At 36.8% G+C, this 130,000-nt stretch overlaps 1 protein-coding gene and 1 long non-coding RNA gene across 5 annotated transcripts; both read right to left on the minus strand.

Annotated features, from left to right (window-relative positions):
• Positions 1 to 9,017: 9,017 nt before the first annotated feature.
• LOC122135510 lies at positions 9,018 to 15,621 on the minus strand. The gene is made up of 3 exons (XR_006153557.1): positions 14,727 to 15,621; positions 13,968 to 14,454; positions 9,018 to 9,904 (listed from the first exon to the last, which is right to left on the minus strand). It is a non-coding gene; the product is annotated as an uncharacterized LOC122135510 (long non-coding RNA).
• Positions 15,622 to 44,220: 28,599 nt separating this feature from the next.
• Positions 44,221 to 104,349, minus strand: LOC109085817 (speckle-type POZ protein). Of its 4 annotated transcripts, none has more exons than XM_042727600.1 (12): positions 104,220 to 104,349; positions 84,263 to 84,391; positions 83,630 to 83,727; positions 68,566 to 68,899; positions 67,113 to 67,234; positions 66,842 to 66,993; positions 59,918 to 60,045; positions 53,915 to 54,092; positions 52,461 to 52,516; positions 47,559 to 47,681; positions 46,993 to 47,135; positions 44,221 to 45,335 (listed from the first exon to the last, which is right to left on the minus strand). In XM_042727600.1, the coding sequence occupies exons 4-12, from the start codon at positions 68,641 to 68,643 to the stop codon at positions 45,191 to 45,193; spliced, it is 1,125 nt and encodes a 374-aa protein (XP_042583534.1). In that variant the 5' UTR covers positions 68,644 to 68,899; positions 83,630 to 83,727; positions 84,263 to 84,391; positions 104,220 to 104,349; the 3' UTR covers positions 44,221 to 45,190. The 4 variants fall into 4 exon arrangements, with proteins under 4 accessions (XP_042583534.1, XP_042583542.1, XP_042583553.1 ...); XM_042727608.1 differs by lacking the exon at positions 104,220 to 104,349 and adding an exon at positions 103,347 to 104,087; XM_042727619.1 differs by lacking the exon at positions 83,630 to 83,727.
• Positions 104,350 to 130,000: the final 25,651 nt, after the last annotated feature.

Here is a 130,000-nt window from a genome sequence, read left to right on the forward strand (position 1 = left end):
TTCCCTCCATCTGTCCTTCTCTCATTCTGCCTTTTCTTTTTCCATTTCACTCTCTTTTTCGCTATTGGGCGTGATATAAATGAAATAATAATAATAATAATAAAATAGAATTTGCTCCTGTAAGTCTCTGGGGAAGACAATGAGATAAAAGCCGGAAGAAAATAATGCATACAGGTTCATGGAGAACAAAGGGATCAAAAGATAAGATGTCAGTGTGGGTGGTTTGTGTGTGTGAGAGAAAGGGAGGCAAAAGAACACTGTATGTGTGTACAAATGTCACATAAGAATGAGGTCGAGACTGCTTACAAGTACCACGTTGTGAACGTTATTACCAAGCGAAAGAGAGGGAGGATGAGTCAATGAGAGGGGAATAGAAATTAAAATGAAAGAAGCGCTAAGAACTTCTACTGAGTTGATGAATGGCATTTGGTTGTTCATCTGTGAGGCTGAAATGTAAAAATTTCACATGAAATCAAAAATATGACATATATTTTATATTTTAGTGCACTTCTTGCACTATTCATTTGTATTCCTCATTAAAAATAATCTTTAATCAAAATCCTCTGAGAAAAAAAAAAAAAAAACTTTCACCCACTCTGCTCCAATAATCTACATTCATTGTGAAAAGGTAAGGTCACTTTTTTTTCTTTTTTTTACCACCCAATCAATTCCTGATGGATTAAATCAAGTCCCATCCTAAATACTTGATATGAATTTTGTTTTCACTTTCAATCACCAAAATGGATATTTTGTTTCTTGCCACTATCGCTTACTGGGGAATTTAAGCATTATGATGTGACTTTCTAGCACCTCTCTGTTTAAACTACTTACAGGTGAGCAATATGATCAAAACTTTTACAAGGATATGAGTCATTTTCAACCAGTCAGGCTAGACATATTGATGCAGTAATTCTGTCTGAAATTTGTCCTGTCTCTATATCGAGATATTGTTAATTAAAACTGAAGCCGTATTCTTTATTTCTCCATGTCATTGCTTAAATTACTTAAATTAGAAAAAAAAATGTTAAAATCACATCAGACTTTTCGACAGCAGCTATAATATAGGACAACTGATCATATATTCACTAATACCTTTTGAGACCTGTTTACTATCGCATAAAACTAAATATTTACATCTCTTAAATAATAACAGTAATATTAACATAACATCTCTTAAAGTTGACATGACAATTCACTCTATGTTTTATTAAAGATATAGGTACATTTTTCTGAAATGTTACAAGATTTTCCCCACCTGTACAGTCTTGGGTTCATCACCAAAAAGGAAAGTTATTCAGTTTATTTAGAATAACATGCACTGATGTGTCATGCACAATAAGACATGGGACATTTATGTAGCGTCGAACCAGACAAATTAAAGATTCGATCATGAGCATGGTTGAAACATGAGGAGCCGAATTCCACAGAAAGGCAACAGCATGTTGTAAATCAACTCCTAGCACCACAGTCTGAAGCAAGATAACCAACCAACTCTTTCAGAGAACAGCTTTCAACATTAACACCATCAGAACAATTATTGACAATTTCAATTAGGAGAAAAGCTTGTCAAATTTGGGGAGAGGGATCAATATTGCTGGTCAAAGAGATGCACAGCCTGACCATCACATGTAAACTCATGAGAAAGATCCCTAGCAGATCGGGGACCTTGGATTGACTTCTCCCAAAAAGACCTAGGAAGAACCAGACTGTTTCTAATCTCTTACTGTGTATGTCTTTTTAATAACTCTTGAATAGCAAAAGTATTCATATTCATGTTTAGTATGTGTGTGTTCGAAAACTTTTCTGACATCAGTTATTTGTCAAATGTATCAAATTCTTATCATAGGAATCCTAGTAGGGGAAAATTCCCACGCGATTTTAACCTCTGGTTTCCAACAGAACATCCAAGACAACATTTGATGTCAAAAGAAAAGCAGAGAAAGCTTTTAGTCATGCTGTCTTGTACAGATGAACACCAAAAAGACTTCTAAAGGAAGTATCAGTCCATTGCTTAACTTCCTATCATTTTCCAGAAATCCCACAAATTTGACTATCATGTTTCTAATCTCTTAGGAACTGTGTATGTCTTTTTTTGGGGCCTGGAATTTTGTCATGCCCTGACATTTGTGCTTTTTTCAGTTTCTATAAATAGCAAAAGGCTAAAGTTCATATTTCACAAACTAGTTAATAGTATGTGTGTGTTCGAATCTTCTTGCTGAAAAAAAAATAATGTAAAAATGTTTCTGCATAATAAGGCAATAAAACACAACATACAGTTAATTGGTTCAAAATTTTGTATTGTAGCCTAAATTCTTATCTATAGGAATCATGTCCACTTAATATTGATTTACCCTGTTGGTAAAAGTCATATGCGAGTAGGCGTCAACTATCGGAATTCACGCCTGATTGAAAGGCCTATAATGAGCTGCATAATGAGCCATTCATCAGCTTTCATGAATGGGATGAGTTACAAGAAAAATGTGAGGACAAAATAAATGTATATAATTTTATGTTTGTAGTTTATTTTAGAGTATTTAGACAACATATTTAATTTCACTTGTGAGTCAAACAGACCAACATTTGAAAAATCAAAGCTGGCTTTCAAAAGAATTTTTTTGCATTCATTACAGTTTTCAAAATCCTTTTAACAATCTTACACCATCAACATTTATTGTAGCTTTTCATCCTCATCATTATTTTATTATTATTATTTTATATTTTTTGAAAAGAGCTTATTTTTTTTAGTCATTTTAGGGGGGATAAATTGAAAGAACAGCAATTTGTTACATTTGTCATCACTTTATTTTTTTTGTTATATTATTTCGAGCGCTTTCCAGCGTGCTTTATAGGCTGCACGCTGCCGCTACTTTAGTCACGAATTATAGTTTGGAAAAAGTCTTTGGAAAAAGTCAAACTAGTAAAATGTTTACCAGTTATGTGATCAAACTTTACAAGTATATAAATCAATAAAAAGAGAGTTACTCATTTATGATCTCTGCTGAATAAAGTTTCTTTTTTTTGAGGAAATCCAAATCTCAAATCCTCAACCACATCACATCCGTTGGGAGTTATGTTTATTCCCTCTCATCGCGAAGCAAACAGTACAATGAATAAAAAACTTGAAGAACCTCGCTGCGTTGTCTTCTGTCTATTCAAAAGCCGCGCGCTTCAGTGACCATTTGAAACTCTCAAAAGCGCGCATCGGGGGCGTGGTCAGCCAGAAGATAATGAAGGCAGACGGGAAAACGGACATCGCGTTGTTTTTATATGGATTACTTTATCACAAATATTTGTTTTTCAGCAGTCACTTGTTTAGTTTAAAAGTAGACATACTCAGGCTTTCTACAGATATCTCTCTCAGTCTCTTCGTTGAGTATTCACTGAGTTACAGTTCATTTTAAACCCCGCATTTGTATCTGAAGATCAGCGCAGACAAAGGCTGCAGACAGCACCCTTGTTTGTTATCTTTATTTTATAAGTGCACAAAGTTTTGTTGTTATTATGTCTGTATAGTAACGTAGACCCTTTACAGACTCGATTGATGTATGGTGTTATCTGTACGATCAAAATTGAAAGTAACCTAAGTTCTTTTTCGGGGTTATCAGGAGAAAATACCCAAAACGCGTATACGCGTTAATCGACTCCAGAGGTTTAATTAGATGACTGATGGTTGTTCATGTCTATGCAATTTCACGTAGTGCTGTAAACTTGGGATTCCACATTTCCATTCTCTTAAACTCATTCTTCCCTAACTCTCTATCCTCCTGCAACTTGTGTGAATGTGTGAGTGCGTGTGCTTATGTGTTAGATTAGTTTATATGTCTTAGATTTATCTAATAAAGCCTTATTCATATTGGAAAGAGAAGTATCTTGTGTTTTGTGCTTACGAGTTAATGTCTTAAACTTCTAATCTTGTTACTGTGCTAGTTTGGATATTAATATCCATTGCAGATTTGATGTTATATACAAAATCAAAAAAATCTCATTCCGATTCAGTGATCACCCTAAATTGACCTGGTTCCCTTACATTTATTACAAAAGCAAAAAGGGTTCATTTTGATTCAGTGTTGTCTATAATGGTGAAGTGTATCACTGCTGCACCACTATCATTACTGTTTTCAAACAGGTTTCCTGAAATTAATTCTGTCTAAAATGCCGCTGGTCAGGCAAACAGATAGTCCCACCCCACCCAAAGTCATTCCACTAACTGAGCAGTGTCGGGTTGCTCAAACAAACAGAGCACTTTCTAGGGAAATTAAATACAAATGCTTAATTATAGTTGCTTCTGCATACTCAGCTGGGATACGAGAAAGTTTTAATATCCAAAACATTACACACTCCACCTTTAAACTAATTTTCATTTCACGTTGTTTTCACACACCAAAAAGTATCAAGCATGAACACTTCTCACAAAATATTCTATGTTGCCAAACAAATTACATCAGCCTCATAGCAGCAGTGATTAAAATAGAAATACACACACACACAGAGAGTGTTGTGGTCCAGCTCCACTGGGCCATGATGGGACGGTCTATGATCTCTGGACTCAATCCCGGGTTAGAGGACGTCTCCTCCTGATCCATTCCACCATCTGCTGATGGCCAGACAGAGCACACCATCAGGAAAGAGAAAGAGAGAGAGGGACGGAGAGAGCGAAGTCAAAAGGCTGGAGAAAGTGAAAGCAGGACGGAGGACAGAACGGGCCTGGGCAGGGCATGTGTGATCAGTAGGGACATAGGGTCGTCTGTTACCTGTCCACCTCCAACCTCACACCATCTGCTCATGGGAGCGCAAGAGCAAGGAAAGGAGGAAAGAAAAAAAGGTGGTGGAACAGAGAGAGAAAGAGAGCAGAGGAGGAGGATAGGCAGGATGAGCTGATTCGTAGGTGTTCGTACATAAAGTGTACACATACCTTTTTGGACAAACACTGAAACGTACAGTGGACTGACAACATCTAAAATATAAGAAAATTTGCTTGAGAAAGTCATTTTCTTTTTGTACTCTCTCTCTCAGATTTTCAGATTTAGTTCAGCTTTATTGGCACTGGCTATTTATTTTAAATAAGTAAATAATCTTGTCTATCTGTCTCCTTTCTCTCTATATAGCAATTTTTATTTTATTTTATTTTATATAAAGCAAAAATATATTTTAGTTAATTAAATATATGTATATACATATATATATATATATATATATATATATATATATTATATATATATATATATATATATATATATATATATGTGTGTGTGTGTCTGTGTGTGTGTTGCCAATCTGTTTCAGTGTCTGTCCAAAAATGAATTTGTGCTTGAACTACTTTACATACTAATACCTATGAATGCTAATGACATCACGATATATATGGATAGGAAGAGCGGGAGGTGAGAACAGAGACGGAAACAGGGACAAGACGCAGTAGGCAGACAGAGAGAGACATGCATGCACGCAGCTGGGATTCAACGTGAACAGGAAAAGAGTAAATAAAATTGAGATGGAGAGGGTGGTACTGCGTGTGTGTTCGTGTGTGTAATTGGAGAGGGTGCGGTACACTCGAGAAAGTCAAAGCGCATATGCTGACGAGTGAGTTTTGGAGGGGAAAATTGAGTTTGAAACTAGGGGGAAATAAAAAAATGGAGCGATGTAGAGATATATAGAGGAATGGAGAGATGGAGATGTACAGGCCAGTTAACGCAGAACGAAAAACAGAGCGGCCACTTCACCGGAATATTACTTCCCAGAATTTGTCTCTGTAAATCCCTTCGCAAATGAAGAGCAGCAAAGAGCCTTTGCATACATAAGTCATCTTGCCATATCTGTCCTGCAGCCCCTCCCCTCAATCGCTCACATACTGTATTCTATATAGACAGAAAAATAAATAGAACAACAGCAGGCTACTCTTTCATGTTAATATAATCTAAAATGAACTCTAAATACTATTACAGTCTGATATTGTCAATAAAATAAATTATATATATATATATATAGTAAAAATAACATTTTATATAACATAACATATTTTCTTAATATATAAAGTAACTGACATTTTACATACATAATAGACACTATTTTATCTATTCTTCTCTACTAAAAAGTATTAAATAATAACAATAAATAAATAATAATAACATCTTTTATATTATAATGAAAAATTATAATGTCTAAAAAAATCCCTTTAAATGGTCAAAACATTTATTCTATTTTTCTCTAATAAAAAAAGAAAGCCAATTCAGCATTAGCCGATATGTGTCACTGCACACGTTGAAAATTTTGTATCTGATATATATTTACGAGATTTCTTAAGTAATAAACCCTGACCTGATTCTAACCCACTGAATTGAACATGGACCCATGATTGCGAACAGCTCCAGACAACTCCAGACTATTATTACAGAAGAGAAAAGCATATACAGGATACAGGAGATTTAGTGAGACAGGAAGAGATCAGAAAACAGATCAACAAAAGAAGAAGATAAATCAGAAGATAAATGAATGAGCAGTGATGTTGTGCAACAGAGAGAGCTGTGCAGACAACAATCGATATATCTCTGAAACAGTCCTGAGAGAAGCATACCACTAGCAAACAGCTGCTCTCAGCTCAGCCTTCAGCTTCAGCGCTTCTATTCTTTCACATCACTTTCTGCTTTTTAACCAAATATGATTTGAAGAGAGAGAGAGAGAGAGAGAGATGGAGAAATGGAAAGAATGCATGTTCTACAGCAGCAAAATAAAATAAAATGAATGTATATAATATTTAATATTATTATATTCATTCTTAGTATTTTAAATATCTTTATAAAAGCAATAATGTACTCAAGTAAGTTCTTCTGTATTATAAATATAATTAATATTAGAAAACCACAGGCACTTTGAGTATCATTTCAAGGTCCTTTAGCTGTGACAATACTCACAATATAACAAGACCTCTCATAACTGTTTAAATATACTGTATATACCATGCAGCTTACTAAAGATGAGAATAGATAAGAGGTAATCATTTTCCACAACTCCAACACATATATTCCATAAACAGCAAAAATACCATTGCCAAATCTTTTAAACATATTAGTTATTTTTCCATAAATACACTTACAGTTAATGAACACAAACTCCAAAGCATATATAAGCTGTCTGTCACCCCAGCACACTAGAAACCCCTGCTTCCCTCTTGCTGTTATTATTATATTAGCAGTTATTAGCTACTTGGAGGGAAAAGTGTGAGAGGAGAGGAGGGAATGCAATGAGTCATGGAGTGATGTTAACAAATCATGTTTTCATCTCTTTTTTTCCTCTCTCTCATCTGAATCAACCCTCCCCACCCCCACCATCATAAACATAAATCTGCCTAAATTGTTGGCAAGCAAGAAAATAAAACAAACACACAAACGCTAACAGCCAAACAGCCTAAAGTAGACTCAGTGATTCACTGCCAGTGTTGTTGTTTGCATTATATGATCATCAAATATAAAGTGATTAAATGTTGGTGTTAGTGTAATATGATAATTGGTGGTGTTGTACAGAGCAGAGTCCCAAAGTCTACTACTAGTGAAAATGCATCTGGATTTTGCATTATCTAAATGAATATTAATATAAAGTATTTATAAATCAGTAGAATTCTAATGTTATTAGAAATATATATCATACATCTCGAGCACAATATGTAATCAGCATATCAGATTTCCTAAGGAAAATGTGACATTGAAGACTGGAGTAATAATGCAGAAAATTCAGCTTATAATATTTTGCAATATTACTGTTTTTACTGTATTATTGATCAAACAAATGCACCCTTAATTAATAAGCATAATGTTTGTGTGTGTGTGTGTGTGTTTGTGTGTGTGTGTGTGTGTGTGTGTGTGTGTGTGTGTGTGTGTGTGTGTGTGTGTGTGTGTGTGTGTGTGTGTGTGTGTGTGTGTGTGTGTGTGTGTGTGTGTGTGTGTGTGTGTGTATGTGTGTGTGTGAGAGAGAGTGATAGTGAGTGAGTGTTTGTGTGTATGACTCTGGACCACAAAACCAGTCATAAGGGTTAATTTTTCAAAATTGAGATTTATACATCATCTAAAAGCTGAACAAATAAGCTTGTCACTGATGTATGGTCTGTGAGGATTGGACAATATTTGGCCAAGATACAACTCTTTGTAAATCTGGAATTTGAGGGTGTTTTAAAATCAAAATAGTGAGAAAATCGCCTTTAAAGTTGTCCAAATGAAGTTCTTAGCAATGCATATTACTAAAATAAATAAATAAATAAATAAGTTTTGATATATTTACAGTAGGAAATTTACAAAATATCTTCATTGAACATGTTCTTTACTAAAGGAATACTCAACCCCAAAATGAATATTTTGTCATTAATCACCCCCATGTCGTTCCAAACCCGTAAAAGTGTGTACGCTCTTCTGTATCATCCACGTCACAAGGATGCACTGTTTGTACATGTATTTAGTTTTGATTTGAAAGAAAACAGTGCAGAAGAGCATATGCAGCATATGGTGATCTGGAGAGACACAGAGGAGACTGTCAACAAACGAATTATTGAATAAAGTCGTTATTTTTGTTTTCTTCGCTTACAAAAAGTGTTCCCGTCGCTTCATATAAACCAGACTACACGTCTGATAGCAGATGGAGAATTCTGACGATGACTTTCATACCTTTTATGGACCTTGACACTGTTATTTACTTGGCAGTCTATGGGACAGTTACAGGCCTCCTAGTTTTCATCCAAAATAACTTAAATTGTATTCCGAAGATGAACAGAGCTTTTACGGGTTTGGAACAACATGGGGGTAAGTGATTAATGACAAAATTTTCATGTTGGGGTGGAGTATCCCTTTAATATCCTAATGTTTTTTGGCATAAAAGAAAAATCAATCATTTTGACCCATACAATGTATTTTTGGCTGTTGCTACAAATATACCCCAGTAACTTAAGACTGGTTTTGTGGTCCAGGGTAACATTTCAATATCCTAAAATGTCAAAAAAAAAAAAAAAAAAAAAAAAACTTCAAAATTGCATCTTATTAAAACTCCCAAATTATTTGACTTCACTTTGGTGGAAATTATTTCGTTGCGATATTTGTTGTGCTGGACGCTATATTTTTCCCACACTATATAGTTGAGGGTCCTCAACTCCAGACCGCGAGATCCACTTTCCTGCAGAGTTTAGCTCCAACCCTAATCAAACATATCTGAACAAGCTAATCAAGGTCTTCAGGATTACTACAAAGTTGCAGGTAGGTGTGTTTAATCCAGGTTGGAGCTTAATGTTTGGTGTTATATAACACTTAGAGCATTACAGCATTAATATCAACCATGATAGGTTTACTTTACACATACAGTATAACATTACTAAAATTACTACAGTAATGACATTGTGTCATTTCAATTATACTTTTGTACATACACATTACCACAAACCCTGTAATATAACGTGTGACCTCTATATCACTAGAGCTAAAATAATAGGCTATTGCAGCCTCAGCGGGTTGGTGTTAGCATAATTGACCAGATATTTTGTGGTTAGCGTGAGGTGATGTGTTATTGTCTTGGTGTCTTGTAAAGGCATTTCTCCCTGATAAGCCCAACAGCACAAGATTAAGCAGTGGAGAGGGAAGATTGACAGCCCGTTTTACTCCATGTCCTCGGCAGTGTTTTTGGGCAGTGTACAGGCAGTCATACGCATGCCGCTAGTCCTGTTTACAACCACTGACTCTCCCCCCAAGCTGGCTAAATAGCATCCCAATGTGTGCACGCGCATGTGTGTGTGTGCGTTTACCGGTGAAAAGAGGACATTAATTTGCTTTATCATCTCACCCCACCTCAGTCTCCACTCTTAGCCTGCCCTCACTCCTTAATAAATGGCTTGTGTTGAAGAATTGAATTTAAACCAGGGCCATCCAGCATATTTCTGTGTGAAGAGAAGGAGAGAGAGAAAGAAAAAGAGAAAGAGGGGGAGAGAAGCACATCAATAAAGTCGACAGCATTTAAGAGGCAGACAACCTTTACAAAAGAGCATGCCCGCTTAACGGCCTGACATTGGTGCTCGTAAAACAGCGTGGCAAGCAAGCACTGCCACAAGGCAACGGCCCATGAGACACTTTATATATATATATAAGCTTGGTGAAGGTGGTGTCATGGCATGGGCATGCATGGCTGTCTCTAGAACAGCACCTCTTAATTTTAATGATGACAATGTATGATGGCAGTAGCAGAATGAATTTGGAAGGGTACAAAATCATCTTGACTACCAATATTCAAGAAAATGCCACCAAACTCATTAGAAAACACTTCATATTAGATCAGGACAATGACCCAAAACAACCTGCCAGTTCAGTCAAGGACTTTATCAGGGCAAAGAAATGTAAAGTCATAGATTGCTCAAATCAATCTCCAGATTTAAATCTGACTAAACATTAATTTCACCAGCTGAAGAGGAGACTAAAGACAGAAACTCATCAAAACAAGCAACAGTTGGCTGTATTAAAGGCTGGAAAAAAGAATTTCAAAGCATAAGACCAAGAGTCTGGTGATGTCTATGGGTTGCAGACTCACTGCTCTGATTGCATGCAAGGGATCTTCAACTAAATACTAGCTTTTAATCTTTTACATCTGCCTTAAATTCAACTGTTCCAATACTTATGCTCACATCAAATAGTGGAATGAACCTTTAAAAGTGCTGTTCTTTTTATTTGTTAAAACACGTATGTGTCAAAAGACCTAATAATAAATTGTGACATTCTTTAGTTTTGTTGCATATTCATCTTTTAATCATATTTGAAAATGTCTTGACTCCACAGCAGAGAAAGCTATTTTTTCTTTACTGTTCCAATACTTATGGAGGGCACTGTATATATATATATATTTACATTTAGTCATTTAGCAGACGCTTTTATCCAAAGTGACTTACAAGTGAGGACAAGGGATGCAATCAAAAACAACAAAAGAGCAATGATATATAAGTGCTATTACAAGTCTCAGTTAGCTTAAATGCAGTACAGTCATGGCCAAAAGTTTTGAGAATTACATAAATATTAGTTTTCAAAAAGTTTGCTGCTAAACTGCTTTTAGATCTTTGTTTCAGTTGTTTCTGTGATGTACTGAAATATAATTACAAGCACTTCATACATTTCAAAGGCTTTTATCGACATTTACATGACATTTATGCAAAGAGTCAGTATTTGCAGTGTTGGCCCTTCTTTTTTCAGGACCTCTGCAATTCGACTGGGCATGCTCTCAATCAACTTCTGGGCCAAATCCTGACTGATAGCAACCCATTCTTTCATAATAACTTCTTGGAGTTTGTCAGAATTAGTGGGTTTTTGTTTGTCCACCCGCCTCTTGAGGATTGACCACAAGTTCTCAATGGGATTAAGATCTGGGGAGTTTCCAGGCAATGGACCCAAAATTTCAACATTCTGGTCCCCGAGCCACTTAGTTATAATTTTTGCCTTATGGCACGGTGCTCCATCATGCTGGAAAATGCATTGTTCTTCACCAAACTGTTGTTGGGTTGTTGAAAGAAGTTGCTGTTGGAGGGTGTTTTGGTACCATTCTTTATTCATGGCTGTGTTTTTGGGCAGAATTGTGAGTGAGCCCACTCCCTTGGATGGGAAGCAACCCCACACATGAATGGTGTCAGGATGCTTTACTGTTGGCATGACACAGGACTGATAGTAGCGCTCACCTTTTTCTTCTCCGGACAAGCCTTTTTCCAGATGCCCCAAACAATCGGAAAGGGGCTTCATCGGAGAATATGACTTTGCCCCAGTCCTCAGCAGTCCATTCACTATACTTTCTGCAGAAGATCAATCTGTCACTTATTTTTTTTTTTGGAGAGAAGTGGCTTCTTTGCTGCCCTTCTTGACACCAGGCCATCTTCCAAAAGTCTTCGCCTCACTGTGCGTGCAGATGCGCTCACACCTGCCTGCTGCCATTCCTGAGCAAGCTCTGCACTGGTGGCACTCCGATCCAGCAGCTGAATCCTCTTTAGGAGACGATCCTGGAGCTTGCTGGACTTTCTTGGACACCCTGAAGCCTTCTTTACAAGAATTGAACCTCTTTCCTTGAAGTTCTTGATGAACCTATAAATTGTTGATTTAGGTGCAATCTTAGTAGCCACAATATCCTTGCCTGTGAAGCCATTTTTATGCACCGCAATGATGGCTGCACACGTTTCTTTGCAGGTCACCATGGTTAACAATGGAAGAACAATGATTTCAAGCATCAACCTCCTTTTAACATGTCAAGTCTGCCATTCTAACCCAATCAGCCTGACATAAAGATCTCCAGCCTTGTGCTCGTCAACATTCTCACCTGAGTTAACAAGATGATTACTGAAATGATCTCAGCAGGTCCTTTAATGACAGCAATGAAATGCAGTGGAAAGGTTTTTTTTTTTTGGGGATTAAGTTAATTTTCATGGCAAAGAAGGACTATGCAATTCATCTGATCACTCTTCATAACATTCTGGAGTATATGCAAATTGCTATTATAAAACCTTAAGCAGCAACTTTTCCAATTTCCAATATTTATGTAATTCTCAAAACTTTTGGCCACGACTGTACACGTAACCAGGGCTTTTAAATAATATAATAAATAAAAAGAAAACAGATAGAATAGAAAAAAAAAAAATAGAGCAAAATATAAATTATAAAATCAAATAAAGATGAAATATATTTTAATCAAATCCTATAATATAAGAAGGCTAAGGACTCAGCTGCTCGGATTGAGTTGGGCAGGTCATTCCACCAGGAGGGAACATTTAATTTAAAAGTCTGTATATATATATATTGTAACAAAAAAAAATGCATTTACATGTTACATCTGAAGAAAAACTTGAAAAAAAAAACCCCTGCAATATTAAAAAATATTAAACATTATTCAATCATTATAAATCTACTTTTGATCTCTAAGGCCATCCACATTTGTATTTAGCATAAATGTAGGCTGCTGAAATGTATTTTCTTGCCCCTGAAATGCATTTAGAAATACATATTGGTATATGAAGGTTGAAACTAAATATATTTTCTATTTCAAAAATATATTTCATTAAGCTCCACTGTTTGCAACATTTATTTAGCATAAATATTTTGGCCACAGAATCTATCTATCTATCTATCTATCTATCTATCTATCTATCTATCTATCTATCTATCTATCTATCTATCTATCTAGCTAGCTATCTATCTATCTCTCTATATATACACACACACACACACATATACTGTACATACTAATGCTAACCTATAAAACCTTATTGCAAAGTGTTGCCAAATCATTCAAATGTTGAAAACTATTAATAATTAGAGAATAATTTAAAAGAATTGATAACCTTTATGTTTGCCAGAGTATCACCTATTGTGTAGCTTATATTGACATCAATTGTGACCTGAGTGTCTTGCAATCTCTGCTTAAGGAGCACACAATCACTGCCTATGTAGAGCTTTCCAAGTCACTCACTTTTACAGTACCATTCAAGTAAGGTTGCTGCCTTAGGCAATTTCCAGTTTAGGTACAGTAGTCAGCAGCGAGAAAGCTCACTACGTTTTGGAACAGAGCTAATGTGTTACAACTATCTGTTCTTTCCCTTCTGAATGTGCACTCTTGTAAAAAGAGGGAAAGCATGTAGGGGAAATGAGAAAGAGAGGGAATAGAGACGAGACCACAGGCAGCATTCCCACACAGCCATCACAAGCTCAATTTATCTGCAAGCTCCCACAAACAGCAGATGGCATATTAGAGATAGAGGCTGTATTTACCTCTCAGCTTTGCTTTTATTTACACCCATTTGAACGCACAATTACGTGTATCTGCTCAGGAGTGGCTTCACGCAACCCCCTCCAGAGCTCTCCCACTCTCTCTCACTCGCTCTCATTCTTAAACGGGACTAAATGAAGACAGGAATCGGCTAGCGCGTCTCCTCTCATTACACATGCAGATTTATGCAAATCCATGCACAAGCAGACACTGACCTCAGATCGCCAGATGCAAGTGCTGTAAATATCAGATTTTTCCTCTCATTTTTAAAATCAGTCTTCTGCATCATCTTCTGCCTCAGCACCTGCCGAAGTTAAAGAGAGAACACTTGAAGAAAAGGAAAAAAAAAAATAAAACATTTGAGAGATTTTCTTATTAATATGCAAATGCAGGCAATCAGATTCGTGGGTTGGACTGAATTAATCTCTGCCACCTCCTTTGCTTGTGCTGTAATCACAAATTACAGACAGGCGTCTGACAAACACTAAGGCCTCGGATTCCATCAAAAATGCCTTTTACCTCAAGGGGAATAGTCGAATCAACTGAAATGGCCAGCTGGAAAAAAGCATGGTGGCACTTACACAATCGGTTCCGCCGGGACTCTGTTTTATTTTCAACTTCAATCTTATTCACCATAGTCTAATCATGAAGTACCTTCGGTCAGGCGGCAGTGTTTTAATACACTTGCAGCACAACAGAGAGCTGGAATCACAAACGTCACAGTAAATTGGATTAGAAAGTTAGAGGACGGATGGAGAGAGTTCTTCAACAAGGTCTTCGTTTTCTTTTGAAATTTGTCATGCTTTAACAAGGTCTTCTAAACTCACTTTCGCTTACCTGAAGTGCATCGCACACACAAAGTAACAACACTTTGGATAAAGTTTAATGACATTTCCAAGTATTGACTTGCTGAATCCATGTAGTAAACTAAAACAATCCCTACATAACTTATCTACAGTACATTCTTACAGTACCTTGTTTAGAAGAGAATATGACACAGGGACCATAAAAAAAGAGCAATTCGCATGCTGAGTCTGAAGAAAGATACAGGACCTGCAGCGAGCCGAGAGTCTTCAGTCACTGCTGGTGCGAGCAGCAGCCGCACACCTGTCGTGCCAGCATGAGCGACGCAGCGGCCCATGCTTCGTTAGGGTGACAGAGAGAGGTGGCGAGCAGGCGTAATGGCATCATTTTCAACCGAAAACACAAGGAGACAGACAGCACTCTCATCTAACGAGGAATACTTCAGAGCTCTCCACTGGGCCGCTGTAAGGTCACCTCGCGGGATACAAAGCACGCTGGGATGAGACAGCAGCAGATATATAAAACAGGAAATGAGGAAAATGAGCATCTGAGAGAGCAAACATGTAAGCTGTAAGCATTAAAGTGGAAGATTCCATTACAGGCATATCTGTAGAAGCGGACTGTAACTCAGTCTCTCAGGGTTCTCTGGTGAGTAGAGTCATACTGACATCTAGACAAAGACGTGGAGAAAAGGTCATGCTTTAGTTCACACTTTTATACAAAACCTTATTATATTAAATTCATGGTATGTGTGAATGAGTTCCAAAAAAGTGAATATAGTGTGTGCTATGACATTTTATTATGTAATATATCTAACACACAGTTAGCCAAGTTGATATTGCATAACACCTTTGTGACAGACATCTTCCAGAAAGCAAAAGCTCCCTATAGTGAAAGAGAACATTAGTCTTTATGGATTTTCGGTCAACAAAAATCAGATGCAGGAACACACCACTATGGGGATGTGTCACATAATATTAATAATGGTTCTTATTATTGGATATGGACTGGATTATGGACTTTATGACCAACAGACGTCAGCATGTTAGGTCAGGCCACACCTGCTCCACCACCATCACACTGAACACCGGTGAACCACAGGGCTGTGTGCTGAGCCCATTCCTCTACTCCCTCTACACCCACGACTGCAAGCCTGTGCATGGATCCAACTCCATCATTAAGTTTGCAGATGACACCACGGTGATTGGCCTCATCAGAGACAACGATGAGACTGCCTACAGGGAGGAGGTACAGCACCTGCCCGCATGGTGCGCTGACAAACACCCTGCTCCTTAACACCAGCAAGACAAAGGAGCTCATTGTGGACTTCAGGAAGAAGAAAGGAAGCACGCATGACCCCATCCACATTAACGGGATGGTTCTTGAACATGTCTCCAGCTTCAAGTTCCTGGGAACCACCATCTCGGAGGACATGTCCTGGACTACAAATACCTCCAGCTTGGTCAAGAAGGCTCACCAGCACCTCTTCTTCCTCAGGACACTGAAGAAGAACCAGCTGTCTTCAGCCATCCTGGTGAACTTTTACCGGTGTGCGATCAAGAGCATCCTGACCAGTTGTATCACAGTCTGGTATAGGAACAGCTCAATTGCTGACCGCAAGGCACTGCAGAGGGTGGTGAAAACCGAACCAACACATCACAGGGACACCACTTTCTGCTACTGAGGACATCCATAGAAAATGCTGTCTATGTCGAGCTCGCAGCTTTCTTAAGGACTCCTCTCACCCTGACCAAAGACTGTTTAACCTCCTGCCCTCCGGGAGGCGCTTCAGGAGCCTCCAGACTCCTCACCCCTCCTCATCACTAAATCTGGATGGTTTACAAACATACAAAACAGTTCACTTATTATTACTTGCACTACTGTCTGTTCATCCCAGAATACTGAATGATCCATTTGGACACTGGAATATTTTTCTATGCACTTTTTACTGTCCATTGCACTAGTGTAAATAATGTTCATATGCTCACAGTTTCTGCTTATAGTGTACATACACTTATTACATAATCCATCTGTATATTATGTGCATAGTACACCTATCTGTATATCATGCTGATAGTATTTAAAATCTGTAAATTATGTCCATAGTACTGCCTTATTTGTATATTTATTGTACATTTGTAACATATTGTAGACACTATATATCCTGTACTTACTGCTTATTGCACTTCTGGTTAGATGCTTACTGCATTTCGTTGCCTTGTACCTTACATGTGCAATGACAATAAAGTTGAATCTAATCTAATCTAATTATTGTCCATGTTTAAAACTGCATAAGATTTTGGTGAAAACCGTGATACATCAGGATTCTTTGATGGAGAGAAGGTTCATTGAACCTCACTCACCAAACTTATTAGAATTAGACTGATTTCTGAAGGATCATGTGACACTGAATACTGGCTGCTGAAAATTCAGCTTTGCTATTACATTGAGAAAAAAAATATAATTTAAATTAACAACCTTTTAAATTAACATTTTAAAATATATTAAAACAACAACAAAAAATATTTTTAAATGGTAATATTTATGTTTTTCCTATATATTTTTTTATCAGATTAATGCAGCCTTGGTGAACATAAAAAAAAAAAAAAAATGTTTTGTGGGCAAAATACATGTCATTCAAAGTTTTTCTGTTATCCACAAAATTAAAAATGCATTCACCCTTATGTGCATGAAATGGTACAATTTTGGATAAAGTCAAGATGTGCTGACCAATGCGACTTATTTTTGCCTTTCTGTGTTTGAAATGCTATAAAGTGTAAGCACATTTTTTCAAGAAATACTGCATCTAGTCCACACAGTTAGTAAGGTTACACTTGACACCTCCATAAATCAGGTTAAAGGAAAATGTCATTGACATATGGAAATTGAAAAACATTTGCTCATCCTCTTGTTATTCCAAATCCTGACAGTAAAAGTCACCACCGACTGTGGTCGTATTGAAAAGAGCTGCTCAGACATTTAGACTTAAATAAAATGAGAGCCAGAAATTGATGACAACTTTAATTTTTAGGTTGAATTTTTCCTTCATTTCCCCTCACGGAGAGATTGTAGCGTGCTCAAAAACTATCAACATCCACAGCTCTGTGTCTGTGTTTCTTGCATTCGTGGCATAGGCCCACTGTTTGGAATGCTTCAGCCTGTTACGAGATGACTAAGGCTCAAAACCCTCTGATTTGCTGCTGTCATCTGTTCCTTCTGCTTGTCTCTTCCTCTGGACCTACAGTGCAAAATGTTCTCCTGCCTCAAGCATTAGATAAACACGGATAGTTGCCTCAAGTGTGTGTGTGTGTGTGTGTGTGTGTGTGTGTGTGTGTGCCTAGCAATGAGGCTGCAGGCCTGTGTTTTTAAAACACTGTCATTGTTAGACTACTGTCACACTGCCATTTTCAACAATCATCACCTGGCAACATGGTTAAGCCAGACTTAAGGAAGATTTGTTTAAAAGCCACTGAGCATTATCGGCTTAGAGGAACACTGGCACATTTTCCCCTTCCATTCTGGGGTTCCTTTAGAATGATATCCTTCCTTTTTTTCCCCTTTTAAATCTACTGCTCAAACATTTGTTTTCTTTTATTGTCTTTCAGCAAGCCAACTTCTGTTTAAGGCAACATATTTGTCCTCAGCTCATCTCAACTTTCTTTCCACCCCCTTTTTTCCACTTTCTTATTTTTGTCACTTTCTCAATATATCTTTCTTAATTGCTAGCATCTCTGTAGCCCCTAAAAAGTAATCTGCTGCTTGCTCCTGATATTACATCATAATTAGCAGGGGTCCAGGCTGGCACGCTGCTCGCTAACAGATGGCACGCTAATTCTATTAGCATGTGCAGGACTGGCCGAGCAGCTTTTAGCCCTGGACGCTACAGCATCGACCTTCAACCGCAGGGAACCACGGCGACTGGCCAGCACTGTCGCCACGGGCAACACAGTTTGAGAAATCCTGCAGCAGCACACACAGTCTCTCTAGTTCTCTCTCTTTGTACTTTTCATAGTGCCAAGCCTGACTTTAATAGCCCTGCAGGATGTCCAAACCCATTCATACACAAGGTGTTGTTTATCAGAGTTTGGATGCACAGTGAAGTTTTGCACTTACATGAATAGAGTTCTCCAGCCTTAGAGTCAAGCTGAGAAGCTGAGAGATGTAACCCCAGACAGCTGTGGTACATTAGCACACACTCTTCAAGAGGTAGGTAAGAGTCGGCACACCAATAAATGCCCTAATACCTCATTAGACAATTTCTTGGTCCTTTAGCCACTTTTATCAATAGGAAGAGAGTGTAAAAGAAATGGTTGGGTGATCATGGCAGAATGGAATCGGGAAATGAAGTGAACCAGATCAATCTTTCAATTGCCTGATAGTGTCTACAAAGTGGAATTCAACCATGTTCAGTGAAATTCTAAATCAAAGTGTACACTGTATTTTCAGAAAGGGTACAGCAAAACGTCCATTGACATATCACTTCACCAGAAGTAGAGAGCAAATATACCTACTTATTACTCAAAATATACCACGTTTTACTCAACACTAGAGTTAGCTGTAATATGTTTGGCTGTAAAATAAATATTAGGATGGAGGAAGAAAAAAGATGTTACAATAACAATATATTCCATATAAATACATAATACTTATTAAACATAGCAACAATAATTAAATTGAGGGGTATGACAGCTGTTTTAAAGAAATTAGTACTTTTATTTAGTAAGGATGATCATTACAGATATTTAGCCTATAATGAATAAAAAAAATGCTGTTCTTTTGAAATTCTTTTTCATCAAAGAATCCTGAACCCCAACAGGGTTCCGAAAAAGAAAACCATCAATTTAAAGCTATATGGGTAAACAAGACAAAGCTTAAGACAACTATTCTTTGGGTGTAATGGAGGACTTCAGTAACTGCATCAGTGACTGGTTTAGGTCTCAACTCAATATTAAGTTGTCCATGGCTGTGAAAAATGTTTTGTGTCAAGAATTGAAAGAAAAAAAAAAAAGGAAACAGTGGACAAATGCACAACATGCATATTTATTCTAACTGATTGAGTCTATGCCTATTTGAAATTGGCCATTACAGAAATGCTAGGCTACAAAGAAACAATAAGACTTTTCTATGAGGTAGACTTAAAACCTGATGTAGAAAGGAAGACTGTAGTATTAGAGAGTGATAAAAATTAAATACATTTGAACCTTGATAAATGCAGTTGTGCTCTCTCCATGTAATAGCTGACACTAAAGCTTCAAATTGATCTGGAAAGTAGAGTTATTTAAATAAAAGCTAACAACATCTACAGCAATGGCTCATCTTAACCCAGAGCTGAACAAGCTAATTCCAGTGACATGGTAAGTGGTGATATTAAAAATCAGACTGCTAACACTGCTTGGATTACCACTCACTTGTGCTTTCATAGATCTTAGTCAGCGTGGAACCCTATTTAATTTTTGACAGTAATGTAAACAAGGCTGCGAGGGATAGTAGTACAGCGTATTCAATGGATTATAGAGTTGTTTAACATCATGCCAATTGTTCAGCTGACAAAACTTCTTTCCCAAACACTTTAAGTAGCCAAAAATTCAATAAAACTGTTTTGAAAGTTGTGAGTTTGGCAAATTACATGTGATCTAGGACCTTTAAATATTAATTGTATGCCACATAAAGACTGTAAGTCTATCCCTGCACAGCCTTGTTTTGATCATGCATTAAATTGAAGATGGTATCTACCCTGACTGATGTCTTTAGTGCTAAATGCTTGCATTCAACCATAATTTAAATATTGGCACATTATGACAAGGATGGACTGGGAGTCAAAAACAGCCCTGGAATTTCTCACAAATAGGCCCACCACAACTACAAACAGTCGCTACTATCTCACAATATTACAGCAATCCTATCGCATTTATGACAAATAACATCACAAAACCCATGGTGACCCTGCTGACAAAAACAATAGAAACCATCACAGAAATCTGAATGATTTCCACTACAAATGCCATTGTAAATATTACAAACCATCAACTTTTGACCATTAAAACTATTAAATAATGGTTTTCTGTAGTGTGTTTTGGAACATATTACATTAGGATTTGGTGGCTTTAACAAAAGCCATGAATAGAAGGTGACCAATTACCAGTAGAGACCAACCGGCACCATTAGAGTTTCCATTAAAACCAATACAATTTTCATTATAACCAGTAAAACCATTACAAATTATGTGATGGTTTATTTTTTTTATTTTATTTTATTTTTTTACAGAGTATTGAAATAAATGTATTACTGTATGAACTACAATATTTGAAATCTACATAAAAAGAGCAGAATGCAAAATGCATATGAAAATGATAAACATACAACTAGAATCTAGAAACCTGAAACAACAGAATTCTTCAATTTGAGTATTCACATGTCTGTGTGTGTGTGTGTGTGTGTGTGTGTATCTTGTTAATCGGAGCAATCACCTTATAGGCTACTTCATTTACTCTATTTTCTAATTCAATATCTCTCAAGTGTAACCCGTTGAAGAATCGCTGCTGTCTCTTTATGAATGAATGGAATATTCATGCCAGACAGTGCGGATTGATAAATAGCAGTGGACGCTCGGACTAGGGTTGTCCTGGGATGTTACTATAGTGCTATAGGCTACATGCTGTGTAAAGTGAGAGAGGGGGGCAAAGGTAATCTGATGTATCTGTTCTCTTTTATTCTTTTAGCTTCTCCCAACTGCCTTTATCTTCACATCATTTGCTTGCCATCAAGAGCCCACTCTCCTTCGCGTAAGTTTTGGTTTCTTATAAGCAAGAATAGATTGTGTTTTTATTGTAATGAAAAATTGCATTAATAATAATTTACAAAAAGTGGACTTTTGGACATCACTGTACATAATGCACAGGAATTGTGCACTGAAAAATTGCTTAAATGTTAGGAAATGTAATATTGTATCAAAGACGTAGTGACTATTTTGTATATGCAAGTGAATAACCAAAAAATTATATACAAATATTTATCCAGCAAGCTCAAAAATAAATCAATATTTTTAACCTGCCCACATCTGACATCTTGTTTCTGAAGATGTCATTGTTACATATACAGACAATGGCTTCACTGCATATTTCTCCACTATAATGAAACATGTAAAATATTACTGCTGAAGGCTGGCAAGTTGTTACAGGATTCAAATCATGTCCTTGAGTATCTGAAAGGCAGTTTCACTTTCTCAGATTTACAGAACAACAGCTGCTTATGCCAGTGTCTCAGTATAACCCCACCGCCCTGAAGGACTCCATCACTTTCAATTTGCTTTTCACCTTCACCTCCTCCCTTCCTCCCTCCCTCTTTTTTCCTCTTTTCCTCTTTTCTCTACTGTCACATTGTGCCACATGCAGAATGAATGTCTCTAGCTAAAGAATAAACCACATTCCTACCTCAATAACTGATATACGCAACTGAAAAAAGTCTCAGCCCACAGGACACACTGAACATCTGGGTCTGCAGAACAGCATATTTTCCCTGTTCCCTGAATGACTAGATGACTAGACAGTAAAAACCTATTTTTATACTTTATCAGAAGACATTTTACAAAGAAATACGATTTCCATTTCAGAATTTCACGTTTTATTCAGTGTGTTACTTTCTGTTTCTTTGTCATTAATTGTGAAATTTACTAGCTATTTCTGTGTGAAAATTGTTTCTACGCAACATTATTTTCAGTTTAATTGGTCAAGCAAGCCCTGTAAAAACACACATTTACTCAAATTAACGCAAACCGTTTCCTGCCTTTTCCCACCACTCATCTTGATCCTTTCTCTCTCCTCTCCTGTGCTGGTATACACCTATCCATTCTCATAAAGTTCCACATCTGTCCTTGAGGATTCATATCCCTCTTTTTCTTCACTTATTTTCTCCTCCACCGGATCACAATCCAATTCTCTCTATCCTCCGGACTCCAGTCTGACTCCCTTTGCCCAGACCTTCATCTGTCTATCTCCCCCTCTCATTTTCTCACCTAATCATCACTCTCTTTCTCTCAGTATTTACATTGTAGGGTGAACAGGGTGGAGGGGCTTACAAAATGCTTCTCCCTGTAATATCCTTTTTTTCCAGACTTTTTTCTCCTCCCACCCATGTCCTGCAGTCAGTAGCGCAGAGCAAACACAGCCTCTTATTATGGCACGCTAGGTGGGCAAATATCATCAGCCCACTGCCATGCCTATTTTTACACATCAATATTAACACAGGCCAAAGAGAGTAGCAAGGCACTCTGGGAAGTTCAGACCCCCGGCAGATGTCTAGCCATGGGGGGAGTTGCAATTGTGAATACATACTTATAAAAACGGATGCAGACATAAAGCTAATGGCCATGTGAAAACACCTCAGCCTCAGAAACACAGTTAAAGTGCATCACCATGTCAATCATTGTCATATTACTATAGTTAGTGAAACATTAATACAGACAAGCATCTTAAACATGATGCAAAAGAAATGTACATTTTCAACATTTTTTGTTCTTCTTGTGTCTTAATGTCTTCTTACTAAAAATGAGATTCAACCTAGGCATGGCGGAACAGGGGCAAACAAGCCAGCTCATTGTTCATTTTACCATTAACAAGATCCAGCTGGTTTAAATTGGATGTCTATGTAAATTCGTTATCATCTTTTACTTTAAAGAACGCTTCTTACCTACATATTTGCAACCTGTAACACTGTAAATCACAATAAACACACCCAAGCTGAACCAAACCAGAAAAACAATAAATAATGTGTAAAAAAGTTCACGGCACACCTGGAACTCTGCTGAGCAAGCGATCCGAGTCCTCTCAGCAGCATTATATCCTGGACCATTACAAGCTTGTTTCCTTTTTTACATCGAGAACTCTTTCAGCCAAAACCCACTGCTTGGCCTGGGAAAGAGGAATCTTATTACAAAGAAGCCAAATCTCAGCTCTGAAAAGCTCTACTGTATGTCATGGCCTGTAGATCCATTTCAGCCTGAAGCACTCAGTCATGAGGATTAGTGTTGTTTTTCTCATCTTTGGAAGTTGAAGAGCACTGCCTGCTTTAAAAAAAAAAGTGAGCTCATAAGAACGGCTCCAGCATTTTAAGTCATTTTGATCCAGAAACGCACTTTAAGTTCTATGTACTGAATGCAAGAAGATATAGTTTCTATAGTTATGCTCTAAACATTTGTTATGATTGTTAAGTCTCTTATTCACAGGAAGAACAGCATTATTGTGAAACTGCAATTTAAAATAACTGTTTTCTAGTTTTAAAATTTATTTCTGTGATGGCAAAGTTGAATTTTCAGCATAATTACTGCAGTCGTCAGTGTCACATGCAAAAATCATTCCAATATGCTCATTTGGTGCTAAACAAACAATCCAATGTTGAAAACAGTTGTGCTGCTTAATATTTTTGTGGAAACAGTGATCTTTTTTTTTTTCTAGATTTCTTGAAAAGAGCATTCAAAAGAACAGCATTTACTTGAAATAGAATGTTTTATAACATTATAAATATCTTTTCTGTAGCTTTTGGTCACTTGAATGCAGTCTTGCTGAATAAAAGAACTAATTTCTTTCTAACAAATCTTATTTCAAACTTTTGAACTGTACTGTAGGCACAAAGTACATTCAATTATTAAGAAGTCAATGACAGGTTAAGTTAAAATTAAATTAATTATAAATAAATGTATAATATACTACATATATTTGTGATGTGATCTTCTCTAAAGTCCTTTTCTCTAGCGAACTAACCATCTATGGACACTGAAAAGGTAAAGGTAAGGTAAATATAACGTCAGATTATTATATTTTTTTTCTTTTTTGTCTTTCCACAGTTAAAAGCCTATCAGTGAGTTGTACTGTATCTTTAAGGTTTTTTTTTTTTTTTTTGCATTAAAGTCTTAACTAGTAGTAAAGAGGAAGAGATGGTCGATTCACTCGTGGTCCGGAACAGAAAAAAGCAATCTGACATCACATTAATGACATTTTTGGATTTCATAATAAGACGAATAATTTAAAAAGCTGAGATAATATTGTGACTTGTGCGTATTGTGACAAAATGAAAGTGTCTTGAAATCATCCTAACTTTCCCCCCGTTATGGCACCCCTAGAAAGGGGGCAAAGTGAATAACACCGTAGAAAGCACACATACACTAATATTCCCAAAAACACACATACCCATGTCCCAATAACAGTTCAGTACCTTTTGGGAAAAGGAGAAAAGAATAATAAATGAAGGACATTTTACAGAACTCACAACCTTTCCGGGCATGAGTGGGGTTCAGCATCCTAAACCTAAAATGTCCCTTTCCTCACACACAACTACATGATTCACTCATCAATATGCCCCTCAGAATTGAATGGAGGCCTGAGCCACTGTACAGGATACAGTTCATCGATTTACTGTCACAAAACAAAATGTGAGTGAAAAGAGTTGGTTTATAGATAGTGGAAGCACATTAGAATACTAATTACAGCTATAAAAGAAACAATATTTTAGCGCTCTATAAATATGTAGAGCATATTTTCTGGTGCAGGGAAAAAAAGGTATAAAAAATGTCATAAAGGTAAAAAAAAAAAAAAAAAAAAAAGACCCTGAAAATCAAACCCAGAGGGGGAAATATTGGCCCTTAGTAAGTTAATTTCTGACACAGGAGCACACACATCTGCACAAAATGCTTACGCTATACGGTATATAGACCATTATGCCAAACCCACCATATTTCATTTAATCAGTAAATCTGTGCTTTGTTTTTGTGCAGCATCAGGAGATTAAAGATGGCTACGTCTCTGCAGTGTGTTAAACAACGCTGGCTCTGCAGAACACAGCTCAAAATCAAACCCAATCAACTCAGCTGCACTGCAGGGACGGCTAGCCTTTTCCATTTCCTGCAGTTCCGCAAACAGATGCAGAAACTTCAGAACCCCCCGTAGACCCCCTTGATATCAGACTCGTGCTTGATCCAGAATGCACTAAATCAGAGTTAAATTAAAGCCAAATGTCCTCTGATACCTTAGACTGGGCTCTAAAAAGAAAATAAAATATAAAATGATTCACATAGTGTTCATGAGCTCCTGCACTGTGATTAGTATTTACTTATAAAGTGTATAGTTCTAGCAAACATACTGTACATAGATGTAGACTCACACAAAAAATGTAACCCATGTGTAATTTCACATAGAAAACTGTGTCAGTTTTCTCTTTAGGTGCATTGATTTAATTGAAGGAATTAATTTACTGACTGACTATTATATTCATTATAAAGCAATAAATAATTTTTATTCTGTACATATGGAATAGCTATAATACTAATAATATACAGAAAAATACATAATATGGTGGGTGGGCAAATCTGAACATTTTAAAGTTAAACGCATCAGTCTGTCAATAATGCATTAACAACGTCCAAATACATCTGTTCATTATTAGTTTATGTCAGCTCAGATCCATTAAAAAATATTAACAGATGCAACTTTTCATTTTATTAAATTTATTGGTAATATTATAATTAACTTTAACTAAGAATAATAAATGCATTAGAAGTTTTCATTTCATTTGTAGTTCCTAATTTACCTATAATGTACAGTAGTTAAATGTAAACTGATATTGAAGGGTTGGCATAATAACAATAATAATATCTCTTAAGAAAGAAATATATTAAATATTACAATATACAGTACAAATACTTAATTTCTTCACTTGCAAATGTTACTGTGGCAGAAAAACTGCAGGGAGATCCATCCACAAAAATACTGGAAATGATGACAAGATTTAAAGTATCACATAACAAATTAGGATTCATTTTAAACAAATACTTTGGAACAGAAAGACTTGGGCATTTGGAGAGAGAAAATATTTGAGCATTTTATCAATCAGCAGTGACAAATACATAAATATATTAATTTGAAGGAAATACTAAACCGGTGCTTGTAAAGCAGACAAAGCAGAAAACTCATATGATATTTAGTTTGACCTCCTGAGGGTTGACCATCAACATTCTCGAGGTTAAGTGCCTGATTTCACTGACCATCTGTTTTAAAAAAAGAAGGATGGAAAAAAAAGGGTTTTAGAAGCTATTTTGCACCATATTCAAGGAAAGTGCTTTTTAGCTTTCAGTGTATGGTCAGAATTTGTGTGCAAATATCTGTTCATAACTCTAAAGAACTGATTAGATATACTGTGTGGCGTCTCCTGTCACTCATTAGCGTTTGGTGGTCCAGCTTTGTTTAAATGATTTAATCCATTTGCTGTCATCGTTCACAGGGAGGCTGCTTAATTTCTGATGATGAGAAAGTCCTGCCTCAATGGCAAGACGAGTTCTTCTTACCACGTCCAGATTAATAAAATGAACAGAAAAGAAAGAGGAAAGTATGAAATGCTGACAAGAGGATAAAAGAGGAAGCTGGAACTTACTGGATGGGTTAAAAAGGGGATGTAATACAGTGATAGTAGCTCCAGTGACACAGCAACAATTTATTGGCCGTGACCTTTTAGATGTATGTGTGTGTGTGTGTGTGTGTGTGTGTGTGTGTGTGTGTGTGTGTGTGTGTGTGTGTGTGTGTGTGTGTGTGTGTTTGGCTAACTATTTCTCTAAAGAATGCTGGACTTCATGTATCTGCCTTGTGTCTGAAAAACAATGAAGGGGTTTTGCACTTCCTTTCTTCCACGCTTCTGTTTATCTCCCTCATATATATCTCTGTTCTTCCCCTTTTATCTCCTTCTCCTCCTTTTTGCAGTCCTTTGCCACACTCTCTCCTACCCCGACCATCTAAAGATGTCGCCGTGAGCGACTGCAAGTTGCCATGACGCTTTCTGTCAGGAGAGTCCTTTGGCACTGAGCTTGTGTGGGATTCATCTGTCAGTCAGCAACTTAACACAAAAGAGAGCATACACACACACACACAAAAAAAAAAGACAGTGGAGCCGGCATATATTAAACAGACCATCTTCAAAAACTTATCAAGCAAACACAGAAAGGCATTTGGATTTCTGTCTAGTCTGAAGAGAATTTAATGAACAATTGCAGACACACATGTGAGAAACTGATGCTCTAAAAACGACCCATGTGACAACACTGCAGATTTCAAGAACGATCCTGCAGCTCATGTGGGATACTAAACACACACAAATTAATGAGGGAACTTACTAAAAGTATTGATGTAATGTAACTAGGCTACATTCAGTAGCATGACAATATCTCTGGAGTTTATAATAAAATCTAATTTTTAAAGCATAATAAAGTAAAACACTGTTTATATTTTACTTCAATAAATTTTAAAGTAAACCAGAATTTTCAATGAGAGAAAAGACAGGACACACACACAAAATAAAAAGTTTATTAAAGCCAAGTATGAATCTCAAGTTAGTGTTTTTAAGCACTTTACATTTATTCCGAAATAATAAGTCAAAGCAGTAATACTTTAAACAATATATTTTATTAGTGAACTTATGTTCAGCTATTCTTTTTAATAGTTAATTATAACTATTTTTGAATTATTCTGTTCATCAGTCTTCAAAGCTCTGTAAATACTGGTCACAGACAGAGAACTACTTTACTATAGTAACAAAGTGATCTAAGTTTGTGAGTTGTTTACTTTTTTAAATGAGTCTTCCCATTAATGCCATATTGTTCATTCAGACTGATTCGCAAACGCAGAACGTGCAAACACAAGAGGCATGATTTATCGCATGAACCAATCACAGCCGAGCATAACAAGTCATAACCAATCATATCGCAATGGAGGCATTGTCTCCTCTCACGTGATTTTCACTAAAACCTTTTTTTTTTTAGGTCAGAAATACCTACCCCAAACTATATAAATTTTTCACACAAATTCATTCTGCTCATGTTCCATCCATTTAAATTTGCTGTCTACTGCAATCTTACATCATTTGATAGTTATCACAAATGATTTAGAATATATTGCCCAAATAAATAACTTCAATGTATTTAGCTACATTTGTCAGTGGTTAACTACTTTTGTAAAAGTATAGCTTGACTGTAGTTAGAAATGATGAGTAGCTTGGTTTTCACAGAATAGTTTCCCCGACACTGACACACACACACCCAATACAGAGTGAGGTGACTGTGCACCACACAAACACCTTGTAAAGTTTGTTAGGAGCATGTATTAAAATACACTCAGACCTTGTGCAGTTTGTTAGAGCAGAGTGTGAGACAGGCACACACACACACACACAGGCAGGCAGGCAAGTGAAATCCCTGACTGCCTCCAGCCTTCACTTTGCATTTTGAGTGAAACTAAAGATTAAAGCCCTTCTCAATACAAAACCCCAACAGCAGCACAGCCAATTACACCTCCTAGACCTACCAGAGAGGGGGGGGGGGAGCGCAACGAAAAGCAAAGAACAGGACCAAGACATGTACAGACAGAAAAGAAGAGCGAGGAAGAAAGGAAGGCAAGAGAGAAATGGTGAGGTTGAGGCTAAGGCACATTTTCACCAAGGAAACAGTCAAAAAGGAGAGCTGAACCATATGGCGCAATGATAAACTTAGAGACTGTTTGGACAGAAAGAGAGAGAGATTTAGCTTTAGTGGTTTGTGTTGTCATACTGTAGCTACTGCAAAGTAAAAGAAAGAAAGAGAGAAAGAAAGAAAGAAAGAAAGAGAGAAAGAAAGAAAGAAAGAAAGAAAGAAAGAAAGAAAGAAAGAAAGAATAAGAAAAAGAAGCCGCTAGAGGTCACATTTTCAAAACAATAGCAAAGGTAAAGCTTGATGACGCTATGAAGGAGCGTGGAACGATTGGATATGTCATTTTCACGGTTTGTTCACAGATGTAATTTTTTTTTTTTTTTTTATTACCTGTACCTTCCAAAGTTATTCAAACAGCGAATAAATTATACAGAGAAAGCTAGCAAAGAACATTTACATTGTCAAAGAACAGTACATGACTGACTTCAGTCTAGCTAATGTTTAAGCACTTTACAAAACTCCCCTTATAATCAGTAAAGCTGTTTAAACACTGAATGAATCTCCTACTTGCATCATATGTACATTTGCAATTGCACAGTTGTCCCTGATGAGAGAATTCACAAGAGCACGATTCAGTCAGCGAGTGCGTGCACTGAACAACAAAACTACGCCATAGGCGTTTCAGCGATGAATCAGCTGAACACCTCTGATTGGCCACTGCGTTCATAAGCTCAACAGACTCGTGTGTAATTGGTTATAACCAAACGGCAACCTTCTGGTCTTTCTATTCAAACCAACACGGAAGTGACTTAAACTGCAATTCATCATCTGGCCGCTAGAGGCTGGCTCCAAAAGGGAGTCAATCCCATAGACTCCTCATGTTAAAATGCCCAACATTACAGCAGAAAAAAAAAACAATGTTTACTGTACAGCCGGGTTCAAAAAGTGGTTTTGGTCTACATAGCTAATTTTGTCCTTCGTGACAACTGTGATAGGGGTGGATTTTTTTTAGAACTCATCCATTTCAATTATATTAAGCCTTAAAGTTCTGCATAATTAAGGGCGTGGCCACTTGAGTGACAAGTGGATTGCCGCTGCTGACACCGCCGTCAATTCATTTCATTTGCATTAAAACATTTTTTATAAAACACTTTACTGTCACTTTTAATCAGTTTAAAGTGCACTTGTTGATTAAAATAAACTTTTTTTGTCTAAGAAGAAAAATCTTATTGACCCCAAAATTTAAATGTTGTTTAAATGAGCATGTTTGTGCATTTAAATATTAAAAAATCTAACTAATTCATGGTGGCTGTCCTGAAACCAAGTGAGCTGCCTACCCAAACTGCGTTTTTTGGCATTGCATTTGAGCATGAAAAACATGTGGTTGTCTCAAACCCAGTGAGGTGCGAGGCTTTCAAAGTTTAAACTCACAGTCCATTTGCTGTGGGATTGTGGGACACTGGAAGTCTGGAGGGGGGATTTTAATCACTAAGCCCCTGCATCATTAGTACTAACGAGTCTCACACATACGCACAACTCCAATCAAAGTAACGAGACAGCCTGTCCAGACAGATTTTAATACAATCTTACTAAAAAGCCCCTACACATACTACAATAACACATATGATCTATCACTCTCTGTACCTTTCATTTTTACCCCCTTCTCATCACCACGTCTGCTACTCTCTGGCTCCATCTATGTCACTCTTTCCCTTCTCATTTCACCTTATTCACATTATTATATTATTATTATTATTATATTAGTAGAGGCTAATAGGGGACATATGTGAAATAAAATTTCCCTTGGTCTTTTGACATAAGAGGTCTTTGTAACATTAACCCTCTGGAGTCTAAGGGTATTTTTGGGGCCTGGAGAAGTTTTGTCATGCCCTGACATTTGTGCTTTTTTCCAGTTTCTTATAAATATCTAAATGGCTAAAGTCTAATCTCACTGTAATCAGCACAAACTAGGCTATAATAATATGTGAGCAGCATGTATGTACATGATTGTGTTTTTTAAAGAAAAATATTGTCATGCGTGGTTAGTGAAAAACTAAAAATGTTAAATCACTTGAAAAAGGCAATAAAACACATACAGAACATTGGTTCCCAGGAATTTTGAGAACTGGAGCTTGTAGACTAGAATTTTTTTTTTCTAAATGATGTGAAAAATCATCTTGTTTACTCACTTACAGAAAACAATATATTGATTTAAATTTTCTAAGACAGTTTTTGTTGGTAAAAGTCATATGCGAGTAGGCGTCAACTATCATGAATTCACACCTGAGAAGACAAAGGCCTGCATAATGAGCTGCATAATGAGCCATTCAGTCAGCTGTGTCACTGAGAGGGATGAGTTACAAGAAAGAATGTGAGGACAAAATAAATCTAAATAATTTTATGTTTGTAGTTTATTTAGAATACATTTAATTATCCCACAACATAATTTAATATTCACTTGTGAGTGCAGTTTAAACAGTTTATTAGGAAAAATCAAAGCTGACTTTCAAACTGATTTTTTTTGCATCATTTTAATGAACACAAACACCATCATAAATACTATTAACAATATTATTACCTACAAAAAAAATATTTGTTTATTTTCTGTTCTTCTACAACCAATATTATTATAATTACTATTATTATTATTATTATTATTATTAATGTTGAAAAGAGCTGAGAATATTTTTTTTTTAGGTTTTTTAGGGGGGATAAATTGAAAGAACAGCAATGATTGTTACATTTGTTACAGTTACATTTATTGTTACATTTATATTATTTACATTAAGATTTTGAATGGTATAGTGGTGTATATTGTTATTGAAACTTCATAATATTTCACTTGATTATACATTTAGTCAGGAATTATAGTTTGGAAAAAGTCTTTGGAAAAAGTCTAACTAGTAAGATGTTTACACGTTATGTGAAAACTAGTACAAGTATATAAATAAATAAAAAGAGACTTACTCGTGTTTATGAACTCTGCTGAATAAAGTGCTTCATTCTTTTTTCTGAGGAAATCCAAATCTCAAATCCTCAACCACATCACATCTTTTTGGGGTGAATTATGTCTTATTCCTCTCATCGCGAAGCAAACAGTAAAATAATAAAAACTCGAAGAAAAGTCTCGCTGCGTTGTCTTCTGTTGTGTGGGCGTATTCAAAAGCCGCGCGCTTCAGTGAAACATTTGAATCTCAAAAGCGCGCTCGGCGCGGGGTCGTGGTCGCATTAGAAGATAATGAAGTGAGACGTGAAAAACGGACATCGCGTTGTTTTCATATGGATTACTTTATCACAGAATATTTGTTTTCAGCAGCACTTGTTTAGTTTAAAAGTAGACATGTCAGGCTTTCTATAGATATCTCTCTCATGTCTCTTCGTTGAGTATTCACTGAGTTACAGTTCATTTTAATGACGCATTTGTATCTGAAGATCAGCGCAGACAAAGGCTGCAGACAGCACTCCTTGTTTGTTATCTTTATTTTATAAGTGCACAAAGTTTTGTTGTTATTATGTCTGTATACAAAAAAAAAGTAGTAGACCCTTTACAGATTCGATTGATGTATTGCTCTTATCTGTACGATCAAAAACTGAAAGTGTAATTTAAGTTCTTTTCGGGGATATCAGGAGAAAATACCCCAAAACGCGTATACGCGTTAATCGACTCCAGAGGGTTAAAACATCCTTCAAGTTTCATAGCTTAAAACATCCTTCACATTATAAACAAAGAATTTACTTAAGCTCCAAAATGACTCGTTTGAATCCTGTGGGATTTGTGATGTCACATGGGCACATATATTTGCATATGACCGCCTCCAGAGCAAATTGACAAAATACTTATACAACATCACACCACAGGCCCTGCCCACTGGCACTCAGTTGACATCTGATGTGAGCATTGTGTCAAAAGCAACAGAACCTGTTATAATCAGATGCTTTCTATATTGGTTGCAGTGCAAAGATTATGTTTCTGATGTACTCCACGTGCTTGAGTCTGCTGACAACAGGACAAATGGATGAGTAAAAGAACATTCGCGTTGATGCGTCCAGTTCAAACAGCAACAGTTTGCATCTCTGTACAGACTTATGAAGATTCTAGCTTCTGGAACAATGAACAATGTCGTTGGTGGATTACATGTTTGTTCGAGGCATTTGACTGCAAATTGTTTTGTAAATGAGGCACAGTGTAATGTAGATATTGCAAAAGAGACTTTTGTTAAAGGAGGAAGCATCCAAATGTATTGGATTTGACAGCAGCAGCATCGAAAACTGTAAGTAACCAATTTCATAATGCTTTGTCTGCAAATAATGGTTTTATATAAATAAGGTTTTCATAACATTTACTCACACACAACATTGATACCGTTGATATGGTTTCCTATGCAATGAGATTAGCCAACCATAAAAGCAACTGCTTACTGACAAGCCTTAAAGCACCTGGCCCTTAAATAATCATTTACGACAGAGGGGCAGAATGAGGGTTGGAAACAATGTCTTTTCTGTTTCTGCAAAAAACATTAAGGAACATATTGAAATTATATATATATATATATATATATATATATATATATATATATATATATATTAGGGCTGTCAAATGATTAATCATGATTAATCACATCCAAAATAAAAGTTTTGTTTAACATAATATATGTGTGTATACTGTGTATATTTATTATGTATATATAAATACACACACATGCATGTATATATTTAAGAAGAATATGTTATGTTTATATATTAAATATATTTTATATATAATATAAAATATAAGAATATAAATATATAAACTGACATACATAAAAAAAATATAAAAAAATATAAAAAACTAAATATAAAAAAAAAAAAAAAAATAAATATACCCTGTACACATACATATATTATGTAAACAAAACTTTTATTTTTGGATGTGATTAATCGTGATTAATCATTTGACAGCCCTAATATATATATATATATATATATATATATATATATATATATATATATATATATATATATATACATATATATATATATATATACACACACACACAGGTCCTTCTCAAAAAATTAGCATATTGTGATAAAAGTTCATTATTTTCCATAATGTAATGATAAAAATTAAACTTTCATGTGTTTTAAGATTCATTGCACACCAACTGAAATATTTCAGGTCTTTTATTTTTTAATACCGATGATTTTGGCATACAGCTCATGAAAACCCAAAATTCCTATCTCAAAAAAATTAGCATATTTCATCCGACCAATTAAAGAAAAGTGTTTTTAATACAAAAAAAGTCAACCTTCAAATAATTATGTTCAGTTATGCACTCAATACTTGGTCGGGAATCCTTTTGCAGAAATGACTGCTTCAATGCGGCGTGGCATGGAGGCAATCAGCCTGTGGCACTGCTGAGGTGTTATGGAGGCCCAGGATGCTTCGATAGAGGCCTTAAGCTCATCCAGAGTGTTGGGTCTTGCGTCTCTCAACTTTCTCTTCACAATATCCCACAGATTCTCTATGGGGTTCAGGTCAGGAGAGTTGGCAGGCCAATTGAGCACAGTAATACCATGGTCAGTAAACCATTTACCAGTGGTTTTGGCACTGTGAGCAGGTGCCAGGTCGTGCTGAAAAACGAAATCTTCATCTCCATAAAGCTTTTCAGCAGATGGAAGCATGAAGTGCTCCAAAATCTCCTGATAGCTAGCTGCATTGACCCTGCCCTTGATAAAACACAGTGGACCAACACCAGCAGCTGACATGGCACCACAGACCATCACTGACTGTGGGTACTTGACACTGGACTTCAGGCATTTTGGCATTTCCTTCTCCCCAGTCTTCCTACAGACTCTGGCACCTTGATTTCCGAATGACATGCAAAATTTGCTTTCATCTGAAAAAAGTACTTTGGACCACTGAGCAACAGTCCAGTGCTGCTTCTCTGCAGCCCAGGTCAGGCGCTCTGCCACTGTTTCTGGTTCAAAAGCACACGCCTGTGCACGGTGGCTCTGGATGTTTCTACTCCAGACTCAGTCCACTGCTTCCGCAGGTCCCCCAAGGTCTGGAATCGGTCCTTCTCCACAATCTTCCTCAGGGTCCGGTCACATCTTCTCGTTGTGCAGCGTTTTTTTTGCCACACTTTTTCCTTCCCACAGACTTCCCACTGAGGTGCCTTGATACAGCACTCTGGGAACAGCCTATTCGTTCAGAAATTTCTTTCTGTGTCTTACCCTCTCGCTTGAGGGTGTCAATGATGGCCTTCTGGGTTAACCTCTTACCCATGATTGCGGTTTTGAGTAATGAACCAGGCTGGGAGTTTTTAAAAGCCTCAGGAATCTTTTGCAGGTGTTTAGAGTTAATTAGTTGATTCAGATGATTAGGTTAATAGCTCGTTTAGAGAACCTTTCATGATATGCTAATTTTTTGAGATAGGAATTTTGGGTTTTCATGAGCTGTATGCCAAAATCATCAGTATTAAAACAATAAAAAGACCTGAAATATTTCAGTTGGTGTGCAATGAATCTAAAATATATGAAAGTTTAATTTTTATCATTACATTATGGAAAATAATGAACTTTTATCACAATATGCTAATTTTTTGAGAAGGACCTGTATGTGTGTGTGTTTTAGTTATTATATTATTATTAGTTATTATATTATTATATTTTGTTGCATGTTTTTGTCATTTCTTATTCTTCTTCCTTTTTTTTTTTTTTTTTTTATCTATAACAGCCCTTACCTTGACAACATGAACCTTCAATTGTAAAACTCCCAAGCATATTTGCGACAGACATGCCAAAAAAAGGGGAGGCTGGGGGGTGGGGGCCAAAACAATACCTTCCTCCCTCATTCCAAAATCCATCTATCCATCTTTCCTCGGCGGCAGCATTATGCGTTTTGCTTCATTAGACTTGAATCTCATCTCCTTACTGTGTTCAGTGCCAGCCAGTGTAGCAGCCAATGGGGATATGCACATCGGGTTCAATGGCAGAGTTAATACACACTTAATACGCATGTCTGCTTCAGCCCCCCCCCACACACACATTATTCCACACAGCCATTAAACACAAAAACACAAACTAGAGTGAGTGAGGGACAGAAATCAGACTGGAGCATTCATGCAGGGTGAACAGTATATTTGTTTATATGTGTGTGGGATGTAGTAAGGAGGTAAATGTTGAAGAGATCAAATGAAATGTTTGGGTAATAAAAGGTATGAAAATAAACACCAATATGTAAACTGCGTGAGAGGGAGTGTGCACGAAACAGACATGAGGCCCCTGAGAGCGTAAAAGCGTCTGCTTTCATTACTTTTCAGAGGCTTTTAGTTTAATTGTGTTCTTATGGTACGTCTCTGGTGAACGGAGGGGTTTGCTGAAGGATAAAAGTCTGCTTGCTCTCCATCTCCCACTGAGAATTGTGTGGGAAGAAAATCTGAAACTATTTTTTTTTTTCTTTTTTACCGAAACTCAGATTAACTACTTAGATAAATTACCTCTCAAATATCAACATTTTTAATATTCATTAAAAATTAAACAGTGTGCTAAATACTAGTTAAAATGGCGGCCTACTGTTTTACAGTAGCTTTGCTTCCGGAAGTTTTTCCCATTCATTTTCTCCAGAGGCATTAAAAAGACGTTTCAATATAAAAAACATGAACTAACTAACCAGATCCAAAATGGGTCACATCACAACCCTAGATGTGAAGTGAAAACAGTATTTGAGTACTGCCAGTTCTGTTTATCATGCATATCAAAAACACATAAGATGAATTTACATATATATTTAAATATATTCTAAGCTTACACTGTAAAAAAAAAAAAAAAAAAAAAAAAAAAAAAAAAATTTTTTTGCATTTGATTAAAACTCAAATCGCACATATTGCCTCATGATAAATTCAAATATATATTTACTTATCTATCCTGGTCACATTTTTGCCAAGTCTGTGGTTTTCCCGCAGAATTGGGCTACTTTAGCAATGTTTCTGCGTGTTTTTTTTTTTTTTTCATGTCTGCGGGTTTAAGCGACCACAAGAATGTGATATTTAGCCACTAAAATGCTAATTTTATCAAGAGAACCCTGCCATAAAATGTGTATTTACCCCCCAGAAAGCGATTTTTACCGGGGGACCCCCTCAAAAAGCAACTGAGCTAGTTTTGGGGTAGTTTTGAGTAGCAATTAGGCAGGTTTTGTTGTGAAAGCCTGGCAACCCTGCCTGGTCAGCTCTTGGGCACAAACAGCACAATGCTAGTCAAGCAAACTTGTATGTTAGCAAACAACACTAAATTAACTAGCAGCATTTAATGGTGGAGTTCACATATTAACAGAAAAGTAACTTTTTTTTAACCTGGCACAGCATTTTAAAATCACTAAAGGTGAAAAACACAGCTGTGCATATTAGATCCTTACAGTACAGGGTGCTAACACAGAATGCTAACAAATTATTTTGGAGGCCTCGTAAGATTCTCATAACGTCAGCTTTGTGTATAAGATGAAAAGATCTTTGCGGGTCCATTATCCTCATTCTATCAGCTGTCTCAGCGAACACAAAAGATGTGAAGAGGTCAAAATCTTCTCTCAGATCTAGACTTTGACAACAGTCTTTCATTGCTGATGGACAGCACCACTTGCCAGAAGCCACGAGACTAGCGCCGTCAACAGAAAATGATCTACGGTTGTATTTATTCTGCGCCACTGACTGCCCTGCTGTAGTCTATACGTCTATTTAACTAACATGCGCACCCAAAGAGATAAACAACCGCTGCTCTCTCCACATCCCTCTCCATACATCTCTGTCCCTTCCCCTTTCCAGAACTGTCTCATCCGCCACCTTCTCTCTCTCGCTTTACGTCACTTTCTATCAGTTTATCTCTTTCCCTTTCCCTTAAATATCCATCCATCTCTTGTTCCATCACAAGGCCACAGTATCCTCTATTCATCATAGAAACAGCCCTGTCTGAGGGCATCTATCTGATGTGCGCGTTGAGACAAGTGACAAATCAAATGTTCATATATTGAGCCAAAGCTGAGACATAATAAGAGGGAGGAGACGGATGTGAGAAACTGTAAAACTCCAACTATTAAAAGAGGGAATTGCCTTTTTGATAAACTCGTCACAACTTTCAGTACTGAGGATGTAGGACTAGTCCTGGTCTTCACTAGAAAAATAAGTGACGTCATGTTTTGAAAAAATAAACAAATAAAAAATAAAGACATTTAAGCATAAATTGTAATGACAAAATGAAACCATTTTATAAAAGTATAAACATTTTAATTATTATAACAAATTTAGGAAATCTCTCTTTCTCTCTCTATATATATATTTTGTGAGTGTGTGTGTGTGTATTTAAAATTAATATATAATTATTAAAAAAATATCCTGCATTTTTAATCTGTAAATTATGGTTTTAAAGATGAAAGTTTTATTTTAGTCCTGACCTTCAGTACCTAATATCCTGAGCTGTGATGGAAAAGAGAGCATAGCAAGCCAATAGTTTGGAATTATATATATATATATATACAGGTGCTGGTCATATAATTAGAATATCATCAAAAAGTTGATTTCATCAATTTCATTCAAAAAGTGAAACTTGTATATTATATTCATTCATTACACACAGACTGATATATTTCAAATGTTTATTTCTTTTAATTTTGATGATTATAACTGACAACTAAGGAAAATCCCAAATTCAGTATCTCAGAAAATTAGAATATAACTTAAGATTAATACAAAGAAAGGATTTTTAGAAATCTTGGCCAACTAAAAAGTATAGAAATGAAAAGAATGAGCATGTACAGCACTCAAAACTTAGTTGGGGCTCCTTTTGCCTGAATTACTGCAGCAATGCAATGCGGCGTGGCATGGAGTCGATCAGTCTGTGGCACTGCTCAGGTGTTATGAGAGCCCAGGTTGTTCTGATAGTGGCCTTCAGCTCTTCTGCATTCTTGGGTCTGGCATATCGCATCTTCCTCTTCCCAATACCCCACAGATTTTCTATGGGGTTAAGGTCAAGTGAGTTTGCTGGCCAATTAAGAACAGGGATACCATGGTCCTTAAACCAGGTACTGGAAGCTTTGGCACTGTGTGCAGGTGCCAAGTCCTGTTGGCAAATGAAATCTGCATCTCCATAAAGTTGGTCAGCGGCAGGAAGCATGAAGTGCTCTAAATCTTCCTGGTATTCGGCTGTGTTGACCTTGGACCTCAGAAAACACAGTGGACCAACATCAGCGGATGACATGGCACCACAAACCATCACTGACTGTGGAAACTTTAGATTGGACCTCAAGAAATGTGGATTGTGTGCCTCTCCTCTCTTTCTCCAGACTCTGGGACTCTGATATCCAAAGGAAATGCAAAATTTACTTTCATCAGAGCACATAACTTTGGACTACTCAGCAGCAGTCCTGTCCTTTTTGAAGAGAGATGCTTCTGACGCTGTCTGTTGTTCAAGAGTGGCTTGACACAAGGAATCCGACAGCTGAAACCCATGTCCTTGCATACATCTTTGTGTAGTGGTTCTTGAAGTACTGACTCCAGCTGCAGTCCACTCTTTGTGAATCTCCCCCACATTTCTGAATGGGTTTTGTTTCACAACCCTCTCCAGGGTGCAGTTATCCCTATTGCCTGTACACTTTTTTTCTACCACATCTTTTTCCTTCCCTTCGCCTCTCTATTAATGTGCTTGGACACAGAGCTCTGTGAACAGCCAGCCTCTTTTGCAATGACCTTTTGTGTCTTGCCCTCCTTGTGCAAGGTGTCAATGGTCATCTTTTGGATAACTGTTAAGTCAGCAGTCTTCCCCATGATTGTGTAGCCTACAGAACTAGACTGAGAGACCATTTAAAGGCTTTGCAGGTGTTTTGAGTTAATTAACTGATTAGAGTGTGGCACCAGGTGTCTTCAATATTGAACCTTTTCACAATATTCTAATTTTCTGAGATACTGAATTTGGGATTTTCCTTAGTTGTCAGTTATAAACATAAAAATTAAAAGAAAAAAACATTTGAAATATATCAGTATACAAGTAACAAATAAATAAAATAAACAATTAAAAATCAACTAATTGAATAAATTAAAATAATAAAACCATCAATGATATTCTTATTATATGACCAGCACCTGTATATTAATTTTTTTTTTTTTTGAAGAAGTCTCTTACCAAGGTTGCATTTATTTGTGAAATACTACTACAGTTTAAAATACCTATTTTCTATTTGAATATATATAAAATGTAATTTACTTCCATGATGGCAAAGCTGAATGTTTTAGCAGCTATTATTCTAGGCTTCAGTGTCACTATCTTACAAAAATCATTCTAATAATGAACTCTAACAGCCAATATGGCTGATAAGTGGTACAATTTGCCTTAAAATGGACTTTGGTCAAAGATATAGTATTTATCTGACAGAAAATGCAGCAAGATGGTATGTGCACCTGTTTATAACGTGCCCTTTTAGCAGTATCAGACGTAATTGTGTTCCTCTGTTTTCACACCACAATAACCCACTCGTCCTCCCTCTCTCCATCTTTTTAGTCTCGACAGCCAGTGCACAAGTCCATCCATCCATCTCCTCCTCACGCCGGCTTTCTCTGGGAGAGCGACAGAGACCTGTTTGTAGAGTTGACCCGCTGCAACCCTTTATTCAATAAAAGAGACAGAGTGATGGAGAGAGAGACGGAGGACTGGTGAATGGCCATTTGTGCTCTCGTATCTATCGATCAATAGATGTTGTATTGATCTCACAGTATAGCCACATAAATTGCACACTTGATTACAAATTGGATGCATGCAGCCTGAGGTTAAAATAAATAAGTAGTCTTGCAACAAAAAAAGCAAAAAAGGAATTGTGACAAAGTTACTGTGCTGGATGTCTCAGAAAAGTGGTTCATAACTGAATGGGTTCAGAAACCTTGAGGAAGGTTCTCATAATGCCAGAACTGAACCATCAATACACAAACAAACACTTCATTCCACACACCCAAGGACGACGCACACACACAGTTTTACGAGCTTACCTGCACGCATGACAGCACACATCTTTATAAGCACACCCTTCATGCCACACAAACATGAAGCTATACAAAAACAAACAAACACAAAACGCACATATTCCACCCACAGGGGATTATACGGGCCATGCGTATCTAATATTCGGAAGAGCTTTTTCCCTGAGTCTTGTTAAACAGAGCAGAGAAAGTATTAGAATTTTAAGAGGCTTTGAGAAGAAAAAAACTCAATTAGAAGCATCTCAGGATGTACTTGGGAGGGGAAAAGGGGAAAAAAGGAAAAAAAAACGCCACCCAGTACCACCTTCTTTTCATATCTAATACACTGGTTAGCTCTTCAGACCTGTTATATGAAACAGCCTGCAGGTACCATCTAGAAAACACTTCAGCCAAGCTTATTGCGAGGAGTTTGCAACTGGTAGCCGGTGACCCGAGTCCCATTAGCAGGAAGAAAAATGGGACTCTTAAAAATGGTTAAGCATGAGATTTGTTCATGCTTTTGCTTAATATACAGTGGGGTCCAAAAGTCCACATTGAAAATCTGTGACTAAAAAAAATCTTATTTAAAGTTTTAGGATGTTGAATTATTTAAAACAAAGAAATATTATGAGGTACAAAAGAGAAGAAAGACTTGGCATTGTATCTAGGTCACTTATCATATTGTTATGCACATCATTTTTCAGTTGTAATGAAACTAGTGGTCTTTTGGTCCCAACTGTATATGTTGTATATTACAAAATGGGTAGTTAGAGTACTTGCATCTGATTGGTCAATTCAACATCAATTATGTCAAGAACTATAGGCCTGTTCACACCAAGTAAGATGACAATAACTCTACGTTTTTAATATTGGTTCAGTTACAATAAGAAATCTATATCACAGGTAAACTGATAACGACAATGAGAAACAATACTGTTGGAACCACTTTCAGAATGTTTTTCCAGCTGATGAATGATAAAAACACTGACAGCCAAACAGAATCCACTCAACTCTAAAGAGCTGTTAAAGCACTAGACAACATAACTGCAATACATGAATCAGCATGCTATCGTCCATTGACGTGGACAATAATACAGTTATCGTTAGTTACAGTTATCTTTAAAGTTATCATTTTTGGTGTGAACGAGCCTTATATCTTTAAGCAGAAGGATGCCACTTAATGAATTCTGATTTGCTAATAGTAGAAAAGTGTATAGTATAGTACTATAGGTGAATCAGTACAGATTATGTTATGGTAAACACACACACACACACACACACACACACATACTAACAAATAGATTCTGGCAAATGACATCTGTGAACCTATGAATAAATGCTATTTAGCTTTTTTAAATCCAACTTTTGGTGTTAAAAAAGGGTCATTTTTGGAAGTCTGATCAAAATGAGCCAAGAGGAAAATGTTAATCACAAGTGATATTACTTACGGCCCACTAGTCACACGTGGAAATGGAAGGTCAAGTTGAGAGCACTGCATTGCAGGATACAGTTTGCCACTCAGTGTGTCCTGCTGTATGCTACGTGTTTGGCAGCATAATAAATCATTGGAGTATTTCATAAATAAAGTGCATATGAATATAACAAAGTACACATACTGAAAAAGTAGTAAAGAAGTATGACTTTCTGCAAAGAGACTAAGACCCCATTTACACTGCATGGTTCAAGTGACCCAATTCCGATTTTTTCCTCTCATGTGGCACAGATCGGATATGACCGGTGAACGTGTAAGCAGGAAAAAACCGCATGGATTCCGATTTTCTCAGATCGGATTCAGGCCTCATTCATATGTGGTAATAAATCGGATATGAATCGGATACGTGCATTTGTGTGTGCCATGTAAGCAGACAAATCGGATATTCCCCAGTAAATGCGAGTCGTACGTCATTAAAAAAGTGACGTCAACTCAGGTGGACGCCACCAACTGAGATCACATGACTTATTATAGGCGTGATAGAGGACGAAGGATACACACAGTGGAGCAATGCGGATGTTTCATGTCTTTTAAGTCTTTGGGGCGAAGAGACAGTGCAGGCAAAAATGCAGGGTTGTTACAGAAATAAATAAGTTTGAAGACATTTCACGAGATATGGGGAGGCACGGTTTAAGCGCTTTTTTTCTTCCCGCCGTACGAGACCAATGTTTTGCTGATTTTTTTTTTGTTGACTTTTCAATATATTATGGAAAGCAAAACACTGTATAATTTTATTTGCATCTGCATCCATTGTATTTCGTGCTGTTTTACTTCCTTTTTTTCCGAGTCAGAACGTCTACGTTTGGTAGTTTCAGCAGTGTATAGTGTAAATGCAAAAATCGGATACGGGTCACTTTTTAAAAGATGATGTAGGGCGGGTCGTCAAAAAAAATCGGATATAGTCAAGAAAATCGGATTTGGGCATCAAGACCTGCAGTGTAAATGCAGCCTAAGACCTGCGTTGTAGTGCCTGGACAACTCATTAGTAAAATTGTATGTCAGGTTAATAAGCCTTTAATGGAAAAATTCACCCTGAAATGAAAATATGCATAATTTGCTCTCCCTCAAGTTTTCCCAAACCTGTATGAATTTCATTCTTTCTGCTGAAAACAAAAGAAGATATTTTGAAGAATGCTGGTAACCAAACTGTTGATGGTAGCCATCGTCTTCCATAGTATTTTCTGTCATACCATGTAAGTCAAGGGCTACTGTCAACTGTTTGTTTACCAAAATTCTTCAAAATATCTTTAGTTTTCAGCAGAAGAAAGAAACTCATACAGGTTTGGGAAAACTTGAGGGAGAGCAAATCATGCCTACTTTCATTTTTGGGCAAGCTATCCCTTTAAGTTGTACTTAATACAACTTAGTAACAATCTTAGTATTATATATATATATAAATATGATGGTTCTAAGTGCTAAAAAAGAAAGCCTTTTTAGCACTTAGAACCATCCACTATGCCAAATCATTTTCTATTGGTAATAGAAATCTGGTTACTTGTCTACCAATTTTTGTGAGCATAAACAGAACTTAATTGAGATTTGGTGCTTTTTTTTTTTTTTTTTACAAACAAGATTAAACCACATATGAAGTTCTTTTTATGGAAGCAAAAACCTTGTATGCTGTCAGTCGGACAGGCTTTTATTTAATTATATATATATATATATATATATATATATATATAGCCAATTCTCATTCTTTACATTGTAAAATTCCCACAATTACTTGTTACAAAAAGAAAAAGAAAAACACAAATGCAGACATGTTTGTGTTTTTTGGGGCTTTTTTTTCATACAGAAAGCCTGGATTCAAATACACAAGTGCTACAAGGAGGAAAAATCCCAAATGAACATCACAAGGAAAAATAAAAATAAAAATAAAAAAAATTAATAAGCATTTCCCCAGTTTTACTCTCCTCATTGGATTTGTCAATTTATTCGCCCTGTAAAATGAGACCAAACCAAGACCATCTGAACTTCTCCATTTGGAAGCCAGGTTAGCTTATGGGTTGTAAGTAAAAGTTCATGGCAAGTCCTGTTTAAATTTCTCAAGAAACAGTGGACAGTTCTGGAAAAAGCTGTTTGTTGTCACACAGGATTCATAAAGTCACACAGGAATCTACTGAACGCTGATGTCGTCATTACGAAGACACATGCTACCTACTGATGAGTTCAACAATAACAGAGTTTGTCCTCTATTCCTGTTCAGAGAAAAATCCCTCCATCCATGACTGTAAAGGCGAATGTCTATCGGTCTATCGGGAGGGATGAAGCGGAGATGGAGAACCGGTTCACACAGTGAAGGAGAGCACACAGTAGTGCCAGTGGAAAGAGTTATGTAAAAAGTCCAGCCTTAATCCATCTCACATTTAACTGCCCAACCAAAAGCTCAACCTTGATCCATCCGCCCATGCTCAAGAATCCATGGTCCAACAGAATCACAGAAACTCTGGGATAGATGGCCGGACTAGTGCAGAGATTGGCCACGTTTTTGGGCAGGGTTCAACCTGTGGCAGCCTCCACTCTCCCCAACACTGAGAAACCCGACGGTAGGGCAGCAGAGGGGTCTGTCCGGATAACGTGAAGGGAGGGGCAGGTCAACAGCTGGTTTAGGCATCTAAAGGGACAGAGCTTGGTGGGCGGGTGTGAATCTAAAATAGCGCTCGCCCCCCCCCTTTGTAGGCAGTTGTGTGAGTGTATGTAGGTGTGCGGGTTAGGTAACGGTAAGGGACAGCACTAAGACTGTTTGAGGCGTTTGCGAGGAGGGCCCAGGAAAGGGCACTGGGCGGAGGCCAGGGAACGATACGCCTCTGCAACCAGGTGAGGATGGGACGCCACCATTGACTTCCACCCTGAGGTCTCCATCACATCAGACGCATGGCTAGGAGGGAGAGAAAGAAAGAGAGACACATTGAGAGCACAATCCTCTTCGCTGAGCTCAGCACCCCGAGGGCACTCGCACTGCACTATCACGCACACCAAAAAATGGCCTTTAACGACATTTACCCAGAGTGTGTTTGTGTGTGAGACGCTGACCTCCCCCTAACCCCACTATACTGTTGCCCCCAAACACTTGGCATTAATTGCAGCATTTGCTCGCAGTGTCGACAGCAGGCCTTGAGGGCAGATGCCCGGTCTACTTTCCCCAACACCAAAAGGTCACCGAACGGTCAACCATCCACAAAGAACAGGTTACAAACACAAGCTTTCCAAAATAACTTGGACGTAAACAAGGGGGAGGTGGGGGAGAAGCAAAAACAGCTTGTATATGTATGAAAAGGCTTGTGTTTATAAATGATAACATTAAATGATTAAATGATAATGATAATGTCCTGGCTGATAACCTGTCATAACTAACACAATTTTTTAGTCTAAATAAATTAAAAATAAACACTGAAAACTAAAATCAATTATTTTAAATGATGACTCGAATGAATTTGGACATCATAACATTTTTAAGGTCCAATTCTTGCTATTAACAAGTTATTAACTATGACTTGTGCCTCAGTAAACTGATGTAAGATAACAGCAAAGGTAACACATTTGAACATGGAAACAAGCATGCACTATTAAATATTCAATATCAAAAGCAATCAATTAGAAACATCTCCCGAAAATATTTTCTAGAAGTCTTTGTGCATTTTCTTGTTTGGTTTCGCGTTTCTCAGTTTTTGTGAAGATGCACAGCAATTACTTTGTGTGATTTGGTGCAAAGTACTTTTTATTTTTAACCAAACAAGATTAAGCACTGTATGAAATGTCGTTTATAGAACCAAAACCCTGTGTGCTGTATGTTGGACAGGCTTTTATTTAAATTAAAAAGTTCACACACATTTGTATGTGGAACCGAAAAACAACCAGACCATAAGAGTCATTGGTTCTGGACTACAATGGCCATGCTGCATGTTTGCTACTGTATTCAAAAACCAAGGACAACTCAATAGAAAACTTCTCTATTTTCATTGTATTGTTTTGACCTTTTTAATTTGTAAAATTTCTCTCTTTTTTCTGAGCAGTGGGGATACTCCCGCTAGCAGTCATTGTCCTGTGATGGCTGGACAGAGTCTGGCGCTGTGGGAAAACTGCTGCACTCTGACACTAGACTCCTATGTGCAGGAATAAAACCATTTGAGAAGAGAAAGATGAGCACATAAACCAATAACATAAGCAGCAAAAATGAGTGCAGGAAAAGAAGGGCAGAGAGGACGAATCAGTTTGGGAGGGGGTGCTGGTGTGCATGTTTATTATTGTTATTGATCTCCCTCTGTCTCTGCTGTTGTTGTGGCGGTGGGTGTTTTGTATAGAGATGGGGAAAGAGAGAGCTGAAATGAGATGGCCACAGTCCAGTTTAATGCCAGCCAAGTTACTGCCAACCACGAAATGAACTCAAAATTACACCGTCCAATAAAGCTGCTGCAAAGAGACTGAACAAGCTAGTAAAATAAAATCTATCTATCTATTGTATTTTATTATTTTATTTATTTTATTTTTTGGGGGGTGGGGCAAGTAAAATCTGAACTACTAGCTTGACCACTCACTAGTTGATGAAGTCGACAGCCTGTGTCTTCAGCTGGTCAGCGCTGTGCAGGTCGGCCAAGATCAGAATCTCTGCTGCGTTTTCCACAGACAGACTGGTGCACAAAGCATCTTCACACATCACCTTCAGCCGCTCTAGAGCATACTAAAGACAGAGAGATTGCACTTCAGTAAAAATGTGTGTCTGTGAGCTTGTGTTGTCAAAACAAAGCGGATGTTGCATTGCTGTTGGCAGATATTGGCTCTGTTTTAAAATGTGATTAGCATTTTTGCTAGCTGCTGAAGCTTACGACACATGTACATTCTGGTCATTTTTTGTTGGCGTGTCTGCCAAGAAAATAAATGTAATTTGAATGCAATAGTGTGAAGAAGAACAACAAAAAAAAATATGTTGTCACTAAATGTCAAATACATTGACATTTAATACAAAAAGACAAAAAAAATTGTATATATATATAAATATATATATATATATACACACACACATTTTTGTTCTTAGATGAGAAGAAGAAATGCTGTTTGGCATGTATTCAGCTGAATGTGGTGCTTGTGTGCGAGCATTACTCACCTTGTCAGCAGCAGCGAGCAGGTCATCAGCCATCTTGTCCAGGTTGGGTGCTTTGCCCGTGTAGATGAAGAACATCATCTCTTTAAAGACCTCAGCCTCCACGTCGTTTATCTCAACTCGGTTCTAGACAACAAATCACATCAGGACCCTGTCAATCACACAGTCAGTCTCATAGAACGTCAGGTCAGAAAACCCCCAAGACTCCTCAAATTCCACAGACTCTCTTTACACATGTGCTAATCAACAACGTTTTACCTAAAACGCAGAGGCAAACTATGTTTGGAACTTGATGGATGAACCCAAAGTGAAGTATTATTATTAGACAAAGTCAACTGACTGCGCTTCTGGAGGTGTTAAAATGTGATGTAATTGGAACTGATGCAGTTCAGGTTGTTGAAACTGCTGTAAAAGCATAACGTGTAATTGTGTCAGAGTCTGGCCTTTCCTCTCATGAGCTCCTGCGGTGTCCCTTCAGCACCCTACACCAGTGGTGTAATGTAACAAAGTAATAATACTTTGTTACAGTACTTAAGTATTTTTTGAGAGTATCTGTACTTTGCTTGAGTTTTTATATTTCAGCCAACTTTTACTTTTACTTCACTACATTTCCTAATTAAAATTTATACTTTTACTCCGATACATTTCCCCAAAGTATATTCGTTACTTACTACAAAATAGTAAGAAGGCAGAAGAACACGGACTGCAGGAAAGCAGGTTTGATGAATCAGTGGTCTGGCGTCTGCAAGTTAGACTCCTAAAAACACCTTTGCTCATGTGCAAACAAGTGCGTGCAGAACAGCGGATGATTCATTTTCCACTGAAGTTGAATCATCTGTGATAATATGGTAAGTGTTATCACCAAATCACACACAGAGACAATACACGCTTATAATGATTTACATAATTTAACATGGTTAACAATCTATATCATGCAAAGAGCACCGTTTTACTGCAGATATCAGCATAAACATTAAATAATAATTTTATAAATGTTCAGTAAAGCAATAAGTGATTTACATTTTAGACATATTATTGCTTGTTTTTGCTCCATTTTGCCAACGAAAATAGTTTCAAACGAAGATCACAGCACTGTTTTGCGTCTCTGAGCAATGGACGGTGTTTACTTATTGAATTAATCAGTTTTTTGAAGGAACTGGTTGATAAAAATGATTCAGTGATCACTCATTAACACGGTCAAATGCTTTGTTTCTGAATGAATCAGCCGTTTTTGAATGAATCGGTTGAATCCCAATGACTCACTCACTAACAGTCACTTGCTGCCACCTACTGGCGGTTTTAAATTCACATTTCGATGTTTTTTTTTTAATGTTTTAAATAATTTCAAATATCAGTATTCAACATTTTATGCTAAAAACAAAACATTAGGCTTATTTATGCATCTGTAACTGCAGTTTAAATGCATCCATGTCCCATCCGAGATACATTTAACTGTGTAAACACATCTAAATCCCATTTCAGATTAATATCACATAAACTTTCAATAAATTCAAAACACAATTTTGGTACTCAAGCTGCGCATGAGCATTTTCATATATATTTGTTTGCTTCTTTTCCATTTACTTGCACTTTTACTTTCAATACATTTAAGATTAAAAAAATACTTTTCATACTTAAGTACAATAAATATCACATACTTTAAGACTTTTACTCAAGTAATATTCTAAACGATGACTTCAACTTCTACCAAACTAATTTTCTGGCAAGATATCTGTAATTTTACTTGAGTATGGCTTTCAGGTACTTTATACACCACTGCCCTACACCAAACTCACACGGCCACTGACCTCCACCGTATGAGAGCATATGCACACACAAAAAGGACTCAAAAAAGCACATTAATGTCTAGCTCAGAAAGCCTCATTCCCTTTCTGTTCCTGCCCTGATCAATGTTCCAGAATGAGTGCTGTGAGAGTTTCTCTCTTCTGCCCAAGGCTGCTGGAGCACAAGCGCTTTGTTGATTGTCGTGCTGGTAACAAAGGCTTTTCCGTCCCGGCCCGTCCATCACAGCTAAACCAATTAATGCAGCAACTGTTAAGAAATCCACCCCACCCACAGACACAGAGACACAGCAAGGTCAACTGAAAAAGTTCACTCAAAAGCAAACAGAACTATTTATTAAAGGCTATTACAGAAAATAAAAGTCTATGTAGCCTAAAGTTAACTGGGTGAAACTGAAGAGGCTCAGTCACGAAGAAAATTCAAGTTTGTGGTGATGCTTTTGCTTATTCAAATCTATGACCAAAACTACACAAGTACAGGTTGCCAAACATGAAAATTTGACAACTCTTTAGATTGAGGAACACTATTCACTAGTTCACTATTCATTAGTTGCTTATTAGTATGCATTTTACAAGCATATCGGCTGTTTATTAGTACTTATAACACACATATTAATGTCTTATTCTGCATGACCCTACCCCATACCTAAACCTAACTACTACAACAACTACCTAACTTACTATCAATAAGCAGCAAACTAGGAGTTTATTGAGGGAAAACTTGTGTTCAGTCGTTTAAAGTATTACCGAAAACTCACTCATTATCATATAATTCCAAACATTACCATCCAAGTCAGTAAGATTTTAAGAAATTAATAATTTTATTCAGCAAGGACATGTTAAATTGATCAACTGCAACAGTAAATATTTATAATGTTGCAAAATATTTATATTTCAAATAAATGCCACTTTTAAACTTTCTATCCAAAGAATCCCCCCAAAATATCAGTTTCCATGAAAATATTAAGCAGCACAACTGTTTTCATTAATAATTATATGTCATGTGACACTGAAGATTGGAATAATGACTGCTGAAAATTCAGCTTTGCTATAAAAGGAATAAATTCCATTTTACAATATATTTAAATAGAAAACATTATTAAATTATAACAATTTAATACTTTTACAATATTACAGTTTAACTGTATTTTTAATCAAAGAAATGCAACCTTAGTGAGTGTAGGTGTATTAGTGAGTGTATTTGACTTCTGTGGAACACAAGAAGAGTTTATTTTTTTTCTGTCCATATATTGAAAGTCAAAGATGTTCAATATTATTTGCAGTTTCGGTCCTCAGTGATTTTCATTGTATGGACAAAACAGTCCTTTTGACATGATGTCTGCTATGGAGGCATCGCAAGTGATGAAGAATGCAGGCTTTCCACTGAGTTTTCTTGGTACCTAAAACATCTCCACACCACAAAAAAACAAAACAAAACAAAAAAAAACATCAAAAGCACTCCGGTCCACACCAGAAGCTCCAGTGTGAAAAATCACTGTAGTTCATGAGCAGGTTTTCAGAAGTCTGTTTTTATTTTATTTTATTTTTTTAGATGTAACAGGCAACTCAACTCTCTCTCTCTCTCTGATGAGACATTTCCTCTTAATTCTCTTTAGATTTTCTCTGTTGGAACATCAAATCCATCAATATTCTACAGACATCGCAGCCAAATCACTGAGACGCATCCATCATCTAAGCCTGACACACACACTGACACGTACATGTGGCCACACTCGCTTTTACACATGCTTATGCACAAACTGAGCCCCAGATCCCATCATTTATCTATTAAGCACACACACTCTCTCTCAACACTAAATTAAGCCTCACACATTTGCATGGATCTTTACAAAACTAAAAAGCCACAGAAGTAAAAGGAACAACAGGAAATCTCACTGCTCCACAAACCCCAAACGCAAGCACATCCTGTCCCAAAAAACAGTGCATGATGAAACTCTGGGAAAGGGGGTATACAACAGGAGGAGAGAGACAGAGGAATACTGGATCAGCAGATGGTGAAGCATGGGACTATCACTGATGATGATAAGAGGAAGAACAGGAAGTGTGTTAGGGGAAGTGTAAGCGGCAATCAATGCAAATAAGTGTCATTTTAGTATTATTTATATAATATTGGAGTTCTTAATATTTTGAATTAGTTACATTTTTATATTTTCAATGTGCTTTTTCCATTTTTTTATATTTACTTGTGGATCTAATTTATTTTAAGTTCTATTTTTTTTTTTGAGTACATTTTTGTATTTCAAACCTATTTGTAGATAGTTGTCAATGCAACATTTATGATTTACCTTTTTTATCTAAAATTTGTATTTTATTATTTATTACAGCTTTATTTTAATGAACAAAAACGATATTATTAGTTTTAACAATTGTTATTACCTATAACAACACTGCTGCAAATATATAAAATATATTCCACTAATTCCTTTTTTTTTGTAGTTAATGCATTCAGTTCCTTTTAAGGTGCAAGAATTGAGTTCATTACATGGATTACATTACAAAAATGAATGTCAAATTAAATAAATGGTATGAAATATTTCACTAATTGCAAGTGTTATCTTTTACAGTCCTAAAAATAACATACTGTCTTCAGTCCTCATTTAAATAGACGTGCAGCCCTCTCGATTTAACACACGCAATCTTTAACGCTTCTATGAACAAACTCCACTGCTCTGATTATATATCAGGCCTAACACAACTGCCATATTAAAAAGCCATGCAAGAAAAATGGCAAATAGTGATTTATGATCAGCTATTGAAAACAAGCAGGAAGATGGTACAGTTGAGCAATTCTGTAAATGCAGGGGTATTAGACCAAACACACAGCTGGACTGAAAATTAGGCCGCTGACAGGTAGGATGGATTTGAGTCCTACTGGGAGATAGCTAATATACTTAGAAACTAATAAACACTGCAGACAGGAAAACACTTGCATGAAAAACAACAGGCTGTGCATGAACATAAATGGTGTGAGGGCCTCTGTGATTGTGACGGTCTAAACGGATGGGAGTTGTATCACTGCTTCTGAAGTATGAGACAAAATGTGAGATAGAAGGGAAGAAAAATAAAAATAATTAAACCTCACCTTTTTACTCTCCTCCATCTCGTGTTCAAACATAGCACTGAATACTGGGGAGCGTGCTGTGAAAGTGAAAGAGAAAGAGTTTTTAATACACAACAAAAATCTGGTAATTATAATAGAGTGAAACGGCGACAGGACACTTTTTCAGTAGCCTTGTTTCCTAAAGTATTTTTCCCATTCATGTTCTCCAAAGGCAATTTCAAAATGTTCTTTGAAAAAGAGTTCATGCCATGAACCAGCTCAACAAGCTCTGAGATAAATCACAAAATTACAAACTTTGATATGAAGCAAAAAAAAAAAAAAAAAAAACAACTATAAAAACCTGAAAAGGAAAGCTACAATTCTGTCTACTCTTTTATATAAGGAAAGTACTTCTTTCATGAAGCTTGGCAAATGATGTAATCAATTCAATTTATTTGTAAAGTGCTTTTTTGTTAAATCATAAGAGGGATGGTGAACAAAGATTCTGAGGAAATGTTTCAGTGATCAACATCAAAAGCGAAGCATCTAACAGTTCCTCAGGCAACGTGTGCCTTGGTGCAACTGGCGATCCATTTGTCTGATTAACCCAGGGGATGATGGCGGCTCAGACCTCACACTCTCTGTTAAGTCAGAATATGGAGTCAGATCTGTCTAGGGCAACTTTAACTTGTTTAAAGGAGTGTGTGAAGTCTGGCACATTCTCTCCCTCACACACACACACATACAGTCTAATCACAGCTCAGACACCAGCCGATCAGCTCCGTCTCCACGGCGATTAATGAGCACTACTAGGTACAGCCAGATAACGAGGAATCCCGCCTCACCATGAGCGACAGCGGGAGAGAGAGAGAAGCTGCTTCTGAAACCTGAAAAATCCTGCCCTCTCAGGCAGAATACATTGCTAGGAAGGTATGCAAATATTAACTAACATCATGTCTAAGATACCTCTGTCTGGTCGATTTTTGAAGGAAGCACAGATGCTTCTTTCGCTGCCTATGATATCCCACAATCCTGCGCGTGTGGGGCGGTAGTTATATGTCTGACAGAGCTCACTGTTGAGTTCACTTCTCACTGTTGAAAACAGTGAAATAGTTTATACATTTACATTTCCAACTTATGATTCATTTTTAACAAGATAACGGCACTGCATTAAATATTGACTAGGTTATCTTTAAAGCTCACATGTATTTGTTCTTGAAATGTTAAAACCAGGTTCCTTAAAAGGTGGCTCTTTACTAAAAAGCTGTCTGCTAAGTGATTGATTGACTGAGCAATAAGACAGCTGTCTTTGGTTTTGAACACAGACACAGAGAAAGTAGACGGAGGGAGATTTATTTAGTGACACGGTTTCAACAATTTTAAAAATGTACAAATAAACTTGTCAATGGAATTTTTTTTTATGTGAATTTGTTGTGATTTTTTGTAATCTCGGCATATGTGAAAATGCATACAGGTGTGTGTTTTTCTCACTTTACCTGCCAGTATGGCTTTGTGTGCCTGAAACTCCTGCCCGGCGACACACAGCGAGCAGTCCGTGAATCTGGAATGTTCCCACAGTCCTCCCAGTTCATCTGCCAGCCGGCAGTCAGGAACCTTCACCATGTTCATGGTGTTCTGACCCGAGATGTTCACAGAGTCCTGCACCACACTCACCTAAACACACAAAAGCAAAAAGCAAATCCAAATCAGTGCTGTGCATGAAAATTTGTGAAAAGTAAATGTTGAGTAAATAATAATAATAATAATAAAATAAAAGATTTTTTTATTATAAAACACACATTTGCACTGTTATAATTACATACATTATGGATTAAATCAGCTATTACACACCCCGCTTATAGTAATGGCCATTAAACACACACACACACACATAAGCCAACCAAACTTTAAAGACACCAGATTCACGGTACTAGGTTAACTTTTATGTTTATTTTAAAGACACATTTAAGGACATCCATATGTGAGCCAATATGGTAGCTCCTGATCACAGTGGCTCAGGGGGGACACTACAACGACTGTTCAACAAGGGCAGCCGTCTAGTTATCTCTTAATTTACACAAATTGCCTCAATTTGTTACTGGTCTCTGTGTGTGAGCGTGTGTATGTTTGTGTGGCGGGCCACCATGCTGACTTGGCCACCTGTTCCCGCAGACGTAAGTAGGTTCATTTATCTCACTCCAGGAGTCACACAAACATGCTGAAATGCCACAGGTTCTCACACCAAGTTAATTGCCATATAAGGCACATTTCTTTAATGAGCAAAACTCCTCACAGACAAACCTCAAGACTGAAGGTATTTCAAGAACCTGTGAGCCGTCTACCTGTACAGCATCATAAGACAAGAACCGAATGTTCATTTCAAATTTGAAAAGTCTGTTAATGTAAATTTCTCTGCAAAATGATCTCAAAAATGCTCAAAGGTGAAGCGTCTGAGGTAAAATCAGGGATTATGAGCTGACAAGAGTGAAATGACACAAAAGAAAAGTGAAAGGGAGTGAGAATGAGATTGAGTATGACACACAGGAAGAGGGTAAAAGAGCACCACAAACAGGAAATTAAATGTCAAGGACCCTTGTATGTTCTTAATGGAGGAGCAGACTTTCCCCTGAAGGAAAACCGAGAAAGACAGCAGATGAGAAGGAGAGGGACAAACAAGGAAAGAGGGCGAGAAAACGAGCAAGATGAAGACAGGTTGGGGAGCAGAAAAAGTATAACTACTTCCTGTTCACGCTTTCTGCTGTACATAAAGCTAAAACTAACAAGCTGTAATGGGCATCACAACACATAAATTCTTCACTTAACACTGCAATACCAGCAAAACAACAGAAACAAACACCAAAACACCTGCACTAACACCACCACAACATCAACCACTATTAAAACAACTGAATAAAGTCACAACAAGAGAACGAAAAGCCTGCTAAGCAGCATTCATAGAGCTTCAAGCTAGAATAAAATAATAAAGGAAAATGAAATTTTTGTCTTTACCAATTTACAGAACTGCTCGATACAAATGGTTCTTCTGCCTGATGAGATTTACTGGTGGCTGTCTTAAATGTAATTTCTGTCATTTCATTATTTTATATAAAAACATTTTAAAAATACAAACCATGATCAAAAAGGCCTCCTGATAATGTTGTGATATCATGATTCATAAAAAATCATATGGCCCGAGTGTTATTATTGAAGATTAAAGAGTTATTGAAGATTTTTTATGGAGAAAATGAATGGGAAATATATTTCCTAAGGCTGGTGTATAAGTCACTGGAATTCTGTCTATCTGTCTGTCTACAATCACAAGACTTTATCTTCAGCCTCAGAAATAGGATCACTTCTTTAAAGTCAAGCTCATCAGTTTAATGAGCAGTGCGAGATGGGCGCTAGAGCGGCTCTGTGCTGTCTGGACTCAAGTATGACTGAGCTGTTTACTGTGTGGAAATCTAAACACAGATACTAATGAGGGAGGAGGGTGTAAACTAGTGTGTGTGTATGCTTCTCTTCCACAGAAGTTGATTAATGAACCTGCGACACACACTCAAACTCGCTGAGCGAAACCCATGTGTGGACATTCATCACTCACTCATTAGTGGCACGCAAGACAGAGAGGAAGAGACGAGATGAAAAAAGGGAGGAACAGTAATTCCAGGTGACTTCCTGCATCTATAAATACACAGCGGCAGTCCTGACTACTAGCGCTGCATCAGGCTCATGCTAATGAGCTTGTCCAGGTCATAATGAATTCATTGATTAATCAAACCAAGCAGTGCGTAATTTACACACACTTTAATTAGAGAATTACCACACTGTATCATCTCACTTCAACTCTTATTAACAACCACACCTCCACTGCACACCAATGAAAGAGACAATTAAACTTCAATTACCTTAAACATATTTCCCAAAAAAAAAAACACAACAGATATAATACAGATTTGAGTCCGTCTATACATAGACAGACAGACAGACATGTCTCAATCTATCAAAGCTATTATGACAGAAAGTGTCTGTTTGTTTTGACAGTGGCCTAGTATCAAGTAGTGTATATAATTTTTATTTTTTTTAATTACATCAAATAAGCTAATTAGCTCATTAATGCAGCATTGCTGAATTTTCTATGCAATCTCATTTAGAGTTGTAACAAAATCAGCACACGCTGATGCAGGTGTACACAGCTATTATAGTCTAGCAGATGTTAAAATCCATGATTTCTTCCTTTCCCCTTCTCTTGAAAACAAAATACAGCTGGACAATATATACAGCAGCATGTGGAGGTAGAAATATGTCAGCTGGTAGAGATTCATACTGTCGTTTATCCAGAGTGCAGTTTTTTATTTTTTTTTTGATATCAAGCAGAAAACAACAGCCTGCACTCTAACCTCTAAACGTTTCATTGATTGTAATGGAAAACACATGTGCGTTCTGACATGTCACACCAGTCCCTGTTGATTACAGTTGCTGGGGAACAGTGCAACTGTATAATTCAACTCACATGCATTCAAAAATACGTTGCCACCTTGTGTAATATTACTTGTACAGGGATTTCGATCATAACGTCCACACCTATCAGAAACTGTGCATATCTGATGTCAAAACTATGTGTCCAATTTAATTCAATGCATCCTAAAAAAAAAAAAAAAAAAAAGAGACCGACAAACAGAGAGGCAAGCTTTATTTGTAAGCAGCTGTGCTTTTGTGTCTGTGAGTTAGTGTTTATACAGTCATTCTGTTTCCGACTACACATACGCTTTTACACGCATCATTTCCACTCAAGCTGTTCAAGTCTGGCCCTGACCGCAAACCTCCCTTTTTCTCCTTCACCTGATCTTATTCTCTCTTTCCCTCCTTCTGACACCAGCATCTGCGTCTCATCTCACTGAACTGTCTGCGATAATGTATGCGTGTGAGCTGACTCGTCTGTCGAGAGACCTCATACATCCATGAAAAGGGATTCCTGACTTTGAAAACACCCTTTGTAGAGATGGAACAATCACAACACTGAGGTCAAGATGAATGCATTTTGAGTTGTTTTCAGAAGGTCGCAATGCATCAGTTCGTCACATACAGTATGTAGTGTGAATGTTTACAGGGAAACTTTCAAATGTTAAATACTAACACATTCAAATCCTCTTTCACTTTCATGAAACATGATTGAGCACTTCTACCTCTCCCTCTGCTTCCCTCCATCACGTCGCCGCTGAGCCCTCTGTGTTTTGAGGGTGAAGAGGAACAATAGCAGATGCTGAAGGTACAGAATCTTTCTCTTAAAGTGACAGTTCACTCAAAAAAGAAAATGATTACCATTTCTTTACATTCATGTCACACTCAAACCTCTTTGGAACATACAGTACTATTTAAAAGTATGAGGCAATTCAAAATCAACAACATTAACACTGATGTTGCTGCTTCTATATCATCATCTTTATTATTTTTTCTTAACCCATATCAATACTTTATCTTTTCTATCTCCTTTTTTATCTTTTTGTATTATATTTGCTATTCAACTGTATTTTATATTATTGTTTATAATTTTGTCATTATTGTGGTTATTTTTCTTTTTTAGCTTTATGCCTAATAACATCTGACAAAGGGACTACCAATGAAAATTAACATTAAAATATCTTGAAAGGGGAAATTTTGAAGAAATGTACTGTACTGTATTCATTTTGATGCAACTCCAAAGAATGGAGACTAAGGCTTTACACTTCAAAAAAGGTGCTAGAGCAACATAAAAGTATGAGGGTGAGTAAACTATTCCAGATCCATCAACTCGCTACCATTTCTAAACTTTTGTGTGTGTGTATGTGTGTACATATATATCAGCAGCAGATGTTGCAGCCGTAGTGGATCTCAGAGATATCAGTGTGGCATATGGCTGCACTGAGTGAAAGATGGCTGCTGTCAGATGGAGAGAGAGAAGTGTAGAGCTCATTTATTTACTAGGAGCAATCTACCTGCTGGAGGATGGAGGTGGAGTGAGGGAGCGAAGGAGGTGGAGGTGAGAAAGAAAAAGAAGAAAGAGAAAGCAAGTACAGGTGAAGGAGAGAGAATATAGAGAACAAAATTATAGAAAGAGAAATGGAAAGAGAAAAGTAAAAGGTGGGTCGGACGAGAGAAAATAGCTAACAAAGTCAACGAATCATTAGCTAAAACTAACAAGTCATTAGTCTGATTTTTCATCAATCTTTAAAATGCTTAGAAAAGAAACCAGAATTAGGATTAAGATCCTCTTTTTCCTTCTAAATCCCTCCACCTCACTGGCCACAACGACACCAAGTGGTCCACCTCTAATGGGACCCCTCTCCTTAAAACAAGAGAGAACAAAAGAGAGAGAGGGAAAGGTATGGTCAGGCCCTTAACTCAGAAACTGAGTTAAGAATGGTGCAAGAAGGAAGATAGGAGGAGGCAATGCTGGGAAATAATAATGAGACACAGGAAGAGAGCGGAGTGCAGGAGGAGGAGGAGGAGAAGGGAGAAGAAAGTTTGTCCATCTTGATTACGATGTGTAAAACTACACATTTTCAAGACAAGCAGACTAATTAGTCTTAAGGAAACCTTGTATAATTAAGTTGATTTCAGGGTCACCTGACCCCTATCAGACATGTTTCTTTGGGAGTGTTTACTTAAAGCACTTTCTTGTGTTCAAAAACAGCTAGATGGGGTGCAGCGGAATAAAACCAGGACCTTGAGACTTTTTTCTTATTATTGTTTTTAACACATTATACAAACAACAGTTGTAGCAGTACTACAAAAAAAAAAACACGCTACAACTAAAAACATCCGTCTGAATGTCTATGACTATAGTGCAATGCTTTAAAGAGGGTGATTTTAAAGACAGCTTTATAAAAAAAAAAAAAAAAAAAAACATCTCTTTCAAAACAATGCGATTCTGGGGTCTCATATCTATCTACTGTTTTACCTTAAATCACATGTATTAAACAACAAGAACTCCATGTATTAAAATTCAACCATGTATTAAAATAAAAATTAAAATAAAACTTCCCTACTTACAATACCATTCAAAAGTTTGAGGTCAGTAAGATCATCAAAACTATTATTTAGCATGGACGGATTACTGTCACTTTTGATCTACCTTCTTTTTTTTTTACTTTTTGTTTATCAAAAAAATCTTTATTTTCACAAAAATATTTAAGAAGTACAACTGTTTTCAACACTGATAACAATAAGAAATGTTTCCTGTGCTTCAAATCAGCATATTTGAATGAAGACACTAATAACTAGGGTAATGGCTGCTAAAAAATTCATCACAGGAATTAATTATTTTAAAATAGATTAAAATAGAAAACAGTTATTTGAAATTTTAATAATACTTCACAATACAACTGTTTTAATGCTCAAAAAAATACAACCTGGTTGAGTATATGAGACTTTAGAACTTACAGATTCCAAACTTTTGAAAAGTAGTATATCATAAACCTATGAAAGGAAGTGCAGCATATGATTGGTCGTGGATCACTTACCTCACAGAAGAGTGTCAATTTGTCATCAGGCAGCAGACCGTTGGCCTCATCGAGTAGGAAGTCTCGCCTTATGAACTTCTTGAACCCCCAGTCTTTTCCTTGTACGAAGCGATACGCCCGCTGGCTCTCTGCACAAAAATAAAAAAATAAATCATATTGGCACAAAATTGATAAGGTGGACATAGAACACCGGCCTTGCTCCAGGTCTCTGTAATTATATGAGCTGTTAACAAAATCCCATCCAAGGAACTTTCACCACAATACAGAACATGCACTAATTCAGTCAAGTATTAGAGTGAGGCAAAAACAATCTATGCAAGACATCTCATACATATCTCAGACTAATCTGAATCCAAATACTCTTTAAGAGGCTTTTCTGCCTATCTGGCAAGGTCTATAATCTTGCTCTCCATCAATTTCTGCATTATAACCAGTCTGATTATTCTGTGATTTTTCACTCTCCTGCGGTTTCTCTGAAAGCCTCTTAAACCTCCATGAATGTGTTTGTATTTTTTTAGCTACTGCGTCCAAACCTTCACTCCATCTTGACTGCAGATGTTTCAGCTGACCAGCAGGATCAGGTTCTCATAATTAATGCTGGAAGGTATTTTGAAAAAAAAAAATAATAATAATAATAATAATAAAAGAAATAAGAGATAGAATAAGAAGGAGAACAGAGGGAAGGGAAATAAGTGGAAGAGAAAGGAAGAAGGTGAAGATGAAAAGGAACAAGAATAAGAAGGGAAGAATCTACAAGAGAAGGAAAAACAACAAGACAAGAAAGTGAAGAAACAAAAACAAAAAGAAGAAAAAGGAACAAGAAAGAGAAGGATGAAGAACAATAAAGTGATGCTGAATCAAAATGTGCCGACAAAAATCCTACTGGAGGATTTCTCCTTCATACACAGAAGGGGAGAGAAGAGAAATGCATGACACAGGAAGAGGGGAAGAGTGAAAAAAGGAGAAATGAATAGATCCTTTTGTTGCATAGTGGGCATGTGTGACAAGCACACTCTATCATGTGTGACATCCTCTCTTCCTAAACGTTACACTTGTTCTAGTGAAGCATCTTTCCTCTTTTCTCTGTCGCTCGAGCGCAGCTGGGGCTCAAGTCATTGCCGGTTAATCTGCTGCTGTTTGTTTGTGTGTGTGCAGGTGTTTTAACATGGTGTGAAATGGCTGTGTGTTCACAGCATTAACTGTGACAGTCATACAGATCTACTCAATGGGGGAGCACTGGAAGGGCAACCAAAGACATGCCTCAGGAAGGCCCTTCAAATCAGAACTTAAGTCACAGTAACTGCGCTATAGCTGCTGCTGGTATCCAATAGCAGAATGACCAATATAATGCTAACTATTATGATGACTATATTTGACATATAGGGAAAAAAGCCCTTTTTAGGAACATAAATTTTGAAATGTGATAATTGAGTAGATGTCCACTCCAGGTTTTTTTTTTTTTTTTTTACATAGATGTAGCACTAAATATTTTAAATGTATTTTAGATGTATTAACACTTTAAAATTTTACATTAACATATTTTACAATATTGAGAATTGGGGGATAAGGGGAGTTGGGAAATGTGCAAAAATGTCACACAACTAAATAAATACATTAACTTTGTGTCCAAGCATCAATTTATTTGTTAAATTAAATTAAAACAAATTATAAATGGTGTCTTTTAGTTTAGTGGAAAACTGACACATCTTAGAGATTTATATAGCAAGAGAACAAGAGGTTTAATTTTATGAGACAATCATAAATGATACATCTCAAAATGGTCAAGTATCAGCCAATTTATCGGTCTAAGTTATGCCTCTGCTGAAGTATTGCTTCCAGGACTGCGTGTATTGCTCATGAGTTGTGATGTCTCGAATTGGACAGACAGGAGTGTTCACAGATGGCAGGTTTGATTCAGCTGCTTTGGAGAAGATGCTGATGGACCGGTGGGTAAATAACCCTCCCAGAATCAAGAACTCCTCAGTAAATCATGTTACTTACCTATTAAACAGGAGAAGCAGAATTTCAAAACATACATTTTCAAACCCCACACCATACGGGCATGAACACACTACAAGTGAAATAAGCTTTGCTGGTCATTTGATGACAAAAAAGGCCAAAGACAATACCATTTCAGATATTTGAGCATAACCCTTGACCACAGATGCACATAATGGAAGACTGAGAGAGAAAGAGAGAGAGGTGGAAAGAAGAGAGACGCTGATTGGTCTCTCGAGGAGGTCTGGGGTCAGATCAGGGCAGTGGCTAAATTTGTGCTTTCATTGGGGACGTCTAGTAACTAACCAACTGCAGTAGGGCAGGGCAAGTTCCTGTTGGCATCCAACCAGGGTCAGGCCTCTGTGGACACGAATACACAAGCAGAAAGGAGGAGGTGTGTTTTAGGACATCTGACAGAATACAGCTCCAATAAAAAGGACTGACAGATGGATTTTGCACATATAGAGGCAGAAGAGAGAGTTAAAGCATTGAAATAGAAAGAGCAGTCAGTGGTAATACATATTCAGGCCCCAGCACTGGGCTTTGGGGCACAGTGCCTAATGTCCTGGCACTCAGAGAGAAAGAGAGAAGGTTACTCAGATCGCAAATGCACTAAGCATACACATACAGAAAGCCAGGAAGGTCGAAAGGCCAAGTTCTGTTTGCCCATAATTTTAAACACATCTGTAAGTGAGCAAAACTAGATGAATTCCTGTGGGCATGCATCAACTGACCAGAGTTCATCGGCAAACCATTTTAATCTGCAACACCACAATTTCAAACTCCTCGAGAAAGACATTTAGGGTGTCAAGTAGTCTCAGCCTCAGACAAAACACCCATCGAATGCCCACGGATGACCTGATGCGTACTGCGCACACACACACACACAAAGCAAAAGTTGGCTGAAAAAGCAAGTTCTAATCCACTTGGCTTGCACATATGCATTTTCAGGTGTCAGGATACACAGGTTTTTCTTCTGAAGAAGATTTCCTCATTGGATTTGCCAACATTTGCAAGGACCATGGCATCCAGTCTTTGAAAGAATTCCAAGAATTATACTCAAACCACTTAGTAGCAAGCAAATTATATCTTTTAGCAGATGGTCTTTTAGTTAGATGGTCGCTTCACCGTCTATACAGGCAGATCTTGTACAGAAAAAGCTGTAAAGTGGACAGATTTTACGAGAATACTCAAAAGTCTGGCAACATGACACTAAAAAGGAAAATATAGCGAGATCTCAACAACAACAAAAACATCTTCGACTTACACTCTGCCATTAATAGAGAGTTTAGTAGCACAATGTCAGAACAACAATGTGAGTAAACTGACATTCTCACAACAGCATCAACACAACCCTCTAGTGTCCTCTAACTCTGACACTCATATACAAACAGACAGAGAGCAAAACACCTTTGACTGCCTGATATGATAAATCATCAGCTCTGATCAGCTTGTCTCGATTGGGTCTGTAAAAATGTCTGGCCCTCAGCTGGAGAAAGCTGCAATGTGAACCAGACTATTTTACTCAAACGTCCGGCTGCATATTGTTAAACTAAAAACTATGAGAGCAAAAAAAAACAGACACAGTTTAATAGCAGGTTATGAAATTAACACCTGCCACCAGCTGAATGGCAATACTTTTAGCAGAGATGTGGCGGGTGACTTGTACGACATTTTGAATTGACTTTTGACAAGAAATGCTGTTGCTTAAAAGCAACGACACAAACTTGAATATTACATAAAACAGACAAAAGAAAAGCTATCAATGTGCATGTTGGACCTACACGTCTCAATTAGCTTCTGCACATGTTGCTGAAAAACTATAAATGAAATCCTCATCCTTCTGTGAGTTTACAGTGAAGGCGTCAGTGTTATAAAGGTTGATCTATGGGAGAATTAACAGCTATGGGCCACACGGGGCTGAGAGCAACAGCAGTAAAGCTCTGTTGTGTAAATATTCATCAAACGGTCAATAGCCAATAAAGCACATTCAGAATCAATATCTGCCAGCATGCAGTCTCATCTGAATAACTACACACAGCATGCAGTGAAAGGATCATCAACTGAGTAGTTTATACACTACCCAACATCCAACCAATCTACAACTGTGTGAATCTTTCATTTCTTTATTAGCCCAATGCCTCTGACCTTCAGCATCTCAATTTCTAAAAAAGCCTGTTCATGAATAAAAAAAGACAGATCTGAAAACAGAATAATTCATCTATATCAATTAATTCTCAGCAAGTCAAAAATATTTATTTTAGTTTTCTTTTATTATACAAAAGCTTGACCATCTAACACCAGCACTCTCTGTCCTGCTTCTACTTTTTATTCATTATTTAAAATACCTATAAATGACCCTATAAAACAACAATACTTTTACAGCATTTAATAATCTAGGTTTATCTTTATTTCTGCACAAAGTTCACTTTTAATATTTCAAGTAAAATGTAAAATTTGCCAGTTAATATTTGAAGAATGTTGCATTAACAACAATCGATAGTATATGTATAAAAGTTCATTGTTATTTCATAATCTGTAAAGAATTAACTAATATTAAATTAACTTCTGATTAGCAAAAGTACAAAAGCAAGAGATGTTTATTGCTGTGACAAACTGAAGGGATATATAATGTGGCATAATTTGAAATATTCCTGAAAATGGTTTCATATGTCAGTCAAACCTGATCACTGATCCTCAGAGAAGAACAGGTTCCTCTGAACCTCTATTTGTTCTTCAAGCCCATGACTGACTCCATAAACACAAGTCATGCTGCAAAGTCCCAGTGCCTTCTCACAGCCCTCTTAATTAAAGCACTTTACTTTGTTTTTATTTCTCTCTCTCTACCTCTGCTCCCCTCCTCCTTCCCCCCTTGTTCATCTCGCTCTCCCCCAGGAGGAGGGCAGGATTAAATTGGATTCTAAATGATCCAGAACCGATAGAGCAATTTCTGCTGCCATATTTTCATCCTCCGTCCTGCTTTAAAAACTTTCCCCATCAATGTACGGTGGCTGTCGGCACTCCCACGTCCCCGGGGACACCCCAAGCACGTCACCCCCCTCCCCAATTCCGGAGGGGCGCTAAATGGACAGAACGTTGAGTGGAGGAAAGAGAGGAAGGAGAGGGGGGAGTGTGGGGCAAAACACAAGGAGAGCCTTCTCACCCATTAAGGTGCAGAAAATGAGAAATTGGAAAATGAGAGACGGGGTTGTTCAACCTCTCATCTCATCTCGCTGCCACAATCTGGCACCCTTTTCTTTTTCTTTCGCTCCCGTTTCTCTGCCCATATGTGAGATTCTTCAAAAAGATGAGAGTGTGACTGCTGTTCGCACCTTAGTTTCATCTCTACAGGCCACACGGAGCTCGCTACCTTTTGTATAACATCTAATACAGGCTTGTATAAACATGTTGAAAAACATTTGCTTTCGATGCTAATGTGCAATTTATTGTTTGTATAGCACTATAAAACACTGTTTTAGTGAATTACTGTTCACTGTTAACAAAGATAAGAGTAAGCATTTACTGTATGTCCCTTATAAACATGGGCAGATGTTTGGTGAGGAGAGCTCCAGGAGGACCCAGAAATTAAAGTTCTGTCATCATTTACTTTGTTTCCAAATCTTTTTTTTTTTTTTGGTCCAGCACAAAAGGTGAATATCCTTTACATTCTTTCAATATAACAGAAGAGGTGACTAGAGCCGTCAAGCTCTAAAATGAGACAAAAAAGCAATATTTAAGCATCAAAAATGTTGTGTGCTATATTCCATGTCCTCTGAAACCATACAATAGCTTTGTGTAAAGAACACACTAAAATTTCATTAAAACCTTCACATTACAGAGCAAAAATTCTTTAATTGTTTAGAAAAAGTAGAATGTTTAGTTGTATACTAAAGCTCCTATCCAAACACACACACTTCTACTGCAACATTTCTTCTCTATACCAATAAACTCCACGACCCTGCAAACTACAGAGTTCACTGACCTAACGCACACCCACACTCATATCATATGCATATTGATCTTTTCAATATTTCATTTATAAATGCGCATTCACCAGGTTTTAACATCCACGCCAGGATATCAGAAATATTTTTCCTATGAGAATAACAAAACCACCTTACAGAAACACACACCCCCAACTATGAATAATACTTGGTTTAAAAACTGGCAGAAAAGCGAAATCAGGCATGAAGTTGTTCCAACTGAGTGACTGTAATTCAGTGCCACTGAAGGCCAAACTCTCTGAAACCCTCTTGCACCCATCAAACAGGACAGCCTGGAGGCCATGACCCCAGAAAATCTCAATTAAAACACTGCCGCCTGCCTCAAATTTAATATTACAAGGGGAAAGTTCACGTTGAATGTTATTACTTTCACAGAAAATACAAGAGCAATCACACTTTCAAAGGCATGCCACTCTGAGATTAACTTTGTTTCGCAGGTATCCGTGTCTGTAGGATCTACATGTCCCTAAAGGAATCAAGCCATACTGAGCTAGTCTGCAAAAATGCACTCTGATTAAATAAATGTTTCATAAAACACTGATTGTGATGAGTATGCGGGAACAAAATTTACTTCTGCTTATGCACAGTTTTTTTTTTTTAAGGAGATCAAATTATACATTAGATTAGAGGTGGACGGCATGACAAAATCACTATATGAGCAATTTAATATCACTGAAATGATAAAGTTATTTTGGCTGGAAAATCCATTTAAAAAATGGTTTATATATATAAGAAATAATAAACTACCTGAAAATGAAATTAGCTACCTTTAAATTGCTAATTAATTTTAGTTGAAACTGGATGGACACAAAACAAAAGACAACTTATATAAGGAAGCTAACAGCATGGTTTATACGGTATCGTACTGCTTTCTTCACTAAATAAAAAAGCTTAATTCTTAAGAGTTTGACCGACATCTCACCCATAGCTTTGGTTTCCTCGCCCTTGGCATTAAGGATGGAGAACTTGAACTTCGCTCGAACCTCGCTCTTAGGACAGCTGACCAGTAGCAGATAGAGCGACAGATAATCTTTACTCTCTTCATCCAGACCTTTTGGATTCACTCGCAAACACCTGCTCAAAAACAAAGAATGTTACATCAACAACTTTTTGTTAGTTTTATACTAAATAAAGTTTATCTGACAAGAACTTAAAATAACAGTTTAAAATAAGATGAAATAAAATAAGATTACCATTTAAGCTTGTCATTGGCCCCTGAGGAGAAGGTGGAGCTTTTGATGACCTCGCCCATCTCCTCCCGGCAGAAGCTGAAGTTGTTGATGGTCCACATATAGGAGAACTTAACCACTTTGATCTGGACAAACACAAACACACAAGAAGATAACAGACAAGACACTTCATTCTTCCATTTATCATTCTACTTTTTTCCCTTTCCTACATTAGATCCGCAAGTATTGGCCAAGACATCAAAAAGCGACACATCAAAACCGCCTTTTATCTTAATATGTTCTGACAACAAACAGGACGGGTAGAACAAGGAATAAAAAGACCTCAAACAAAAACAGTGGGGGAGAATGATGGCAAGATAAATGAAAGCATTAATGGAACATGTTTCACTAGTCGTGGGGATTCTGAACACGCTGGAGGGTCCTGTGAAGTCACACACACTCAAAACACAGAGAAGATAATAGCCATATATCTTTTTAGACAGACATATACACAGATCATTCAGATGCAAACAGAGATGTTTTCTCAAACAAATATTAGATTTAGTATTATGTAATAGGCCTATATTATTTATATTTATATAAAATATTGTTTTTTTATACTTTTATCCAGCAAGGGTTTTATTGGTCAAAAGTGAAAGTAAAGACTTTTATATTCTTATAAATAAATTCTGTTTCAAATGAATGCTGCTCTTTTGAATGAACTTTCTACTCAAAGAATCCTTAAAAAAATGTTTCATGGTTTCCACAAAAATATTACGCAGCACAAACGTTTTCAACATAATAGGAAATGTTTCTTGAGAACCAAATCAGCATATCATAATGATTTCTGAAGGATCATGTGACACTGGAGACTGGAGTAATGATGCTGAAAATTCAGCTTTGCATCACAGGAATAAATTATATACATTACAAAATATACATTATAAAACATTCAAATAGAAAACAGTTATTCTGTTTTTTACTTTATTTTTGATTTAAATAAATGTATTATTAACATTCTGATACACTACTCCTTTTGTGTTCCACAGAATGAAGTCATAAGGATTTGAAATAACACAAGTTAATTAACAAAGGTAATTTTTCTATTAAAATGTTATTTCAAAACTACTTCTAATTCCATTCAGCAGAGAAAAAAAAAAAAGGATGCACATCCCACATGGGCCTGTTGATCAGACACTTTTAGCATCGGACAAGACTTAATATGTGTATGGGACACCAGGGCTGCTCAGATCTACACCTGGAAGATTTAGCTTCCTGCACAATTTAGTTCCAGTCTTGCTCAAACACACCTGCCAGTAATTTTCAAGTAAGCCCATGAAGATGGATTGGCTGGTTTAGGTGTGTTGGATTAGACATGGAACTAACTCTGAAGGCAGACCACCAGAATTGAGCACCCCTGTCGCAGAGTATACAGATTCACCTATTGACCCAGAACCACACACACACACACACTCACCTGTGTGTAACACCAGCTTTCGGCCACAGGGCCGCTGGTCATTTCTGCAGGAGGCGGAGGACTCGGCACCCTGGACATCGCCAGTTTTGAGCGTTGGGGGTGGGGTAGGGGGAGGGTCACTACGCCAGCCACCGCAGGACGTCCCCGACAAAGCACACACGCGTGATTACTCACTCAAAAGCAAATAATGCTCATGCACGCATGTGTTTTTCACAGCCGCCGCCAGGATCCGGGCACACACTCGTGTTCAGCGTAACCCAGAGAACATAAAGGGAATGCAGGCAGAACCTTGAGCTGTTTTTCAATGAGCCGTCCAGTTCAGTCGTTTTACAATCTGTAGCAGAGAAAACAGACAGCAAAAACATTGAGAGTTTATTTCAAAATGTTTAAACTTAAATATTAAATTAAAGCAATTTATTAGTAGTAGATCTGTGTACTTTTCCACCCATTCATTTTTCGACCATGACATAAAAAAAGAGCACTCCACTTATAATAATTAAAAAAGTCACTAATTTCAGTTTAACACGATCTCACAAAGTTCCGTTATAATCAATAAAGTTGTACACTCCACAATTAATCTCTTATTTACATCAAGTTAAACTTTGTTTGTTATAATGAGAGACTCCCGAGCGTGCAGCACTGAATAAAACTCTTTTCAGCAGTGAGTGGATTCTAACTTAAACGCTTGGCCATTGTTTTCAAGAAATCAACAAAAAAAAGTTGGTCATTGGCTACACTGATCAATGCTACAAAAAAACATTGAAAACAGAAACCTTTGAAGCTCTCCAGAGTTCAAACACAAATACACACTGAAGCATTTGGAAAACATGTCTCGCCAGTATCCTATTTCTACAGCTTTGACTGAGGTGCTCTTGCTTTCTTTTTGTTCCCTCAAGCACTCCCATAAAACCAGTCCTGGATACAATTAAATGCAAAGAAATATGTAATAATTATTGCATACATGTTTTTGGGCATGAAATATTATCCAGCTCATAAAAACAATTGAAGCCAAAGGTTTTCATAAAGCAATAGTTTACCGGTAGCCACGTCAGTAATGCGAGAGTGCATTTACAGCGTCTGTACAGAGACACAAAAAAAGCTAGAAATTAAATTTAGCATTTATATAGGTTACATTAAAAAACAAGCTTTAGGGTTAGGGTTTATATAAAAACTAATAATTCAAAAGTAGTATATTTCTAAAGTATTTAAAATAAATAAATAATGTTTTCATGGTGAGTGAAGAGACCAGATAACTGATTCACCATTAACAAATTGAAATTATATGTTAATGAAATTATTTGTTGAAATTAAATAAAATTAATTAAGGCACATATTACATGTAGTAGTATGTTAAATTGTCTGTAGTTGTTCACAGATATAAATAAATAATATATAACTAATTAAAAACTTTTTTTTTATAAAATAGTATATTTACATTGATGTTTATTAATAAATGAATAATCTGTGGTTTAAAGCCATAGTGAAAAAACAATTCCATACTTTTCTACATACAGACCAAAAAAAAAAAAAAAACTACACTTGCTGTGCCGATTTTGTATAATGGCAAAAAAGGTATGTACGAACCAGGAACCACTAAAATATGCAGAATCAAACAAACCACCACATCTTGTGTACTGTTTGATCTCCGTCTGATTGAAACGTCTACATTTGCCACTGTGACAGCGTAAAAGCCAGATTCAGAAGCACCATCAGCAACTCCAGCGAGTTTAAATCCGTCAAAGCTACGTGTTTATAATGCTGGAGGAAAAAACTATTTCTTCTTTTCCCCCTGTGTGAAAGACCCCTCCCTCTCTTTTCCAGGAGAAAAGCACATTCATTTTTCTATTGGCTCTCGTTCATTTTCCCTTCACACCTCTGAACCTTCAACCTTTTCAATCGTTTTTCTTCAGACCAATATATAAATAAAACACAACCTCAGGACTAATCCTTATTTTTCCTCTTAATGCTGCTAATTAAGGCACTTTAATCGTTAGCTGGATCCACCCAATCCATTAATGAACTGACCAGAAACACCAAACTAGCCACTTATCTAACAGTACAGTTAGTCATTAATAAGGCTAATTAATGGATATAAAAACAGTCCAAGGGAAGCTCGTGACTGATAACCAATTAAAGTAGAAAAGTAAATTTCTGGCTCCATGAATGACATTTATAAATGTTTAAAGAACACATGGTCAAAGGGCCTCACGGTCATGAGCTAGGTAGAAACATCTTTATTAAAATGCGTCACTTATAGATAACTTTTTAATTTACTTCACGGAACGGCAACATTTTCTGTGGTCAGATCAGAAAGTTATGAGGAGTTGAACATTTACCAGATACGCTGACTGGGGGACCTTTGATTTTAGCTAACTTTAAAGAGAAAAAATACAAGTATTAGCCTCTCTTTTCTCAATCTGAAGCGACCTCATCACCCTTTCATCTCTCATTCCTCTCTCCATTTTTTTACCGGCTTGCACTCCTCTCTCCCCTTTCTCACTCAACCTGCGCATCCCTTCGTCTGTGAGCGAGAGAGACGGAGACGTTTCTTTCCCCTAATTAGCATCTGACTGAAAGGATAGACCACGGCCCGGCGGAACCTTCTGTAAACTGTGCGAAAATTTGGAAAAGAGAATGAGAAAGAACATGGTGGAGGGAAAAAAAATTAAAAAAGTGAAAAACAGTGTATTGTGGGGAGGAGAGGAAAAAAAGAATTTATTAGGAGAACAAAAAGGTCAATTCAAATCTTTTCAGAAGTACAGAGCAACTGTACCATTTCCCACCTACACACTAGGGCTGGGGCACAGTTAAATTATAACCCAATATTTTTCAGCTATTTAACAACACAGAAAATAGATCTCAACATTTATATTTTGGCTCTGAAATGGCTTGATGATTTTTCCAATTAGAGGAAGAACAATTTTGACTGAACAGTCAAGTAGATTTAAAATGTTGAAGTAAAATCTATTTAAAAATAAACGTCTTGAAGACAAGGAAGAATATGTAATTATTTATATGCAGTAAAATAATAATACATAGTAATAAAAAATAACATTTCGCTACAAATTTACATTGTTTAAAATAATTCAATACTTGATAAATTCACATATTTGGGTGTGACACAAACGTTATTTAAATTAGTTTTTTAAAAAAAATTAGCAATTCACCTTTGTATTTTTTTAATCAAAAACAAATTAACCAAAAATAAAGTTTCAATAATTAAATTTGGGTAAGTGAACTGTTTATGTTCTCTTTTTTTTCAGTTCTCAAATATTTTCAGTTGCTGAAACTTGATTCCAATAAGCAATTTTATTTACAGAACTCAAACTTACCAATTCACCACATTTGCTACTCAAGTTAAAAGAGACAATAAAGACAACAGACGATGTGAAATTTGTCTTATTGCTTTTATACTTGCAAGCTGTGAATCCTTTAGACAACTTAAATAAAAAAGAACTTTAAAAAACAATTATGATGTTCACAATGTTGCTAAATTTTATACAGAAAATTCACCATGAAAATAAAGAATATTGGATGTATTGCCCAGCCCTACTACACAGTACACACACCAAAATAAATGTTCAGAGGCAATATTCATTACCTTGCAACTCATTATTATCAGTTAAGCCAGTCTCTCTTTTTTCCCTCCTTCCTCTGTGCTATTTGTTTCTGATGAAAAACACTTGTGGCATTTCACTCAGTAAAACAATAAAATATTAATCATTCATGTCAGGGAACAAGTTGGTGTCCATTTGCAATTCAAATTACCACTGACTTCCTGCCAATTAATTTCCACGTGCGTGTCTCCCATCATGTGTCTCCAATTATCTATTTTCTAAACTTCATTTCCAGTTGTCTTTGTATGCTCATCTATTGGCACTGTCAATGCAAACTCACCTTAGGCAACACAATATCACTCACGAATCAGCTAACAACCTTTCAGCACTGAAAACACAAACAACAGGTTACACTCTAAACAACTGCAAGTTCAACAGGTAGGCCCTCACAGGTTCAGCGTATACACAACTCTACCGGAAATCTTAAGTATTTCCAGAAAAATATAATTATTTGCAAAGTTCTAGTTTGTATCCATAAAGTTCTGGCGATTTGTTTTCAGATACCAATAAAAGTGCAGCATGTTCAGGTGTATTTAACACACTTAAATGCATTCCACAAATTCCATAGAAAATCGCGTTAATCTTGTTTCTCTTATATTTGAGAAACATTGAAGATAACACTATAAGGATCCACAGGAGCCTACTTTTTTTATTCACAAACACTCCTAAATGCATTTTACACATTTATTTTTAGTCACATATACAAGCGAAATTCTCAAATGGTCTAGCCCTGACTGATGTGTAACACAATTCATAAACGTAACTATGATAATCAAAATCCATTTGAAGTCAGAGTACAGTTTGTATGGTTGGTGGGAACGCATTTTTTTCCAATGGAATTCACACCCGAGTCTGCATAAAAAGCTCAGATACCCTATCAACAGCATATATAATTTGCATCTTTGCACGCTCCCAGACACCCAAATTACGAAATAATGCATTTTTCATTGCTGCTTTCTCTGAATAAACAGCCTTCGGAGGGTTCATAGCAGATTCATAGCATTCACAGCAGACAACGGGACATTCTGTGTGCACAACTGTGGTGCTAAATCTAACGGGACCACAAGTTCAATTATACAGCGAATGTGGGGTTCAATATCTAATCAAACTCAAGTCCGACCAAGCAAAAGAAACAAGTGTTACAACACACTTATACAACTGACTTGGTTAAATCATGATTAGTTTACAGCAGTGTCAGACAGCATCTGAGATCTGATCGGCTGGCACGAGACGGCCAGGCAAGGGGATTCAGCCCTCGAGGAATTCATTACTGCAAACGTTACCCAGCTAAAAGAATTAATGAATTAATAAGGGGAAGGGAGAGAAACACACACAGCGTTTCTGCGCTGAAATTCTCTTTTAGTTGTGACTTGAAAGAGAAACATGAAGTACAGCCCCACCCAGCAGACTTTCCCTACTGGATTGAGCTTCTTGTGAGGAAATGAGAACCATCACATGACCTTTCACTTATTTAAGCTCCTCCTGCAGAGAACAAGTCAACTACACACTGTCAGAAAGGGGAGTGGCTTAATATATAAAGGGGAGGAGTTTAGAATGTGTTTGGGGAGGAGTCCACAGAGAGGATATAACTTCGGGAAGATGGGTCAAATTTCTCGAAGACTTTTTTCTTTCTGGTTTAATTTTATCCGGTCTCTTTTTTTCTCTCTCCACAGACACAGAATGAAAGAGATATGTTGGAAGAGAGTATCAGACTTTTTTTTTTTTTTTACTTGACCTTATTCAAAACCCTTTGCAATGCTAAAATACATTTAGGGTTAATGTAATCTAAAAAACACATTTAAACTCAACATGAAATGTTGATTGCAACCCAGTTTACTTCCACATGACATTTCTGAATCAAACAGGACATTCGACAAGGACATTCAAAACAAGTTTCTTCTTCTTCTTAGGCCTGTTACTCCTTCCTGGAGCATAGTCCTCCAACGTTGTCTGTTCTGTGCTACCATCACCAGCTGCCCCCATCCCATTGCTGTCAGCTTGACTTCTGCATCCAGGTCATTACATTTTGATGTGATAAAAAAAAAAAAAGATTGTTTTCTCTCCTTTAAAATAAGTTGTATAAATGAATCTCAAATTAACAGGAACATGTATTAGGAAAATAAATTAGGTCAATTTAGACTTCATGCTAACTTTATGATGTATGGATGGACCTCAATCAGATTAGATTCCATGAAAATGACTTGCCAATTCAAAGTTCAGCTGACAAAACATGCAGCACCTTGTCAGTGAACGAAAAAAAAAAAAAACTACTATGGAAAATTAATACAAGACATGACCTTGAACCAGTAAGTGTGTTAGGCACCCTTGGTAAATATGAGCAAAGGCAGATGTGAAAATAAATTTGTGTCGTTTATCCTTTTGATCTTTCATCCAGTAAATTCACAAAATTATAACCTATCATTGAAGTAAAACAACGAAAATCTCATTAAAAAATTAATATTAAACAAATGTTTTTCTCTAGTTCACATTGGCCTCAATGATTGCAACGTCCTTTTCTCAAGATAACAGCTCTGAGTTTTCTCTTATAATGCCTGATGAGTTTGGAGAACACCTGACAAGAGATCAGAGAACATTCCTTCATACAGAATCTCTCCAGATCCTTCAGATTCCTGAAGGATCCAGACTCCAGACACTTCAGTTGTCTCCCACTTTAGGGTTCAGGTCAGAGGACTGGGACGGCCATGGCAGAAACTTCATTTTGTGCTCAGTGACACATTTTTGTGTTGATTTTGATGTTTATTTTGGATCACTGTCCTGATGGAAGATCCAGCCACGGCCCATTATAAGATTTCTAACAGAGGTGGTCAGGTTTAGATTTTTTATCTGTTGATATTTGATAGAATCCATGATGCCATGTATCTGAACAAGATGTCCAGGACCTCCGGCAGAAAAACAGGCCCACAACATTAAAGGTCCAGCAGTATATTTAACCGTGGGCATGGGGTACTTTTTATCCCTGTTTGCACCAAACACATCTGGTGGGTTTGCAGCCAAAAAGCTATTTTTTCAGTTTCTTCTGACCAAAGAAGCCAGTCCCATTTGAAGTTCCAGTCGTGTCTGACAACTGAATATGCAGGAGTTTGTTTTTGGATGAACAGCGAGGATTTTTCTTCAAACCCTCCCGAACAACATGTGCTGATGTAGGGGCTGTTTAATTTTTTTTTTTTTTTTTTTAGGCTTTCTGACCCCAAGACACAACTAATCTCTGCAATCCTCCAGATGTGATCCTTCGAGAGTCTGTGGCCACTCAAACTCTCCTCCTCACTGTGCATTAGGACGATATATAGACACATCCTCTTCCAGGCAGACAACATGTGAGAAGTGGCAGTACACAAGAAGGCCTTTAGGTACACAAAAGATTAAAATATAGAAACACTTAGATCACTGGACAAAAATTTGTTTCCCGAAGATGAACTAAAGTCTTATGGGTTTGGAACGACGTGAAGGTGAGTAAATGATGACAAGAATTATCATTTTTGGGTTAACTAACCCTTTAAGACCGTAAAATATATTGAACAAACTGTACTTCAGCCATGATGGTCAAAAAATAAGCATCTAAGCATTGCAGGTAAATAAGAAGACACTATATAACTTAACATCATAAACTTGAGGAGGCACAGTGAAAATTTATCAGCACGACACACCATTTCATGCATCCAAACATTAATTTCCTCCTATCTTCTGAGGATAAATGAAGTTGGTTAATTATCAGCTTGATTAAAATGGATGAGTCGATGCCAGAAAAGAGATCGAGATTGTAGACCTTTCTCGCTCACATACACACAAGTAAACCTTGTCAAACAGTCAGACCCTGGATCTTATCATTATCAAGTTCAACTAAAAACAGTGCATATAATTGCAGCTTAATTTACCAGATAACATGAAGTCAAGAAAAATGTCTGCAGTAGAAGAAAAACCCTTGAATTCTCCTTCTCTTTTTTTCCCCTACTGAAAAAGAGAGTGGCAGTGTCTCTCTCGTTAAGACACAGTTAGGGAACCGTGGTGTGTGTACTAACAGTTTGCCATTGCACACTGCTGCAGTGTGATCAATTAGACAGCCGACTCTCTCAAGTTTACACCACAGTAAAAAAAAAAAAAAAAAAAAAAAAAAAAAAAAAAAAAAAAATCTAGGTTGTAAACAAACACATGCATACATATATATAGTCTTGTCACCCTCAACATGGTTACCTAATTACACAAAATGTGGACTAAACTATAATGGAGCCTGTATCTGTCTGTCTGCCATAAAAAGGTTGCTTTGCTGCTCATTTCACTTGTAAAAAATATATCATCATTCGACACAATGATCTTGATTCATGGCATGTGGTTAATTAAATGATGCTTGCTTGTGAATAAAAACAATGCTAGTTCAATAACTAAAACTGGACAGACCAGGATACTGGTAGTTCCCAGCATGCTTTGCATTGAACTAATCAAATGTTACATTTAAAAAAAAAAAAAAAGTTTTGGGTCAATAAGATTGACTGATTGGTTGATTGATTGATTTGTATTGTTATAGATAAATTCGAATTTTCTATTTAAAATATAATAAAATAGAAAAGAGTTATGTTAAATTGTAATATTCCACAACAATACTGTATTTTTGATCACATAAAATCTTTGTTAAAAACTTAAAACCAACCCTAAAATATTAAAAACTTGTATTATAGAAATATTGTATTACAAAATTGTAAGGCACATTATCACATGCTGCTTTTTTGCCACATTAAAAAATGTATCATGTACCACATTGTCTAAACATGATTTCTGGTTGTCATCCTTCCACGTTTAAGTAGTATAGTTCTATTCTTATTTTCCTCCACTGCAGCAGTAAGCATGAGTGTGAGTGTCACTCTTGAAAGGGCACTGGCCCTACAGGGGGGCCCCCTGCCTGGGACTCGCCGCCTGCCATCCATCAGAACAATACAGTTAGCAAAAACACTCAGCTGCAACCCGACAAAACCCACAGTCATAATCGGTACATCTCCAACCTCTAAAGCTAGAGTGGTGGGGAGATGTGTGGGTAAGGACTGTTAACTCACTGCTTGTTAATATGGTATATTTAAAATGCACTATTGTTCTCATTCTAAAACAAAAAAATTAAATATTTCCCACAATACAATAATTTTTCATTCTGTAGGGTCTTTAAGGCTCAATAAAACAATTTAAGAGTGTCGATAATATAATCTTTCATATGCCCCAAATCCAATTCCATCCATGACTGAAAACATTGGCAGGACAGAGGTGCCTTTTATTCTTCTGCACTGTACATCATCCAAAACGAGTCTACAAAATATTCTCTCTAATGAAATACTGAGGACTACCACCTGAAAGCACAATAAAAATCATCATCAAGAAGCAACAAAGCAGATGAGACAGATCAAGTTCAAGTTGAGCTTTATTGTCATTCCGCTACATGTGTGGACATACAGTCGAACAAAATGTCGTGCCTCACAGGACCACAGTGCTACATAAATACAGACATACAACAATGAAGTAAAACAGTATAACCTACTGACAGATTTTGACTATAAATATACTATATATAAAAGTTTACCTATACATAAGCTAAAAAATACAGACTATACAAATGCTTCACATAATACTATACCTATACACAACTAACCTACTGACAGATTTTGAATATGAATATACTATATATAAACGTTTACCTATACATAGACTGAAAAAGAAGAATATATAGACTACGAATGCTTCACATAATACTGTACATGTGCAAAGAGAAACATCGTAAGTCAAGCAGCTGGCTGGGGAATAGTGCAAGATGATTAGTAGTGCACGAGCATGTAAACACATATTTGAGTCTTATGTGGGATTATGTACACACAGCAGTGTGTGTGTAAAGTGTCTAGTGCGCACAGAGGAGATTTGCAAAAAAGTTTCAGACAGTTTGGGGGGGTGGAGGAGGGGAGATGGTCCATGTTTCAGGAGGTAGAGGGTTTGTGTGGGGGTTTCAGAGGAGGGCAGGGTGATTTGAGTTCAGGGCTCGGACTGCCTGGGGGAAAAAGCTGTTGAGCAGTCTGGCGGAGCGGGCTCTGATGCTCCGGCACCGTCTTCCTGATGGTAGGAGCTGGAAGAAACTGTGGGAGGGATGGGTGGGGTCCTTCACGATACTGTTGGTTTTGCTGGAGCATTTGCTGGAGGGGAGAGGGGCACTGATGATCTTTGCATCCATGTTCACTGTCCGCTGGAGGGTCTTGCGGTCTGCTGCACTACAGTTCCCATACCAGCACGCTCTCTATGGTTCCTCTGTAGAATGTGGTGAGGATGGGTGGAGGGAGACTTGCTCTTTTCAGCCAGCGGAGAAAGTGTAGGCGCTGTTGTGCCTTCTTTGAGAGTGACATGGTGTTGGTGGTCCAGATGAGATTTAAATGCAATTTAGAAATAGGAAAAAAAGATGGATTTTCCAATCTGCTTTGTGGAAGCAGTCAACCCCAACCCCATCAAACCCCATCAAATCGTCAGAAGTTCCCCAAGGCTCACCCTCAGGTCCTTTTCTAATTTGTTGTTCATGCTGAATTTGGTGTTTGAAGCACATCAGAGTTAAAACAACATCTTTACATTAGGAACAAAGGATTTGCTCTCAAATTTATCATCAGGTCCTTTTATATTTTCAGTAATGACCTTCAACTTGACTTTGCTAGGTAACAAATTTCCAGGTTCAATTATCCCCCTTCAATAGATTTCAAAGGTTTTCTTTAGAAGCATAAAAGCAGTATAATTAGCAGGAGCCCTTGCTCATGTAATGTGCCAAACACAAAGCAGCTCAGTAGCTGCTAATTTCTTTGGCTGTCCTTACAGTTGTCTCTCATCTCTGTTGATCCTTCTTTCCTTCCACACACATACAGAAAAAAGAGACACGCTCACACATCCTAATACTGCTCACCAGCTGAGATTGCGCCATGTGTGAAAGCCCTTTGTGTCTCTGACTAACTCTTCTTCTGGTGAGACTCAAGAGTCGAAAGGAAAAACAACTTTTTTTTTCCTCATAAGCGTACTCTGAAACATAACTAGTAGTTGGAGAAAAACTTGAAATGAGAAGGGGACACATTTCCACGCATGATGAAAACCCAAACAAACCTGGAAAAGAGCCCTGAATATCTTTGAACCTGTGCAAACCTGCAAATTTAAATAGATTTCTGTAGCACTAAGACTAAAGTTTCAAATTAAGATTAAAATGGTAAGTTTAATTGGATATTTACACCAACCTGCCCCCTCATTTGTGAACTGGACTACATCAACGAGATGTAAAAATGAAAAGACATGCATGTGCATTTGTGTGTGAGATAACATTTTCATTTTAGATAATATACTGCAATCCAAATGAGCCAATAAAAAATAAATCAGTTTTAAACCTAATTTCCCTCACTTTAACTGAAATTCTCCTAAACATATAATAAACAATTTATATTTGGAATATTATTCATGAAACTCAACTCTGTGTAATATTTAATTACAAAACTATAAAGGAAATTATAAATTTTATTTATAAGCTGTTTCCACATTAATTATGAATAAATGGTACATGAACAATTAAGTCATCAATTTTTATTATTTGTAACTATTTGTAATTGCCAGCAATGACTTGAATCATATTTAACTTCAAAAAGCAACGAGTACATTTAAACTAAACTGTAACTGTCCAGACAACTAATCATGAAGACAGCTAAACAAGAGAGAGTAAAGCACAATGAGATGTTTGATTATTATGTCCAGACACAGACAAAGACCAAGTTTAAGACCTGCCGTGCTGAATCACCCAGCATCCCTCTCCCCTGTGACCTCATCACAAAGTTAATACAAAACAGATTGGGGCGACAGCGTCCTTCCCGTAGTCCAGCAGAGTTCAAAGTTACAGAAATAAACTAATCCCTAATAAGTCTAGCATCCATCATAACTAAGCCAATAAAAACCCCCAGTTACACATAACACCCACCCTATAAAAGTTAACATCAATGAACTGGCCCCTAAACGGGCCTGAACAAACACAAAAGTGCCTTCAGCAGAGCCAATTAAGATCAAGTGTTCTTTTAACTCATCATGCTGTCTAAGCAACTGCAAAAATATTTATTCCTCAAAAGTATTAAAAGAAGAGTTATATGAATGGTAACCAGAACATTTCTAGCAATTCCAGCCTTAAAAGTCAAGATGCAGTGGAAGGAGCATCAGATCTTTTAACCGTATTCTGATGTACAGATAATCAAAAAAGAAAAAGAAAAAATAGGGTGGAAACTTGGTTCTATCCATCAGTTATTGATTGAATGGAGGCAGATCTGAATGTGAGCTTGCAGTCGATTAAGTAAGCTAAATTTCTGGACAAGTGTATCATGCGTCATGCGTTCAGGGTTATATCACAAAAATATCACAAGATCAAATTTTTAAAAATGAACATGCAGTGATGAGTCATTCATAATGAGATCAATAAGACGTCTTCATAAATGATAATTTTTCATAGAATAATAGATTTCACAGAAATTGATTTTCATATACTGTACTTTTTAACTAAAGTTAAGCATCACACACCAGAGAGATATATCCAATACAGGCTCAAAAACTATGCTGCTGGAAAAATAATTAGCATCTAATTTGTTTACTATCTTAAAGGTTTTGTTCAGGTTAAGTAATTCAAATCAATAATAATCTAGCAAAAACAAATGTCTCAAAGCTGTAAATGCAGAACCTGTTGTTACTGCAAACACATATTTGGTGAGCTCTTCAAACAGGTTTGTCACACACTAGTGCTACTGTGTGGCTCTGACTGATGTATGCAAAGACGTTATAAAGTATGCTCATATGTGTTTGTAAAGTTAATTTTACATGGGTTTGCAGTTTCTTGCCCTCTCCAAGTATCGTAATTGCCTTTAAAAATTGACAAACAACTCATACAAATTAACTATATTAAACTTTTTCAAAAAAGAGAAATACTGCACGAAAAACAACTAAATCAACAACATAAAATGTGGGTGGTCAGGGCAGTCGATGCAGAGACATAGTGTGGGGGAATCCCCCATCTCCCCACCCTCTGAATATTCAATATCCTCTGAATATCATAACGTAACTACGTGTAAATGTTATTTGGCGGTATTTACTTGGAAAAGCAGCTGTTTTCTAGCATTCAAATAACTATGGATAAACCTGAAACGATAGGAGGAGGATTGGAGATGAATTTTTATTTACAAATAAGGTAGGAATGTGCATACTTCTAAATGGACACCTGCCATGGTGTTTTCCTCTTTGAGTGTGTCCTAAAAGCAATGGGGCAGGGACACATCTAGTGTCCATGTACACACACCAGAACGTGAAAGGGAATACAATTCAAAGAATTAAATATGCTGCGAATGGTAATTTATTTTTAAAAAAGCAGGATGTGAAGCACTGTAAGAGACGAAGTGTGATACTTTCTCCTCTGAACACAGCCTTTGTTTCAGGCAACATCTGAAACAGGAAGGATTTTACACTGCATGTGTTTACATCTCTTGAATAATAGGGAGGAAGTCACTGTTTAAATTCAGCTGAGTGCTGTAATGTGCAAACGGATCCCAAACAGAGGCTTCCTGTCACTGCAAACAAACTGACTCTTCACACTGCGGGATTTCCATTGTACGTCTGGGACCATGTCTGCAAAGCAGTCGCACTGCATGAAAGCATTTTTATGATGTAATCACTGAAATGTGAATCAAAAAATTCATAATAAAGTGTCTTCAGCAGACCGGCAGGAAATTCTCATTGGTTTATGATTTTTTTTGGTATTTTTTGATCAAATAAATGCAAACTCGGTGAGCATCAGAGACTCTCAAAAAAATTTCACACATCTTACTGACCCTGAACTTCTGATGGTATTGTACATACTGGCGTTTCAAACAAAACAATCGCAAAAACAGACTGTTTAACACTTAATAACAGAGAAAGGGTGGAAAATGGTACTGTAAAATTAAATTACCATTTTTTTTGGTGATAAAACACCCAGAATGCAAAATAAAACCCCTCTAACATCTACTTTCATTATCTATATGGATTCATCTCAGTACTAGTAATCATCATGTTTCACTACCTCACTACAGTTCCATTATATCACAGTTTCACAGAAGAACTGCACAAAGAATTAGAGGAAAATTAAATGAATGATAAAACATAGTATAGAAGAGAAGCATAATATTATTCTAAACAGAATAATAACAGGGATGTAACGATGCACCGTGAGCCGGTTGAAATTCGATACAAAAAAAGTGACAGTTCAAATCGGTTGAGATTAAATGAATTGCGATAGAGTTGTTTGGGTAGGAGTTTATATGAATGTATCTCTGAGGGGAACTGCCTGTCTTTAGAAAAGTTTAGATGATATTTTCTTCTCATCTGTATAATGCATATTAAAGCAGCGTTCATCAAGAGGGTCAAGCGCTACACTGCTTTGTTTACAGCCGTAACCAGGGAAACGTTGTTCCAAAAGAACAACTTGCTGTCAGAGAGTGAATCTGCGTATCATTGGAACATAATATCACAAAGCTAAAGTCAGACCATTCTTATTTTGCTTCAAATTTCAAAAATGCAATCTAATTTAGATTATCTGCTCATGCAGCATGTATGCAGCATCTTTGTTTGGCTCATGATTAAAATCCAGTGGTTGCCTCTAACTGAATGGAAAGAGCACAGACAAAGCCTATAAGTTTCTTTATATGAAGAGATTTATTTTATTTGTGTTATTTATTTATTTGATTTGGGGTTTATTTTAAAATTTCATGTTTCAATTTCACAAAGAAATGTTCAGCATTTTGTCCAATGGACATCTTTTCATTTATAATTTGTCTTAAATCTCACTGTTAAAAAAAATAATAATAATAAAAAGAAGAAGAATTGTGATAAAATCGTATTGTGAAATCAGTATTGTGAATCATATTGCATCGTAAGTTGAGTGAATCGTTACAACCATAAATAATAATTTATTTAATCAAACATTTGCTTGCTAAGTTTGTTTTAGCTCTATAATATTAGTGTAAAACGTTGAATATGAAAACACTAAAAGTGGACAAATAAAGTAGACTTTGATTTGAATCATTCATGTCACTTACATCACCGTTCATCAGACTAACATTCCTACATGCATGTGTGTTGTGTTTGCTAAAACACAGATTAGCAAAAAAAGATTTTTATAACCTGGATTATATTGATACGACCAATTCCAAAACGTACGATAAAACTGATTGGTCATCACTTACAGAAAGAGGGACAAAGACAGAGACAGTGTGCTGCTCTTAAGAGATAAAAGAGCCATAGGCTAATGCTGAAAAAGATGTAGAGAACAGAGAGGGGGATAAAAACAGACAGGAGGTCATGAGTAGCTAATTATCTTGTCGGTAGTAATGCACTCAAGCCTGTGATCACCACAGGGTCATCCGTACTACACGCACCTGAGAGAGAGGCGTGTGGCGGTGCGTTTTAACTTAGCAGATGAGTCTGTTTGTGCTCTCGGCGTGAGTCTTTCTCCTCTTGGATGCTGGTACGTGGCCTGACACAGAAAACAGATGTAAAACACATTATTTCCTGAACAAAAGTTCTCACGTGTTATTTCTTTCCTTCAGATTTCTCCCTCCTCTACTTCCACACAGCGGCCTTTCAGCACCCAGCGGTCCATTATTAGTTGTAAAAATGCCACTTTCATTACCCCATTGTCATCAAGATGCTCAAATATGCATCCTTCAACACCAAACCTTCACCTCTTCATTTCTGCTCATCTCCTTTTCTTTTTGCCTCCACTTCACATCTCTGCAAAATCTCCCAGTGTCCTCCTCTGCCCATTAAAGAGGTCTGTTTTATTTTTCTCTTCCTGCTCTTCCCTAAACCACTCCATTTCCCCATTTGAATCACTTCACTCATGTGCCGTCTAGTGTGTAGTATAAGTTGCCCTGAGGCGAATTTAAGCTTTTCAACAAAATACATGCATTATACCAAAAATACAAAACAGCCAAATAAAAGTTTTGTTCCTCTTCATTAAGTTCAATATGGCTAACATGTCTTTTACCCACCAGCCGGATGTTTCTTACCTACTGGTGATGAGGCAGAGATGTGGCATCACGTGGCAGCCTTTCTCTCCCTCCAACAGAAGTTTTCTACTTCACAGATTCTGTGGAGTGCGTCTATGAGTTTTGATTTTCAATGATCCAGAAAGAGATCTGAGAAAAGAAGAAGAAGAAAAGAGAATTGTGAAAATGCTGTGAGGTCATCGAGACATGCCACAAAATGAGAGTACAGATTATGGGAACTACAAAACTGAAACCACTTGATTTTAGCATTAATTAGAGCAAACATTAAAAAAAAAAACAATGCTATGAATAATTTTATAATAAAATGTACATTTCATAACACTGTATAAAAAGCTGAAGTTATGCAACACTTGAGTAACAAAAACAGTAAAATTATTATTATAAAACAGAATTTTTATAATAACATTCTTGACATGAGTACAAACTTTACATGTTTTTCTCCATCATGAAATCAGCCCACAACAATGCTAAAACGTCTTGCCAAAGCACTGGATGATCAGGTATTTAAGGCGGAGGAACAGATCAAGAAAAGATGATCGGTCTGAAGCCCTGAAGGACTTGGACCAGTTCAGAAATCAATCCCATTATCCCCTAGACATGACATCAAACACAAGCTGGTCTGTAACTGCTCTACACTACCAGAGATGCCCAAATCTCTCCAGCTTAACACCATTATCATCCAAAAACCTGCTCACAGCGATACTGAGGGCTCAATTCCCCATTCCTTCAGCTAGTATCTATCTCTCTGTGTGTGTGTGTGTGTGTGTGTGTGTGTGTGTGTGTGTGTGTGTGTGTGTGTCACATGATGCACTCATCACTGAATTAATTAATATGTATATATTAGGGGTGTGCTCAAATAGTCAAATATTCAATCTGTAATTATTATTCGAAAAATAATAACACTAATCGAGTTTAACTATATGTTGCTTTGCTGGCCCTTAAATGCAGGGAATCCATGATAAATCCTAAGAGCACAAACTAGAAGTAAGTTATAACTAAATGTACTGGGTGGTGCTGTGGAGCATGTTAGCAAGTTGATTGTATGTGATCACAGAATTATCATCTGCAGTCAATCGCAGATGTAGCGTGAGTGAGCCGAGAAGAGAGCTTATCTCATATGCTTTAAGTTTCATTGAGGGAAAGTGGTTTAAGAACAGAAAACAAAAAGCGCTGTAAGAAACTTTGCTTAGCAAAGTTATATGTATTATCATTAGTAATATGCATTGCTAAGGACTTCATTTGGACAACTTTAAATGCAATTTTCTCAGTATTTAGATTTTTTGGCACCCTTAGATTCCAGGTTTTCAAATAGTTGTATCCTATCCTAACAAGCCATACATCAATGGAAAGATTATTTATTCAGCTTTCAGATAATGTATAAATCTCAATTTCAAATTGACCCTTATGACTGGTTTACATATGTAAATTACTTGTAGCACTCATGTCATTCCAAACCTTAATGAATATTTTGTGGATCAAAACAGAAGTTTTAAAGAATGTTCACTTTTCCATTTAAATAAATGTGAATGGAAAAGGATGCTGTAGAGCTAAACAAATGCACTATAAAATGTGCTTGAGTGCTATATTTTCTGAGTCTGAGTTCGATGAGAAGACTGGTCTCACTGTATTATTCATGAACGAAATATAGTCATAGGGGTCTAGAGCGATATGAAGGTGAGTAGATGGTGACTAAGGCCCCGTCCACATGAAAACACGTTTAGTATACACAAATTTTTTATCATGTAGGCGTCACGTAACAGCAACAAAATCATGAACAAACACTGAACGATTGTCTTTTTATTAACTAACATTAACACAGATTAATAAATGTATTGTTCCATTTTCATTTGTATACCATGCGCAAGGTTTATGCACATAGTCCAAGTCTACTTCTCCATTTGTAGTGTATTGCTGTGCCTGAATAACAGCGCCAAATGCTGGTCTGCCATGTATACTACATCGTTTTGTGTCATTTCGTGTGGACGCAGATATTTCTTAAGACAAGAAGAAAAAAAAAAGATTGGATAGGGAAAGCTCTGGCTTCGTGTGGACGTAGCCTAAGTATTAACAGTTTCTGGGTGAACCATCCCAACTGTGTATAACTTTCTTATATGCTCAACTTAAAACCGCATATGTCAGTTGCACTTCCCATAATACAAAGCAAACACATTCGATGGGAAGCAGAGAAGGCATTTCAAACCAGTGCAGCTGTGCTACGCTTCACAGAATTCTCACCTCTGCTCTCTGACTGAAGAACGTTATTATGCCATCTAATGAGCTTTAGAAAGCAAATTCCTTGACATGCACAATAATAATTAAAATTGATACTGAGCATATCTATTCAACACAAAACAATCACAATACTATTGATTTTCATGCCTTTACCGCAAAGAGTTGAAAACAGAAACAAGTCCCTTCATCTGACAAAGGATAGATGGAGGTTAGACAGGGCTGTGTCTCAAAATATAGTGAGCTGCCAACATGCCACTCGGCATTTCTGGGTGTCACAGAATCATCCATAATGTATATCACACGGTAGGCAGCTCAGTAAGTTTTGAAAGACAGCGATAAACACAAATCAGAGACAAAAAAATAGTTCCCTCATGTACTTCTCACAAAGAAACAGCACAAAAACAATCTTCTCAAAGACGAAGGTGCAAGCACACACTTCCTAGTCAAGAAGGCAAAAAACTATTCCCAACAAAGAGGCCTATAAGTTCAATAATAACTAAAAGTAGATCAATACTAAAGCCAATTCAGGTTTACACATCACGTGCAGCTCAATCAATATTAGGTTCCACAATTAATTAAATAACTATTGCCAAAAGGTGTTCAAGTACCCAAAGAATGATTGTGAGCAGGAGAGATGAGAGTGAGAGAGATGAAGGGAGAGAGTGGAAGAGACAGAAAGAGACGGATGATCAACTCAGCACTGGACAGCAATCTAATGTTGGGAGAGATGGAAAGACAGAGAAATTGTGATGAAGAGAAAAGCTGAAATGAAGTGAAAGAGTGAGCTGAATAAAAATGGAAGAATAAAAAAAGAAAGCGACAGATCACGTGTAATGACTGTTTTATTCATCCTGTCTCTTTATAAAATTTTCTTCGATAACAGCCATAAATTACGAAATGGTTATCAGGAGTGGGTCATTAAAGGTACAAGTGGAGTTCACAATTTTGGGGTGAACCATTCCTTAAGAGACATTAAAAGAAATCAAATTTAAATGAGAAGGATGACCTCATTCAAATGCTAATTAAAATGGAACTACAAACCCCAAAATACTAATTTGGATTCAGTCTGAAATAGAGATAGACCGATGTATCGGTTTTGCCGATTAATCGGCACGATAGTTGATTGCTGGAACAATCGGTTATCGGCAAAAATCCATGCCGATAGTTTTCCGGGTTGCGTCCGTTGCTAGAGCGGCTGAGAAGGGTCTGTTTTCATTATACAGTGCGAGAGCGGCTTCTAGTGGTTGAAATCACTGACAGCACGTGCTATTTGTTTAGACTCGTGATGCTGCACGCTGAACAGAGCAAGAAATTTCAGACCCGGATTTAAATGCAACTGACAGAAAATCCTGCTGCGCCACAGAGCGCCATTCATAGTTTTCCATTAAATTACATGATATTCACCCCGAATCGGTGTTAATGTACATAATGAATTGTATATTGAGCATTTTCATCGAAACGTTTGTCTTTCTATGGCTCTAATAAAGTCTGTATGCTTCATTTATAGAGCTATAATATAGATCGCTCTTTCCGTTTGCACCGTTTTTTTAAACACTGAACTTCAATCTTTATCTATGCCTCATTATTCATTCTTTAAGTAAACTTGTGTCCGTTTGGTGAATAAATAAACTGTTTTAGACCGCTGCTCGAGTTGAATGCGATGTGTGTGTGATAACGGTGAGTTCTCCTAGACTCAGCGCTGCTCTTTTATTTTGATTAGATAATCATCAAGTGTTCAAGAATAGAAGCAGTTGAAGTGTGAGAGTATACATTGTGCTGGTATAATTGTAGTTCCCTGTGATTTCCGTGATGCGGAAAACACGGACGGAATCCAGTCATAAAAACAGAATTCACAGTTTAATGCGGAATGTCACGGCACTGGCAAAATTTTGAATGAATTAATTAAAAGTAGGTCATTACACTTAAATCTAATCGCGATATGGACTAGTATCTGTAACTATTAAGCCTTAAAAGTCGATTTAAATATGAATCCTGCATGATCTGCGTGACTCTAATGTAAGGCGCAGACGCGAGGTTTCATTTATACTGAAGCAGTGTGACGCTCGCGGTGATTTCAGCTTCTGTCGTCTCTCTAAATGAGGACGTAAACACATGAACAACATCTCCAAAACTGCTCTGAGAGAGCTTTGATGAGCTTCTGACCGTTTGATTTGAGTAAAACTAGCCTCATCACATACACAGAATTGTAAAGGTATTCACGGCAACCTGTCAAAAAAAAAAGTCCGGTCTATTTTTCAGCAGAATGTAGATAGCCTACTACTACTACTACTACAACGAAACAAACATTATTTGATTAAGGAATAATCACACAACATTTCTTCTCTGTTTTCATTTTTATAGTAAATCCTCTCTGTTTGCCAAAAAAAGTTTGCTTAATTTTCAGTAATTAAAAGATAAATGAAATTAATGTTTCATGCCTTGATTTGATAACCAGAAAAATAAGGCGGAAATAACAGAATTTGGAAAAAAATGAAATGGAATTTAGGAAAAAATTAAATGATTTTGTGGTAATTTCAACATTTACTATTATTATTACTTTTATTATTATTACTACTACTAGTATGATTCAGTACTGTTTTTTTTTTTTTTTTTAATAAAGCACTATTTTAGTTTTTGTTCAATATGCATTTTAAAAACTACAGGTTAATTAATCTTTATCGCCCAGTTTGGTCCAACCTAGCTATCGGTATCGGCAAAATCCACTATTGGTCGACCTCTAGTCTGAAATAATTATCTTCCAGTTACGGTGGATAACTGACAATTGCAATATTACATTCTAAAAAAATCCTGGGTTATTTTTTCAAGCCAAATGCTGGGGTTGGGTTATTTTTTCAGTGTTTGGTTAGTTTTTGTTACCCAACTCCTTGGTCAGACAAAACAACCCATTGTTTGGGTAATTTTTGTGTTACCCAGATCCTGGGTAAGACGCAACAAATCTATTCAATTCATCTATAAAATACACTTTTCATAACATCTTATTTTATCTACAAAACCAATACAGTGAAATGTAGTGTTGAGGTCTGAAGTTAGCAACTCGCCACCAAATGCGATTCCAGCTCGGGCACGAGAACCAGCTCTTATGGTGTGTAATCCATTCACATGTAATCAACCAGGATAACAAAGACTGGTTGATTACATGTGAATTACTTCTAAATGTTTAATTTTAACTTCTAATGTTTGTTGAACGAGTTTAAATGTAGGCAATATGTATGGACTACATATTAAAACGATATATAAAATATGTTATACTGTAAATATGATACAATTAAAGGGAAATAAAAGAATGTTATCAAACAAACCATCATTTACAAAAAAAAAAATATGATACAAGTTAAATTAAAAAAAAATCAACCAATTATAAAGTAAAAAATAAACCCAAAACATGCTGGGTAAAATTAACCCAACATGTGTTCAGTCCAATATTTACCCAGCCCATGGGTTAAAAATAACCCAAATTGAGTTTTTTAGAGTGTATAAATCTATACTACTAATTTTAAATATTCCTTTTGAAATCTACTACAAACTTTTCAAAAGTTTGGGTTAAGGGTTAAGGTTTTGGGTAAGAGTTAGTTGTTGTTTTTTTTCTAAAAAGAAATAAATACTTTCCTTCAAAATGAGTGCATTAAATTGATCAAATGTAAATCAAATGTGAAGAAAAGACATTTATAAGTTTCTACTTCAAATAAATGCTGTTCTTTGAAATGTCTATTCAAAGAAAAGTTATGTTTTAGATGACAAAATAGAACATTTTTATAAATTGCAAGAACATTTCACAAGTTCACTTGTAGCCTTGGTGGTTCTTTCAAAAATGTTACTTTAAACTGATCCAAAGCTTTTGAATTGCAGTGTGTATACTGTTTGCGTGAGGAAAAAAAAAGTCATTACAATAATAGAGGAGGGACCTCTGGGATAATGATTAGATGGTTGAAAAACGCTTGTTAGTGAATAGAGCTCAGAGAGTTTGTTTATATAAGAGAGTATGCGGTCTGAAAGTGCTTACAGGACATCTTATGCATGAATGGACACCACACAGACATGCGGTACTCTTAAAGGGAAAGCTCTCTTCAAAATATGACACTTTTAAATCTTTCTTATACGGCCATCACTACATAATTACAACTTGGGGAACATCTAAATAGCTTCCCAGAAGAACTTGAAGGCAGCATTAGGCAGCAAGAGGTACAGGTGTGTTCTTCAGAGTGAAGCTGTAGTGTGTAAAAACAGATGATAAGAGAGAATAAGTGTCAACATGAAGAGTGCTGCTGTCAGCTGGAGGACAGATAGACACGCTCACACAGGTATACAGAAGATAAATGCTTCCCCTTCACACATTTAACACAAGACATTCAAGGGCAACAAGTCACGATCAGACGCTCTCTACCAAGAGTGCTTCACTTTTCTGTTTCTACCAGTCCTGTCACTATTCAACCACATTCTTCTGTTCTAATGCTTTTATCTGCACCTTTGATTTGCCTTTCATAACTCTCCACCTATCTGTGTGGAGTGGTGTGAAGGAATACAGTCTGCATTTACACATACACATTTATTTCTAACAATGGTGATATTTAAGTTTAACTTAATCATCTTAATGTGGGAGGGACTATGAATCATTCAGCTGAACTTTAGCTTGGACTGCGGTTAACTTAATATTGTATTATTAACACATTTTAATTTTCTCACAAATGACTTTGAGAATAAAATAATTGGCAGACCCCCTGCTGAAGACCCTCACACTATGTGCAGCACTACCTCTCATAAGAATGTCTCATAACATTCATACACTTGTTTTGTTGGCTTAATGAGAGTAATAGATCACATGTGTGTCACCACACGGAGGTTTAGAGATGAAAAACTTCTATGGGGCATTGTGGGGGGTATTTACAATTCATGCTTATTGAGCTATTTGGATTGTTTGCCAATTGGGGATGTCCAATTAATTTCCACCTGGCCACATAAAAGTGTCTCTGCAAAACCAAAATGAATGTGATATACAGTTCCCATACATGCAAACATAACACTTTTTTTCAGTGATGATCCTATTGCTGGGAAGCCAAATGTTCTTTGTCACGCACTTTTGGAGGGCATTTACACTTTACAGGTATTTGTATCACAAGTCACTTAACAGGCTCTTTACAGGCAGACAAAACTTCAGAAACCAAAAAACAAACAAAAAACTGTGTAAACAACACTTCCATCATTATTAGACAATCAATTTTGGTAGAGCTCAAGTATGTCTGATTTCACTCAGCCATGTCACATAGCTCCAAAAAAAGGAAAAGAGGGCGAGACTGTTTCCTCAAATTTACCATCAGTAAATCAATTAATTTTTTTATTAATATATAATCATTTTCAAATAATATATAAGCAATAATCAATGAGGAGATTTTAAAAAAGACTTCTATTCTAATGAGTAACAAAAGGAAAAAAAAAAAAAAAAAAAAAACTTACTGAACAAGGGTTTCTTTTCAATAATTTTTATAAATTTCAGGAAAAAAACTATTTCAGAAAATAAAAACATTCATAGAGGTGTATTCAAATATGAACTGCATTTTAATGTATTTTAAAAACAAAAAATAAGGGATAGATATACTTTTATTATAAATGTACTTTTATGCAATGAATCAAATGCTTGATTGTTGTTTTCGTACGTTTGTTGGGAAAAAAAGTGCACAATGCAAGAAGAGTAGACTTAGTAGAATGAGACATCAGTTTAGTAAAAATTACACCATTCTACCATTAACAATTAAAAAAAAAGTTTAATTAACATGTTCAAACAAAAATAAAACTGCCTTTGCTTTCTCAGAAGACAGACTGATTAGAAGCACGCATTCTCTGCAGATGACAAGAGTGATGGAAAGAGAGGGAATCACTGAAATGAAAGAAAGAACCAAGACATCACCAGAGATGGATGAACCAAAAAAAAATAAAAAATTCCGGCTGAATGAGTGATAAAGACTTTGACACTAACTTAATTGATTCTGCTCCTAAGAAGAAGGTGACACAAAGCGCTATAAAAGGCATCAATGTGTATATGTGCATGGCTGTCAGAAGGTATTTTGAGCAGGTCTATTAAGCATCCAGACATCATATCTGATGAGAATGACATCAGAGCCCTCAGAGACACACATAGCTTTGATCAGAAGCATAGCTCTCTAAACTAGCAGACATGTTGATGAGACGAGACCCCAGGTCACCAGTTTGGATGGACAGCACAGAGGCAGAATGAGATGAAGGAGAGCAAACATGTCTGCTCTGAGTGGTCCCTCTCATTGATGAACAGATGAGACTGAAAGACGTCCTTTCAGCCACTGACACGCACACAAACATACACTCATCTCCAGTAGGGTGTGATATTCATCTCCACTAATGTTTAAAGACCCCATGAAATGACTTGATGAGGGCAGTTTTCATTCCTATGTTGATGTATTTCCTTTTAAAACAGGATGTTGAGCTTATATAAACTAAGAACTTCAATTATCCAATGCTGATTTTCACTGGGTTTTTCAGCAACAGTAAGAAAGCTCAAGCTAGGCCTGATTCTTCAGCTACAGATGGTTAGGCTTGTTTTGCCGTTTTAGCGGGCCAATCAGTGATATGCAGATAAAAGTTGTGTCTAAGCCTCAGAGGACATGCCTACAACACTTGGAGACCCATCTGGAGCATTTAGCTCACAAAAATGTGGCTTAACCAGAGCAGTTTTAAGGCAATCCTCCAAGATTAGCAAAAAAAAAAAAAAACACTTTACAGCAAAAAAAAAAATGCTGTTTTAAAAGAGAAGTCAGAGACAAAATCTGATTCAGTTTACAGCACTTATTCATTTCTATGGTATCGCAAACAGTGATTGACTATCTTATAACGCAAGGCTACAATGTGTTTGTTATGTGATCCAAGTTGACAGTTACTCTTTCTTCAGAGGTAGAGTCACGGAGGTTGGTTTCTCTTCATATCTCTCTCCGTCTCTGGCTTAAATCCAGTTAGGTTTGATTAACTGGAATCAGGAAGCACAAGAAATATTATGATATGCATATAAGCATTATATCATCAATTGACCACATTGCTCTTTACCTAGGGACATTACCAAAAACCCAAATCAGTCAAAAACTAGTCTATGCGAGGCCAGACGAGGAGTGACAGACCGCTACAGCAGACTAAAACCCACCAGGAATTTGAAGCAAGTGGTGCATTTCCAATCACTGCCACTGGTAAATTTCCACTTCACTTTGGCTGCTATTAAATATCCTAAACCTTGCTTTGATTCAGTCAGAAGTCATGCTGACGAGCTCTTTAAAACCACATTTCTTGACTCCTGAACCATTTGCATCAGCTTCATAAAGTCACTCATTCTTGAAGAGAATACTTTTTATGAGCTTGGTAGAAATACCTCAGTTCAATTCAAATAATTTAGACTGCAAGATCCACAAATTATGATAATGAAGCTATTAGGTGCTTCAAAATATGGATCCTGCTGGACTTTCATTCCAAAACTCTAGAAGAGATGCTGCGCTAAATACACACATGCTCAGAGTTTGTTCATCTCTCACACATATAAAACAAAACTAAGTCGGACACACACACACACACAATTCTCCGTTTGTCTGCTGAGTGGCAAAGCTTTGAGATCAAAGGTTTTACAGATGGCTTAACGAGCAGTTAGACACATAACAGCGGGAGACAGAGAGGGAGAAAAAAAGGAGGAGAGACAGGTATTTAGACAAGTAAAGTCACAGAGAGAAAGAGTGAGAGAAGCTGACATCCAGAGAGGGAGAGAAAGGAGAAAGAGATAGACAAGTGGAGCAGAACAAAGCAAACAAAACGAAAAATAGAGAAAATGAGAGTTATCAACTTGCACAATAACACAGTCTGGCTTTCTACTGAACAGCTTTCAGTGTAAAACAGCCTCAATCTAACAGAAATTTTACTTACATATAATGTTGAGCAGACAACATATAAACAACAACACAAGAACAGAAAATAGTGAAGGAGAAAAAAAACAGGAGGACTAGAGACCAATAAACCAATATCACCTTTTTATCAACAATACAGACTTTGCTTTGTCTGATAACCAATTTTTTATTATTATTATTTGTGCTTTTTGACGCAATAACTACATGAGCATTATGCTAAAACAATATCATCATGAATGGGTAATTTATTACTACATTAAAAAACACAATTGTTTAATTCTTAATAAATTAATATTGGTTATATACATATAGATCTATGAAGTGCACAAAGGCTAGCAAAAGCAAAATCTGAATTTTTTTTTTAAGACCAAGCAGGTCACTGGTAGACCCATTTGAGCTTGACATGACATGCAGCATTATTTGGCACCTTCATACACTCCAGCACAACAGTTTCACAGGAATCTTGAGACATGCTGCCAACAGCCCTGCCTCATGAATATTCATCAAGCTCATTACCACACAAGTGAGGAAACACACCAGATTGTAGAAAGACAGAGACAGTTATACAGCACAGTCACACACACACCTTTTTCTGCCCCAAAACATTCTACTATTGCAAACATACATGCTTTTTCATGCCTCTTTTTTCACTGCAGACTGAAATATACTATGTTTTAAGTCTGTTTAAAACTTAAACAATAAACTTTGGTAGAACGACATGACAAGGCATTAATCTATCCTGCCTCCTTAGATGACTCAATCTGGTCGATTTTTTGCATAAATATATACAATGCTGCCTGATATCCCACAATCTTGTGTGGGTCAGCAGCAGTGTTGGGCAAGTTACTCTGAAAATGTAATCAAATTACTGATTACTCCTTTTAAAAGTAATTACGTTACTGTTCTGATTACTTTATTTCAAAAGTAATTAGTAAGTAGTTACATTACTAGTTACGTTAATTTTTGCTCCATGAAATTTATGAAATCCCAGCATACACGCTCCCGATTAAATATTTGTTATTAAAGCATCAACATTCACAGAACACTGTTATTTTAACTAAAGCCAGGGGTGCTGCGTGCATGGTTTGGCAGAATGACAGCAAAGAGCGCTGCATTTATAATCTCTGAAAGACATCTCAGCTCATCGCAATCTCACAAATCTCTGTTATAACACAATAAATATATGCATAATGAATCTTTCATAATGTCTACAATTCGTTCGTTAACAATCAAATTACACATGAGCACTCAAATAACACCACAAAATTTGTTAGAGCCTAAAACACGTTTAGTGCAAACACACCTAAATAGAAAGTCTGCACACACTTGCACCTGTTAAACTTTTACATTTTATATTAGTTCATTTTGCTTTTATGCAATAGATGAATAATTTATTTGTTTTTTTTTAATTTTGTAAAAATTAAATTTTACATTTGATTACTTTAATTTTTGTAGTCTTCATTGTAAAAATTAAATACAGATTAATGCTTACCATTAAAGTTATAAAATGTATTCAGTCAAGAGCAGAAAGTGATTTTCTTTGTCTTTTGTTCTTTGATTAACATGACAGACAGCAGCAAGAATATTGGACTGCGGTCCCTTTAAGAGTTTATCCTCGGACCCAATATACTGTTACAGTAACACAACATGCATTCTCTTTCTCAGATATTTAACGTTCCAAAACTGACATTGTTTAACTGAATACTCGCCAAGACAGGAATTTTGACAATTTTGTATGTATTTGAACGTTTTAGTGCAGTTAGCCACTCATAACTGTTTTTTGTGGCTCACAAGCTGTTTGAGACTGAGCGCGGCTTGTGCGCTCCACTGATATATATCAGCGGTGGTGCACGCGCTTTTGGTGTAAGCGCAAAACCTTGCCGAATGACTAAAATAATGCACAATACAAGCACTATTTAACCGGAGCAAATGAGACGTGTGTGAGAGAGAAGGGGTCGTTGGAGAGAAGAGAGCGAGAATGCACGGGCTGACGTTATTGCCTGTGCCACTGGTAACAAAATGGAACAGCTCGGAATTGGAAAGAAGTGAGACTGACCAGCCGGTCACCGATCTGGGCCGATCATGAGGAAAATCGGCCGATTTCGATCCCTGGCCGATCGATCGGTGCATCTCTAATTGTAGTCAATACATACTCCCTTGGATATTTCTAAAGCTGACTTCAATGTGTTTTAGATCATTACATGTGACACCTAGAAAGCAGTCTGGTGCCTTCATTCAAAAATGCTGCCCAGCAAGTCAATGAGTGTCTGGACAGGAAGGCAACTGCCTGTTTGGACACAGCTTTAAATGTCTTGTAGAGCTCTCTGTGAGCATGTGTATGTGCATGTTAGATCATTAGTGGCTGTTAGCGATCTAGAATCTCAATCAGTAGTTGCTAGTTGCTCGACTATCAAACAGCCCAACGGGCAAGTCATACTCCCAACACCTTACCCTCTGGAACCCTCCTTTTCTGTCCATCATGAACGTCCTGCCAAAAATACATGGCTAAAATTAGTCTATTGTTGAATTATCTATTTCATCTGAGCAAGTGCTGAACTCCACCTTGTTCTCACCCTTCAGTTACACTAACATCAGTGTCATGTGATACTGTTCTAAACTATTCATGCTATAATACCTTAATATGATCACTCATACCATCATCTCATTCACACAAATACAGAAAACAGAAAGTCATCTCAACATCCACCATACATCAGATATGGGCCACTTTGATCCTGTAGGGCTACTGTCCTGTAGAGTAGGGATACGCCGGTATCAAATTTTCATGTTGTGATCAATTGCTAATGCTTTTATCACAGTATATGGTATTATCACGATATGAAAAAGTGGTCATAATACAGTATAACAGGTTTAATAACTTTTTTCTTATAACAAAAATAACTGAATATTTAAATAGAATAAAGCAATACAGAAAAATATATAAAGTTAAACGTTTTACACAGATTAAAGTAGAAAAGAACTATAACGTTGCAAAGACTAAAGTCTCAGAAGTCTCAAAAATATTCTTAATAAATAAACACATTAATAAACACGTCTAAGTCACAAAGTGGTAAGATTTGCATAATGCCACCCAAATGTTCACGCAAAGAAAGAAGGCGTAACTTCGATTCTCGCTTTTGCCGCCGCTGCCATTATGTCCCCACTGGAGGCAACAAATGCCTCGTTTGTAATGGGTTTCATTGGTTTTGTCTCATCGCACTGGGACACGCATCACAGTATGTTAAGGGGCGTAACATTTCCGTCACACAATGCCCAAATCCTAGCTTATAATGAAGGTGGATTTGCGCAGCTTGTCTGTGATCAACGGCTCTGTGTAGTAACAGCTGCTCTATGTGAAATCACACACCTGATGGAATTTACCGCTGATTAGAGAACCGGCTTTACTGACGAGATGGGCATTACGATCAGCCGATCTTGATTCTTGACTATTCTACCAAATAGTATAATAAAATATTGATACTTGGCATCCATGTATCGATACAGTATCGCCACGGAAAATATTGCGATACTATGCTGTATCGATGTTTTCCCCCACCCCTAATAAATATAATCAGACATAAGCACACTCTGATGTGAGCACAGACATAGACACTTGCACGCTCAGACTAGGAGCAGGAAAATATCTTAGCCCTTATATGGAAGCTAACAAAGCATTTGTGACCCCAATCCATATTTCAATTTCCATCCTCTCATGTAAACGAATTCAATCGCCACTAGGTGTCCTCAGTGCAACCGTCTGTGTGAAACATGAGCCTATTCTCACCCACACATGGTGACGCCTTCACTCCCATAACTTTAACATGCACGCAAACACACACTCTTGAACCAGCCCCTATCTTCATAAACCATTCATTGTCGAATCTCACATGTCATCTTACAGGAGTCAACCTCAAAAATAACACACAGAATAAAACCAAAGCTTAATTGATCTTCAGATCCGCTTGAGCCGAAATACAAGTTCTTTGGCCATGATAGGAAAACTGACACATTAATGGGTGCAGGGCATGTTTTCTGTTACCCATAACCCCAATGCTACTTATTGAGGTCTATAATGCCTGAAGAAAACTTTTCATTAGCATTTACATTCAAACAACTACTATTTAATACAATTAAATATCCACAATTTATCAAGAAATACAGTTAACAAGTCAAACCCCACTGCCTTGCCATTAACTGTTAATTGGTCAGCCGAGTTAAACAAGTAATTCTCCCAAAAAGGAAAAATTGCTAAAAAAAAAAAAAAAAAAAAAACTCACTCTCAGGCCATCCAAGATGGCGATGAGTTTGTTTCTTCATTGGAACAATTTTGGGGAAATGTAACATTACATCACTAGCTCACCACTGGAACCTTCTGCAGTGAATGGGTACTGTCAGAATGAAAGTTCAAAAAGTTAATAAAAACATCACAATAATCTACAAGTAAATTGATGTGACTCTAGTCCATCAATTTGAACTATTTGTTGGTAATAAACAAACCATCGCCTCTGGCCAAAAAAAAAAAAAAAAGTATAATCCAAGTTTATCTCCAGTGAAAAAAAAACCCTCCATCCCCAGTTGTCCTCTCACATCAAAATCCACAAACATATTTGTTAAGAACTGTTTTCACTTGTAAGCAATGCTTGATCTGTGCATATTTCTGAACTGATTCAGACAAGATGACTTTTTAACTAGAGAAAGCAGGATAGACGACTTGTATTTTAGTCGGAAACAACAGTTCTAAGTTAAAAATGTCTTAAAGGGGACATTGGATGCAAAATTCACTTTTACACAGTGTTTGCATATAATGTGTCTTAGCAGTGTGTGGACACAACCCCCTACAATGATAAAAATCCATTCACTACTTTTTTAATCCCCAAAAAACCTAAACAGTGTCAAGGTGTGTTAACAAAGAGAGACGTGCAAAATATGCAGAGCTGGGGGGCGCGAGGACTGGAATTGAGAACCGCTGATTTAGATGATGGTAATGTGCCACTGAATACACCTAAATTAGTTTATGTCTGTGCAAATCATTTTACTCCAGATTGCTTTCTAAACGAGGGTTTTGCTAAAAAGTATAAACTCAAGGATGGATCAGTACCCACTGTCTGTGATCCCGCTGCACCTCCAGAAGAAGCAAGAGAGGGGCGGGGTGAGCAGAGCTCATTAGCATTTGAAGAAACATGCACCAAAATGGGTCGCTGTGAAGAGAGCTGTTTTTGACGAGCTAAAAAGGGCATTGTTTTACACATGACCACTGAAGAATTTTAACCAAAGTATGTTGCAGACATTTCATGAAGACCCCAAAGAATACTACCAACTTGTGGAAAATGGGCATCCGATGATCCCTTTAAGAGATTTGTTTCCTACAAACACACAGCTTTTTTGTTACACAAGACAAACTAATGGACTGAAGGACTACTCCTTTAAAATCATCAGGCTATCATGTTTTATACTCCTTCCTCTTTCAAAGCCACCAGCTGACGTTGAGAATATGTGGTTGTTCATTGGGTAAATTTTAAGCACCCACTTCATCAGGGAGTTATTAAATAAATAACAATCCATGTTTATTACACCCAAGCAAGTCATTTACTACTGTTAACATTACTGATTATTTAAAAACAACAGCTTTAAAAAATTATAATAACAATCTGAATATTTCAGCCCAGCAATCTCTCAGTCTGCCGCCTGGTCTCGGGTTTGTTCATAAATTACAACTGTTCATCATTCGAGGCAATTTGGTGCATAATATCTTGGCTTTGATAGAGATGCTGACTAATTGATGGATTACTTTATTTTCGAATAGCGGAAACTGCCAAGCCAGAGTTGCGGTAGTAAATCTCTCCGAAATGAAAGAAACCATCACATTTACCCTAGACTTTAATCAGCGCCTAATGCAAGAGTTTATTCAGAGACGCTCCATCAGCCCCATTTTACACAGCTGATAGTTACAGGAAAGAATTCATCATTTCTGACACACCTGCTGAGACACCCCAGATTCCTCATAACAGCCACAGATTTAAGAGTGTTATTAGTGTAAACAAAATTTACATGTAACTATTCAGAGAGATTTGAGAGGCTAATATTATAAATTGTATTAAATGCTAGAATTAAATGCCAGCAGCTTGGATGAATCCTAATGAGCATTTTTTAGGGACAAAAAATCTGCAGAATTATTCAAAATAGATTAAAAGATGCAAATAGATGTTTCATTGTGCTATTTTATAGAAGGAAGACAATGCAGAACGCACATGAATATCACAGTCAAGGAGAGACAGACTACAGCTCTTTAAAATTCTCAAAACAGTGGGAAGTGGGTCAGACTGATTTCAGGACGTATGCTAAAATGCCAGAATAAATATGGAAATAAAGAACGTGATTGCAACAACAGATGGCAGAAGTTTGAGGTTTTTAAAAAGAGCAGCATACCCAGAGGAGTTTCACCATTTCAGTTTCATTATTATTTCATAGCTGGGGTTAAGAACTGGGCATCAGATAGATTAGAAAAACATGCATCTCCAGAGCTGCATTAGCTGTGCATTTTCACACAGTCTGTGTCTCCATCTCTCTCCAACACATTCAAAGAATTGCTCTCTGTAACTGTATGAAGCCACTAGCAAAAAGTGAGTGGGCATTTTCAGTTCATTCGTATGGGAGTTACATGGCAGGATTGCACTAAAGACTGTTATGGAGGACCAAACCTGCAGAAATTAAAAATAAATAAATACATAGATAAATTAACAAATAAAATAACAGGAAAATAAATAAGTAAATGACTTGATAAAAACAAATATAGTCCATTTGTAATCAAATTTAACCCTGAATTTATGTTTTACTTTTTTCTTTGATGTATTTTCCTTTATGTATTATATTATGTATTTATTTTTACATTTATTTTTATTCTTTAACTTTTATTTATTTATTCTCTCATTTATTTTTATTTAATTAATTAATGTATGGTTAATTTGTTTATTTTTAAATGTATTTTTTCATGTGTGTGTTTATTTTTTAATTTTCATTTATTCCCACATATATTTATTTCCAGGTTTATTTACTCATTTATTTCTTTTTACTTTTCCTGCAGCGTGCAACATGGAAATGAGGGAGTCGGTCCTTTCGGAGCTCAGTTGAATCATTGCGAAACTTGCAAATATCGACCATCCAACGCCAAACCAACTTTATGCCAGTGGGTCACATTTCCAAACCTTTGATGCAACTGGTTTACAATAAACTTAATCTCACAATACTTTTGGCAGTCTTTTCTCTGTGATTACAAAAGGAACACAAATCTTAGAAACCTCCACTGAGTATGTCTAGAGGCGTCATCAACCTAGAAACTCATCAACGACAGTGATGACAACGTCACTTAATGACAAAATTATGAGGATAAGTAACTGAATTCAATCACTATAAAATAATTAAACAATGTGAATCTGTGAAAATATCTTGCAACTCTCTAGTTGATCTGACACATCCCGTAGCAAACTTTGTCATTAGTTTGAACTGATGCTTCTGAGTGAGCATTCAACCAATGATTCAACAGAGCTCCACAACCGCTTCCCTTATGTCCATGTTGCACATGGAAAAGTAACAGGAAATAAATGTAAATATAAATCTTACAAATAAATAAATAAAAACGTGGGAATAAAATAAATTTAAAAAAAATTAACGCATGAATAAAAAGTAAAAATATATATATATATTCTTTCTGCAAGTAAATAAAAATGCAGTTTTTAAATGATGATTTCATTTATTAAGGGAAAAAAGCTGTCCAAACCTACCTGTTGAATCAAGAAATCACTTAAATAGAACCTGTCTGACAAAGTAAAGCATGCTTAAAAAGCAACACATCATGTTGTGATCTAAAGAAATTCAAGAACAGATGAGAAACAAAATAGTTGACATGTATCATTCTGGAAAGGGTTATAAAGCCAATTCTAAGGCTTTGGGACTCCAGCAAACCATGATCAGAGCCATTATCCACAAATGGAGAAAACTTGGAACAGTGGTGAACCTTCCCAAGAGTGACCGGCCTTTAAATTACTCCAAGAGCACAACGACGACTCATCCAGGAGGTCATAAAAGAACCCAGAACAACATCTAAAGAACTGCAGGCCTCACTTGCCTCAATTAAGGTCAGTGTTCGTGATTCAACAATAAGAAAGAGACTGGGCAAAAACAACATCCATGGTAGAGAATGAACACAAAGGCTCATCTCACATTTGCCAAAAAATATCTTGATTATCTCCAGGACTTTTGGGCAAACATTCTGTAGACTGATGAGACAAAAGTTGAACTTTTTGGAGGGTGTGTGTCTCGTTACATCTGGTGTAAAACCAAAACAGCAGTTCATAAAAAGGACATCATACCCACAGTCAAACGTGGTGGTAGTGTGATGGTCTGGGGCTGCTTTGCACCTTCAGGACCTGGACATCTTGCCATAATTGATGGAACCATGAATTCTGCACTCTATCAGAAAATCCTGAAGGAGAATGTCCGGCTGTCAGTTTGTGACCTCAAGCACACTTGGGTTATGCAGCAGGACAATAATCCCAAAAACACCAGCAAGTCAACCTCTGATTGGCTCAAGAAAAACAAAATGAAGGTTTTGGAGTGGTCAAGTCAAAGTACAGACTTAAATCCGATTGAGATGCTATGGCATGACCTTAAACAGTCCATTCATGCTAGAGAACCCACCAAAGTGGCAAAACAGGTGTTTTGGGTGGTACCGAGCAGATTTCTTCCACACCATTGGGCACACTGGGTTAGTCATTTTAAATATGACACAGGGGTGGGTGTGTGTGTGTGTGTGTGTGTGTGTGTGTGTGTGCGTGAAACACTAGAGGTTTCTCCGGCTCTGATTGTGTTAAAGTGAAGTGTGTTCCTACAAACTCAACAAAACATCACATTTTTCCCGAATAAGTTACCACCTGGGGACCCAGAGCTGATCTGAAAACACTCCCACAAACAATCCGTGAGTGGCAAACTGTTCCGCTTCACAAGCGGCAGAGGCAGCCCAACTTGTCAGCTGTTCGTAATTTCTGCAATGCAGCAACCCATTCAACACGTCTGCGTGAACGCGATCATGAACGCGGCTCACTTTCTGGCAAAGAGCGCCCCTGCAGCGCCACACTGCGCGTGCGCACAACAACGGCCCACTATCTGGCAGGATGCTGTAGGTGTAGACTGCGCATGCGCCCTAAGATCCTTCTATTCACATTCAATGCGGGATTAGTATTTAGCAAGTCCTGTTTCACTGATACCCAGGCCTCTGCCCAAAAACAACTTACAAGCATTTACAACAATACTCGAGTACTGCAGTCAGTCAGTGTGACAGGGCACCTTAACCTAAACCATATCTTTCAAACGCATACCGGGCATTAAACATATGTCCGTACAAAACACACTACGTGAAAATAAATTAAGTAAACACAACACACTGAAGCAGGTGGAAGAGCAAGTCTGCTCATTTATAACATGACAGTTGTCATAAAAATCACTGATTTGATAAAAACTCTCAGTCATTTGTAAGTTAAAATGTTCACCTATCAATACACAGAAATGCTTTGCTAAAACCACATTACATAGCTGTTATATAAGAGTCATAAAGTCATAAGTCTGGCAAGCGCAACAAGAGGCTAAGCTAGTTAGCACCACAACAGCAGCCTGAAACAAGCTGAAATATAACCGTCACAGATCCTCTAAACGCACTGTTTTCACTCTTACGAAGCTAATTGAAAGCTAAAACCGAAATATATGACTTCTCCTGGTGTGTTGTGGTGTGTTTGCGTTTATACACTTACCTTTTTGTTTGAAGGTAAGCTGTTTTACCGTATCGGATATTTTTCTATGGAGCGGCTTCACGTCCGGGTTAACTGGACGACGAAGCACGGGAGCGCGTACGTACTGCATGGGCGGGCGCGCGCGCTGTGCCATAGCTGTCACACTAGTGTAAGTATCAGTTTAATATCAATAAAATTACTATTTTAAAGCACAGATTCATATACTTCTAATCTGATTTCATGTCATTTCCCTGTCATCTGTGGGTTTCAGTAAGATGTATGCGAGAAATGTAAATAGCAATGTTATTTTTAATATGAATATTAATATTTAATAATTCATAATTAATATGTAATATTAATTTAATTATATAATTAATAACTACTAATACCCTATTTTATTTTGTTTTATTTTTTACTATTTATTCGTCACTTTATGTTTGCTTTGGCATTGCTGCATAAAAACAATGATGACAATAAAGTATTTTTCAACTGAGTTTAATTTAATTTAAATTTGGTCTGCTCCATAGTATGGCAATAACTGCTGTAAGTGATCACTCTTTTTCCTTAAGTTATTATTATTATTATTATTATTATTATTATTATTATAGTTAACAATAGTTTTATCTATTATTAACCATGATGTTTGGATGAATGTCAGATTTTCTCATAATGTCTCTCTGGCAGCGTTTATGATGGGTAAGATTTATTGCTAATGCTTGATTGCATGTGATAATTATCACAAATGAATAAACAAGCAATCTCTCTCTCTCTCCTCTTTCACTTCATTTTATCATTCTTTATATCACACCCATTGTATCATCCTGTGAAGGTCATTAGTGTGAGAGTGGGTGGGTGGCAACAGGTCGTGTGTTTTTCCCCTAATCCATGAGGTTATAGGAGTGTGGTGTTTGGGTGTTTTTGGATGCATGTGTTTCTCTTCCAATTCAGGCTCTGAAGGGAGATATGAATCAACACCAGCAGATGTTCATGAAAAATAAAGATGAAAAAAAGACTTGGAAGAAAGAAAAAAGGGAATAATATTTAAAAACACAAGGAAAAGAGAAAAATATGCACAGCCTCACAAACCATGAATGTCTGTTTGTTAAACCTAAACAGGACTGCTTAAACTCACTGTTTGCCATAGAAGTTTTGTAAATGTGCCTGCCTATATCATAAAATAAAAACATAAACCTTTTCATTATGGTTCTTTTATTCCAATAATAATTGTTCTTTTCAGTTTTATGTGTTTGTTAGTTATTTTTAGTTATTTTAGTTAGTTATTCTTCATGGCTATGTAAAGCTCAGTGAATTATTGCATGAACTGTGCAATATTAATAAACTTGCCTTGCCTGTGTTAATTTAGCAATATTGTACTCAAACGATCTGATTTTGATGGTGGAGCAAAAATAAACAAAATTCTAGCCATACACTCATAAAACGAAAAAGAGTCTTATTGCAGTGATGCCATAGAAAACAATTTTGGGTTCCCCAAAGAACCTTTTAGTGAACAGTTCTCAAAGAACAATTTTTTTCTTAGTATGAAGAACACTGTATAATCTAAAGAAAAAATATAGATGTTAAATGTTCCTCATGGAACCATTGACACCAATAAAGGACCTTTATTTTTAAGAGTGAACTGTATCTGAAATGTCACTTAGTGAAGTTATTAAACCTTATTTCAGGAGGAGTACGCCCATCTAATCTTACAATTAATATACCAAGGTATAAAAATCTTACCCCTCCCCTTTGTTAGTTCTTTCGGCATCCCTCCTCCTCCCCTTCTCCTCCTTTTTTGTACAATTTTGCCTGTTATGGGGGGCAAATGGAGCTCGAGTAGAATATCCTCTCTGAGCCCCTATATAGCAGACAGCAAGCCAAATCTGTTTACCACTCACACTAAGATTATTTGGGCACACGAACTTGTGAATTTGTATATATTAAAATCTTGTTTATTTAATTGTATGAAAGAAATATCACAGGAGAAAGTATCTTTACTAAACTGAATATCAGTATGGCTGTGATTCGGCTGTGGCCTTGAGGTGCAGGTAATCAGCTGTGATGATATTCTTAATTATATATTTTTTTTCCTGAATGGTGACTCAAACATTTGCCACTCTTCATGACAAGAAGTTAGCCTACCCTTTTGATCCCATTAACTGTGGTAATTGTGTTGAACTAGAGTTCTTGATACCTGAATGCTGTTTAGAGTTCTCTGTTGTTAATATGTGACACCACTTAAAGCGTGCAAGGCCAGTGTATCAAATCCACAAATGACACAGTGTTGACAGTACTTGACACTCTCACAGCATTAGTTGAGGGTGTTTTATAAGAGTGAAAATCATATTACTGCAGAGTTCAAACACTCAGTACACCGCTGAAATGTTAATGCTATCAAGATTAATGTAATAATGTTTTGATATTCAGAATGTTTAATCATTTTGATATCATTAAGCATCTATTTGAATCAACATGAATCAAAATGGTCTGTTTATTTTCTCAATATACATTCCTGCCGGCTGCCCCTTGGTCTTATTGTGAACAATTCATTGCTGCATATTATTGCAAAGAAAACTATATCTGTCTTCTTAATATTTCATCAAAACGTAATAACTTGCTTTGTTTCTCAAATGACTTTTCATTTTCAGCTGACAGTACCAAGGAGGTCTGTAATACTTGGAGAACGCTATCTGTTGGCATTCCCATTCATCTCAGTTTCAGTTCTTTGACTGTCTGCCGTCTTTTCTAATTGGCATTCAGTTCTGCTGACTTTTTTAGCCAATCACCTGAGCCATAAATTTCACGTGACTGACTATTCTGGAGCCACAGAAAAATTATGTCCTGACATGCTACTCTGGGTTGTGTTTCCCAAAAGCAATATTAGCTAAGCTAACTATGGTTGCAGCAAGTTCCTCTAGTATATAGTTCTACCTTTCATCTTTCATTCCATTTAAATATTTATGCATAATATCATATATATATGTATGTATGTATATATATATATATATATATATATATATATATATATATATACATCATACATATATGTACCTCATATCTTATATCTATATACTTTAGCATGTCAACAATTGAGGGAACCCTGGAGTATACATAAGATGGAATCCATAATGAATCAAACATAAAATAAAGCAAAACCACAGGCTTTAAAAATAGTTAAGTAGTCCTCAGACGCCTTGTTCATTACAGCAACATTTTGGAGAAATTACATTGTGGAGGAAGCTGCTGACTGAATGAACCGCATATATAGCCTATGGGGGTATGCCAATTACATACCGCTTGTGAACAAGATTATGAATCACAATGAACAACCTTCTGCTGTTTTGTGTAAATGAATGCTGCATTCCCTTCTCATGCCCTAAAACCTTTGAAGGGTTAACCCTTGAGAGAGAGCTTCGAAGGGATGAAGGGTGTAGGTAGGGGACCAAAGAGCTGTTCCTTGGGACAGACCTCTGTGGCATCTTGCACAATTAAACCTGTGCAAAGAATCATGTCAATGATGTGTCCATTAGTTGTGTCTTTCTAAACCTTTCATTCCAAACAGCCCTTTGAAGTGGCCATTTTTGAGCACTTTGGTTTGGAACAAGCCTTCAATATGGTGGGCATGACTGTTTTCAATCCAAAGTGCTCTTGAGTGGTGAATTTATCCTGTTTGGAAAGCAGAAAAAATCACCAACAGTGCATCATACTATAGCAGATAAGTAGTAAATTATGTCATTGTACAGAAAAGAAAAAACCTGATTGGCGGATGGCACCACAAAAATGCACACAGTCTCATATCTACACACGTGGTCAGAATTGTTGGTACCCTTGGTAAATATGATCAAAGAAGGCTACGAAAATAAATCTGCATTGTTAATCCTTTTGATCTTTTATTTAAAAAATTCACCAAAATCTAAACTTTCATTTGAGAATAAGAATTTAAAATGGGGGGAAATATCATTATGGAATAAATGTTTTTCTCTAATACACATTGGAGACAACTAACGGTAGCCTTTTATTCAATACCTTTTGAAACCCCCATTTGCCAAAATGGTATAGGAGTTTTCTCCTATAATGCCTGATGAGGTTAGAGAACACCTGACAAAAGATTTTAGATTCGTAGCTCCATGATGATGCTTCTTCTCTTCAGTTCACCACACTCATTTTCTAGGGTTCAGGTCAGAAGACTGGAATGGCCATAGCAGAAACTTAGTTTTGTGCCCAGTGTCCCATTTTTGTGTTGTTTTTAAGGTTTGTTTTTAGATTATTGTCTGGTTGGAAGATCCAAACATGGCCCATTATAAGATTTCTAACAGAGTCAGTTACATTTTGATTTTTTTTCTGTTGGTATTTGATAGAATCAAAGATGCCATGTGTCTAAAAAAGATGTCCAGGACCTCCAGCAGAAATATAGGCCCGCAACATTAAAAATGCAGCAGTATATTTCGTTGTACAAATGGGGTACTTTTTACCCCTGTGTTCACCAAACCCATCTATATTTAGTTTGCTGCTAAAAAGCAAATTTTTCAATTACATCTGACCATAGAAGCCAGTCCCATTTGAAGTTCCAGTCGTGTCTGATAACTGAATATGCTGGAGTTTGTTTTGTGGTGAAAGCATTTTCTTTTCTTGATTTTTTTTTCTTTCTTGAAGCCCTCCCAAACAACATGTGTTGATGTAGTGTCACGTGTATGTTCCTGTTTTCCTTATTTGGTCCGTCTTGTTCCTGGAATTGAACATCAACCCCCGTCCTACGTGTGAGTTTCTGTCTATTCTTTGTCTCAAATTAATGTTGTTTCAATAGTTAATGTGTGTTGATGTTAATTAAAAACCACTTTACTTCTACTCCTTCATCGTGCGCAGTTACTACAACCACGTACCGTGACATGTACGTGCTGTTGGTAATTTTTTTAATGTTTTCTGACCCCGAAACTCAACCTTTTTCTGCTGTTCTCCAGCTGTGATCCTTGAAGAGTCTTTGGCCACTCAAACTCTCCTCCTCACCGTGCATTAGGACGATATGGACACATGTCCTCTTCCAGATTCATAACATTTTCTGTTGACTGGAAATTCTTAATTATTGCCCTGATGGTGGAAATGGGAATTTTAACAGCACTAGCTCTTTTCATAGAGCCACTTTCTAATTTGTGAAGATCAATTATCTTTTGCTGCACGTCGGAAATATATTCTTTGGTTTTTCTCATTGTGATGGGTGATTAATTTGGAATTTGGCCTTTGTTTTCCCTCCTATTTATATTTCTGTGAAACAGGAAACCATGGCTGGATAATTTCATGTTCATAATCTGCTGAAAATTGTGAATATGAATGGGAATATATTTCATGTAATTATGGTGTAATTAAAGCAGCCGTACCTTCACACATATTAACCAGGGAATATGTGCATGATTTACACACACCCACTATTTCCAACCCATGTGTCTGTGTATCACTTACCATTCCATTGCCCCCTCCAAAAATAATTAAGCATCTTCAGAGAGGAATTGGGTTACCTGCACATTACAGTGAGAGATGTAAGGCTAGCTTACACTGGGGGGGATGAACACTGGGCGAGAGATGAGAAAGATGGCGCATCTCTGATGTACAGACCCACCTGGACATTAGCACCATCCAGTTACCATGGTAAAATGCTTTCTAGTTTGTCTGCTTATGGACCTTGGTCAGGGTTACCATATTTAATTTGACATGAACAACAACAAGGCTCTTAGAGGTAACTAGGATTTATACAAGCTCCAGTCTGGATCCAGAACACCTGAGAAGAGATGATGCCAACCCCTCAGAGGACCTCAGATGATGCTAACCCTGAAACAACATACAGAACTACCACATTTTGCTATAAGTTTGATTGCCTAATTGCTGTTAATAGTGTTAATCGTCTGTTTTTTTTACATCTTTAATTGATTTTTCCGAAAATTTCTGCCATATGCACATAAACTGACAGTCATCACTGATAAGCTACTACTAAATATTGTAGAAACTTAATTTTCTGTAAAGTGGCTTTGCAATAATTTGAATCGTAAAAAGCACTATACAAATAAACTTGAATTGAATTGAATTGAATTCACAGGGTTGTTTTGTCTTAAAGTCCATATACAATTAAAAATGTGAGTTTCTGACAGGGTTTATTTTGTGACAAAATACACTACATTATGGTAACAAATAAATAAATAAATTAGTGCACATAAAATATTGATTTGAATTAATATTATTTTGTAAATTTACCTGCATATGACCCATAAAGTTTCCGCTAAGAAAACTAAATAGTCCATGACAATGTACAAATCAGCCAAGCAACAAGACCCACACTGCAAAAATATTACAGTGATATTAATAATTTAGTTCTCTGAGGCCATTTCTGAGAGGGTGTTTAAATGACATCTAAAAACAAAATGCATTCTGAAAATGCAAACTTTGAAAACAGGTTTCAAACTGCAAGTTTTGATAATATATTATCATTCCCATGTAAATTAAAAAAAAAAAAAAAAAGTGAATTTGTGAAAATTTGTGTTTAATCTATAGGAATTTGTACAGGAGCGTAGTGTTTGTTTACAAAGTGATATCACTAACTACTGGCCTGGCAAGCAGCATTTTTAGTTGCGTATCAGTGTGAACAGGATCGGTTTGGTTTTGACAATGTTATTGTCTATTCGTAAAACATTTTAAAAAACCATAAGAAACCTTTTCTGTTTTTAGTGCATTTTAGTAAACGTACCCTGATATACAAGATGATGCTAGTTCAGTTTGTTTGAAACAATAAAGTGAGTCTGCAATTTGATATGTGAAACATGGAAGTATCGCCAAATCTGGTCCTTCCTCGAAATCGGGTTTCCATCAACTATCAAAATCTAAAAAATACACAACAATAAAATCAGTATAAATCATTTGAATAAAAAATCTTATTCTGTTCACAAACTTGTTAAATAACACATAATTCTGTCTTTATCTTTTCGATGCCGTCCGACCATTCTCAGTCCTTGCATGAGCTCATGGAAAGAAGTAAATGAACATGAAGCCTTTTAGTCTGCTCACAAACTTCTTCCCCGTTTATTATTACATTCACACATTATATAGTTGCATTGCAAAGGGTGGTGTAGTGGTTTATCCAATAAGCATTGTACACTACACCATATAGGAATGTCTAGAAAACAAGGGGTTTTCCCTCCTGCTGCCTCTAGAGCCCGTACATCTGTATGTTATATAGAATGGAAGTATGGTCAGGAAGTTCTGGACATATTAGGCATACTCTTGGCAAAGGATACTTCAACTCTGAGCAGAAGGACAGACCAAACTCAATAACCTTCGGGCCTATAGCCCCCGTCCTGGTCTGAACATCTGAACTCATGAGGAAATATGCATGTGTGTGCATACATTGAGGTATAGAAAGAGAACACAGAAGGGAGGAGGGAGCAAGACAGAAGAAAAGGAGTAAGAAGGGAGGAGGGATTGCAGAGAGGCACAAAAACATCTGGCAGAGAGCATAATATAATCTAACAGTTCCCCCATTTGTTTATATAATAAACAACATAGGCTCTCTGCCCAATTCCCCTTCTCTTAACATTAGCTCAGCATTTTTCTCATTCCACTTAAGATCAGCACATTCAACAGTTCTATTCATCAACACACTCACGAGCATCCTTTACCAACTTGCGAACCAAGGCAAAAATCATTCTGAGTGTTCGCTACTTCCCTTGCCTTATAATTCCTAAGCATTCCTAGACATATTCAGTAAACCTTTATCAATCAGCATCAATCAACCTTGATCAAACATTTACCATCCGCCTCATTATGAGGGTTATCTGTGTAACATAATATTCCCACTATAACACATTTTGTCCTTTAAACATAATCTGTTTCATTTTGCAGTGCAGGTAACTGTAAGCCTTGTAGCTTTTCCTTGGCCTCAATCTTAATAATATGGTTGGCTAGTCACTACTACATGTTCTTAGCAAATGTGTGGTGTATCTGCATTATCTAGCCAATTTTCCTCACCCATATTTACAAGGGAACATGTACAGGTGAGCAAGCTTTCTGTACAGCCAGGCATATTACCAGTTAAGCAGCCATGGCCTAATACTTTTAGTATTATTCTTACAAATTCTGGTTTCCTACACATAATTCTCTATCAAAACATAATATATTAGACTGCAAACATTTAAATGCTTTTCATTACATTGTTCACATCTTTGGTTTCTAAAAATACCTCTTTATCCCCAACTGGATATGCTTAATGTATGAGACCTTAACCAGGACAGTCAGATTCGGGCCAATATAACTAACCCCTAATGTCACCTGGATGTCTGCTGGGTTGCTGACTTACTATAGCTCTCAGGTTTATAATGTCAGGTGGACTTCTAGAGGTGGTCCCAATTTTTTCATCTAGTCTCATTTGTGCTGCACTTTTAATTTTAGCTTGTGTTATTAATAATTCTAATGTAAAAATCAAGTTAATCTAACAAATTAACTCTATTAAAGTCTATATCAGTGCTATAGACCTATGCAGTAACTCAAGTCAACTACTAGAACAACAACATTATCAGTAATGTCAATCAAATACACAAAAAATAAATCTTCTGATAAATGTAAACCACATCATAATCTCTTCGTTCCATGCTGTATCAGAATGAGGTCAGGATCAGGATGATTTAATCAGTCTCTTTTCCCTGCTTAGAGTTGCTCCTCAATCTTCCCTTGATTCCGGCAGGATCTTAATCAGTTGGAGCAAACAGCGGGCTTTTAAGCCACCAGTTGAGTTTGCTCATTCTCCTCGCTGGTCCCCCTAAGGGACTCTTCTGCCCCTGCCTGGGTTAGAGGCACACCTGGTGTGAACTCAGGATGTTCCTCCTTTCAATGACAAGGAACACCAAAGCCATGTATATCGCTGTCTCATCAGACATTCCAGATTAGCGGAGTAAACCATCCTTGATATCAGAAGAACTACCTATACCTGTGATAGGAGATCTTAAAATGCTTTTGTTAGAAACAACACATTTACTCATCACCCAGTCGATCCTTTATGTAGTGACCTGTGAGGAAAAAATCGTGTGGACTGAGGGCTGTCTATTTTCCCAATAACACCAGTAAAGTGAGAGGACTAGAACCCATATCATTCCAATTTCAATCAACATCATTTATTTCTATTTCTTTTTTTTTCCATCTGATTTCTTTCCTCTTCCCCCGTACACCACGTCTAAGTGGTATACACTAAAGTTCAATTTAACTCAACTCAATTATTTCTGTGTTGTTTCAAGGTATCTCACTATCATCAAATACTTTCTGAAACATGACCTTTTTATTCAGGCTTTTAACCTATTAATATCAGTTTTTCTTTGAAACACTCAGCCCACATGTAACATGTTAACAAGCACAATATATTTCATACATCTGACACATAATCAGTTTGATGAAGTCCGTCATGACATCCTGAAAAGGGAAAAATAAAAAGTTAAGTTTGGGGTGGACAGAGCAAACCTTCTTGCTCTGCCTTCCCATGTTTAACCCTGCGCAGGTGTGGCACTTTTTCTTTACCTGCCACTTAATATCCCAAGCCAGGATAATTAGCCAAATTAATCCATAGCCATTATTTTCTGGGGCATAATCTACCTTGTGTGCCCACTTAGAAAATTTTGAAACAGCTGTTCATGGCAGTTTGTCTGCCTTGGTGCACCATCACTCACACACTTTCACACACTCTCACACCCCACTCTGGCCAGAGCATCTCTTTTCGTCACTGTCTCCACAGACAGTGAATTGAATGGGGAATGTCAGTTTCTAGGGTGGAATACCACCAAGTCTTTCTCGAATAAAACAATTTCGGTACCGACAGAAGCTACTCAACGTAGGCACTGTGGCATTCCCCTTGCAACAGTGTCTAAACGTTGGACTATAACCGTTGGATGATGTCCATCACAATGGGGTTGAATTCCTCATCGCGTTCATAACCCCAAAATTTTACATTGTTTTGTCAAAATAATCTTTTAGGCCTAGGCATGCCATTATTGAAAGAACCAATTTTAATTTTAATTTAATTTTCTTTTTAATTTCTTAATTTTCTTAATTTCTAATAAATTATCTGTGTATTTTAGTTTTGTCTTTACTAGTTTTTTTTCTATTGCTCATGAGCTGCTCTTAAAGATTGGAGATCTCCACATAATCTTGGATTCATGGCCAAAAACACTTACATCATGTGACCGCTTTCTCTGGGTATGACAGCATTTGTATTTTGACAAGTTTGGAATTTTAAAACTTAAATTCAGCCCTAAGAAATCTATATTTACCAAGATGGAGTGACTAGTATCATTGCTTTACAATTCATATTTTGATCTTGGACACTTTGTGCCCTCTACTCCCCTATGTTTTAAGGAATCTTGGAACATCTCTGTTTATCAGCTTTACAAGAAGCTCCGTCTTTACATCAGAGTCTAAACTCTCCCTATATTTCACAGTAAGTCCTCTCTATGCTAAATCCAGTCCAAGTTTTAGCTGATTGAGAAATCAAGCAAACAGTTAACTTCTTTCATAGGGCTGGATTGGTGCCTATTAAAAGAAAGCAGTTTGTTGTTAGTTAAACAGCTTACAAAGAACTGCTATTAGACCATTGAATTATCAAGTTGCAAATTAATATGACAAATCAAAATCTGAGGCGGTCTCTGTAGTGGTCACTGTATATGCAGTACCTGCCCACGAGGGAAAAGATGAAAGTCTCTGAAAGTCATTTGAACAGGTCTTGGCTGTTTTAGTGTCTTTTTTCCTTCTGCAGTGTCTTCCAGTCTGTCACTTGGTGATGAGGATATGATGGGGCATCGGAGTTTTGACTCGGGATGCAGTTATCTTCCGCTCTGCCTCTCATGGCAGATGTCTGCAATGTTTTCAGTCTTTCTCCATTCCAGCCCCTCCCAGAAGTGTCAGATTCCTCTTACAGGGGGTGTAGCCGATCGCTCCTCAGCTTTTCCTGTTCTTCACAGCCATAATGCCTCTTTCTTCATGTTGTATCGCCCTTTGGCAGCTGCCCAAGATGTCGTCTTGTTGCTTCTATAAAATGAACACTCAAGAGAACCGCATTATAAACTTTGACCACAATTGCATATAAGCAATCTCTGGTATGGTCAGTCATCTTGTGCAACTGTCCAAAATTTAAGGAATCTCATCCAGTTAACAATATATATATATATAGCAGTTCTTTGGTTTATTTTAATAAGCAAGTTCTTCTTTGCTGGAAAAGTGCAAGCAATTCCTTCTTTGCAGAATGCAGAAAAGAGCAGTAACCTATTCTATCTGATATGAGCATTTATGAGCATTATACTTCTATAATTCTTATGAATACATCAGCATGATGCATTGTATTATAACTTCAGACTCAAATCTTTTTTCTTAATCTAAATTATTAGCTTAATACGGCCGTTTAAAATAGTCACTCAATCTTGTTCCCATTGATCACAATGCACAAGTTATTTTAGTTAACACAAAAACTATAGTCTCAATCTCCACAATGTATCACATTTCAGGCTGTCCCCCAGAGATAACGGACACACAAACTTCACTCTTGTAAAGATAAAATGTAATGCAAGCTATCTCTTTGAAAACATCTATTTATCATTATATTACTTGTTTATTCATCAATATAATTCCCTTGTGGCTCCCACTTTTCATATAAACTAGCCTTTAACTTTTCAGAGCCAATACTTAACTCAAATATCCTAAAAAAAAAAATTCTGCCAAATCATCTAAATATAGTTTTCATTTCTCCTCTACACATTGCCATCCCTCTGATCAACAATACTGTCCTAATTTTGGCTTTGTTGGTTACTGACATATAGGCGTGCTTCCATTTCCCTTCATATTGCGCAAAATGACATTGCGAATTGAAAATACGCCTAATGGAAACACCAATTTAAAAAAAACTTGCTGTTTTTATTCATATTTTATATTTTATTATTAAAAAATTAATAATTCGCAAACCTGCTGTGGAAACAGGGTTTTCGCATTTACATGTCACATGCCTTATGTAAAAAGTCATATGATAATTTTTCAATGTACTATAACCTCCAAAAAACATTTCATACGTCCGGTATAAGGGTTTTCCCCTACCATTAATGCTTAGACAATTTACACTGCACACATCTGCGATGCAATTTGGCTCTGATACAGCCACTGAAGCTGATCGCAGCCACTCTAGTCAATGCTTGTGTTTGCTCAAGCCGCGACACGGAGGCTCTGAAGCAGCTCTCAGCTGTAAAGATACATGCATACGCCTCCTTTGAATAAATATAGCCAAAATCAGTTGCCATGACTTATCGCGAGTGGCAAAATATTACGTTTTAGAAGCATAACCTTGGTTAATGGAAACACTGTCATTTCACAATGCTTTTTTTTAAATTTAATTTATTTTTTTTTATTTTTTTTTTATCGACATTTATAAAATATCAACAAAGTTTTGCGCAAATCTGTAATTGGAAACCCACCTAGTGCCTCCTAAAATAGCAACTCACTGATCAAACACAGCTGAGAGAGAACAAAGCAAGAGTAGATTCGTTTCAAAACTTCACTAAATCCAAGTGAACTTAGAATGGCAAATAGCCATTAGATGAATGTGCACTAAACAATTTGATGGAACACTACTCTGCTGTTTCACCCATCCTGTATAGATCAAGGGACATACATAGACAATTAAAAGAATTGCGATTTATCAATTTATTTGTTTTAGTGCCTTGCAAGGACTTCACAAAACTCTCAAATCATTTAAAATCCTAAATCTAGGAAGGACTGAGAATGTCAATGTGAGAATAGGTAACAAAGATAGCCTTTCACGAAGCGTCCATTCGCTTTTTAAGAATGAGTAATGAAAAAAAGTTATCTATTGCGAAACTTCTATTCTAATAAGGGTCGGTCGCGACCCGATACTGTTCTTCCCGTATGTCTTACACAGTACGAGGATAACCCACTCTGCCAAATATGACAGAGTCCAAATTCACGGCACGAAAAATATGTTCAATTTCTTAACAGACAGTAAGAATAATTAAAGATTATTCCTCACCTGTCTGCAGAAATCCCGACGAGCCCCCACTGTTAAAAAACACATAATTCTGTCTTTATCTTTTCGATGCCGCCCGACCATTCTCAGTCCTTGCATGAGCTCATGGAAAGAAGTAAATGAACATGAAGCCTTTTAGTCTGCTCACAAACTTCTTCCCCGTTTATTATTACATTCACACATTATATAGTTGCATTGCAAGGGGTGGTGTAGTGGTTTATCCAATAAGCATTGTACACTACACCATATAGGAATTTCTAGAAAACAAGGGGTTTTTCCCTCCTGCTGCCTCTAGAGCCCGTACATCTGTATGTTATATAGAATGGAAGTATGGTCAGGAAGTTCTGGACATATTAGGCATACTCTTGGCAAAGGATACTTCAACTCTGAGCAGAAGGACAGACCAAACTCAATAACCTTCGGGCCTATAGCCCCCGTCCTGGTCTGAACATCTGAACTCATGAGGAAATATGCATGTGTGTGCATACATTGAGGTATAGAAAGAGAACACAGAAGGGAGGAGGGAGCAAGACAGAAGAAAAGGAGTAAGAAGGGAGGAGGGATTGCAGAGAGGCACAAAAACATCTGGCAGAGAGCATAATATAATCTAACACTAATGTATTTATATGTATTTATATCATCTGTGGAAAGCGTTGGAACATAAAATGTCCTTCAGTCCGAGGACTACGATAGGCTGTCCTACCTGCATGTCAAAGTATGTATTTACAAACCTCCGTGGACCCTGTTGGACACAATTTATCTATCCATTTATTTATGTGTAAAACTTTTTTTTTTAAATGAGGAAAAATTACACAGTGCATCTTAAACAAGAGCAAAGTATGAACAATCAGAGAGCAGAACCACTAATAATTGGAATATGTTTCCTCGGGGGTTAGCTGATTTAAAATTCTAGTATGGTTTGTCAGCTTTGGTCACATGATGAACATAATGTCTTCTTCTCCACCTGCTATTAAAAGTCTGCATGCCAAGACAAAGCAATCAAACCTACCATGAAGAGGACATCATCCTTAAGAAAATTCACAAAAAAAAAAAATGTCTTGCTGGAACTAAACCTTCTCAAGAAGAACTTTACAATTCTTTATTATGAATCAGGCTCATAAAAAGGGGACGAACTCAATGTCAGGATAGTATCATCTCTTCTGCCCCTTAATGAGTGATTTTATATTAACAATTGCTCTTAAAGTATAAAAGAGAGAGGATGAGAGACAGATAAAGGAAGGGACAACATAGTATATGTGTATTTTCCATGGTAAATGTTATGGATTATGAACACACTAACAGAGTATGGCAGAGCATTTAGCGAGGATCTGCCTGTGAGCGTGTGATAACTGGCACTTTGTTTTTCCCCATTTAGCCACTCCGTACTAAAAGAAGGGCCGTCGAAGGACATGCTTTATAAAAAAAAAAAAAAACAGTAAATCAGACAACATGTGGTGGAAGGAGGAAGGAGAATATATAAAAGAGCGAAAGAAAAAACTAATTTGATTGCTTGGCTGCACTAAAACACAATGGCAGATAATATGAATCATTAATTGTAACAGGTTCTTCTGACAAGGCGCTTGTAGTTTAATTACTGAAAGTGTTGTTTGCACAAGCATGCCGTAGATTACGGCATTTCAAAGAGAAGAGCTGAAGAGGGCTAGAGAAAGAGAGAGAGAACAGACTGAAATAGTTGAAAATAGGGCTGAAAAGTCTTTGAAAACTAAACTCAGTTGGTTTCACTGTCAGAGTCTCACGAATCTGATGCGGCTCATGTTGACACGTCTTTATCAACCCTGCTCCAAATGTCAACATGAGTCCAAATGTCAAAGATGGCAAGTTTGGTTGAGGGAAAAGCTCAAACGGCTTTGTGCATGTTGGACCAATAGCAGTGTGTATGTGTGCAGTGCTGCTATAATGTGCAAATATGCCTTGTGGTCCACAGAGAGCTGGATGTTCACAGAAAATCTGCATAATAATTAGTTAGGGAATAGACAGCAGCCCCTTATCAGTTCTAAGAGGAACTCAAAAAAAATAAAAATAAAAATAAAAACACACACACATACAGGGAGAGCAATATATGCAAACACAATAACACACACATATAAAAACATATACATAGCCAGAAAATAATTTTTTGAATAATTTTGTGCCTTTCACCCACACAATGTATATTAAGTGAAGAATGTGGGCATATCAACAGACATTGACGTGGGCATATCAACAGACGTTTCTTCACATGCATGCTTCCCCTTTCACTTGACTCCTCTTCTCTGTCCTCCTACCAGATATTATTATTTTTATTTTTTTTCAAAATCCATAATTCAAAATACAAGTAAAAAAAAATAAATAAATAAAAATAAGTGCATATTTACATGGTATAGCAGGAAAAATGTTTCTTTGGATTTTAAGTGTGAAAAAAACTGACAAAAAAATTGTTCTTCTAAGAGTGTGTTTACACTTTGATTGGATTCAACAAACTTTTTAGTTAGTTTTAGTTTATTTTTCACACTAACTGATTCTCTCTCTTGCTATGTGCGGTTCATTTAAATAAGTGTCAATGTTGCGTTCTGAATCTTGGTGCGCACCAAACCAGCGGACCGAACCCCCATAAGTGGTTATTGAATCAGCCGTCTCCTTGAAACAGATCTTTATTTGTGTGCAACGGAGGAATTCTGGGCTATGTTTTGACTCTTTTACACATTTTATAAGCTCTTTGTGAGTGATAAGCCAATAAAATGCCACCATGTGTACATATATACAACGAGCGCATTTAGCCCAGCACAGCATTGTTTTGGATGTTTGGTAAGTTCACAAAACATATGTCATAAAACACAATTTGTATGCCTTTTGTTTTGTAAGTGTGTGTGGTCAGGTGTCTATGTGTGTTTATTTGATAGCCCAAAATATATCCAAAGGTCAGAACGACTAATTTTTACAGCTTAGTTATTCTAAAAGTTCTGAAAGATACAGTATATTTTTCACAGTATGTGAACTAGTTCAAAAGATCAAGGAAAAGTAGATAGGTAATGTGGCCCCTTTCATTTGTTTCTCTCGTCATCTATTGTTAACATTTACAATTGTGGTTAGCTGAACAGTCCGTGGCTATCCCTGAAGTCCTGACGAAATTGCAATTACACAAACAGGCGCATATATACACACAAACACACACATAATCACAGCAGATTATGTTGCTTGAGCATACGTCTCCTCTGGGAGCAGCCAGAAGCCCTCAGTGAACAAATCAAACTGCTGAACAAATGAACAGGAAACACAGAGAATGAGAAAGAGTATCATTCAGGGTTGAACAACAAAACTATTGGTTATGTTCAAACGCATCACCAGGCCATATGGTGCCACAGATCTGCGACAGAACTGCATCTTTGTGGTCTTCTAAAGAGAATAGAGCTCTCAGTAATGTGAGACAGAAACAAAGTGTGTGTGTGTGTGTGTGTGTGTGTGTGTGTGTGTGTGTGTGTGTGTGTGTGTGTGTGTGTGTGTGTGTGTGTGTGTGTGTGTGTGTGTGTGTGTGAGTTAGAGCTGACCAGTTAATGCTCTTCTGCAGGGGCAAATTAGAAAGATATTTACTCTTGTTTGGTTCTAATATTGCCTCACTGTTTTAATCTACTGCCTTAAAAGGCATCCTCTTAATATTCTCTTCACCAGACAGCTCTGACCCACTCCGTGATGAATACAAATAAATGAATATAAATATACACACACAGTTTCCTTCCAATTAGAGGCAACCATTGGAAGAGAGTCTTATGATCTTCAAATGTTGTTTGTGTAACTCATTCCATTTTACCCCATGGAGAGAAAATGCAAGTGCCATGTGTGCACAGCGTCCCTTTCTAATGACAAGCTTAAATGAGCTTGAAATGTTCTCGCATACACACTTCGCTGAGGAGAAAGATCTTCATTATGAACCGATAGGAGTGACAAAAAACACAAATGAGAGCTCTTTAATATTGCAATATTTTATCCAAGGCAGCAATGAGAATAAAAGGAGAGCAAATGGAGAAACATTTGAGGCTAAGTTAAAATGTTACATTTAAATGAAACATAACTGCATTAAATGGCTGAAAAATATTTTAAATATAGGAAAATATTATTTTACATTAACATTTAAAATATATAACATATTACAAATGTTTTTTTAAAGCTACAAAAATACAAAATATTATACATATATCATTTTATTGCAGTGTTATTCTAGTGTTATGTATTATTGTATTATTTATTAATATTTAGATTTTTATTTCATTTTTTTATTTTCAGATGTTATTTTAAGATTGTTTTAGTAATTTTCTTATTAGTTTTAGTTTAGTTTTAGTGAATGTAGTACTTCAGTTAAACTTCTGTTAGCTGCAAAAGTGATAGTATTTAAGTATAATTTCATCTAATGTTTATATTTTATTTCAGCTTTATTTTAATTACTGAAAACCAGTTACAGATTAAGATTGAACAGATTTAGTTTTAATTAGGAGTAACAGCACTGCTATTATTGCATTTTTGGCTTTTTAGCTTTTACAACAGAGAGACAACAGCTCAGTCAGATCCTGCAGTACTTACATTTACATTTAATCATTTAGCAGACGCTTTTATCCAAAGCGACTTACAAATGAGAACAGTAGAAACAATCAGATCAACAAGAGAACAACAATGGTATACAAGTGCCATGACAAGTCTCAGTTAGTCTAGTACAGAACACGTAGCCAGGTTTTTTTTTTTTTTTTAATGAATATGATAGACAACAAAAAGAAAAGGTAAGTAGGCCTACTAGTATTAGTTGGTTAAGTGCAGGCGAAAAAGATAAGTCTTTAGATGTTTTTTGAAAATGAGTAAAGACTCAGCTGTTCGAATTGAGATTGGGAGGTCATTCCACCAGCTGGGCGCAGTCCAGGAAAAAGTACGTGAGAGTGATTTTGAACCTCTTTGGGATGGCATCACAAGGCGTCGTTCACTTGCAGAGCGCAAACTTCTGGAGGGTGCATAAGATTGAACTAATGAGCTTAGGTATGTTGGCGCCGTGCCAGTGGTCTTCTTGTAGGCAAGCATCAGTACCTTGAATTTAATGCGAGCGGCTACTGGTAGTTACCATAAGAATGTCCTGCTATTTCAGAGTTTCCAGCTTGTGTCGACTTTCAGGAGTGTCAGTTATTAATATCTTAATTAGCCCGTGAAACATGAAAAGTGCATTTGAGGTATTTGATCTGAAAGCTGCCTGTAAGGATGTAGCCTGTTTCCAGAGTCTCACTTGTGGAATTCTAATCGCTGTGTGGAAGGATGGAATACTGATTTCCAGGGCAGAGCAGAACAAGACAGGAGATCTGTTCATCTCTTCAGCAGAAAACACTCCACAGATTACAGTTACACACTTGCATAAACACATGGAATGGTATTGTTTGTCCTTTTCAGAGACTGACAGTCCCTGGTCACTACGTCATTTTCTTCAAAAATATCTAATTTCGTGTTGCACTGAAAAATAAAAAAGCAGAACGGCATGACGGCAATTTATGTACTTGCATAGATTCATTTTCTACTTTAAATTTAAAAAAAGGCTCATTTAAAAAAAAATCTGAGGTGGGAAAAAGCTAATCCACACCCCCCAACCCCATTTCATACACACACACAAATGCACACATTCTGGTCTGTGCAAACCCATAGGTTCTATCCGTTAGTAGAAATGGGATACTACAACACAAACAGCTCAACACTGGACTCATTAAAGATGCCATCAAATTTTTAATTACACCTCATTAGAGCCAATGTGCATGAGGTGCTATCAGCACTTGTGTGTGTGGGGGTGATTGAGAGATAGAAATTTTATAGATATGCAAACTCTAACGCAACGCTGCCATTTTATCTCTCTTTCTAGCAACAGCTCACTCTGTCTATCTATAGTGTCCTTGGCCTGTTCACAAGACACTCAACATTTCACACAAAGCTGTGTCCTAATACTTCATCAGCAAAAAAGAAAAGCCCACAGCCTGTTGCAGAACAATATCTATTCATCCATTACATTCATATCTGGCCAAAAAAAATCCATGTTGTGATGAAAATGGGGAGAGTATGGTTTGAGATGAAATAGACGTATCAAAAAGCTGAGCGGAGAGAGACACGGAAAGAGGAAGAGAGAGAGAGAGAGAGAGAGAGAGAGAGAGAGAGAGAGAGAGAGAGAGAGAGGTTTGCAATGTATGGCCTGGATTTGGTGGTCTTAGGTCGGAACCATTTCTGCCTTCAAACACAAATGGGGTTTGAATCCCTCTCATTCCATCTGTAGAGGAGGTCCACTGAGTGCACGAACACACACACACACACACACACACACACACAGTGTAGAGCAGGTCACGGTGACCTCCAAGCTCAAATACAAACCCTAAATCTTTTGAAGCTCACACTGATTTCAGCACACAGAGAGAGCAAGCAGTATATTTCACCAAATGTGATAAACACACACACACACACATAAACAAAAACACACATAACTGACACATAAAGGACACAAGTATTGAATGGAAATGTAAAAATAATGCCTGAATAAAAATGTCTAATATAATAGATCATATTATATTTGTCATGTTAAGAATTTGAGATTTTATAAAATAATAATAATAATAATGTCAGTGCTATAAAAATACAGCCACAGTTGTTGTCTGTTTTTACCTTCCAGCGCTGGCATTTAAATATGTGGCTCCAGCAAACATTAAATTATTTACCTCAAGAAATTATGAGTTTTCTTATAAGATAAATTTATTATATGATAGTTTTTATACAGAAAAAACTAAGATTCTAGGTCATATTTTTAATTTGTTAATCGACTGACACTTTCTAGTAGCCATCTTTATCTAGAGATTTTGTCTTTTTATATTGTTAATAATTATTAGTTGTTATTACAAACATAACATATGTAAGAGGTTTCTACAAACAAAAAATAGAAAAATACTTCAGTTTATATTAAATCAACATTAACATTTATTTTATTCATGCTTGTATTAATATTTAAGAATTTTTATGTATCCTAAGAAGAAGAAAGCTACACATGTGAAAACAACTAAAATGTTTACGATAAGGATTTAATCTTATATATGTTATTATATAAATTATTTTATAATTATTATAACAAAGAAATTGCTAATTAATTTCACAAATAGTTACAAAAAAACAGCAAGCAACACAGTGAATTAAACAAGACATCTTTTTAAGTAAAGACTGGAAGTATTTTCTTTTCTTTTATGTTAACACTGAAGTTAAGTAGGATATGTCCCCTTTAAATGCAAATTAACTGTGGTTAATGAAAAGATTTTTAAGGTCCTGGCATCTCACCACCAGAATGATGAACAAAAATCAAAGGTCAAGAATCTGGACTGATGTTATCACAGGGTTTGATCTTCATGGACAGACAGTAATCTCCAGTCACATGGCAGAAACTAGCATTAACCAGCTACCAGACAGACTGGAAATGGAGAACTGCAGGCTGATGAGCTTGGCCACTTATGCACGTTGCTGTGGTAACTCTATTACAGAGAAGGTAATAGGGAGCGACGTTTGTTTGTAAGCTTGGAATTTGTTTAATTACGGAACTGCAAGCGAAGCTGCCTCACATTTGCATATGAAAATCAAATGCAGGATCGGATGGAATAGTTTTGGCATGGATAGGAATATTATTTATCTCTGACTCTTCATGTTATAAGAGTTTAAGTGTATATTATATCTTCTTTATTTTTTATGACCTATTTGTTTTTTATAAAACACAAATGTAGTTAAAGATGTTTTGTACATGTATTACTATATATAAAATGTCCCAACTACCATAGTTTAATATGGTGAATTATTGGAAATCATGTTATTCACCATATTTTTATTATTACATATAATAATATATTATATAAATGTCTAGGAAACCTGTTTGAAAACAATCATCACTGTTGCAGTTCCATTTGATGTCACTAGAGGCTATAACAACAAATATAACAATACTGCTCTTTAAAGGGATCGTTCACCCAAAAAAGAAAATTCTGTCATCATTTACTCACCTTCAAGCTCTTCCAAACCTGTACAAGCTTCTTTCTTCCTTGGAACATAAAAGAAGATATTTTGAAGAATTCCAAATGTTAACCAAATGCTTGATAGTCCCCATTGACTTCCATGGTATGGAAAAATTACTATGGAAGTCAATGGGGACCATCAACTGTTTGGTAAGCAACATTCTTCAGAATACCTTCTTCTGTGTTCAACAGAAGAAAGTAATTCATACAGGTTTGGAAAAGCTTGAGGTTGAGTAAATAATGGCAAAATGTTCATTTTTGGGTGAACTATCCTTTTAAATGCACCTCAAAAAAATTATCATGATTTACAAACCACATACCCCACAATCCTGCTGACAGAGGGGAAAATCCCAAGTAAATTCCACCTTGCACTTTCTCTTCTTTTGCTCTTTCTTCCTCTCTCTCCATCTGTCTCTCTCTGTATGTGCTTGGTTTATATGGAGGATTCATCAACAGTAATTAGACATCTTGAGAGGTTGACACTCAGCACTGTTCCTCAGGGAGGTTTTTCCACACTAGACTGAAGGGCCTAAACCTGTCACCACACAGGTGTGCACAGATTTCACCCATATGTGTTTTTGTGTGTGTATGTGTGTTTCTGATTAGTCACATTAGCAGCGCTGCATGTTAATAATTCACAGGGACAGACAAGATGTGGCGGCAAAGGCTCCCTGAGGGCAGCGAGGAGGCCGTGTTAGCCGGGTTCAGAACGCAGGTTCAGTTTGTGACTTTTGAGGTTGTGAGTCAAAGCTCGACTCCTACTTGAGTGTTAACCACACCAGTGACAGATGTGATGCTTCTCTAAAAATATACCCAGCGGCAGAACTACACAAACACACACAAAAGCACAAACATGCATCTGGTTGAGCATTTACTTTGGAAATAATGTTTACATGCTCTAACGTTCCTGTATATATGTACCGAGCATATTCTGAAAAAAAACATAATACGATAGCACACAAAAGTGTGACGAACTGCAAAATGCTTCAATTTTGGTGGGTTTTCTCCTATGAACTTGCTTCAGGTCCTTCTACAAAATTTCAATTGGATTAAGGTCCAAACTTTGACTCAGCCATTCCAAAACATTAACTTTGTTCTTCTATAACCATTCTTTGGTAGAACGACTTGTGTGCTTGGGGTCGTTGTCTTGCTGCATGATCTTTCTCTTCAGATTCAGTTCTTGGACAGAGGTTCTGATGTTTTCCTTTAGAATATGCTGGTATAATTCAAGAATTCAGTGTTCTTTTTGGAGAGCTGTGGCTTTCTCCTGGCAACTCTGCCATGGACACCATGGCTGTTCAGTGTTCTCCTGATGGTGGACTCATGCCAATGTGAGCAAGGCATTTAACTGCTTAGAAGTTACCCTGGGTTCCTTTGCAACCTCGCAGACTATTACACATCTTGCTTTTGGAGTGATCTTTGTTGATGGACCGGTGGTCTTTAATTTCCTCCATTTGTACGCAATCTCTCTGACGGTTGATTTGTGGAGTCCGAACTCTAGAGATGTTTTTATAACCCTTTCCAGATGAGCAACAGCAACTCTTTTTCTGAGGTCCTCAGAGATCTCCTTTGTTCATGCCATGATTCAATTCCACAAACATGATCAGACTTTGATAGATCTTCTAGTTCTTTAAATTAAACAGGGCACGCACTGACACCTGACACCCCATTGATTAAAAGCACCTCTGACCAGATGGACTCTATTTTCTTCTTCAAATTAACTGATAATCCAAGAGATTCACATACGTTTGCCACTTACAGATATGTAATATTAGATCATTTTCCTGAATAAATAAATGACAAAGTATATTTTTTCATCTCGTTTCTTTGATTTGGTTCTCTTTGTCAACTTTCTGGACTTGCATGAAAATCTGATAATCTTTTGGGTTATATTTATGTAGAAATATAGAAAATTCTAAAGGGTTTGCAAACATTCAAGCAGCACTCTCTCTCTCTCTCTCTCTCTCTCTCTCTCTCTCTCTCTTCTCTCTATATATATATATATATATATATATATATACAGGTCCTTCTCAAAAAAATTAGCATATTGTGAAAAAAGTTCATTATTTTCCATAATGTAATGATAAAAATTAAACTTTCATATATTTTAGATTCATTGCACACCAACTGAAATATTTCAGGTCTTTTATTGTTTTTAATACTGATGATTTTGGCATACAGCTCATGAAAAACACCCAAAAATTCCTATCTCAAAAAATTAGCATATTTCATCCGACCAATAAAAGAAAAGTGTTTTTAATACAAAAAAAAGTCAACCTTCAAATAATTATGTTCAGTTATGCACTCAATACTTGGTCGGAAATCCTTTTGCAGAAATGACTGCTTCAGTGCGGCGTGGCATGGAGGCAATCAGCCTGTGGCACTGCTGAGGTGTTATGGAGGCCCAGGATGCTTCGATAGCGGCCTTAAGCTCATCCAGAGTGTTGGGTCTTGCGTCTCTCAACTTTCTCTTCACAATATCCCACAGATTCTCTATGGGGGGTTCAGGTCAGGAGAGTTGGCAGGCCAATTGAGCACAGTAATACCATGGTCAGTAAACCATTTACCAGTGGTTTTTGGCACTGTGAGCAGGTGCCAGTTCGTGCTGAAAAAACGAAATCTTCATCTCCATAAAGCTTTTCAGCAGATGGAAGCATGAAGTGCTCCAAAATCTCCTGATAGCTAGCTGCATTGACCCTGCCCTTGATAAAAAACACAGTGGACCAACACCAGCAGCTGACATGGCACCCCAGACCATCACTGACTGTGGGTATTTGACACTGGACTTCAGGCATTTTGGCATTTCCTTCCTCCCCAGTCTTCCCTCCAGACTCTGGCACCTTGATTTCCGAATGACATGCAAAATTTGCTTTCATCCGAAAAAAGTACTTTGGACCACTGAGCAACAGTCCAGTGCTGCTTCTCTGTAGCCCAGGTCAGGCGCTCTGCTGCTGTTTCTGGTTCAAAAGCACACGCCTGTGCACGGTGGCTCTGGATGATGTTTCTACTCCAGACTCAGTCCACTGCTTCCGCAGGTCCCCCAAGGTCTGGAATCGGTCCCTTCCTCCACAATCTTCCTCAGGGTCCGGTCACCTCTTCTCGTTGTGCAGCGTTTTTTTTGCGCCACACTTTTTCCTTCCCACAGACTTCCCACTGAGGTGCCTTGATACAGCACTCTGGGAACAGCCTATTCGTTCAGAAATTTCTTTCTGTGGCATACCCTCTCGCTTGAGGGTGTCAATGATGGCCTTCTGGGTTAACCTCTTACCCATGATTGCGGTTTTGAGTAATGAACCAGGCTGGGAGTTTTTAAAAGCCTCAGGAATCTTTTGCAGGTGTTTAGAGTTAATTAGTTGATTCAGATGATTAGGTTAATAGCTCGTTTAGAGAACCTTTTCATGATATGCTAATTTGTTGAGATAGGAATTTTGGGTTTTCATGAGCTGTATGCCAAAATCATCAGTATTAAAACAATAAAAGACCTGAAATATTTCAGTTGGTGTGCACTGAATCTAAAATATATGAAAGTTTAATTTTTATCATTACATTATGGAAAATAATGAACTTTTTCACAATATGCTAATTTTTTGAGAGAAGGACCTGTATATATATATATATATATATATATATATATATATATATATATATATATATATATATATATATATATATATATATATATATATATATATATATTCCATTTCTATGGAAAAAAAACCCATCAACATCAAAGCTAATTTTGCTTATGTGTTTGCTTATCATGCCAACTGTCACAAATGAAGAAAGTAAGAATACAGCTTGGGACTTTTAGATATTTTCCTTCATTTTCAGTAGGTCCTACTACTTCAAATTTAAAAATTTTGATGTGCAAACTATTCTTTAAACATTTTAATATTCATATTATAAAATATTAATACTATACATTCTTATTACATAAATTTGACATTTTCATCATCATAGTGTTTTTTTTCTTTCATCTCATGTTGAGTGATAAACAAGGGGAAAAACAGATTGCGAGAAAATGGCATAAACAGACAACTGCAGCCTTTCAGTAAATGAACACTCAACAGATCATCAACAGATTCCTCCAAATTAATTCCTTGATACAAAAACTTTGATTTTGTAGTGCTGAAATCTGCAATGCTTTGTGATAAAAAAAAAAGTATCCTGACTTTAATATGAACATGAGTCGCACAGGAATGCACACTGTCCAAAATGGACTCACAACAGACTGACTGCTTGTTTGATGAGAGCAGAAAAATGCATCTCACTTGGAGACAAGACCACACAAATACACTCAAACACCAAATCCATTAATATGCATCATTTGTGGCCCCAGGTCTTTTCCTCTTGTGTGTGTTCCTATCGCTCCTATCTCCCTAACAGATGTACTGATTCATGGCAGCACCAGAAGTACCCCCACCTCTCCTCCGTCTTCCCTCCTCACAGAAGGACTACAGCTACCCATCACCAATTAATCTCCACAGAGGACATGTCCAAGACCAGATGGTCCTGTCTTTGCTTGTGTGCGGGTGTACGTGTACATGTTTTATTGCATTATTAACAGCTTTCCTATGACCTTGCTGCACTTTGCTATTTTTTCCCCACCCCGTCTTTCTCGATCTGATAGAGACCTGTGTATGTCTGTAAATCCTCTTGTGGGTGAGCTGCGTGTTCGCTTCTCGTTGCCTATGTTGAGTGACCTGAAATCA

This window comes from Cyprinus carpio, chromosome A3 (genome assembly GCF_018340385.1).
Source record: "Cyprinus carpio isolate SPL01 chromosome A3, ASM1834038v1, whole genome shotgun sequence".
NCBI lineage: Eukaryota > Metazoa > Chordata > Actinopteri > Cypriniformes > Cyprinidae > Cyprinus > Cyprinus carpio.

What these genes read in the sequence shown, in the direction of transcription:
- LOC109085817 (XM_042727619.1), bottom strand. Translation starts at nt 68,643, where the DNA reads ATGTCCAGGGTGCCGAGTCCTCCGCCTCCTGCAGAAATGACCAGCGGC. An exon ending in AGATGGAGGAGAGTAAAAAG is followed by an intron (nt 47,682 to 52,460) that starts GTGAGGTTTAAT and finishes TTTGTTGTCTAG; the next exon opens with AACCGAGTTGAGATAAACGA. An exon ending in TGCTCGCTGCTGCTGACAAG is followed by an intron (nt 47,136 to 47,558) that starts GTGAGTAATGCT and finishes CTCTGTCTTTAG; the next exon opens with TATGCTCTAGAGCGGCTGAA.